This window comes from Mesocricetus auratus, unplaced genomic scaffold (genome assembly GCF_017639785.1).
Source record: "Mesocricetus auratus isolate SY011 unplaced genomic scaffold, BCM_Maur_2.0 Super-Scaffold_100029, whole genome shotgun sequence".
NCBI classification, from domain to species: Eukaryota; Metazoa; Chordata; class Mammalia; order Rodentia; family Cricetidae; genus Mesocricetus; species Mesocricetus auratus.
In genome coordinates this window covers 2,923,154-3,067,332 of record NW_024429210.1, presented here as the reverse complement: position 1 = coordinate 3,067,332, position 144,179 = coordinate 2,923,154, and the positions used below count along the sequence as shown (strand labels likewise).

General features: G+C 37.1%; 1 long non-coding RNA gene across 2 annotated transcripts; it reads left to right on the top strand.

Moving 5' to 3' along the window:
* Positions 1-67,321: 67,321 nt before the first annotated feature.
* On the top strand, positions 67,322-126,017 carry LOC121134711. Of its 2 annotated transcripts, none has more exons than XR_005871833.1 (5): positions 67,322-67,575; positions 88,888-88,965; positions 105,040-105,151; positions 106,627-106,698; positions 125,945-126,017. It is a non-coding gene; the product is annotated as an uncharacterized LOC121134711 (long non-coding RNA). The 2 variants fall into 2 exon arrangements; XR_005871834.1 differs by lacking the exon at positions 125,945-126,017 and adding an exon at positions 109,183-109,240.
* The last annotated feature ends 18,162 nt before the right edge of the window (positions 126,018-144,179 follow it).

Sequence of the window (144,179 nt, the reverse complement as noted above, 5' to 3'; positions counted from 1 at the left end):
ACAAGGAATAGAAGAACCACCAGATTATTGGACTTGCTAGCACCCACCAAAAGGGAACGCTGGTCCCCAGACCAGTAAGGGGCTCTTTCTGTACCCACTAGAAGAAGAGATGGGAAAGAGACAATACAAAAACACAGTCAGCAACAGAAAAACAAATATGACACCGCCAGATTCTAGAGACTCCACACCAGCAAGACCCCAACATTCCAATGTGGACGAAACAGAAGAGAACGACCTTAAAAGCACTTTCATGAAAATGATAGAGGCCCTAAAAGAGGATATTGGAAAATCCCTCAAAGAAATGGAAGAAAAAACAAACCAAAAAATGCAAGAATTGGAAGAAAAAACAAACCAAAAAAGGCAGAAAATGGAAGAAGAAATGAAGCAAAAAATGCAAGAAATGGAAGAAAAAACAAAGCAAAAAATGCAAGAATTGGAAGAAGAATCATACCAAAAAAGGCAGGAAATGGAAGAAGAAACAAAGCAAAAAATGCAAGAAATGGTAGAAAAAACAAAGCAAAAAATGCAAGAATTGGAAGAAGAATCATACCAAAAAAGGCAGGAAATGGAAGAAGAAACAAAGCAAAAAATGCAAGAAATGGAAGAAAAAACAAAGCAAAAAATGCAAGAATTGGAAGAAGAATCATACCAAAAAAGGCAGAAAATGGAAGAAGAAATGAAGCAAAAAATGCAAGAAATGGAAGAAAAAACAAAGCAAAAAATGCAAGAATTGGAAGAAGAATCATACCAAAAAAGGCAGGAAATGGAAGAAGAAACAAAGCAAAAAATGCAAGAAATGGTAGAAAAAACAAAGCAAAAAATGAAAAAAAATGGAAGAAGAAACAAACCAAAAAAGGCAGGAAATGGAAGAAGAAACAAAGCAAAAAATGCGAGAAATGGAACAAAAAACAAACCAAAAAATGCAAGAAATGGAAGAAAGAACAAACCAAAAAATTCATAAAAGGCAACAAACGGACGAACAGATAAACAGAAAATTGCAAGAAGCAATGCAAACACTGCAAGGGATGAAAACTGAAATAGAGTCATTAAAAAAAACACAATCTGAAGAAAGGCAGAAAATAGAAAAGCTGGACAAACAGACAGGCACTACCAATACAAGCATTACCAACAGAATAGAAGAGATGGAAGAGAGAATCTCAAGTGTTGAAGATACGCTAGGAGAAATGGATTTATCAACCAAAGAAAACCTTAAATCCAACAAATCCTTAACACAAAACATCCAGGAAATATGGGACACCATGAAAAGACCAAACCTAAGAATAATAGGTATAGAAGAAGGAGAAGAAATCCAGCTCAAAGGGGCAGAAGGCATATTCAACAAAATCATAGAAGAAAACTTTCCCAACCTTAAGAAAGACATGCCAATGAAGGTACAAGAAGCCTACAGAACACCAAATAGAGTGGACCACAAAAAAAAATCCCATCGCCACATAATAATCAAGACCCCAAACATACAGAATAAAGAAAGAATATTAAGAGCAGCTAAGGAAAAAGGTCAAGTAACATATAAAGGCAGACCTATCAGAATTCCACCTGATTTCTCCATGGAAACGCTGAAAGCCAGAAGGTCCTGGATAGATATTCTACCTACACTAAGAGACCACGGATGCCAGCCCAGACTACTATACCCGGCAAAGCTCTCAATCACTATAGACGGAGAAAACAAGATATTCCATGACAAAACTAGATTCAAGCAATATGTGTCCACTAACCCAGCCCTACAGAAAATTTTGGAAGGAAAACTCCAACCCAAGGAAGCTAACTACAACCAGAAAAACATAAGCATTAGAGAATCTCTCTCTACCAACTGCCAAAAGAACAAAGGGGTGAAATTCCACACATAATTCCACCAACAACAACTATCGCAAATCGAAGAAGGATGAGCAATCATTGGTCATTAATATCCCTCAATATTAATGGCCTTAACTCACCCATAAAAAGACACAGACTAGCAGATTGGATTCGAAGACAGAACCCTTCCTTCTGCTGCATACAGGAAACACACCTCACCCTTAAAGACAGACATTACCTGAGAATTAAAGGTTGGGAAAAAATTTTTCAATCGAATGGACCCAAGAAACAAGCCGGGGTAGCAATCCTAATATCTAACAAACTAGACTTTAAAATAAAATCAATCAAAAGAGATGAAGGAGGTCATTACATACTCATCACAGGTGAAACCCACCAAGAGGAAGTGTCTATTCTGAACATCTATGCCCCAAATACAAAGGCATCCACATTCGTTAAAAAAACATTATTAGAACTTAAATATCATCTAAAGCCCCACACAGTTATAGTGGGAGATTTCAACACACCACTCTCACCACTAGACAGGAATACCAAACAGAAACTCAACAAAGAAGCAAAAGGGCTAATATAAGTAATGACCCAACTGGGATTAACAGATAACTATAGAACATTTCATCCACATAAAAAAGAATATACCTTCTTCTCACCATCACATGGAACCTTCTCAAAAATCGACCACATACTTGGCAATATATCAAACCTCAGCAGCTACAAAAAAATGGAGTAACTCCATGCATCTTATCAGACCACCATGCTTTAAAATTAGAATTCAACAACAACACAAATTGCAGAAAACCTACAAACTCATGGAAATTGAATAATGCTCAACTGCACCATCCCTGGGTCAAAGAGGAAATAAAAAAAGAAATTAAAGACTTCCTCGAATTCAATGAGAATGAAGACACAACATACCCAAACCTATGGGACACTTTGAAAGCAGTGCTACGGGGGAAGTTCATTGCGCTAAATGCTCACATGAAGAAACAGGAGAACAGTTATACCAGAGAATTAACATCACAGCTGAAAGCTCTAGAACACAAAGAAGCACACTCCCCCAGGAGGAGTAGACGCCAGGAAATAATCAAATTGAGGGCTGAAATCAATAAAGTAGAAACCAGGAAAACAATACAAAGAATCAACGCAACGAAGAGTTGGTTCTTTGAGAAAATCAACAAGATAGAAAAACCTTTGTCCAAACTTACCAAACAGCAGAGAGAGAACACGCAAATTAACAAAATTAGAAATGAAAAGGGGGACATAACAACAGACTCTGAGGAAATCCAGAGAATCATTAGGTCATACTTTGAAAACCTGTACTCCACAAAATTCGAAAATTTAAAGGAAATGGATGACTTCCTGGACAGCTATCAATTGCCAAAACTAAATCAAGAACAGATAAGCAATTTAAATAGACCTATAACCCCTATGGAAATAGAAGCTGTCATCAAAAGTCTCCCAACCAAAAAAAGCCCAGGTCCAGATGGCCTCAGTGCAGAATTCTACCAGAAATTCAAAGAACAGCTTATACCAATTCTTCTCAAAGTGTTCCACACAATAGAAGCAGAAGGGTCTTTGCCAAACTCTTTCTATGAGGCTTCAATAACCTTGATCCCCAAGGCACACAAAGATACAACTAAGAAAGAGAACTTCAGACCAATATCCCTCATGAACATTGATGCAAAAATACTCAATAAAATACTGGCAAATCGGATCCAAGAACACATCAAAACAATCATTCACCACGATCAAGTAGGTTTCATCCCAGGAATGCAGGGATGGTTCAACATACGAAAATCCATCAACGTAATCCACCATATAAACAAGCTGAAAAACAAAAATCACATGATCATCTCACTAGATGCTGAAAAAGCCTTTGACAAAATCCAACACCCCTTCATGATAAAGGTCTTGGAGAGATCTGGGATAACAGGGACATACTTAAACATAATAAAAGCTATATACAGTAAACCAACAGCCAACATCAAACTAAATGGACAGAAACTCAATGCAATTCCTCTAAAATCAGGAACAAAACAAGGCTGTCCACTCTCTCCATACCTTTTCAACATGGTACTTGAGTCCTAGCTATTGCCATACGACAACAAAGGGGGATCAAGGGGATACAAATTGGGAAGGAAGAGGTCAAACTTTCACTGTTTGCAGACGATATGATAGTTTACATCAATGACCCAAAGAACTCTACCAGGGAACTCTTACAGCTGATTAACACCTTCAGCAAAGTGGCAGGCTACAAGATCAACTCAAGAAAATCAGTAGCCCTACTATATACAGATGATAAAAGGGTTGAAAGAGAAATCAGAGAAACATCACCCTTTACAATTGCCACAAACAACAAAAAATACCTTGGGGTAACGCTAACCAAACAAGTGAAAGACCTGTATCGTAAGAACTTTGAATCTTTAAAGAAAGAAATTAAAGAAGCCCTCAGAAAATGGAAAGATCTCCCATGCTCTTGGATAGGTAGGATCAATGTAGTAAAAATGGCAATCCTGCCAAAAGCAATCTACAGATTCAATGCAATCCTCATTAAAATCCCAGCACAGTTCTTCACAGACCTTGAAAGAACAATAATCAATTTTGTATGGAAAAACAAAAGACCCAGGATAGCCAAAACAACCCTGTTCAACAAGGCAACGTCCGGAGGCATCACCATCCCTGACCTCAAGCTCTATTATAGAGCTATAGTCCTGAAAACAGCTTGGTATTGGCACAAAAATAGACAGGTAGACCAATGGAATCGAATTGAAAACCCGGGTATTAACCCACACACGTACGAACATCTGATCTTTGACAAAGAAGCTAAAAATATACAATGGAATAAAGAAAGCATCTTCAACAAATGGTGCTGGCATAATTGGAGACTGGCATGTAGAAGAATGCAGATCGATCCATGTCTATCGCCATGCACAAAACTTAAGTCCAAATGGATCAAAGACCTCAACATAAATCCAGCCACACTGAACCTCTTAGAAGAGAAAGTGGGTGGTACCCTTGAACGAATTGGTACAGGAGACAGCTTCCTGAACATAACACCAGTAGCACAGACACTGAGATAGACAATTAATAAATGGGACCTCCTGAAACTGAGAAGCTTCTGTAAGGCAAAGGACACAGTCAGCAAGACAAAAAGGCAGCCCACAGAATGGGAAAAAATATTCACTAATCCCACATCTGACAGAGGGTTGATCTCTAAAATTTACAAAGAACTCAAGAAGCAAGTCTCCAAAACACCAAAGGACCCTATTAAAAAGTGGGCTGCAGAACTAAATAGAGAGTTTTCAATAGAGGAGTCTAAAATGGCTGAGAGGCACTTGAGAAAGTGCTCAACATCCTTAGCCATCCGGGAAATGCAAATCAAAACAACTCTCAGATACCATCTCACCCCTGTCAGAATGGCTAAAATCAAAAACACCAATGACAATTTATGCTGGAGAGGATGTGGTGAAAGGGGGACACTCCTCCATTGCTGGTGGGAGTGCCAACTGGTTCAGCCACTTTGGAAATCAGTGTGGAGATTCCTCAGAAAAATGGGAATAAACCTACCACAAGACCCAGCAACTCCACTCTTAAGCATATATCCAAAAGATGCCCATTCATACAACAAAGAGGTCTGTTCCACTATGTTCATAGCAGCTTTATTTGTAATTGCCAGAACGTGGAAGCAACCTAGATGTCCCTCACCTGAAGAGTGGATAGAGAAAATGTGGTACATCTACACAATGGAGTACTATTCAGCAGAAAAAAATAATGGAATCATGAGATTCGCAGGCAAATGGATGACACTAGAAGAAACCATCCTGAGTGAGGTAACCCAGTCACAAAAAGAGAAACATGGCATGTACTCTCTCATATATGGATTTTAGACATAGATCTGGGGAGTGCCAGCCTACAATCCTATGGCCAGAGAGTCTGGGAAACAGAAACTTTATTTAGTGGCTGATCGAAGAAGAGGCAGACTCCCTTGGTTAAGTACTGAGCTGAACTCAAGAAAGCCAGTAACAGAGAGGGAGGACTGATGATCAAAGGGATTAAGACTGGGCTGGTTTAACCCCCAGAAACAGCTGACCAGACAAAGGTTAACTCTTGAATCCCAGGAATCAGCCTGGGAAGCCAGCATGGGACTGATCAAGACCCCCTGAATCTGGGTGTCAGTGAAGAGGCCTAGGGAATCTATTGAGCCTTGGGCAGCAGATCAGTACCCATCCCAAGTATACACACGGACTTTGGACTCCGATAGAACAATGTGAGGTGCACTCTCACCCAGAACTCCTGGGAAAGGGTCTAGGCCCTGCCCTATATGAAATGACACACTATGGACACCCCCATGGAGGGCCTCACCCTCCCTGGAGAAATGAGAGGATAACGGGGGGGGGAGGGGAGGGCACGGGAGGAAGGGAGGGAATGGGAGAGGGACCTGGAACTGACTTGTGAAGCAACCTTGATTCTTATCTAAATTTAAACTGGAAAATAAAATGAAAAAAACAAAACAAAACAAAAAAAAAGTGAATAGTGTTGTCTGTGATGATTGGGAGGATAAACGATGGGAGAAAGACTTAAGTAAACAAAGGAACAACAGTTAAGGAAGTGAAGGTCCTGAACTAGTCGGAAAGTTTTGTTGGGTTTTTGACTGTTAATAAGGGAGTATTATAATGTGAGGAGGTGGAGAATGGGAAAGATGGGCCTGAGACTTAGGCAGAGGCTTGTTAAGAGTATGGAGTTTAGGGTTTAGAAATGTAGGCAGAGGGGTCTTCGAGTATGAGAGAGGGGTTTGTGAAGTCCAACAAGGGAAGACGAGGTGGTAACCCATCCAGTGGGGTTGGATTAGAGAAAAAGGCAGAGGAAAAAAAGAGGTTTGGGGATTTTTGAGGAAAGGAAGATAGGAGGTGCAGGAGTGTAAAAACCTTGAAAGGAACACGTTAAGGAGGAAGTCTGTAATTCTTGAAGACTGGAGAACTGGTTGTACATTATGACGATGGGTGGGGGAGAAGGGTTATCAAACAGGGAAGGAAAGAAATCTATTATGACTTTTCATATATTTGAAGTTACATTTTATCACAGTGTAAGATTTTATGTCCTCAGACCTTACATAAACTTTACACCTTAAATTATTTCTTGGACCCATAAATGACTTTTCAAGCTCTTGTATCTTTAGACATTAACATATTTTCTTGAACTGTCAGTACATGTATCACTAATTTTCCAGGACCTGTGTAACTCTCCTCTTGTCTGTTTGTTATAATCTTTAGAAACATTAAAACTTGGGGATGAAGAGATAGCTCAACACTAGTTGGTCTTCCAGAGCTCCTGAATTCAATTCCAAGAAAACACATGATGGTTCACAACTACCTGTAATAAGATCTGATGCCTGGTGTGCAGGTATACATGCAGTCAGAACACTGTATACATAATAAATAAATAAATAAATAAATACAGAAATATTTTTAAACAAAAAAGACAAAAGAAACATTAAATCATCATTATTGTGAAACCTGTCTTCAAGGCAAACTATACATATAAAACAGACTAAACAATGTTCTTACAGATCTATGAAGGATAAATTTGAGTAGGAAGTATAATTTAAATTATTTATCTATTAAAAGACAGAAACTTACTTAGATATTCATTTGAGACTTCATGCTTCACAATCATCAGTAGTTTGTCTTCAGATGTCAGACAGAACCGAGGGCCCTAGGCTGGCAAGACTCAGGTCTTAATTCTTCCTGTAGAGGAAGAACTTTGGAAAATTGACCTTATTTTGATGATGCAGGACACAGCAGTCAATCCAAAAGTGAACACAGTTTGTGTGGGTTCCTGTGGACCAGTGAGGCATTGGACAATTTGCCCAGTAGTTAGTGTTACCACAGTCCAAGTGGAGGAGTCAGTGCAGGGTTCCATCTGTCTTCTCTGGAGACATTAAAGTTTCCTATTGGGAAGGAGGGTCTCTGCTTATTTTGTCAAGTTTTTACAGAATTCTTTAAATGCCATATTCATCAGGACACTGAGGAGTTTGAGAACTATTATCTATTAAGTGAACCTGAGCTAGACAAATTTTGTTCCTAGTTATTTATTTCAATGTCTTAACTTTGATATCCTAGATGAAGCTAAATAAAATTTATTCTTACCTAATCAAGACTATAAGCATGATTATAAACATATTAAGAATATAATTATGAGGCAACTCATAATTAGCTTGTATGTTGTAACTATGTTTACCAGTTTATAATAAGTTAATTCAGATTTTATAAGATAAGGACTTGTAGCTTTATCCCTGTTAGGTTTGAGCTGAAGATTTGATTGGAGATTACTCAGCATGAAAATAAATCACAGACCATCAATTTAATAAACGTTCATTGTTAGAGAATGTACAGAATATCACAATTTTTGTATGGCTAGGTTTAAACTGAAGGTAGAGTCAGGACAGGAAAGGGTTAATGCAGGTACATGATAGTGGCAAGGACCTTGACAAAGGAAGTGTTACCACAAAGCCATAAATTGTATTAATATGCTTGGTTATGAACACTGGAGATTTGGGTTTTAGGTGGGGGGGAGGGAGGAGACACTGGAGGAGTACAGCTGGAGGAGGAGACAATGAGAGAAACTCAGGGCACTGCAGAACTTCCAGTAGGGAAGGGAATGGCTGGTTGTTAAAGAATGTTATAAAGACTGATGTGCTCATTGCTTCAGCATTGATTTATTACTGCCAGGCCTTTCTGGACTGATGTGGCAATAAGTGGAGGTGGGCAGGTGTAGGAGGAAGTCTGATGCCGCCATTAAACATGTGACTTATTAGAGTCGCATACAGATGAGGTAATAAAAGGGCGGTTTACCACACCGCTAACCACACCCACTTTAGGCAGGACTAAAGACGTATACGGCTGGGCGTAAAGACGTATACATACGTAGGCGGAACTACGTCACTAGCCAGGCCCACTTTTGGGCATGGCTAGGGGGGCGTTACGGGGGAAGGCATAAAAGACAGCGCACAGGAAGTCTCGCTCTCTTTTCCTGGAGTTCAGCTTCCGGCTCGGCAGAGAAAAACGGCTTGTCTCGTTTGGGTTACTTGTTTGGTATCTTGTGAGTAATTTCTATAATAAATACATAGTTTTACTTCCAGTAAGTGTCGCTTATCATTACAGCATCCGCTGAAGCCTACAGGCAGGCACCATAGCAGAGAGAAGGAAGTAGGGCTGTAGTAGTGTTACTGGAGCTCAGGGGCCTGGAAGGAAGAGGAGGGCTTCAGATGCTGTGGGCGGCTGGGACTGTAGAAGATACTGAATTTCAGGTCTGTGGGATGTGGTGTTAGATGCTATGATATCAGGACAGCTTGGCAGCATCATGGGAAGGACTGAGTCAAGGAAGTGGAACCCAAAGACATAGAAGCTATTCTTTCTGGCCTTGGTAAATCCAGGTGGATTGAAAAGTGGAGAGGGTAATAGTTGAGGAGACTATTTAGAAAGATACAAAAGACAAGAATGAGGGAGTTTCACCATCTGGCTCCGGGCTGGAGTTCCAGTTTCCAAAACAGAAGGGTCGAGGACAGGGGCTGAGAACTTGAGAGTAAGGAAAATGTTGTGAGGTGAGCAGAAAGCATATTGGTAGGGCTTGGAATGGATAAAGGAAGAAAACAGAGACATAATTTTCCATTCTCTGTGCACTCACAAAAGTTGTAAAGATCCTGATACAGAGAGCCATTAGGCAGTCAGTTAGATCAATTACCTAGTGGATATAGAGGCCAACCCTGGATACAATAGTGAGTGAGCTTAGGAGAGTTGATGGATACGAATTGTAGGCATTTCATTCTGTAGAATATATCCCAAAGGTGAGTTAGTTGGAATGGAGGGGATGGAAGCCATCATCCTTGGTTCTGGCAGTCCAAAGTCAAGATACCAGACATCCCTATGAACCTGAGAGGCTGAGGAAGGTGTCTGGGAGAAAGTGAGTTGATACTCAGGCTCCATTATCAAGAGTAGGATCCCAATTGGTCCTCGGATGAATCTGGGACCTATTAATAGGTTTTTATTTTTATTTTCAGAGGAGGAAAGGGTACACAATTCAGGCAGTGCAACCATCAATAGTGAAAGGGGAAAGTCCCCTACCAAACTAAACTGGAGAGAATGTGCCTACCTAGCAGTCAGACTGTGCAAGTCTTCCATAACCGGTGAAGGTCATGGTGAGGTCCAGTCTCCCCTGTCCCACAGGACAGAGTGGGGGCACCTGACACTCAACATCTGTCACCAGAGGACTATTTAGGAGAGCAAGGGTGGGAGATTTACCAATCAGCCAGTGTTGGAAGAGAGAGAATTGGGCAGCAGAAGTACTGGAATATGTGGAAAAAGGAGTGTGGATTACTAGCCTATCAGAGTCATGACATCACTAAAGGGAAAAATATCAGCTCAGTACTCCCAAGACCAAGTTCTCAATACAAAGAAGATTTGTTTGCTTTAGGGAGACAGAGACAGAGAGCAGGGATACAGGACAAAGATGGGACATAGAGGAAGAGGGAGAAGGGGAAGGAAAAAAGGGAGAGTGGGAAGGAGTATTTGTCTTGGAGGAAAACAGACTGCCTCTAGTTAGAGGGAAGACATACATAGCCCATAGGTAAATGGCTATTTATAAAGGTAAAGTGGGAAGCTCCTGTTGCGACAAGCTGTATAATTTTAATTGAACATGTTAATTAGGTGAACCAAAATAGGCTTATGATTGCTGAAATTCAATGCTTCAGCTTGGTAGTTAGCCTCAGGAGGAGGAAGTGACCAAATACAGGAATAACCTTGGGGAATAGCTTCAGGTATAATGGCTTTTAGCAAAATAAAGGGAATTAGGGATAAGGGCAAGACCTGACCATGTTTGCCAGGCCCAGCCTAGCTAGAATCCCTTCAGAAACTCTACTATTAACTGTATCCAACAGAAACACTACAGTGCACAAAACCAGTTGCCAAAGGTTTTACTTTCCTGTTAAAAGTGATTAGATAATGCAGATGACATGATGAACCTCATTTTGAATGTGACAAGAAAATTGAAAATAATGACCTGAACTATTTTATGTATTCTAATGGGTTTTAACATTTTCTCTCAATATAAGTTCTTAACTGTAGGACAACTTGAAATAAATGCCTTTAGAGCTCACTGTTACTCAGTAACAGACAGTGTAAGTGGCCCTCATGGCAGCCATCCTTAGAAACAGGCGGTAACCTGCAGTAGGTATTCCCTCTTTGTCTAATTCCAGATACTATGAGCATTCCTAAATGACATTTACTCCCACTCACTCATCTGATGACAGGCATGTGTATTCAACTAGGTTGGCAAATAGCTCAATCTATAGAAAAGAAATGAAGTCAGCTGTATAATATAGTAGAACTGTAGAAATAACCAGTGTTTACACAGCTGCATTAATATTCACTTTCATTTCAGATTTTTCATGACTAATTCAAGGTAAAGTGTTATTTTACATAAATATTCAGTTTTTAAGATTTCAGAATACAGAGTTTTTAATTACAAAAAATAAAGGTATCTTGCTTTCTCCATATCTGCCTCTTCACTGCAAAACCATTACAGAGACTTACTGTGTGTATTTTTCAGTAAACATAATTTTGTTTTCTGGATGACTGATGGCTAATATTTCACAAACCCAGAAGCTACAGATTACACAAGAGTATTCCTTCTAGGGTATGCAAAGAGAAAAGCTTCTGCAGCATTCTTTGTGTGCAATCATTTCCTTTCCCAAAAGTGAATTTAGCAATTTAGCCTTACCATCTGTAGCTTTAACTCGACATTCTATTTTCAGACATTTATCTATTTAAGTGTTCATATGTGTGAGTAAGATATCTAATATCTTTTTAGGGGGTCCCTGCGGGTGTCATTCAAGGAAGTAATCCTCAAAAAGAGATAAGAATGAAAATCTGTGCAGATTGACTTTGTCAACCTAGATCAGACTTCTGGGAGTCTAATGCCAGGTGCTTCGTTGTCAACATATTTAAAACATAGTACAACTAGAGAAAAGGTTTCCTAGCAACAATCAGTCCCAACAGTCCAATTCCAGGTGCCCAATAAACCTTAAGGTGCGACTGCGTAGAGACCCTTTTACATGTGGCCACAATGGTGAGTTCTATAGCTGAAGGGCCTACAACCAAATTTGGTCTCTGACCAATAGCATAGAAGTCAGCAGGCAACAAGCTACTTGTGCTATCTATTCTAACGTTGGGTAACAGTCTAGGAAGGAAAATAGAATAATCATTCTGTTGAATTAGGATGAGGTCTGCCTCTACAACAAAAGATGGGTGAGGTCTGCCTCCCCTTCATAAATAGCAAAATGGCTTCCATGTTTTTAAGAAACTCTATTCTCAGCTATCTGGATGGGATGCAGGGTATGTCTACTGAGGACACACTCAAGTAAGTAACATTCCTGGTTTTCTTAGTGCCTCTATTTGAGTTCAAGGGTCTCTATCCCACCAACAACCTTTGGAAGTTTTGCTTGTGAAAATTACTTTTCTGGTCTTGTACACATTAAAGACAAAACTGTGAATATGAGAGAAGAGTAGGTTTACTACTAAATTAAATTGCATGGAATTACATGAAATAAGACTTAGGAACAAATCAGCATTTTTTACAGCAGCAGATATCATGCTGGAACAGAAATATAATAGATCCTGATACGCTTCTAAGAATCAGGCTGACTTTTTCAACTTTCTACTGCATTGGTAGCTATTGTGGTACACCAAATCAGATACACACTCACTCACTAAATAAATGAAAATAGCTATATCAAATAAATAAACTCAAAGGTTTTTAGACACTTTTTTAATAGAAAATCAACCCTTAATTGTTTTTCTCTTCTCAAGTAGTAATAAGTAAGCTGACACGGAATTACAGCTCCAGACTAAACTTTCTTTTAGGATTTTATTTAGGTATTGAAGAGCAATGCAAAGCAAATAGCAGGAAGGACTGGATCGTTGCAGAAAGTATTCTGGGGACTGTAACCCTGGAAATCAGTTACAGATAGAGATGAGTGGTGAGCAAAGGAGTCAAGATCTGGTTGGTGAAACCCACAGAGGCAACTGACCTGAAAAAGGGGATCCCTTGAACCCTAGATTGGTGACTGAGAGGCTAGCATGGGACTGACCCAGACCCTCTGAATAGGGGTGTCAGTGAGGAGGCCTCGAAAATCTATGGGGCCTGGGATAATAGACCAGAATTTAGCCCTGGTGTACAAATGGAGCTTGGGAGCCCATTCCACATGGAGGAATGCTGTCTCAGCCTGGACTCGTGGTGGAGGGCTAGGCTTTACCAGGATAGTATGACAGACTTTGAATATTTCCCATGGAGGGCCTCACCCTCCCGGGGGAGAGGAGGGGTAATGGGTTAAGGAGCTGGGGAGGTTGATGGTGGGTTGGGGAGGGGGGAAGGGAGAGAGAGCTGGAACTGACATGTAAAGCACATTCATTTCTAATTTAAATAAAATTTTAAAAAGGAAAAAAACTATATTAAACATCATTTTCTCTTTTTTTTTTAGTTTTCATATTGTTATATAATTACATCATTTCTCCCTTCCATTTTTCTCTCTCAAAATCCTCCCACATGCTTCTTATTTCTCTCTTTCAAATCCATGGCCTCTTTTCTCACTAACTGTCATTGTGCATATCTGCACAGGTGAACATGCATATATATTCCTATATATAAAATAATCAGTCTGCATATTGTCATATATATACATATACATGTATATATATATATATATATATATATGTTTCATGGATGACCATTTCATATTGAAACACCAAATAATGTACCCTTCCCTGGAAAAAGTGTTTTTCCCACATCCAGCTATCCTCAGTTGCCTGGAGTTCTTTGTGTAGAACTCAAGCCTTGGTATCTTCTCTTGCCCACTTTGGCATGTTTACTTTTCATTTTCCTTGTTTAGCTCACATTTGGGTAGTCGTGTTGGTGACATTCATGGCTGTAGCTTCTAATATTACTAGGAGACTCAATCTCACACAAAACTCCATGATCCTCTGACTCTTACAACCCTGTTCTAAATGTTCACCAAGCCTTAAACGTGGGAGTATTTTATAGATATATCCACTGGGATTGAGCTCCACAATTCTGTGATTTGGTTGGTTGTGGTTGTATGCAATGATATCTGTCTGCTTCAAAAAGAACCTTCCCTAATGAGGAATGAAATCTACATGTATCTGTGGGTATAAAGACAAGTATTTATGGTATTGTTAAGGATTGTGCTGGTTGAGTTCTTCCACAAGAACCATGACTTTACTAGCCCTGGGTAGTTTTCTAGGTGTCCCATACCAAGTATCATTTACTTTTGTTGAGTGAGTACTAAGTCCAATTAAAGAAATTTTTTGTTGGTTTATTTTTTCCTGCCAAGGTGTGTGTGTAACTCTTGCACCTATAGAGCTGTTTTACCCAACTTGGTTGCTGTTGTGTTTCACAGTATCATGACTGGCTAGCACTGTCAGCTGACTCCCTCATTTGGAATCTTGCATTCCTCATTTGGTGCTTTCTGGTACCATGCAAACTAAAGCATAAAGAAGTGGCGGTCAGTTCACTTCCAGCTCAGGAGTCTCTGGGTCCTGTTTCTGAGGTACAATGTGTCTTCAGCAATAGGGCTTTACTCTGATAGCAATAGCAATAGACTATGTTTCAGAGGTCTCTTGGACAATTCTGGGCAACTCAAAAGAAAACTTCTCCTGTGGGGCTTTGGATCTTTTCTTAGACGCATTTTGGATCTTAGAGGGAGCACTGTTAGCCCTAATGAGAAAAGATAAATAAAACTATATATGCATGTTAATTTTTACCATTGCATGTATTATACTTTTTAAAGATATGTAGATAATTTTTAACTTTTCAAACATCCCTATTATTATATTATTCTTTTCCCAATGTGAGATGTGCTGGTACATATAGGTAGACTATGTTGAAGAGCTAGAAGCAAGAGGTTCATGAACTTGAAGCTAGCCTGGACCACATAGAACTTTTTAAATGTGATTGAAATCATCACCTAATAGAACTCTGATTTAGGATATATTTATAACAACCATCTGATGTAGTGTCAAAGTACTTTGTTTTGATTTTTGTTTCCCTGACGACTAAGCAAGTTGAACATTTCTTTTCTTTATGTGCTTAACTGCCACTTTGAGTTTCCTCTATTGAGAACTTTCTGTATATGTCTGTACCCCATTTTAATTGGATTATTTGGTTCTTTGATATCTGTTTTCTTGGGTTCGTTGTATACTTAAGACGTTGTTTCATTATCGGGTTTAGAGTTGGCAAAAGGCTTTCCCCATTTTGTCGTCTGCAAGGCTTTATACAAATGGTGATATCATTGTCTCATAGAAACTTTTCAGTTTCATGAAGTCCCATTTATTGTTTATTGATCTCAGTACCTTCACTGTTGGTGTACTCTTTGGGTATAGCTTTTGTGTGTGGATGTGATCTCTTATAAGGAAAAGGGGAGTTCTCTCTGGATCTCATTACAGTGCAGCAGAACAGCCTTGATAGTTCATGTGTATAAAGAGTGAGGCTTATGGAAATATAAATATCAGTCCACCCTTTTATGTTCTGCAGAGATTGAGTAACGGATAACAATAGTGCCCCCTATCCATACCTGACCATAGAAAGCTTCATCAGGAAGAGTACTGCAGTACCTTTCTAAACTTATAGCTAAAGATAAGCATCACTGGATTCAGCAACATTTTCTTTGAGCACTACACACCAAGCATATTGGATTATCTGAAATTTGAGTGAATGAAATCCTATCATGTTCCCCAGGAACATGATTGAATATTGCCTCTTGGGGCAACTGTGTGATAAAGCAGCAAGTAGCTGAATGTCAGGGAGCTTTCTCTCAAAGGGCATCCTCATGAAAATAGCACTATTTTCCAAGCATGCATGTCTTCTCTAGGATCTCACAAACTAGCTATTTTTTGAGGCTTATATCTCTTTAATGTTCATTAGGTTCTTCAATAGTAAATATATGTACATTTTTTATTGAGAAAAATAGAGCTTTGTTTCTGATATTTGAAACTCATGTCTTTCTTTTTCACAGTTATGAGGCATCACACATGTAAATCAGCTTGAAATGGATTGATAATTATTTCCCGGGCTACTCAGAATTGGTCTTTATCATTGTGTCAGCTGAATACTGGGAACAAACATCTGGTAACTTTGGTCAAAGCCTCTGCAAAGGGTGAATGTTCTAATTCAGAACTCATTTGAGTAGTTAGTCAACAAGGAAATAATAATTTTAAAGGCAGTTAAGCTTAACCCCTAAAGCCACAATTTTCAATTAGCATGACTTATTTGGAGGAAAGTAAATTATTCCACATGAGTCATTATATTCATTTCAGTAAGACTTTTTCTGCCTTGAATCCAATTAAGTCTCTAAAAATTACCGCATAAAATATAAAATTGCAGTAGGATTAACTTTGTAGGTTTTTGCTGGTGTTTCTATGATAAGGCCTCTTCTTATTATATTTAAATTGGTTTGCATTTCTTAAGGAATTTTTAGCATGCTGAGAGCCCAATCACATAATCATAAACAGCAATGGTGACATTTACTAGATGTTCATGCAGCAAACACTATAAAATTTTCCTGATTCACTCTTGGAAAAGAAGGACATTAGTCCAAACTCAGAATAAACTGATCTATTTTAGGAGATATTACCACAAAAATATTATTTCTTACAGTACACATTGTGAAGATTTAGTATACCGTCTTTCATTAAAAGTACTGAAACAAAGTAAATACTTAAATATTTTCTATTCATTTTGGAATCTATAAATATGAAATATAAATACAAAAACCAACATAACTAAAACAAAATATTCTTATCAAATATTAAAAATAATTTCACATTACTTTAAATTTTAAAATAAATGCATATCATATAATTTTGTAAATGTTTCAAGACCAACAAGAAATTGCTTTCTAAGATTTTATTTAGACCATGCAGAAATTTTAATTTCATGTACTCTGAATACTAGTGAGAGTATATATGACACTTGTATTTTGCACAATCAATTCAAGAAGAATTTTCACATTGGCAAAAACAATCACTAATTATATTGCATATCTTTTAACTGACTATATTAAAACCTTGTCTCTCCCCTATAATACTCTCTGTATCATGAATGTGTCTGAAGAAACTTAAAATATACATATATATATATATAATTATGTGAAATACTTAAACTCAGATGAAATGAAAATGACCCACAAATTTAACTGACTTTGTAAAAAGTGGTTCAACATTATCAAGAGAAAGATTCCCATAGTCAGCATACAAATAAAATCAAGAAAAACTTTGAGGTGCTATGAGTAATTGTTTTTCAGTAGTTACAAAATAAAGAATGAAATTGGTCAGGAAATGCTATAAAAAATGATGTGCTTGATTTAATTTAAAGAAACAAGTCATTTTTTAGCCTGTAGTTTTAAATTCTGAAATTAAAAGTTCGTGAAAAAAACAGTTCTAAAAGCAATATTATAGTAAAGTAAATCTTAATATTCAGTAAGAATATGTCACTGCAACTTTAGACATCTACTTTTCTGTAATAAATCTGATGTGAAGATAGCTTTCATTGTGAAGTATAACAAATTATAAGAATGTCTGGTATACATTTATGTAAATAAGTCTATCAACTAAGGGAAAAGCTAACTGGATGGCTAAGACATATCAAATGAATCTGAGACAATGAGATAATGTAGAGAGATGACACAAGTCTTGCAATGTCTGTCTGCTCATTTTACAAATGAATGAAATAAATGACTTTTAACTTCTAATCTCTAGAGCCCATGAGTAGGGGTGAATGGCAAGACTAAAATATGAACCACCTCTCAATTCCAGTTATCTTCCCTTTCCTCCTTTACATGATTGAATTCAGGTTATGAATATCACCTTGTTTATAACATACTTTTCCAGAATTTTCACTAAATGGAATTAAAGAAAAATAATCTGAGAGTTATTTAATTGAATTTTGCTTTCATTGTTTACTATCTTATTGAAGTTCCTAATTATTATTATTATTATTTTTGGTTTTACGAGACAGGGTTTCTCTGTATTGTTTTGGAGGCTGTCGCTCCAGCCTGGCCTCGAACTCACAGAGATCCAACTGCCTCTGCCTCCCGAGTGCTGGGATTAAAGGCGTGCACCACCACTGCCTGGCTGAAGTTCCTAAGTAAATCCCTCTTTTCAAAATGTTTTTGCCTGTAGCACCAGAGTGCTATCTTAGCATTAAGAGTTTCTTGTGAAGTGCTTTCAAAAGTAGTGAGTGAGCACCACTTTACACAAACCATTTAAATTAGCACCACTAATCCACCCCTGCTTACAATCCTTGCTTGCTCCCAAACCTAGTCTGAGAATTTAGACCCTTCCTATCTCCATTTCACCCCTACCAACCAGTCCACTTTTCCTCTACTCACTCCCCGGATCTATACACGGGATTTACTCTGAGAATCAGTATCCACTAACACCATCCACTCCTCCAAGGACCTTGCTTGTTCCTATCTCCAGGCAGGCAACAGAGACTCTAAACAACTTCTTTTCAACTGCTAACACAAGTGCTATGTGTTCACACAATATATCCTTTAACCTGGACCTATGAGTCTTCCCTCCACACTTCATTCTTAGTCCAACATCTAGTACCTTTCTTTTGCTGGACAGGCCCATGAAGTACCCCTAATATACAGGCATAGACAATTACACACATATTGTGAACATGCGACTTCACTCTATCAATGCCACATCCAACCTTCAGGCCCAACTTAGCAAGCATATCCAACAATTTGTCAAATCCTGCTATGTCCACACAACACACAGAAATAACAAAATACTTCACATAAAATTCATATGAATGATATGAAAGATCAATACAGTATCTTCCACCTGCCAAAATAAAACACTGTTACTATAGAATATTTTCTTATCAGGATTACCCAAAATACAGAATTTAAAATAACCACCAAAAACTTCATAAAAGAATTTAAAGATGGCACAAAGAACAACTTGATGAAAGTAAAAGGAGTAAACACCTGAGTGATGCCAGTTAACACAAACATAAGAATGATAGAAATGGCAATGATACTCCAGGATTTGAAAATGGAATTCAATTAAAATACAGAAATACTGAGGAGAACTCTAGCTGAAATAAACATGGAACTGAAAAGTTCAATAACACTACAAGAAAATTCCAAGGTAATCCTTATGAACAGAGCGTAACAAAGAGAAAATGGAATATTAGAACTGGAAGCTGAAGTAGAGGACTTAGACAGTATAAGTAAACAAATATGGAATACATTTAGAAACACACACATGGATATTAATAAGCTGTGGGACACAATAAATGAACCGTATCTTATAATTGTAAGAATAGATAAGAAAGAAAAATCCAAATAAATGGAAAAGATTGAATTTGTAACAAGATCATTGAATTACACTTCAACAAACTGAAGAAATCGACATACCAATACAGATATAAGAACAAAACATGTCAGATGACAAGTCCAGAAAAGAAAAAAAACACAGAATGTCATAGTTAAAATATTAAATACACAAAAAAGGGTATCAAAAGCTTTGAGAGAAAATTTATAAGTCAGACATGTAAAATATCTGAATAATGGCTGATTTCTCAGTGAAAAGTCAGAAGAACCTGGAGAAAGACACTCTAAAGATCATTACTGCCAATGCAAAATCATCTGCCAGAGTTGAAAGGGAAAGAAAACTTCCCATGATTCAAAAAAGCTAAAAGAACTCATCTCCTGAAGATCAACACTGAACAAAATACAAAAAACAATGCATCTGACTGAAGAGAGGAATCTTCATAGCCAAGAAACTATAGAAAGAAAGCAAATAAAGTTTTAATTAGCAAAACGCATAGTATGACTGAGCATACAAACGGTAACAAAGCCAACAAAAATGATTTAGCTGGACAGTTACAACACATGCCTTTCATCCGAGCACCTAGGAGGTAGAGGCAGGCAGATCTCTGTGAGTTGGAGACGATCCTGGTCTACAAGAGCTAGTTCCAGGAGCCACAGAGAAACCCTGTGTCAAAAATTCCCCCCAAAATCATTTGAATCAACACACACCTTCTAATAACATCTTTAAGTATTAATGGCCTCAATACTGGGCACAGGAAACTGAATGGACTAAGAAACAAAATCTATCTGCTGTATACAAGAAATAAATGTATGCATATCCAATATGACAAAGAAGCAAACAAACATTGTGATCCAAATAGTTGACAAAAATAGGTTCAAAATAAAAGCAATCAAAAGAGATAAAAGACCTTTCCAATTAAGGTAATTGGTTAAATCAAAAGACATTGCATTCTGAAACATAAATGCACCACATTCTGGTGCACTTAAATTCTTAGAAAGAATACTACTAGAATTAAAGATACAGATTAACATCAACCTATTAATAGTAGATTATTTTAATAACGCAATAGAAAACATCTGGTGAAAAATAAACATCATAATTAAATACAATCTTATAATTGAACCTAACAATTATCTATGTGATATTCTATAAAATAAATCTTAAGAAATTTAGAACATGTTTTATAACCCCATGTGTCATCTATTATCAGAAAGTAAACACATCTCTAATAAGTTGAAAAACTAATGGACATTAAACAGTTTATTACTGAATGATGAATGGATCATAAAAACATTCATGGAAGCAACTGAAAATGAAAACAACTTAGTAGAACTTTTGAGATATATTGAAACCAGTCCTACAAAGGATTTTTATCTTCCTAAATGTCTACATTAAAAATACAAAAAGAAAATAAATACAAATTAAGAAATTGGAAAAATGAGACAAGTCAAATTCAAAACCAGTAGATGTCAAGAAATGAAAATGAGAGCAAAAATTATTAATGTAGAAACAAAATAAAATCATAAAAATCAATGAATTGAAGAACGGGTTCTTTGAGTATATAAACAAAACAGACAGACCCTCTGTCCAACTAATCAAAGAAAGAGAGGACCAAGATGAAAGAATCAGAAATGAGCATAGTATAATTACTATAGACTTAAATGAGATTCAGAATAATGTAAGGGAATGCTTCAAAACTGGTACAATATTAAGTTGAAAAAAATGACTTTGTAGGCTTAACAAAAACGCCACAGTTTTATCCAGAAGAAACCAACAACCTAAGCAGAGATACAACTACAAGATTTATATAGCAATAAAAAGCCTCTGACTAAAAAGAATCCCAGATCCATCTGGATTGAGGCAGAATTCTTCCATGCTTTCAAAGAAGTTCGACAGCCAATAAAAAAATAGGAAAAGAAGGTACACTTCAAATTCCTTTACAAAGCACTTCAAACTCCTTTTACTGTCACAACACATAGCAATAACAAAAACAAAGGAAAACTATCACCTAATATCTATGGTGAACATATATTGAAAAGCATTCAGGAGAATGCTTATACACTGAATACAGGTACATATCAAAATTACTATCCACAACCAAATATGCCTGCTCCAAGAGATGCAAGGAGGCTTCATCCTAAAAAGTTCATGGGTTATAATAAATTACAAAAATGCAATTAAAGACAAAAATTACAGAATTATCTAAATAGGTACAGAAAAGAACTATTACCAAATAAAATATAGTTTCATGATGAAGGTCCTAAAGATTAGGACAGGAGGAAACATAGCAAAACAAAGTAAAGGCTACATATGACAATTGCACAGGCAACACAAATATAAAGGCAGAAAGGATTGAAGTGAAGAAATATAATTAAAATAATAAGTGAGTTAAAGTTGTCCACTAACACTACATTTTCTCAACAGTGCTCAAAACACTAACTGGGACAACAGATGAAACTTAAAGAGAAACAGAGAGAAAAAGATATCTAATTATTTTTATTAACAGATGTCTTCATGTTATATATTACATATAACATAGAATAATATATAGTATAAGTATATTATATATAATGAATTCCAAAAATTTCATCAGAAAACTTCTACAAGTGATCAATGATTTTACCAAAATGGCAAGAGACAGTATCATTTTGGAAAATTCAATATCGTTTCTACAAACCACCTAATTACATTCAATAAAATTCCAATAAAAATTCCCATCATATTCTTCACAGTAGGAAAAAACAAATCTTTTCAATATTTCAAATAGAAACACAAGATAGTCTGCATAGCTAAACTTATGCATGTTATGATAAAGCATCCTTGGAATGAAGAGCAAGCAAACTAACAAACCACAACAAAGGGTTGGATTACCAATCATAATTTCCAGATACGTTACAGAGCCATTCTAATAAATTTATTCTGTTACTAGTACAAAAACAGACATGTAGATGAATGAAACAACAAAACCCTCAGCATGAGTATATATAAATAGACTTTCCATTTGACTAAATTTTTTAAACATACCCTAGAGAAGCACAACATCATAATTGGAATGTAATGGGTTCCCAAAATCTCAGAGGGAGTGTCGCTATAAATGGTGTGGCTTGGTTAAGGTTGGTATGGCCTTGTTGGAGGAGTATGTCTCTATGTTGTGGGCTTTGAGGTTTCACATGCTCAGGATACTTCCCAGTATGTCATGTGAATCCTTGTTGCCTCTGTGTCAAGATATAGCACTCTCAGCACCAACACTACATTGGCCTTCATGAAACAATGCTCCCCACCTTGGTGATGATAGACTGAACATTTGAAATAGTAAGCAAGTCCCCTCACCATTAAGTGTTTCTGCATGAGGATTGCAGTGATCATTATGACTCTTCACAGCAGTGAAAAAACCTAACTAAGACACAAAGCATCTTCAACAAGTTGTGTGGGGAGACATGGATTTGCACATGTGGAAAATGAAGTCAGAATCATATCTATCACACTGTACATAAATAAGGAGTAAATGTGAAACCTAACCTGTTGAAAATACTAGAAGAAAGCATAAGAAACACACCACAAAATATAGATATATGTAGGAAAGGACTTTCTGAATGTTAAAATACCTGATCCAATAACCAAGGCCAACAATTGACAAATAGAATCTCATAAAGTCAAAAGGCCTATGCACAGCTAATGAAGCAAACAATTGGGTGAAGACGAATCCCATGGACTTGGAGAAAATCTTTGTCAACTTTATATTGACCGCTTCAATGATTAATATCCAGAATATATAAAGATCTCAAAAACAAACAAATAAACAAAAACAGAAGAAAAAAGCACATTAAAAATTAGGCTATAGATCTGAACGGAGTTATCAGAAGGAAAAAGGGGCTGAGAAATATTTCATTGTTCATTGTCCTTACTAATTATGGAAATGCAAATCAAAATAATCTTGAAATTTCACCTTACCCTAATCAGAATAGTCAAGTCCAACAAGACAAGGGTAAACAGGCTGGAAAAAAGGGGGAATGCTTACTCACAGTTGATGAAATCAGAAATTTATCCAGTCACTATGTAAATCATTGGCAGAAACCTCAGAAAAATAAATCTAACACATGATACAATTATTCAACTCTTTGGCATATACCCTAAAGAACTCAGAATCCTATTCTTCAGATATATGTTCTGCCATACTTATTGTCATTCTAAACAGTTGATGGGAAATGAAAATAACTCAAATGTCCTTCAACTGATGAACAATAAATGAAAATGTGGAGCAAATTCAGTATAGAATAACTAGTCAACTGCAAATAAAAATGAAATTTGCAGGTAAATGGGCAAAACTAGAAAACATTCTACTCATTGTGGTAACATCATAGTAAAGGAAACAGAGGAATATTAAGAGACAAAGAAACAGGAAATCTTCTATAATAGTTTTAGAATTGAGAGACAAGTTTTGCCCATGAATCGTCAACAATATAACTGCATAAACTATACATAAACAAGTACACACATGCTAATGAGGAAAGCAAAAACTTTTCTTTGCCAAACCCTAAATAATGCTGAGAACTGGAGAAATAGCCATCCCATGGATGAGTCTTCCAGTTGGTTAACAATTACTAATTGGTAAGCCCAGACATTATACACATACAAAAATCACTGCACAAATTGGGAAAAATATATACATACATACATATATACATGAACTTATACAAAATGATAAAGAAAAATAGGTCATAAATTTGAATCAGAAAGTGGAGACATGGGAGTGTTTAAATGAAAGAGGGTAAAATTGTAGAAGTGTTCTCCAATTCAAATGCAGTAACTGTTCAGGCAATAAAGATAGGCAAAATGTTTAAAAGACAATTATAAAATCTACTAGTGAAAACATGAAAAGACTAAGAATATCAACCAGACCTGGTTATGATGTACAAGAATGTTAGAAAAGCATAAATAGAGCTATCCCTACCCCACCTAGAAATGTAAGTGATGGTGAAGTTCTGGGTATATGTCAATAAAGGACTGTTGGCCAATAGGGAAGCAAGATAGGTGGTACTATTAGTTGAGGAGGATTCTGGGAAAGAGAGACACAGGCAGAGACGACCATGTAGCTGACCAGAGGAGTAAGAGGTTTGGACCCTTTTCTCTGGTAAGATAAATACTTAGATTAACAATTATGTGTTAAGTACTTAAGTCAGAGATAGCCAGTAAGAAACCAAGCAAACGGCCAACAGCTTCATAATTAATATAGCATCCTGTATGTTATTTGGGGACTGCAACTGTGGCAGAGCCCAGGAGACTGGCAATGAAAAAAACTACACTCTACAGGTAAGTATCTGGATGCCCAGCTGGGAGACCCTACTCTCTAGGTCCTAATTGCCTGGGGCACATATCCCAGCCTAGCCCCCCACACAAACATAGGGCTAGATTCCCCACAACCCAAACCAACACTAAAGCATTTATGGCCAATGCAGCCTGGGACCCTTATAATTGGAAGAGTTCCAGAGCTTTATTAAACTCTACCAGAAGCACAGGCCTGCCTGCACCTGTAGAAAGAGGGACTACCTAAGCCACAGACCACATCAACACCAGTTGAAGGAAGTGATGGGTAGACTACAGTGTAAGAGTATATTCAACAACATAGAGATCAATAAGGCACCAATAGAAACTAGGGATTCCATAGAACCAAAGTCAGAACATCTGAATGTAGATGAAACAAAAGAAAAATGACTTTTATTTTCTGAAGATAAGAGAAATTCTTTAAAGAGGAAATAAAAATTTCTTCTAAAGAAATGAAAGAAAAGACAAACCAAAAAAAAGGAAGAAATCTACAAACCCTTTAAAGAAAGCAAGGAAAGCCAAGAAAAGACAAACAGGTAATGGAAGCAGTTCACACAGTTCAAGACTTGAAAACTGCAATACAAGCAATGAAGAAAACACAAACTGAGGGAATGCTTGAAATGGAAAATCTGTCAGGAGCTACAGATGCAAGTATAATTAACAGAATGCAAGAGATGGAAAAAAAGAATCTCAGGTGTTAAAGATACAATAGAGGAATTATATTCAACAATCAAAGAAAATTCTTGCACAAAATATCCAGGAAACATGGGTCACCATGAAAAGACCAAACCTAAGAATGATAGGGACAGAAGGTAAAGAAGTCCAGTTCAAAGGCACAAGAAGCATATTCAACAAAATCATAGAAGAAAACTTTCCCACTATACATGACATGACTATGAAAGTACAAGAAGCTTACATAACAACAAATAGACTGGACCAAATTTGAAAAGTCCCCTTGCCGTATAATACTCAAAATATTAAATATACAGAATAAAGAAAGAATATTAAGAGCTGCAAAGGAAAAAAATAAAGTAACATGTAAAGGCAGACCTATCAGAGTTTCACCTGACTTCTCAATGAAGACTCTGAAAGTCAGTAGGTCTTGAATGGATATTCTCTAGATAATAAGAGACCAAAGATGTCAGCCCAGACTACTTTACATAGCAAAGGTTTTACTCACCATAGACAGAGAAAAGTTATTTCATGACAAAACCAGATTTAATCAATACGTATCCACAAATCCATTCCTACAGAACATACTATAAGGACAACTCCAACCCAAGGAAGTCAGCTACACCCATGAAAACATAGGCAGTAGATTATCCCACACTAGCAACCCCCGCAAAAAGGAAATGCACACAATACCAACAACAACAGCAACAAAACCAAAAATAAGAGGTAATAACAATCACTGGTCTTTAATATCTCTTAATAACAATGGTCTCAGTTCACCTATAAAATGACACAGGATAACCAAATTCATATGAAGACAGAATAATACATCATTCTGCTACATAGAGGAAACACACCTCTACTTCAGTGACATGCACTATATCAGAGTAAAGGGTTGGGAAAAGATTTTCTAATCAAATGGGCCTAGGAATCAAGTTGGTGTAGCTAACCTAATATCTTAAAAATAGACTCCAAAGTAAAATTAATCAAAAGAGGTGAGAATACTTCTTATTCATCACAGGAAAACTGTATCAAGATGAAGTATCAATTCTGACCATCTGTGGACCACATACAAGGACATCCACATTTGTAAAAGAATCATCACTAAAGCTTTAATCACATATCAAACCCCATAGACTAATAGTGGGAGACGTTAACACCCTACTCTCACCACCAGACAGAACTTAACAGAGAAATAGAGGAAATAACAGAGGTGATGACTCAATTGGGTTTAACCGGCATCTATAGAACATTCTACCCAGACACAACAGAGTAGACTTTTTTGTCAGCATCTTACTTATGGAATCCCCTCTAAAATTGACCACATACTCAGTAACAAAGAAAATCTCATCATATGCAAAAAAATTGGAATAACCCTCTGTATCTCATCAGATCACCATGGCTTAAAGTGAAAATTCAACAGTACAAATTGCAGAAACCTACAAACTCACCAAAGCAACTTAGATGCCCATAAAACAAAGAATGGATAAAGAAAATGAAGTACATATACACAATGGAGTTATACTCAGTGGTAAAAACAATGACATCTTGACATTTTCAGGCAAATGGAGGGAAGTAGAAGAAACTATCCTGAGTGAAGTAACCCAGACATAGAAAGACAAACAGGATAGGTACTCACTCATAAGTGGGTATTTGACTTAAAGGATAACCAACCTACAATCCACAACCCCAGAGAAGCTAGGAAACAAGGAGGACCCTAAGAGTAACACACCCCAGAAAGGGGATGTAGATAAGATCTCCTGGGTAAAGTAGGAGTGTGGGGTGAGTTTGAAGGGTCCTAAGACACTTGGTGGGGAGAGGTAATGGGAGAGGAGAACATGAGAGCCTGTGGGAACACTTCACATTCAAACCACTGCACTAATTCCATATGAAGACTTGATGCAATATAGAAAGACAATTCTATCACACATTCCTATAAAACACATAGTGTAATACAATATGTAGTGGACATTTTATGGGTTAAAATAATGTAATTGAAGCTGTGATTTAATTGCTAGAAAACAAACTGATTTATGAGGAACAAATGCTACATCTGTGCTTGTAATTCTGCAGTAGACACATGGCATGCATGAGACCTAGGCTAAATTCACAGCACCCCAGGGAAAATAAAACAGAATGAAAAATTACTTGAGATAAGACATGATGAAGGATTCTTGAAGAGAGAGTTGTGTGGATGGCATAGTGAAATTCATGGAAACAGAAATGGTTATTAAATTTTAGTGTGTTGTCAAAAAGAGAAAAGAATTGTATAAAATAAAATGTGCATATTGAATATGAGAACACTTATGGGCTGGAATCTCAAATTATTGAATGACTGACAATGATCAAATGCTTACCTTTAAATGCTATCATCTCTGTTTGAGGCACATTTCAAATACTATCTCTGAACTGGTCAGAGATGCTTTGTTATTAATAACAGTCATGCTACTGAGTCACAGAGTGTGAGAACTCATCATTGTTAACCTTATCCACCTCCCCAAACCCCTCCCCTTTACCTGTGTTCTACTTTCAACAGCAAGAGGTCAGCTTTCTTATTTTGCCCCAGCCTGAGATACTACAATGTATGACTTGCCACCTGTGGTTTATTTCATTTAACACAATGACTTCCAAAGTCATCCACACTACCAGAGATGACTGAATTTCATATTTGTAATGTATTGTTAATTATAATGGCATCCCTTTATGTGTGTGTATATACATTTATGAGTGCAATCATGTTTTTTATACATTTGCCAATTGACATTTAGACTAATTACATAATGATGAATCATTAGTGAGGACAGCTTCATTTTTGACACACTAATTTCCTTCCCATATGTACTCAGTAGTGGAATTACTAGACTTCACATTCGTTCTATGAGACGTTGACAAAGTGGCCTCTCCTGATTAATTCCAGAACTGAAGCAGGAAACCAGGGTTGTCTGAGGAGCTGAGCACTTGAATGCATTTTGCATGACAAGGTCCTTTTCATTGTTATAGCTCCTTTGATAACAGTTACAGGTATTCAGCCTAGAAGCCTACTATATTAGCAGCATGTTCAATGTTATATAAAGCATAAACAGTTACCTTCCATGCTAGAGGAGGGAGTCAATGAACCCCACCTTCCTAGTCTCCTGCTCCACCCATGGGACTAAGTAAACCAGGGCCCATTCTAGGGCTGCCTACATTTGCTTGGGGTCTGCCACTGCAGCTTTCATCCCATTGGAGGGAGTCAATGCACCCCACCATCCTAGTCTCCTGCTCTATCTACGCGACTAAATCAACCAGGCCTGTATCCAGGTTGGCCTCCTGAGCCTGGGGTCCACCACTGAGGCTTCCATCCATCCCAACAGGATACAAAGCATCCCAGCATCCTAGTCCATTTCTCCAACCACAAGACCAGGGGTAGGAGAGCTACCAGAGCATTGGACTTCCCTACACCCACCTGAAGGGAACCCTGATCCTCTACACACCAGGAGAGAATAAGGCTCCGTCTGCACCAAGTAAAAGAAGGAATGGGAAGGAAACAACATAGGAACACACATAGCAACATAAAAACCAAGAAGACACTACAAGAGTCTAGAAACCCTACAACAAGACCTGAACATCCCGAAGCAAATGTAGTAGAAGAGAATGACACTAAATACAACTTCATGAAAATTATAGAGGCCCTTAGAGAGGATATTAGAAAATCCCTTAAAGACATGGAAGAAAAAGCAATAAAAAATGCAAGAAATGGAAGAAAAGACAAAGTAAAAATTGCAAGAAACAATTCAAACAGTGCAAGGGCTGAAATCTGAAATAGAAATGTTAAAAACACAGTCTAAACGAATGCTGGAAATAGAAGACATGGACAAACAGTCAGGTACTACACATACAAGCATAACCAACAGAACACAAGAAATGGAACAGAGAATCTCAGGTGTTGAAGATACAATAGGAGAAACAGATCCATCGACCAAAGAAACTTTTAAGTCCAACAAATCCATAGCACAGAATATGCAGGAAATGTGGGACACCAAGAAAAGCCCAAATACAAGAAGAATAGGTATAGACGAAGGGGAGGAAGGTCTTGTCAATGGGGTAGAAAACATATCCAACAAAATCATAGAATAAAGCTTTCCCAACCTAAAGAAAGACATGCCAATGAAGGTGCAAGAAGCTTACAGAACACCAAATAGAGTGGACTACAAAAAGAAGTCCCATTGACATATAATAATCAAGACCACAATCACACAGAATAAAGAAAGAATATTAAGAGCAGCTAAAAAAAAGGCCAAGTAACATATAAAGGCAAACCTATCAGAATTACACCTGACTTCTCCATGGAAACTCTGAAAGCCAGAGGGTCCTGGATAGATATTCTAACAACACTAAGAGACCACTTATGCCAGCCCAGACTACAATGCCCAGCAAAGTTCTCAGTCACTATATATGGAGAAAACAAGATATTTCAGGACAAAACCAGATTTAAAAAATATATATCCATTAGCCCTACAGATCGTTCTGGAAGGAAAACTCCAACCCAAGGATGTTAACTACAACCAGAAAAATATAGGCAATAGATAATCCCACTTTACCAACAGGCAAAAGAAACAACTGGTGGAAATTCGCATACAATTCCACCAACAAAAACAATTCTAAAACAAAAAAAGAGCAATCAATAGTCATTAATATCTCTCAATATTAGTGGTCTTAACTCACCCATAAGAAGACACAGGCTAACAGAATAGATTTGAAGACAGAATTAATCCTTCTGCCACATACAAGAAACACACCTCAGCTTCAAAGACACATGCTACTTCAGAGTTATGGGTTGGGAAAAGATTTTCCAATCAAATGGACCCAAGAAACAAGTGGGTGTGGCAACACTAGTATCTAACAAATTAGACTTAAAACTATAATCAATCAAAAGAGATAAGCAATCATTTCATATTCATCACAGGAGAAATCCACCAAGAAGAAGTTTCAATTATGAACATCTATGCCCAAATACAAAGGCATCCAGGTTCATAAAAAAAACTTTACTAAAACTCAAATCACACATAAAAGCTCAGAAACTTATAGTGGGAGACTTCAACACCCCACTCTCCCCATTAGACAGTATTACCAGACAGCAACTTAACAAGGAAATGTAGGAACTAACTGAAGTTATGACCCAATTGCGGCTAACAGACATCGACATAACATTGCAACCAAACACAAAAGAATATACCTTTTTGTCAGTGCCACATGGAACCTTCTCAAAAATTGACCAGATACTTGGCAACATGGCAAACCACAACAGGTACAAAAATATTGGAATAACTCCATGTATCTTATCATACCACCATGCTCTAAAGTTAAAAATTCAAGAACAACACAAATTGCAGAAACACAACAAACTGATGGAAATTGAATAATGCACAATTCCTAGGTCAAGGAAGAAATAAAAAAAAACAAATTAAAATCTTCCTAGAATTCAATGAGAATAAAGACACAACACACCCAAACCTATGGGACACTTTGAAAACAGTGCTAAGAGGAAAGGTCATAGCACTAAGTACCTACATGTAGAAAGTGGAGAATAGTCACACTAGAGAATTAACAGCACAATTGAAAGCTCTAGAACAAGAAGAAGCAAACTCACCCTGAAGGAATAGACACCAGGAAATAATCAAACTGAGGGCTGAAATCAATAAAGTAGATACCAGGAAAACAATACAAAGAATCAATGTAACAAAAGTTGGTTCTTTGAGGAAATCCACAAGATATACAAACTTTTATCCAAATGTACCAAATGACATAGTGTGAACGTGCAAATTAACAAAAATCAGAAATGAAAAGGGAGACATAACAATGGACCCTGAGGAAATACAGAGAATCATTAGGTCATATTTTGAAAGCCTATACTCCACAAAAATTGAAAATTTAAAGGAAATGGACAGCTTCTGGATAGCTGTTACTTGTCAAAATTAAATGAAGAAAAGCAATTTAAATGGACCTATAATACCTAAGGAAATAGAAGTAGTCATCAATAGTCTCCCAACCAAAGGAAAAAAAAACAAGGCTAGATGGCCTCAGTTCAGAATTTTGCCAGAAATTCAAAGAACAGCTTACACCAATTCTCCTCAAAGTATTCCATGCAATATAAGCAGAAGGGTAATTGGCAAACTCCTTTTACGAGGCTTCAATAACATTTATATGTAAACCAGACAAAGACACAACTAAGAATGAGAACTTCAGCCCAATATCCCTCATGAACACTGATTCAGAAATACTCAATAAAATATTAGCAAATCAATCCAAGAATACATCAGAGAAATCATTCAATATGATCTAGCAGGTTTCATCCCAGAAATGCAGGGATGGCTCAACACATGAAAATTCATCAATGTAATCCACCATATAAACAAGCTAATGAACAAAAATCAAATGATCACCTCACTAGATGCTGAAAAGCCTTTGACAAAATCCAACACCTGTTCATGGTAAAGGTCTTATAGAGATCTGGGATAACAGGAACATACCTAAACATAATAAAAGCTATATACAGCAAACCAACAGCCAGTATCAACCTAAATGAAGAGAAACTGAAGGCATTTCGTGTAAATCAGGACTAAGACAAGACTATCCCCTCTCCCCAAACCTCTTCAATATTGTACTGAAATTTCAAATTAGAGCTATAAGACAACAAAAGGCAATGGGATACAAATTATAAAAGAAGAGGTCAAACTTTCACTATTTTCAGATGATATGATAGTTTATATTAGTAAGTGACCAAAAAAACACTACCAGGGAACTCTTACAACTGAAACATACCTTCGGCAAAGTGGCAGGATACAAGATCAACTCAAGAACATCAGTAGCCCTACTATATACAGAAGATAAAAGGCCTGAAAAAGAAATCAGAGAAACATCACCATTTATAATGGCCAGAAACAACATAAAATACCTTGGGTAATGCTAACCAAACAAGTGAAAGACCTGTATACCAAGAACTTTGAGACAATAAAGAAAGAAACTGAAGAAGACACCAGTAACTGGAAATATATCCCATGCTCTTGGATACATAGGATCAAAAACAGTAAAAATGACAATCCTGCCAAAAGTAATCTACAAATGCCATGCAATCCCCATCAAAATTCCAGCACAATTTTCACAGATCTTGAAAGAACAATTATCAACTTTTTTATGGAGAAACAAAAGACCTAGGATAGCCAAAATAACCCTGCTCAACAATGCAATATCTGGAGGCATCACCATTCTTGATTTCAAGCTCTATTACAGAGCTATGGTCCTGAAAACAGCTTGGTATTGGCACAAAAATAAACAGGTAGGCCAATGGAATAAAATAGAAATTGCTGATTTTAAGCCACACACCTATGAACACTTGATTTTTTTACAAAGAAGCCAAAATTACACAATGGATAAAAGAAAGCATCTTTAACAAATGTTGCTGGCATAACAGGATATTGGCATGTAGAAGACTGCAGATAGATCCATGTCTGTCGCCTTGCATAAAACTTAAGTACAAATGGATCAAAGAGCTCAACATAAATCCAACCACACTGAAACTCTTAGAAGAGAAAGTGTGAGATACTCTTCAACGAATTGGTACAGTAGACCATGTCCTGAATATAACAATATAGCACAGACACGGAGATCAGCAATTAACAAATAGGACCTCCTCAAACTGAGAAGCTTCTGTAAGGCAAAGGACACACACAGTCAACAAGACAAAAAGGCAGCCCACAGAATGGGAAAAGATATTCACTACCCCCACATCTGACAGAGAGTTGATCTCCAAAATTTACAAAGAAGCAAGTCTCCGAAACACTAAAAGATGCAATTAAAAGTGGGCTATAGAACTTAATAGAGAATTCTCAATAGAGGTGTCTAAAATGGTTGAGAGACACTTAGTAAAGTTCTCAACATCCTTAGCCATTAGGGAAATGCAAATCAAAACAACTCTGAGATACCTTCTCACTCCTGCCAGAATGCAAAAAGGCTAAAATCAAAAACACCAATGACAGTTTATGCTGGAGAGGATGTGGAGAAAGTGAAATACTCCTCCATTGCTGGTGGGAGTGCAAACTTGTTACAGCCACTTTGAAAATCAGTATGGAGATTCCTCAGTAAAATGGAACTCAGTCTACCACAAGACCCAGCAACTCTACTCTGAGGCACATATCAAAAATGCCCATTAGTTCAACAAAGATGTCTGTTCCAATACATTCATAGTAGCATTATTTGTAATATCCAGTACCTGGAAGCAACCTAGATGCCCCACAACTGAAAAGCAGATAGAGAAAATGTGGTACATTTACACAATGGAGTATTAAGCAGAAAAAAGCAATGGAAACTTGAAATTTGCAAGCAAATGGATGGCACTAGAAGAAACTATCTGGAGTGAGGGAACCCAGTCACAAAATGACAAACATGGTATGTACTCACTCATATATGGATTTTAGACATGGATCAGGGGAGTGCCACCCTACAATCCAGTGATTCTGGGAAACAGGGAGGTTACCAAGAGAGATATGCAAGATACCCCAGAGAAGGGTAGTGAGGCAAGATATCATCAGCAGATTGGGAGCATGGGGGGAGGATAGAGGGAACCAGGAAAAACAGTGGGGAGAAGAAAAGAAGAGAGAAAGTTATGGGGGAGCAGTAAGGTTGAGTCGGCAGAAGAATGGAGGAGACCAGGATGAAAGATACTATAATGGCGGGTGTCATGATAGGTTTGAGGAGGGAGTTAACACTAGTGGGATTTCCAGATATCTATAAGGATGACACCAACAGGCAAACTAAGCAATAGTGGAGAGACTACCTTAATTGCTTCTCCCTGATAATGAGATTGACAACTACCTTACATACCATCCTAGAACCTTCATCCAGTAACGGATCGAAGCAGAGGCAGATACCCATAGTTTAACACTGTGCTGAACTCCTGGAACCCAGAGACAGAGAGTGAGGAGTGATGAGCCAAGGGGTCAAGACCGTGCTGGTGAAACCCACAGAGACAGCAGACATGAGATGACAGCATGGGACTAATCCAGACCCCCCTGAATGTGGTGTCATTGAGGAGGCCTCGGCAATCTCTGAGGCCTTGGGTAGTAAATCAGTGTTGACCGTGGTGTACGAATGAACTTTGGGAGCCCATTCCATGTAGAGGGAACTTCTCTCTGCCTGGACACATGGGGGAGGGCCCAGGCTCTGAAGATCCCCTATGGAGGATCTCACCGTTCCTGGGGAATTGTGGGGAGATTGGGTCAGGGGGATGGTAGAGTTGCAAGGGAGGAGGGGTAGTAGAGGGAGCTCAGATTGACATATGAAACAAGTACATTTCTAATTTAAATAAAAATTTTAGAAAAAAAACATAACCATGTTATTTGTCTTCAGAAACAAATTTGAGGTATGAAATATCATTTACCCTAAACAATCTCTAGATATTCTGGTGAGTCACCGGCATTCTTCTGTTTTTCCTCACATTTGTTGGCATTTGAAGTTTCTTTCTTGAGAAATAGCTACATCAAACTTCCCATACCTATGTCACAAATGTTTTATATTCTCACATAAGCTTAATTCAAATCCAACAATTTTACTTCTACTTTTTGAAAAAACTCCATAATAACTGTTCCAATTTATGATTCTTTTTCTTTGCATGTTTTTCTTTCCCAGAAAATTTCTGTTCTATCACTTTGGTAGAATAATAGCTACAAATTTAACAACATATAATTAAAATCCTAAATTACTTGCTTATTTTAACAAACCATTTTTAATTCTCAGAAAAGTAAATAATTTGCATGCTTTCCTAAAATAATGAATGTAAGGTTGAAATTTAAGAAAACATTAGTAGAATACAAAGTATATCAGATCTATGATGCTCTGTGAATTATACCTTTTAAGTAAACTTCAAACAATGCTGATTTTTTATTGTTATCAACACTGCTGTTATTATAGCACTACGAAATGCTAATTATTTCAAATTTTTAATCACAATTTAATTTTTAAATGCTACTTGACTGTCTGGGAAGCAAATATATTATACAAATGCCTTCAAAAAAAGGTTAATAAAGTCATCAGTATCTGACTTGGAAAATTATTGAATCTTACAACTAATTTAAATAAAAAATATTTTTATATTTTTAACATTCCTTTTTAACATAATTATAACCAAAATCTTAATAATTGCTACTGAATATACAACTTCTAGAAACATGCATCCTATAAGCCATGACCAACTGCAATTCAGTGTTTGTTTTGCCATCATCATAACAGGTCACTGACCTCTCGATAAAAATTTTTCCTGGGTAGAAATGAGAAAAATAATTAGAAAGTCAGCTTGTACTTTTTTAAGTATGGTTTTATTAGAAATATGCATGCTTCAAATGTCAATCCCAGCTTCCCCTTCTGCCTCCACCAGCACAACACCCACTCCCCATCCCCAGCCCAATACCCACATGCTTCCCCAGAGAGGGTGAGGCCCTCCTTGGGGGGGATCTCCAGAGTCTGTCATTTCATCCAGGGCATGACCCAGGCCCTTCCCCATGTGTATGGGCTGAGAGAGCATCTCTCTATGTGGAATGGGCTCCCAAAGTTCATTTGTATGCCATGGTGAACACTAGTCTACTACCAAAGGCCCCAGAGATTTTGGGGGGCTTCTCACTGACACTACATTCATGGAGTCTGGATCAGTACCCTGTTGGACTCTTAGTCATCAGGATGGAGTTCAAGAGCTCCCCCTTGTCCAGTCAGCTGTCTTTGTGTATTTTACCAGCATGATCTAGACTGCCTTGCTCATCACTCCTCCATCTCTGTCACTGGTTTCCAGGGGGTCAGTTCAGTGTTTAGCTGTGAGTATCTGTCTCTGGTTCCATCAGTCACAGGATGAAGGTCCTAGGATGTAACATAAGGTAGTCATCAATCTTTTCATCAGGTAGGGGCCATTAATGTAGTCTCTGCTATTAGTTTTCCAGTTGGTGTTATCCTTGTATTACTCTGGAAATTTCACTAGTGTCAGCTCTCTCCTCAAAGCTATAATAACTCCAACTATTATGGTATCTCTCAATCTGGTCTCCTTTATTCTTACCCAGACTCAACCTTCCTGCTCCCCCATGTCTTCTTCTACCCTCCTCTTATCCCCCTGTCTTTTTTCTGGTTCCCTTTCTTCCCCCGTCATGTTCCCAATGTGCTCAGGAGATCTTGCCTCTTTCCACTTCTCTGGGGTATAATGCATATCTCTTGGGAACCTCCCTGTTTCCCAGACTCACTGGCCCTGGGATTGTAGGCTGACACTCCCCTGATCCATATCTAAAATCCATATATGAATGATGGATTCAATCCATGTTTGTCTTTTTGTGAATGGTTTACCTCACTCAGGATGGTTTCTTCTAGTGCCATCCATTTGCCTGCAAATTTCAAGATCCCATTGTTTTTTTTCCTGATTAGTACTCCATTGTATAAATGTACCACATTTTCTCTATCCACTCTTCAGTTTTGGGACATCTAGGTTGTTTCCAGTATCTAGATATTACAAATAATGCTACTATGAACATAGTGAAACAGACATCCTTCTTGTATGAATGGGCATCTTTTGGGTATATGCCTAAGAGTGGAATTGCTGGATTGTGTGGTAGACTGATTCCCATTTTCCTGAGGAATCTCCATACTGATTTCCAAAGAGGCTGTAGAAGTTTGCACTCCCACTAGCAATGGATGAGTGTTCCCTTTTCTCCACATCCTCTCCAGCATAAGCTGTCATTGGTGTTTTTCATTTTAGACATTCTGACAGGAGTAAGATGATATCTCAGGGTTGTTTTGATTTGCATTTCCCTAATGGCTAAGAATGTTGAACACTTTCTCAAGTGCCTCTCAGCCATTTTAGTCTCCTCGATTGAGAAATCACTATTTAGTTCAGCCCCCCACTTTTTAATTGGATCCTTTGGTGTTTTAGAGAATAGCTTCTTGAGTTCTTTTTAAATTTTGGAGTTAATGAATATCTTTCCCCAATCTGTGGGTTGCCTTTTGGTCTTGCTGACTGTGTCCTTTGACTTATAGAAGCTACTTGTGGGGACACCAGACCTTGAACAGAGACCCACTTCCCCTTCGGCCTGGGAGCAGGCAGCTGTGAGATAATGTTTACTGAAAACAATTCAGTGCTATAAAGCTCTTGATAGGGCTCAGATAAGGGCTTGCTCACCTAAACACCATGACTTTGACACCCCCTACGGCTAGATGCTTCTTCCTGTCCTCCCTGCTGTGTCTCCCCGATTCTGGGGCCGGAGATTAAACCACCAGCCAGGAGGGTGAGAAGTTGGAGAATTGTATGTAGATGGATGGCAGAAGTCCTTAAAAAGGGAAGCGTTTTTTTCTTGGGGACCTATCCTGCTAAGCTGACTGGGGAAAGCATAAAGTTTTCTTAAAGCAACCGACCAGTCTTTGTGTCATCTATACCGACCACCTTGCTACATTCTGGGATGCAGGCTGCACAGCAGGTGCGACAATTGGAGGATCCCACCGAGATTGTGAAAGCGAGGTAAGTGAGCAGGTTCGTCTCTTTTTCTGGCCAGGGACATATTAGGGAAAACAGAAAAGAAACCATGGGGAATAGTTCTGGGAACCTTGAATTACAGTATCAAGTTAAAAAGTTACTTGAAGTACATGGGACTACAGTAAAGTCTAAAACCTTGGAAGGCTTTTTAAAATGGATTGAACGTGCGAGTCCATGGTTGATTACTTGGGGAGGCTTAAATGTCCCAGATTGGAAGGATGTTCACTATGATCTTTAGCGTCGGGTGTTGGTGGCATATGCCTTTAATCCCAACACTTGAGAGACAAAGGTAGGTAGGATGGAGGCCATCCTTGTTTATAAAGCGAGTTCCAGGACAGTCTCCAAAAAGATAGAGAGAAACCAAGTAAAAAAAAAAAGGGTAAAATAAGAAATAAAATAAAAATCTCCAGTCTTTCACCTGATCCACTGAGGTCAGAAAAGTAAAGAAAAACTCAGAGATCTAAAAGAATAGCCAACAAGTAAGGCTATACGTATGTATTAAAAAGGGGGTACCAAGCTAGGAGTACCAAATTAAATGTCTAGGCCTTTGCCTAACAAAGGTCAAAAAAGAAAAGCGAAACCTAAGAAGTTGCCCTCAGTTAAAGGGTAGATTGGAGAATCATCCTCAATGGGAGGATGGATTAAAGATAGATAAATTTAAAAAATTGGTAAAGTTAATAAATGAGGCCAGTCTTTCACCTGATCCACTGAGGTCAGGAAAGTAAAGAAAAGCTCAGAGAAACTAAAAGGATAGCCAACAAGTAAGGCTATAAGTATGTATTAAAAAGGGGGTACCAAGCTAGGGGTACCAGATTAAATGTCTAGGCCCTTGCCTGGCAAAGGTCAGGAAAGAAAGAGTACCTAAGAGATCACCCTCAGTTAAAGGGTGGATTGGATTAAATGTCTAGGCCCTCACCTAACAAAGGTCAAAAAAGAAAGGGAACCTAAGATAAGAAGTTGCCCTCAGTTGGAGGGTGGATTGGAGGATCATCCTCAATGGGAGGATAGATTAAAGATGGGTAAATTTAAAAAATTGGTAACAGTTAATAAATGAGGTATTAGTATTCAGTAAAGAAAAAGACAAAGGTATATAAAATAAAAATGTTTAGTTACATTTATATGGGGTAGGTTATTGATACAAATTTAAGGTCAATATTGTGAGTCATCTCTAAAAACTTTTGGCAAAAGCCTGGCCTCTCCACTTTGCATCTACAGAATTACAAGGAGTGGGTATGGCTGTAGCCCCTGAGTATAGCTCAAAACTTCTCAAATGAAGAAATGATGAGGGACATACAGGACTTTTTCAACCTTTTGTTTTAATTCAAAGATTGACTGGGGTTGTTCTGTTAAAGAAGTTTCAGTTCAACAAACTAATCATAACCTAGGCAAAAGGAGAGATATGGATGTATGGTCTGTGTGTATGGACGTGGCCACGTCAGTATGTATGAAGTGTGAAATGTTGACAAAAGCAACTGTTCTAATTGCCTTGGATATGATTAAAGGGATACTTAAATCCCTTCAAACAGTTAAAAACTACCTAAATCGATTTAGATATAGCTAAAAGAAACATCCAGTCAGTCGGTTAATATTTTCACAAAAAATACAAGTTAAGCCCTCAAAGCCAGTCAAAGAGAGAGAGAAAGAGAGAGAGAAAAAAGAGAGAGGTTTTTTTCAGGAAACTGCTCTGCCGCTTTGGCAGGCCCCACCCACAAAGGTGTCTATGTAGATACAAATTAGACCTTGTCAACTAGTAAGAGCTACAGGTTAAAAAAAATGGACTATTTGGGACATAGTATAGTTTACAATCCTTAAATGATTCTCAAAGGTACTTAATGGTTATGTCCCTTTTAAAGGACATCTACTAATAATTTAAATAGTGATCCCAATTCACCTAGATAGTTAACTAAGGAGGGTAGACAAATCCTTCTACTGTTATGGTCCAACTTCAACAGTTCATACAAAATTTAGAAAAAATAAAAAAAGGGGGAGTAATATCCCCAGTCCCCACATGATTCATTGAATAATCCACTCCTCATTTAAAAAAAAATTAAAATGTAAGTGCCAGTGAGCAATCTGCTTCAGACAGATTCAGGCATAATGAAACTTGAGCAACTATTGCTCAGGTCAAATGGAAACATCCATACACTAGACAGTGGCGAAGACCCTAATTTGGGGTCAAGGGCATGTTTGTGTTTTCTTACAGGAAAAGAATAAAACTTCAGTAACTGTCACAACATTTGGTGAAATGCATGGAGCAGAGAAAACTGGACCTGAGACCCAGGGAGCCTGCCCAAGCCAGTTCGAAATCTCCTAAATCGGTGTTCCTGACCCTTGATGTCATCAAATCTACAGCCGAGAAAGAAATAAAACAGTCAGTTCGAGATTTCCAGTTTCTCATCAGGCCTGCTACATCAACCTCCTGGACCCATGAGTTTTCATCCCAAAGCCAACAAAACTGGAAGATTAGCAGTATGCCTTTGACACACCTTAAAACAACAGAATTCATTTTGCCAGCTTTTCCCTTTGGGGGAAAAAAAGGACCCATTTAAAACATTTGGACATTGGTATGGACTGTGATGAGTGATGAATTGTATGTAGATGGATGGCAGAAGTCCTTAAAAAGGGAAGCGTTTTTTTCTTGGGGACCTATCCTCCTAAGCTGACTGGGGAAGCATAAAGTTTTCTTAAAGCAACCGACCAGTCTCTATGTCATCTATCCCATCCACCTGGCTACATTCTCGGATGCAGGCTGCACAGTAGGTGCGACAGCTACTCAGTTTCAGGAGGTCCCATTTATTAATTGTCGATTTCAGTGTTTGTGCTGCTGGTGTTATTTTGGGGAAGCAGTCACCTGTACCAATTCTTTCAAGGGTACTTCCCACTTTCTCTTCTACCAGGTTCAGTTTGGCTGGATTTATGTTGAGGTCTTTGATCCATTTGGACTTAAGTTTTGTGCATGATGATAGACATGGATCTATCTGCAGTCTTCTACATGCCAATATCCAGTTATGCCAGCACCATTTGTTGAAGATGCTATCTTTTGTCCATTGTATAATTTTAGATTCTTTGTTAAAAATCAGCTATTCGTAGGTTTGTAGATTAATCTCAGAGTGTTCAACTTCATTCCACTGGTCTACCTGTCTATTTTTGTGCCAATGCCAACCTGTTTTCAGGACTACAGCTCTACAATAAAGCTTGAAGTCAGGAATGTTGATGCCTCCAGAAGCTGCTTTGTTGAGCTATCCTCGGTCTTTTGTTTTGTCAAAAAAATGAGAATTGTGCTTTCAAGGTCTTTGAAGAATTGTGCTGGGATTTTGATGAGAATTGCATTGAGTCTGTAGACTGCTTTTGGCAGGTTTGCCATTTTTACTACATTGATCCTACCTATCCAAGAGCATGGGAGATCTTTCCATTTCCTGAGGGCTTCTTTAATTTATTTTTTTAAAGACTCAAAGTTCTTGCAATACAGGATTTTCACTTGTTTGGTTAGCGTTACCCCAAGGTGTTTTATCTTGTGTGTGGCAATTGTAAAGGGTGATGTTTCTCTGATTTCTTTCTTAGCCCTCTTATCTTCTGTATATAATGTGGCTACTGATTTCCTTGAGTTGATCTTGTATCCTCCCACTTTGATGAAGGTATCAATCAGCAATAAGAGTTCCCTGGTAGACTTCTTTGGGTCCCTATGTAAACTATCAGATCATCTGCAAATAGTGAAAGTTTGACCTCTTCCTTTATAATTTGTATCCCCTTGATCTCCTTTTGTTGTCTTACTGCTCTAGCTAGAACTTTGAGTACAATATAGAAGAAGTATGGGGAGAATGGACAGCCTTGTGTTGTTCCTGATTTTAGCAGAATCACCTTGAGTTTCTGTCCATTTAGTTTGATGTTGGCTATTGGTTTGCTGTACATAGGTTTTTATCATGTTTAGGTATATTCCTCTTATCCCAGATCTCTCCAAGACCTTTACCATGAATAGGTGTTGGATTTTGTCAAAGGCTTTTTCAGCATCTAGTGAGATGATCATGTGATTTTTGTTACTCAGCTTGTTTATATGGTGGATTACATTCATAGATTTTCATATGTTGAATCATATCTGCATCCCTGGAATGAAACCTACTTGATCATGGTGGATGAATTTTCTGATGTGTTCTTGGATCTGATTTGCCAGGATTTTATTGAGTATTTTTGTGTCGATGTTCATGAGGAAAATTGGTCTGAAATTCTCTTTCTTAGTTGTGTCTTTGTGTGGCTTGGTTATCAAGGTCATCGAAGCCATGTAAAAAGAGTTTGGCAAAGACCCTTCTGCTTCTATTGCATGGAATACTTTGACAAGAAATGGTATAAGCTGTTCTTTGAATTTCTGGTAAAATTCTGGACTGAAGCCATCTGGCCCTGGCCTTTTTTTAGTTGGGAGACTTTTGATGACTGCTTCTATTTCCTTAGGTGTTATATATCTATTTATATTGCTTATCTGTACTTGATTTAATTTTGGCAAGTGATAGCTATCCAGAAACTGTTCATTTCCTTTAAAATTTTGAATTTTGTTGAGTACAGGTTTTTAAAGTATGACCTGATGATTCTCTGGATTTCCTCAGTGTCCTTGGTTATGTCCCCCTTTTCATTTCTGATTTTGTTAATTTTCATGTTCACATTCTGCTGTTTGGTGAGTTTGGATAAAGGTTTGTCTGTCTTGTTTGCTTTCTCAAAGAACCAACTCTTTGTTACATTGATTCTTTGTATTGTTTTATAGTTTCTGCTTTATTGATTTCAGCCCTCAATTTGATTGTTTCCTGGCATCTACTTCTCCTGGGTGAGTTTGCTTCTTTGTATTCTAGTGCTTTCAGCTGTGCTGTTAGTTCTCTAGTGTAACTTTTCTCCAGTTTCTTCATGTGGGCACTTATGCTGTGAGCTTGTATTTTTAAACATCATTTTCATTATTATATTCTACATTCTCAGACATTAATACTTCATCCATAATTTTCTTGTAGTTACTGGCTGCTTATTTATCTAGTTAGATTTAAGAGTAAATGTCATATGGTAGTAAGTGACATGTAAGTATGCCCAAACCCAATGTAACACCTAGAGACAATCTAGTTTGTAATTTCATTGTCATTACAGCTTAACTCTCTAATTACTAAGCTTCTTAAAAAATAGTTTCTTAGTTGCTAGGTATTATTAGAATAAAGGACACTTATCCTACAAGTATCACATCTGCACATTCACTGTCCATTGTGCAGGCTCAGGCACTGTGTTTGGTGTGCAGTGGGAGCACAGATTGGAAAACTGATGGTCTGTTTGCTAGAATTTTTGAATATTGCATTCTTCTTTCAGTTTTGCCTTATAAGTATTACAAATAATTTACAGAATGCTAGAAATTTGGTTGTAGGAATTGTCTTCCAGCAATAAACCATTAGAATGTTTTTCATGTTCTGCTACCACCAGCCACAAAAATGTGATTCAGTGAAGTTTACTTCCAGGAAAAAACAGGAGTTTCTGGTCTGCAAAGATTTCTCAGGTGTGCATGGTGTTAGACAGGTTGTTGGGGCAGGGTCCACATCTTGAGCCTTAAGATATGAGGCAGTAAGCAGATTTGAAATTATTCTTCCATGCTGTTTTGGGATTGGGCTTCAGTGGTGCTGGGTTTACCTGAAACCACAGGAGGCATAAAGGTCTGCAAAGTCATAGCAAGAAATCTCCTCCTTTTGCACTGAGACCTCTAGATCAAGAGGCTTCTGTCGTTGGGAGAAATATCAGTAACTAGGGGGTCAGAAACAACAGTTTAAGGGTCACTTCAAGTTAATTTAACTGGAGTTTTGAAGTCTGTGTTTATTTAATCTCTATAACCATAGATTCATATGTAGTTGGATAACACTGGTCAACATCACACTTTTCCTGCCTAAATTTCTTTTGATGAATAATTATCTATATTTTCTGGCCTCTGTTCTTGGCTTTTCTCTCCCTCCTCTTTATTCTTTTACAAATAATGTGCACATTTTGATTGTTGTTGCTTTGTGGTAAGTATAGAAGCCAAATTATGTTTACCTGTGTACTATGTTTTCATAATCCCATTGAAAATTCTACATATTTCCACAGTGAATGTAGCATTTTTAATTTTTAAATTTTTTGTGAATGTAGCTTTGTAATCAGTATTTTTTATAAATTATGCATTGTTATTGGACTATAAAGAAAGAATAAAGGACACATTAGCAAAGACATATGTGCACATAGGTTCTATATTATTTTTTATAAAACCCATTCTACTTGTGTGGTATCACAATCCTTTAATTCCGGCACTTAGGGGGTAGAGGCATATAGATCTCTGCCAGTTGGAGGCCAGTCTAGTCTATCTGGAAAGACTATCTGGGATGACATAGTGAGTACCTGTCTCAATTTTAAAAATAAACAATATTTTTTATTATGTGCATTGGTTTATGTGTGGAGGTATATGTGTGTACCTAATACACTTGTCATAGGGCATAGAAAGTCTACAACTAGACTTACAAGGGGTTGCAAGACACCCAATATAGTTGCTGGTAATGTACATGTTTCCTCTGTAGAAACAATGTCACTCTTTGCTGCAGAGCCATCTTTCCAGTCCCAAGATTTTGTGTCTTTACAAGTTGTTATAGATATTGCTTTGCTTACTCAGGTATTTCTCAATTTAGTGTTTTCAAATCTGGGTCTAAAGTACACTTGAGCTGGAAGGCTTTTAGATACTAAAGTCCAAATTTTATTCCATATTTTCTTCTGTTCTCAAGAGCACTTTCTAGTGCATCAGGCTGTTTATATTTTCTTTATAATTGTGATTTCTCTTAAAAGTTTAAGAAAAGTTTAACTATAAATTCGAGTTACTTTTAGACCTAGCTATATAATTTGTAAGCAATTTAATTTAGCACAAGGAGCAATGACAGTCTGTGTTTCTTGGATCTTAAAATATGTTTTGCTTAGAACAACAAGGCTCTAAATCTGAGTATGTTCAATTAGTGCTAATGTGACATAATGACAAAATTAGTTCAAAGAATGTTCAAAAGTTTAGAAATAAATTACACTGGAAAAATTTTCAGATGGAAGAATACTAATTTATATGTATGCTTTTTCAATAGATGCAAGAAAATGCATATTCTCTATAAAGACTGAAACTTGCGCATATGTTACACACTGTTGGAAGTATAATCTTTATTCCTAGCAGTGAGGTCATCATTTTTTTAACATATGACCCTTGCTTTGCAAAGGATTCATAATCACATTGAAAACACTTGGTGCAAACACTTGGCTTTCAGTTTTTAAAAAGGCAATAAATAAGATGCAATCCAAATTTAGAAAAGTACCAAGAGAAGTTTTATAAAAATTTAGTAACAAGGATCATAAATTTGCTAATAGTGTCCAACTATTACCATATTAAGTAAAGAAACAATTTTCAACAGACAATGTGCAGTGTCTTATGCCATTAAGCTGTAGTATCACTACAAATCTCTTCATATTTTTGATGGTTTGAAATGGGAAATCTCCTTGGTAGGCTCAGGTATTTGAAGAATCGGTCCCCAGTTGGTAATACTGCTTGGGAGCACTGTAGAGTATTGATAGGGGAAGTTAGTCATTTGGTGTGGCTCAGCCCATTACAAGTTCATTTGATTGTTTGGGTTGCTTGAAGATGTAATCTTTCATCTTCTCTGATCACCTGATACCATGGTTGCCCTGGCATATGAACTCTTTATCTGTAACTATAAACCAAAACAAATTCTCCCTTCTGTACCATGTCTTTTGGCATGGTGTCTTACCAGTGCAGCAGAAGAGACATTAACTCAACAGTTATCATCTTTTTCCTCATGTATGACTTTACATTCAGATATATTATCCCTTCTTGACTTAAAATAGCTGTCCATCTTGACATTTTACTGTCACTTTGAAACCATCAGAATAATAAGTGGACAAACTTCTAAATAATCACAATGTTTTCTCTAACTGCTAGAGAAAAACTAGTGACAAAATATTTGTGTTGGTTTTAGGTTTTGAGTAATTCTTTTGAAGAGTTTGCAGTGTACAAAGTCCAGGGGTGTATAAATCTGAAGAAACTGGCAGGACTTGCAAGGATCAGAAAGTTCAAGAATCTTACAATACTCAGTAAAGTTATAAGACTTAAGACACCCCCTTTCTTTCTTTTGTTTTTGTTTTTTTTTTTGTTTTTTTTTGTTTTTTTTTTGTATTGTTTTGGAGCCTGTCCTGGAACTCACTCGGTAGACCAGGCTGGTCTCGAACTCACAGTGATCGCCTGTCTCTGCCTTCCAAGTGCTGGGAGGTCTGTGTATAAGTAGCATAAAATTTCTGGAGAGAGAAGTCTGTGTCTCAATAAATCTGATTGGGAGATGGGCAGAAAGGTCCCAGGAGGCAGTTTATGTGAGTTTTCACCTACTCATTCTAAAGGAGGCATTTTCAAATGTAGACTTGGAGGATCATTTCTTTGATCTGCCATTGGTTACTTTTCTGGGGTATATAGATATTTTTTCACAACTGTCTCAGAAAAGGCCTAACATTACAATTTTCCCGTCTACACTACAGCTTGGCTCAATACTTTGCCTTCAAATCTCTCTGTCTCTCTGTGTCTCTGTGTCTCTGTCTCTCTCTCTCGCTGTTTTGTTCTCTCCATTATCTCTGTCTGTCTGTGTTCCTCCTTGTTATTTTGCTTCAACTTCCTCCTCTTCTTCTCTTCCTATTTCTCTTCCTTTTCTTCTTCTTCAGAGTCTGTATTTTCTTTATCCTAAAACAAATATGTTGCATAAATCAAAATTAAAGAAACACATCCAAATCTGTGGGAGGTGGCTTTTTCCTGTGATTACCTCACTTTGGTGATAGATACAAGAGGACCAGATGTTCTAAGCACTTCTGGGATATATAGCGATGCCTGATTTCAAAAAACCAGTCCAGAGATTGTATACAAGAAGGGAAAATTTGGCTCCTTGCCTAGAACCTGAAGCTTTCTACATTGTAGTGTGAAGTGAAAAGTCTGAGAGGAGCTTTGAACATCCTCCCACTATTAAAATGACATTTACAATCACCGTGAGCTTTATTAATCTATTTTTTTTACATTTTGCCAAAACTGAGTATAATATCATCACATCAACCCTCTTTACTTTGAGTGACAAAAATCCATTTAGAAATAAAATTAATTAAAATCATAGAATAAAATAATAATCTTGCTATAATGAAGTTGTAATCAGATAGGAAATAATAATATAGTTAAAGTAAAGGTCTAAGGCTATAAATTAAATACAGACATTTGATTAAGGTTACTATTTGATTCAGTTAAACAAAATTCTAGTGGCTTCTTGATTCTCATGAGATCTGAGAATGTGAATGCAGCAATGCAGCCGGGGTGAAGAGAGGTAAAAAGGCTCAGAGTCAGTGTGCCAGCTGTAACCTTCCAGTGAGTTTTGCAACTTTAGTAGGTGGAATAACTTACAACTGCACATTGGTTTAATTTCTGATCATATGACTAACCAGATATTTTAAGTCACTCTTCCCACAAAAAATGTAAAATGTTAAACAAAAACTTTTAAAATATTCAACTATATCAAATAGAAAAATATAGTAATCTACCTATATTAACAAAGAACAAGAATCCAGGGGAGTAAGCATCAAAAGGTCTTCAGCCCCAAGGCTAATTTTGACACAAATCAATTGGTGAAAAAGATACAAAGAGCTCAAAATGCTGATGAGAAATCAGCAACAAAATACAAGCTCAAATGTATTGTGGAATAATAAAACTGTATTTTGATATAATATTTTTTAGCTAGTTGTTTTCCATAGTAGTATGAACTAATTAAGGGGTACATGTGGTGTTTACCTGATGCCATTTTCCTTTTGCAAAATCTACCTAAGATACCAAGTTGTGATCAATCGTCATTTCCTACAATTTCATTTTGGTTGGGAAGATTTGATGGTTTTATTTCCATGATGACCTTGAGAGTTTCATGGACTACTTGTCCACTAGTTATCATTTATTCATGTTTATTTCCTAAGGAGACTGTAGAGAAACAGAGCCTCATATTAGACAGATAAAGTGCACAAACTATGAACCAAGCCAGCACTTTACAGGAATGTCATTATTAGTTCTTATAGCATTAATCCAGGTTCTCCTATGGATAATTACCATTTACAGCACTCCTTGGAAGGAAGGGCTACTTGTTTTTCACTGCTCTGGTTGGGGAGGGATGGTAGTTCTTTACCTTCTAAAAGATGGCAAAATTTACTGAGCATAACTGTGTTCTTCATTTATATGACTTTTCTCCTCCACGTTTACAAGTGTCCACACATTATGTAAGTGTTCATATGTTTAAACATATGGAATAGTATGTTTAGTGATCACTAAACTAAATGACTAAAGTCACATGATATCCTTCTGTTTTGATTATTGAAAAGAACTGCTATAAACATGTGTTGACACACCAAACTGTATGTGATTATCAATTTCTTAAACATCAGAAATAATGTAGAAAAAGCAATATATACTATATACAAGGATGAAATACTTATTGCCCATACATTGAAAAGAACTTCACTTGAACCAATCAAGAAAATAAGTTTTCTTTAGGACAATTTTAACTGGAAGGCTTTTTTACGTTGGGAAGTTTAGCCACCTTTAATGCACTCAGAATGAGGATCTATGACCAGTCATTTTAGAACAGGGAAGGACAAGGGTCCGAGAATTTTTGTTCTCATTAGTATTCTCCTGTAGAAAAAAATACAGGTAGCTATTTTTGATATATAATATTGGACCTAATAATTAGTATTGTAACTAGTTTGATCAGCTCACACAGATGCTGGAGAGATTCAGATCTGCAATAACCTTAGTTCCATCCAGTAACACACTGCCTTCTGCAACATAGTTTCAACAAAGGTAAATCATGATTGGCTTTTCAAACTTTTCCCCTCACCTCTCTACTTTGTACAGCTATGAAAAATCAGAAAGATATTCAAGGACAAATAAATGTAGAATCACTGATAAGTTTCATTTTTGTTTATGTTAATAGTTAATAATTATATTTATTATGACATTTTTATATTTGTCATTCAAATTAAAGCAGCAATTACCTGGACTACTACATTTTTGTAAATTTAATATTTTCTCACCAGTCATAATTGATATTTAAGCAATAACAATATTATATCGTCCATTGGAGCATGGTCAGATATGGCCCTCTCCTGTGGATGTGGTGTCACAGAAACATGCTCCTGGAAAATACTTGAGCAGTCAAGGAAGTGTCAAGGTTTGAGATTGAGTTTTAAGTCTGCTAACCTTTTCAATACAATTGCCATTATTTAATGACCTAATTTATAACACTAGCTTGGAACATTTGGTTCAAATTCTTCAGGTAAATGCTGCCTTATTTACTGAGTTAAATTTCCCCAGTGATATTCTCGACAAAGAGGAGAAGGAAATGATCTGGCGAACAATGCCTTTTCATCATAAGTTATTTAAAGGTCCAGTTCACGACATGAAGATGGTGAATCATTTACAGTAACTCAGCCAGTGCCTTCACACCCTATAGAAAACAAGTAGGATTGTGGGAATATTTTTGGAGATGAAAAGGAATATGATAAAAATAATAAAAAGGGAGAGAATCTTTAAGGAGGAGGGAAAGAAAGTGTCCACTGTAGCCTGTAATAACAGCATGACTTTGAATGGAGAATGAAGTCTTTCTCCTTTCTCTCTAGTATAATCTCCCTACTTAAAGTTCACTGTGGTTCCCATGAATAATGTATGTGTGCTGACATTCTAGGGTAGGACAGATAACACAAGACATACTTTAATGAGCTTTAAGCAGACAGTATTATTACCATCTGTATTAGAATGGTCAAGCAGAGTTCATGAAACATAGAACAATTATTATGCTATTGGAAATAACAGCTCTTATACTTAATACAACTAATCTTTTTCCATTGTGTTAAATGTGAGAGAGATATTCTTTAGAGGAAAATTTTCTTGTTTTACATATGACCAGGGTTCTTAACCCAAGGCTGCATATATGTGGCAAACCTAGCGTATTTGTAGAAATTTTCTCTAAATAAAATTAATAATTAACAATATGGGACGGTCTGTTGTTAAAGATTAGGAAAGTGGCATAGTAGCACTTCATGTATCAAACAACAGAAAGAAATAAGGAAGTGATATGGACAACTGACAAAGATACATTTTGAAAATAACTGAGAACGTCTAATTGAGTTGAATTATATTTTTTTCTTTCTTTCATGTTTTGTTTTTTTGCTTGTTTTGTTTTTTTGCGATATGATTTCTCTGGTTAGCATCAGCTGTCTTGGAACTCATTTTGTAGAACAGACTGCCCTCAAACTCCTCAAACTCACAGAGATCTGTTTCTCTGTGCCTCCAAATTACTGGAATTAAAGGAGTGTGACACCACCGCCCAGGTAATTACATTTTCAGCACATGCTAAATGGGGTTTTCATACTTGTATTTTATGTTGAATTTTCCTGTTTTGTCAACGAACCTTGTGCACCTTCTTTCTGTATATCCAGACAAAATTTAAATTATATTAAAATCAAAATACATCATTGGTACTATAACACATAGCCTAAATATAAAACTGTATTGTCTTAAAATGTTTGTAGTTATGTGTATTCTTATACACACTTTATTTACCACCTATATAATTTATCTAGCTAATTCAGGAGTTGTTCCTTAAAATTATTTACTGTAGAGACATTACATATGCCTTTCATTAGCCTGTTATATTGTTATCTTGAAGCTGTCATTTACAAGATGTCCTTATGGAAACTATGCATGAGTATTTCAGATATAGACTTTTCCAAAACTACGTGCAAGTGTCGATGGTGAGAATTCATGTCAGTTTATGTTTCTTGGTCTGATATAGTTAATTGCAGTTGAATACCGGCAATTACATGATTTGGACTCATGCGACAAACTCACTTATATAAAATGATCAGAAACAATCTCAGAAGCCATACTGAATGGTTTTGTTTTATTTTGTTTTCTTGTTTTTCATGTGTGTATTATATACATGTATTATTTTAAATATTTGTGTTGCTTCACTGGGTTTCATCTTTACTGAGTTTTTATTGTTGTTATTCTTTATTTGTTCTTTGTGTTTTGGCTTTTGGTTGTTTGGTTTTGAGATAGGGTTTGGCCATGACAACTGACCTTGAGATCTTATCCTCTCCAGGGAAAGTATTACAGATATGAGCCACCATATCCAAATTTAGTAAACTGCCTCGATTTCAGTATTGAAAATGAATTTTGAGAGTGCTTATCATTTCCTAATATTCACAGTCTCTCTCAATCATGTCTGGCTGTCAGTCTATGCTCCATCTCCCACCTGCAGCCTTTGAGGTGGGACATGGATTCCTTCCAGGCTGATGAATATTAAGAGTCCATGTAGTAAAAGAGTTTCAATTTGAGGTATCTGTTAAGAACCCTGAAGAAGAGATGGAGGAAAGACCGTATGAGTCAGAAGGGGTGGAGGACACCACAAGAACGTGGCCAACTAAATCAATGATGCAGGGCCCTATGGTCTCAAAAAGATTGAAACAGCAAGCCCAGGGCCTGAATGTGACTATACCAGGTACTGTGTGTATGTTATAGTTGTGAGCTTGGTATCCTTCTGAGAATCCTAAGAGTGGGACTAGGTGTGACTTTGACTCCTTTGCCTGTTCTTGAGACTCTTTTCATTCTGCTGGGTTCCCTTGTACAGGGTAGATAGGAGAGCAACAAGTTCTGGTTGGTTGTTGCTTCTTGCAGGACTTCTCTTTTCTGAAGGGAAATGGAGGGGGAGTGCACCTATGGAGGAGCAGGGAGGAGAAGTGGAGGGAAGAGAAACTGTAGCTGGGATGTATTATGTGGGAGGAGAATCTATTTTTGATTTAAATGTAAATGAACACATGAAGACAAGATAACTTTTCTGAGTCATTTTTTTTTTGTGATGGAGTAGAATAAAAGCACCAGAGTCAACAATCAATACTTTAGAAATAAATTTGGTTTTTATAACTTAAAGTATTGTTTCATGTGGTGGTTCAATTATGTGTCCCCAAAATCTTTTGCTTTTGATTAACCGGTCTTCGTTTAGCGGCAGTTTGGGAAGAATTAAACAGTTGGCCTGGAGGAAATATGTCACTAGGGGCCAGGCTCTGAGTTTTCAAAAGACTAGTGCCATTTCCAGGGTACTCTCTGCCTCCTGTGTGTAAATCAGTATATGACCCTCCAGCTGTCCCTACTGACATGCTTCTTCTGCCATTGTAGACTCTGACCTCTGCCACTGTGAGCCTAAGTAATCACATTCTTGTATGAGTGCTACATTAACACAATAGAAAAGTAACTAGTATACTTCATAATCATGTTTACAGGTTGTAATTATCTTACTGACAGTAATAAGAAAAGGAAAGAAGTTTTTATATTATGAGGCACAGCATACTTCAAAAACCCAAAATTTATTCTAAAAGTTTATAGATATTGTATTTCTCACTTTAACAAAAATAGCACAGTGGTTGTACTATAAAAATGTGGATGACTAAAAAAGAGTAATGCACAAGTTGGCCTTGACTGACAGAGCTAATTCAGGAGCCCCAGAGATGACTTGTGAAAGGAGTTAGATGGCAGCTTCACACAATGCAGTAGAGAAGAGGCAGTACCACCCATGTGTGGGACTTGTACTTAGTAAACCTGGGGATGTTTAGAACACATGTACATATATTGTAGTGTCTTCTTGAGTTACTCAAGGACCATAATTACAGCTTTTCAAATTGTTTGATGTTCTTAAGAACATTTACACACCATTACTCAAATGATTATTTGCATTAATGATGAGAAACTGATTCCCTTAAGGGAAGAAATAAATTTTTAAAATCAACATATATTATTAAGAGAGAAGCACATAAAAACTTCACTAATGTGATCTCTGTGAAGAGATGTGAGTAGCATAAAGGAAGGAGAGAGTAAATAGACAGTGTGCTGTGGTAGAGCATGAGAGGACATACCCACACTTGCTGACTGAATATAGGTAACAGCAAAACACAAGTGAGAAGCTGTATTCATGCCAGCATCAGGAGATGGAAACAAAAAACATTATCTAATGCATTGTGAGCTGTTAGATTCTATATTAAAATGTGAGGGTAAGAGGAAATCAAATTAAAAAAGAACAAAATCAGGTATTAAACATTTTATGAAAACAATTTTACCTTGTTAATTCCATAGAAGAAACATGTGTATTGAGCATGTAAATTATTTTAAATTGTAACTGCCACAAACTATGTATCTTGCCAAAATTAAAGAAAATAGAATGAAAGGCACAGGGCACTTGAAGATGACAGCCACAGCTCAGTAACATGCCCGTTCACTTACTTGGGTAGAAATCAACCGGCAATGGCACCATTATGGTGGGTGAGTACAAGCTGGTGAATTGGAGAAAGAAGGAGGCAGAATGACTCAGGTTCTGGGGAGAGAGTCAGATCTCAGGGCGCAAGGGCAGTGAGGAAGGGTCAGGGCCATTGAAGGTATCCTGCAATAGATCAGATGCTGTTGGTAGGCTGCAAGTTACCCGGTGCTGAGGGCATAGGATCTGGAGAGCTGACCCCACTTTATACCCTGCAACAATTGGGAGAGTGGCCCTCTTGGTGTAGGTGCAAGAGAATGAAACCCAAGGAGAGACAGGGAGTGGGAGAAGCACTACTGGAGAGCTTGCCTGGTTAGGGATGACAAGAGAGAGATGATGGTCTGAGTAACCCAGCTACCACCTAGGCCCATAATCAGGAGTATGATTTACCCCACCCAAGATCTACCTCATTTGTGAACTGTAGGAACATATGAAGGGACCAGGGCTACAGATTCAAGACTGCAGGATCTCAGTGACATACAGGATATCTGAGAGAAGACCCATCAAAGGTCAATTATTGATAGTGCAGCAGAAGTCAGAGTCCTCAAAGCAGATGAATGACTCGGCAGTGAACACTTACAAGTAAAAATGTATGAACTAAAGTGTATCCTGTGTGACTCACTGGACCACACTACAGCTTCTACACCAAGAGTTTTTGTTTGCTTTCTGGTTCTTGGGCTTTCATTTAAATTTTATTTTGCTTTGCCAGGGAGGTTGCAAGGACAGAGAATAGATGGAAGAAGACAGAGAGGGGAATGGGATCAGGATGCATAATGCGAAATCAATGAAGAGTCAATAAAAAACTTAAAAAAAAAGAAAATGGAATCATACCTAAAAACTCTTACATTTACATCGAAGGAAACTGGATTTAAATGAAATTACAATTTTCTTTACACACTTCTATTATTTTTCAAGTTTTGTTATTTATTCTATATAATAATTCTTTTTAAAATCAGCTTTATTTCAGGAAAATATTTATTGACTCCTAGAAGTTGGAATGTAATGGCCAATAGGAATGTTCAATTATTTAAATGCTGACTATATTGAGCATATTGTTCTGTATGTAAGCTCATGAAAGTCAAACAGTACTATGATTCCCTAATGAAACAATGAGGTTGCTAATATACCCACAGTCTGTAGCAGAAAGAACTGTCAATGTACTGCCTCTGTGCTTTTCAACTTATGAATCTTCTATGCCAACAGAAGGTACTTTCATTTATATGACTTATTTCATGCAGTGCAATAACTTGAAGAAAATATTTGTATCATATGTTTTTAAAGGCATCCATTTAATACAAATAATATTTAAAATTGAAAATTTTTGCCAGTATTAATTATAACTTACAATATACTTTGTACCACATATTCAAGCTTAAATAATTTGACTATGCTTATACCTCATAATAGAGTATATCTAACTCATTTCAGATTATCTCAGTATTTTAGTTCCCAGTAAGACAAAGTTATGTTTTACATGAAATTATTATTACAATGTAAATTATCCATGAAAATGCTATTTCCTCTCTCTTTCTTACTATGACCACAACTGCTTGATATTATGTTCATAGTTGAAGCACAGCTGTAAAAATCCAACACATCAACTTTTCAGGAATTTCTTGGATAATTTTAGTTGTTTAATTCATGCTCCCAACCAAAGGATTGTTTCATTTTATCATAAAATATGTATTTAAAATTTAATTATAACAATGCAGAGAAATTGAGACCTATGAATCTGAACATTGTTATAAACAGTTCAATAATATATCAAAATAAATCAAGTTAATATAATTTACTTTATTTCAGTAATTAAGTAAGCATTTATACAAAAGAACATTATTTTATAAAATTTTCAGATTTTAACTGACATAATATTCACCAACTTATACATTATCTGATGGACAGAACCTCTGAAACTATAAGTGATCCATGTCAATTGAACATTTTCTTTATAACAGTTGCCATGGTCATGGTGTCTCTTCACACCAGTAAAAACACTAACACAGAAATTGGTACCAGGAACTGAGGTTATTCTGTGACAAGTTCAACCATGTGATTGTTTGTTTGGTGGAATTTGAACTTTAGTACTTTGGGTTATAAAAGCAGTGGGATGCTTTAAGCACTGTTTAATGGGCCATACTAGTAGGAGCATGAAAGACAGAGCTGCTAAGTGTTATTTGAACTGTCTGATGCTTGCTTAAGTGATTTTATACAAAGAAGTAATATTTTAGTTTGTTGCCTAGAGATATTTCTTGTGATATTTCATGAAGAAAATGGATGCCTTTTGCCCTTGTCTGATGATTCTGCCTGAAACTAAAATGAAGAGTTCTGGATTAATTCCATTGGAAAAAGATCTTCTAAACAGCCTAGTATAGACTCTGTTGTGTGGATATTAGTGGCAAATATAATGAAGACTTATAATTTTAAAAAGGAGCAAGCTGAGCAAGGAAAATTACAATAAGTACATTTTAGGAGAAAAAGAACACAAAGAAATGCAATAGAGCTAAATCCTTTGTTCAAGAAGATAAATGATTTAAGAATTGTAATAAAGGGAGTGGTGACCTAAAGGCAAGATCCCACCTTCCTAAATTTCCAACTTGTGGATAAAAACTAAAGAAAATCTTGATGTCATAGGGAACACCTTTATTCTCAACACTGGGAAGGCAGAGGCTGAAACATCTCTTAGACTGGTGTACACAGCAAATTTCAGCACAGAAAAGCTTAGGCAATAAAAGATAGAAAGCAGGTGAAGATGTAATTGAATGAGGGGCCTATGTTCCAACCCCCGGAAGCAGTAGAACTTGGTAGCTTCAGCCATGTGCTTCTGACTCTGGAGTTAATGACAGAAGAAATAAATTATGGAATAAAGCTGCAGAGGCCAGGCATTTGTCAGGGGTGTCCCTGAATGTAGATGTAGTGGAGAGGTCATTGGGTAACCTTTGAAGTTGAATGCTGGATTGCCTTGAAGAACCCAAGGTGTTGGAGATGCTAGAGGCATGGGTTACTTGTCAAGAGAAGCTACTAATAAGAAGTAGAACCTATCCAAGAAAAAGAAGTGTGAAAAAAATTGGAGATCTGGAGAGTATTTTGATACCAGACTTGAAAATGTAGTATTTGGAGTTTGCACAGTTGGTTTTTGGTCTTGTTTTTGTCCAGTATTTCCTTACTGTACTCCATTCCCTCTGTTTTGGAATGGTTACGTATATCCTGTGCCATTACATATATGTTGGAAGTATATGATCTGTTTTTGATTTTATAGGTGATTTCAATTAAGAGATTGCCTAAATTTCAGAAGAGAGTTTGAACTTTGGATTTTAAACATTGCTGGGACTGTAATAGACTATGGAGAATTTTGAAGTTGAACTAAATGAATTTTACATTATGATATTGCTACAGGTTTATGGGGGTGGTAGTTTGAATGTAATTGATTTCCATAGTCTAACAGGTTGTGGCACTATTGGATTGATAAATACCATAAATGTATGCTTTATTGTGGTTTATTGAAGAATTGTTAACATAATTTTAGAAATGAAATTAAGGAGGCATGGTACACTTACCAAAAGAAGATAAATGCAAATTAAGTTACATCTCAAATGCAAAACTCATTTAGAATATATACATCTTAAAGAGATTTTTATTTTTATCTTTTTGTTATTAATAAAATATTTAATCACAGTGACAGTGCCTTTGTGAAGTCTATACTGATCTTGTAGAATTAGTTTGAATGAAAACTATGAAATTAAATACTGAGGACTCCATATGTGTTAAAATATCATTATAAACAAGATAGCATACTCAGGAAAAAAATAGGGAACCACTTTGGGATCGCTCCTTGGTATATGACTAAGAACACTTCTCGGCCTAATTACCATGCAACTACCCCTCCCTCGTTGTCCTGCATTTCTCTACCCCATCCCCCTACCTCATTTCCATTATTTAAGCCAGTACAAACTTCTCATTAAATGTAGCTTGAAGCCATGTTGTCTTGCTGTCAACTTCTCTTGTCTCTTATCCCATCATCCCAGGTTCTTGTGGGCTTCATTCCCATTGTGCCCTGCTGGTCAGGGCAGTGTCCTTATACACATATACAGGCTTTGCTTTTACTGTAGCACATGGTAACCTTTAACATAATATCCTTCTGCCTCTAAGTTCTGGGGTTGCAGCTGAGTGGCTGCATAAATAGCATTTTCTGATGATTTCAGTTGATCATGTACATGTGTACCATCAGCCCAGTCTCAAACCACAACTAAATATCAGATAGTGTAAGATGTAAGATCTAGTTAGGAATAAAAAGTCTGCATAAAAGATTCTCTTTGCATCATTTTATTATCTATTCCAGATGCATTTTTTAAATTTCTATGATATAATTTGCCAATATGTTATTTTTCTACAAATATCTAATGTTAACACTTGCTGTCCTTGATCCACTAATCTGCTCAGATGCCTTTATAGACATAGCTTCTGGCCAATATTTTATTGATTCATTAATAAATACATGTATAAATGTCATATTCTTCAAACAATGCAGTGTCGCACCTGCTGTGCGGCCTGCATCCGAGAATGTAGCGAGGTGGTCGGGATAGATGACACAGAGACCGGTCTGGTGTCCCCACAATGCAGGATCTCTGTGATCAGAGATAACTTTTTGTGAAATTACTGTTTTTAAAAATTTCTTTAGTAATCTTTGCTTTATTAAACAAGTTTTCACATATACTATATAAACTTTGATGATAATCATCTTGAAGAAATATTCAGGTATTAGTTGGAATTAAATGAATAGTTAGCTTAATTACAAGCATGCATTTCTACACATACTATTCCTTTTCACCACACCTAATAACATGTTTTCTTCATTAATCAGCTCTCACACAAATGTTCATTTCAAACAAGGTTTTTATGACCCTTCATCACCAATGTGTACAGCAAACTAACCCGACAGATAAAATGAACTTTCAAGTTTTAGGCCATAAATTTCCATTCAGCTTTCCCATTTATTTTAATGTTATATTCGATAGTAATGGTTTGTCTTCTTTCCCATTTTATTTTCTTAGCTCGATATTCTGACAAGGATTTGGCGGTCAGTCCTACAACACTGTGGTCTGGAGGTTCACATAGAATATCCCCATATTGCATGATTCAGGTACTTCCTATACAGCTTAGTTTCTCAGCCCCAGAAACATTCTGTCATAATGGTGAAACCCTAAAGTTCATTGAATTCAAAAGTAGAGAAGACATCTAGCAGTCTTGAACACTTTGCCAAAAAGTAACCTATCTATTTTCCCATGGTTTTCCCTAATCCTTGTCCTGAACGTGAACCAAAATTCAAAATGTTCCTACTGCAACTTCCTGTCACAATCTTTTGAAACATGGCATTTTCCCTCAGACTATATCTCTGAAGATAGACTTCAAGCCCAACCACAGTTTAGTCTTTGGATATTTGTTTTACCTCCTGTGTAGGCTCTCTGTGCTACTTGCGTTGTTTACATTAAGTATTGCTGTAATCACTTTACTTTCATTTTAGAGCACTTTAACCAGGAGGATATGCCATTTATGGTTTCTGAACTTTCACAGTGAATTAGGCCTCAAGAATTGCTCTTAAGGCATTGAAGTGTAATAATCAATCTTCTAACAGAATAAACTAGATTGACAGTTAAAATCACTCAATAAGGTCAGGAAGTATGAAATATTACAGGGGCTGAGACTAAATATGGTCACCTGAAAAATATGTTTTAAAAATACTGAAACTGAAGTTATTTAGTGAAATCTTTTTTGGACAACCTCATAAAACATTAAACAGTAAGCAATTTTATTGAGAAAAATGCTTAAACAATTAAACATATCAACCTATATATATATATAAGCATATTAGACCTTTCAACTTTTCTCAAAAACTATCAAAGTGAAAGTAATATAATAACTTCTATTTTTAGGACTGCACAAGTATGGTTGTATTTTATAAGCTGTAGAATTTAGTTTTCAATGTTTTCATTTTCCTAAGGAAAAGGTAAGCTAGCGTCCTCTACACAGGTACCAGGGGAACCTCTTCATGAATGGCTCCCAAAATGTTCCTTGATTTAGGTTGTATGCAGACATGGATATCATGTTTGTCATTCTTCTACATATACGACTTTTATACATGCCATATCTAGTTTATGTCTTGAAATAACTTATTTAATCACTACTCAGATTCTTCCTATCACAAATATTTGCTGCAAATATGTAGAAGTTTTTAACTGCTCTACTTGCAGGCCTTAACCAGGAAGAGTTAAGACAAAACATGAGACAGATTAAATCTTAATAAGAGTCTCACTGATATGGCCCTGCCTTAGCTGGGCTCCATGTTGATGTCCACAGTTCCTGTTACCACTGAGTGCTGTGAGGAGGACTGCATTATGGGCCAACACCTGAGGCCATGTTGATCTTAGAGTGTCAAGCTACCTAAACACTGACCATGGTGGCCTATACTGCCACCCGGAGCACTGGTGTTACCCAGTCCCAAACTACAAAGTATGCCATGTCTGATTCTGTGACCCTACTACAACCAGGGTCTGCCAATGTCAATGACTTCTGTTACTGTCAAAGGTTGTGTGGATACAGGGGTTCTGGGCTGACACCTGGGGAAATATTGGTGTCATGCCACAACGTGAGTCATGCCTATCTGTGTGATCTTCAATGCCAACTAGGGCCACAATGACATATGGGCCCCGGCTGTTGCCAAGGACCAAGTCTGGTCCATGAACATAATACAGTCTGAGACTGTGCTGATTTCTGTGGCCCATGTTGTCACCAAAAGCTACACTGATTCCCAGGAAATAAGCTTCAACCTGGGGCCTTCGATCTTGCTGCCTGGTGACTGTGTTACTACTGGGTGCATACAGTCATTTAATAACATGTGCTGCAACTTAGGGCCAGGGCATAGTATGTGGCTGAACTGTGGCCAGAGCCATGTCTGAGTCTGTGGCCCTGCCACAAACAGGATCTGTGCTATGTTAGAGTTTCCTGTCAATATAAAAGGCAGTGAAATGCCTGGGATGTGGGCCCAGAAAAAGGGCCATCTGAGAGAATGAATAGACATACTCTTTAATGCCACTGCCAAAGTGACCAAAACACAAAGGCAACACTGCATTTTTAGGAAAATAACCAAAGAAGTCAGGCAATAGACGGGAAGTTTTGAGACACCTTGGCAGCATGGGTCTAATACTACTCACATTTGCTCCATGGAACCTTAAGTGAGTCTACCCCAGGCCTCAGCTTCAGGTCTACAACTGCTAGTTACCAAAATACTAGCATCATTTGCATTTGTCCCCAGAGACATGGAGAGGTTCACTTTCATCTTAGTAGTGGTTTCTATTGCATCAATGAAACACCCTGACCAAAATACAAGTTTGTGGGGGAAGGTTTATTTGGCTTAAACTTCCACACTGTAGTCCTCCATTGAAGGAAGTCAGAAAAAGAACTCTGACAAAACAGGAATCTAGAGGCAGGCTCTGATTCAGAGGCCTTGGAAGAGTGTTGCTTACTCCTTTGTTTCTTGGAGGTTGCTAGGCCTGCTATTTTATAGAATGTAGGAAGATGACCCCAGGAATGGCCCCACACTCAATAGGCTGGTCCCTCTTTGATAAATCACTAATTAAAAAAATGTGCCATAGGTTTGACCACAGCCCTGTCTTATGTAGACATTTTCTTATTGAGGTTCCCTCCTCTCAAATTACTTTAACTTCTGCCAATTTGACACAAAACTATCCAACATACTTTCAATGTAGTAAAAACCCAAAAATGTGCAAAAAGCCACCAAAATTGACAGATAAAAGTAGACACTATTAACCCCAAGGAAGTTTTTTTCTATATTGCAGAGTTTGGAATAGTGACTGTTTGTGTCATGCTTTCTAGCAGAAACTGTACAATTCTCTAAATCCCAGGGCCACAGCTGTTGAATTCTGAGACATTGACATCAACTGTACTTGTGCCTTTCAAATACTTAAGGCTTGTGGCTACTAGTGCCACAAGCATCAATGTTATATATACTCACCTTGCAGAATGTGAAGACACTTAACTGTATTTTCCAGCTCATATAAAACAGCTGTCACTTTTCAAATTCCATTCATCATTTGTGTCTGGGTCTCATTCTCTAAGGTATGTCCTTGTACTCCCCAGAGGCCTGGCATCACAACAGCAACCATGTTCATCCTGAGGAAGCTAGGGATGTCCTTTTTGTGTATTATGGATACAATCTCATAGCCACGATGAGTCTAAACAACATATACATTTATTTGTCAGGAAGGATTTAGAGAACACCTCTTCTCCCTATGTGTCAGGCAACACTATGCTCAATACTTTTATCATACCAACTACCAATGGCACCCATGAAATGGGTCACTTAATGGCTTACAGCAGTAGGACTACGGCTGCCATTGTAATGCATCACAACCATCAGTGTTTATCACTACAGAGCCAGAAGACTTTGATTGACTGAAAGTTTCACAGATTTCTTCATGAGCTACTGCAGTGCAAATGGTTGAAGCTGTTCCAGGAAGCAGGACCAGAACAGATTTTAGAAGAAATCATGTGAAGGCTAAGCTTTGGAACTCAACTTTGAATCAAGGCAAGCCAATGCCAATCTATTACATTCTAGATCTCTAAATGAACAAAAATAAAAATCTTAATAATATTCGGTTTCTTATATAAATGATTTCAGAGAATTAGTTGTGTGTAACAAGTCAACATATGTATCCCCACTTGCACACAGATCTAATATCATATGTGACAACAACCAAGTCAGATAGGAAAGAAAAAGTACAGTAGGCATGTGAATTAGAAAGAAAGTGTTTCTTGTATTTGCAGTCAGCATGACTTTGTACATAGCAAAGCATATAAACTTTATCAAAATGTTGTTTGAACTGATATGCAAAATCAAAAAAATGTGAAGAATTTTATATTTCTAAGGGTATAGATTCAATCCTGAACATACAGCACACACACACACACGCACACACACACACACACACACACACACATATATATATATATATACACACTATATACACACACACACACAAACACACACAGAGGGGAGAGATACAGACAGATGAAAGACAAAGAGAGACAGACATAGAGAAACACAGACAAATATAGAGACAGGCAGAAAAAACAGTACATCATCCAGTGAGAGCTTACTCATCCTCCTTTTTGTACTACAAATGAATCTCTGGCCAGACATACTATGCTTCATTCTTCCATGACCCTGTAGCTGAACAACTCAAACTGTTGTATTGCACTTTGAAAATCAATGCCAATACCTAGTGATGGTCTAACACATACTACTATTATTATGGAGAATGTATTTAGCAGCTAGCTACTGAGGTTCTCTAGCTGTTTTCTTCATTGCTGGAATTTGCTTTTGACATGGACTTTGGTTTTGTATATTGATTCTGTTCTTAGGAACTAAATGTGGCCAGGCAGTGATGGTGCACAACTTTAATCCCAGTACTTGGGAGGCAGAGGCAGGTGAATATCTGTGAGTTCAAGGCCAGCCCGGTCTACAAAAGTGAATTCCAGGACATCCTGGGATGCACAAAAAAACCCTGTCTCCACAAAAGTAAAATAAATTAAATCATTTGGAGGTTGTTGGAGAAATTAAAGATTAATAAAAGTGTAGTAAATAAGTAATTAAATAAATAGGGGTGAAAATGACTCAGTGATCATTTATGGAAAATAACATCATCAACCTTATTCTTTTTTTCACTCTTGGAAATAGCTTTGCTACTTGTTATTTAAACCAGGGACAGGGCTAGAGAGATGGCTCAGTGGTTAAGAGCACATACTGCTCGGCCTATGGATCATTTTCAAATTCTGGCACACATATGATAGCTCACAACAGTGCATAACTCCAGATTTAGGTGCTACTATATTCTCTCTGGCCTTTCCATGCACCAAACACACATGTGGTCAACAGATATAAATAAGAACATAAAGTAAATACACTTCAAAAATTAATCAATTATTTATGTTCTAAAAAACAAAGACTTTTAATTTTGATAGGCATAATTTTATTAAATGGCAATGTCACTTTGACCACAAATACAAAATGTTCAAATATAGTATATAAATAGAAAAGAAATTCAGTCCTTATGATTCCAATGTTTTGTGACATATCTAAAAGTCAAGATATTACAGGTTTTTTGGACTTAAAATCTCAACTATTTTATTTCAGACTTGTAGTCTCAATATGGTGAATCTAAGATGATATATAAATATATTCTAAGTTTAAAATTGCTTTCCTATTCACTAAAATCAAATAGAGCAAATACAACAAGTAGAGCTGTCTACTGTAGGAATTTGCTTTTTCACTTGATTTTGGTTTTAAGCAGAGCTTTCCTGGGATATCTGTAGTAGACTAACTTCAGGATCCCTTGTGGATTCCAAATTTCATGTAAGATCAAGTCTCACATGTATAATTGTATTTCCATCTAACATGCCACATTCTCAAAAACAGATTAAATACTCTCTAGATTACTCATAAAATCTGAAACATTTGCTTGCTATATAAATGGCTATTATGACACACATCTAAGAATATAATGACAAAATAACAGTATATCTATGATGGGAAAAGTCCTTCTGGGTATATATTGATGAATAAATCACTGTTGGCCCATAAGAATGCAAGATACTTGGGACTAAGAGTCAGGAGGATTCTGGGAAAGGTAGTAAAGATGAGAGAGTCCTCATGTGATCCCAGGAAGAGAGAATACAATCTGGCATTCTTGGTAAGATAAGACCTTATATTAGTAATTATGGGTTAATAATGAAGTCAGAGATAGCCACTAAGAAACCATAGCAAACAGCCAACAGCTTCAGAATTAATATAGTGTCTCGTGGGTTATTTGGGGGCTAAAGTGGACAAGACCCAGGCTGGATCTTGCAACATATCTGTTTGTGTTTATGTAGACATTTTTGAACCATAGTTGGTTGAATTTTTGAACATGAAATATACAGATAGGAAATTCAGGTGTGTTCAAAGGTAATGTCCTATAGAAAGTATTGTTCAATTAATTAGAGTGACAAATTTACAATTGTAATAATTCATTTTTATCTGTTTTCCAAGTTTTATTTAAAATCCATGAAATAAGAGACAGACATATTTACATGGTATGTATAAAAATGTAGCCATTTGCATTGCAAACACAGATATACATTCATGTAAGGAACAGTGCTTCGTTTATTCTTTTAGAATTTTAAGAGATGGGACACAAAGCAAAGCAGTTAAAGAAAGTATGTGGGACAAGATGAACCTGTGACCTCACTGGGAAGCAGGAGCCTAGGTGAAGCCGGAATGGACCTGGGTTGCTGGGCTAGAGAAAACCAGGGTCACAAAGGGTCACTGAGCAGTCCACTCAGTGGAAAATTAACTGTTTTATGTTTATGGCAGTAGGCAATTTCACAACATGAAGTAAAGTCTCAGCTCCTTTCAGGTTTGCTCTTCACCCCAAGCTGGGAAGTAGGACTTGTTCTTCTTTCATGAATACTTTTCAAATACAGTCTGCAGGTTCTTGAAAGGGATGTTCTGGGTTGTAAAACTGACAAGGGGCTGTTAGAAAGATTTACATCTCAAAGAAGCAGAGAAAAAATTTACAAACACAAGTTATTTAAAATAGATGGCTCAGAAAAATAATAATCCAGAGCTCTTTTGAAAGAGACCCGTGAAAAGTTTGATCAGGGAAGTGAAATTTGCAGCCGTCCTGGTTGCTAACAACAACCAAATTCAGAAAAAGAACAGCATCAGGCTATAGGGTGCAAAATAAATGACTTTAAAAAGAAAACTGCAACTACTTAGTACATATATCCTAAGACAGTTTTCATTGGGAGATTTAAAACTAATTCACTGAAAAACTTACAATTTCAACAAGGCTAAAATGAAGTGAACTAATTAACTTTTTAAGTGAAAGTAGCAGCTGGGAGAAACTTAACATGGCAGGAAACAAAGAGGAGAAGCCATTGCTGTTAGAGTAGATGGCCAGCAGGGTTTTGAACATGCTGGCAGTGGGAAGTGAGCCCTAAGGAGGATGTCTTAATTAACCCCCCTCAAGGTTCAGGGATCTAAGGAGAAGAGGAGGCAGAGGTGGAGATGGCTATGAGGAAACAGCATCTTTCAGACACAACAGAGCTTACACACATAATAAAGCACAGGGACTGTGACAGCACACACCAGATCTGCACATGTTCAAATCAGAACATTTCCTGTTACTGAAAAGTGGAAGTGAATACAGGATCCTGCCCCGAGCCAGCAGCTATTTTGAAATGGTACCTAGCAAAAAGAGAAAATTAGTATTTTTTTTCACTGAAATGTCACTTGGATATACCACCACACTCCAAGATAGGAATAGCCAAGTGACAGTTCAGTGAAAAAAAAGGATACTAATTAGGATTTTGGTACTATACAGTCTGGCTTTATGTCAGGGTGACACAGGCTATTGTTATCAGAGAAGAAAGGCCTTATTTCAAAAACTACCTACATAGGATTCAGCTGAAAGGCACTTTCTTAATTAGTGATTAAAATGGGATAGAGAACAATCCATTGTGCTTGGTTTTATTCCTGGGCTGGTGGTCCTGTGTTCTATAAGAAGGGAAGCTGAGTAAGCCACATGAAGTAAGCCAGTAAGCAGCAGCCTGCCATGACCTTAGCATCAGCTCCTGCCTCCAAGTTCTGGCTTTGTTTGAATTTCTGTCCTGACTTCCTTGGATGATGAACAAAGATATGAAAGTATAAGCAAATAAACACCTATGCCCAGATTGCTATTTTAGTCATGGTGTTTCCTTGCAACAGTAGCAACCCCTGAATTAGACAGGGACTTTGGATTGGGAAAGCAGTTGTGTGCAGAAATGGGATTTAACGGACTAACTTAGTAGGAGACTACAAGACAGTGTTAAGGGCAATGTGGACTATCGAAAACCAATTCCAGAGGTTTCAAAGGGATACCAGACCAGCTACTGGGCTATAGACCATTTTTGTGATATTTCAGCAGAAAATGTAGCTACTTTTTGCCCTTTTCTTATGAATTCGCCAGAGGCTAAATCGAAGAGTTTTGTGCTAATTTCATTAGCAGAAATAATTTTAAAAAACTGTTTACAATGACATTAGTGATTACTATTATGACATTCTAAAATAAAAAAGAGCAAGTGATGCAAAAAGGAAATGCAAATGAATACTTTGAGTAGAAAAAGAACAACAGAAAGTGTAATGTTACAGCCAAGTCTTGTTTTCAGTAGAGAAGAAATTTAAAGAAAAGCCTGATGCTAAACTGAATAAATGGAAAGGTGCTTTCAGTGCTAAATACTGTCAAACCAGTCAAGCAGCCTGCGTGAGGACAAGAGGCCTAGAGGGTTTCCTCATCCTAAAAAGCACCAACATGTCAAAGCCTATGCAAATGTAGTTCCAGGAGGGGGGCCAGTTTAAGCCCTAGCAGACAGCAGAATTTGGAAGATTTCCCCAGGTATTTCTGGCTTTATCAAGAAGTACACAGGAGTTAAGGAGCTGTGAAATCTTCCTCTGTGGTTAAGGAAAACATCTGAGGCCAATCACGTAGAGGAGTTCCTACATGGAGTTCTAGAGAGGATATTGTATGAAGCTGTTAAAGAAACAGTTAGAACTCATTGGTGACTCCAAGATACTGGAGATGGCAGAGCCATGGGATGACAGCCTAGAAGACCTACAAAGAGGAAGCAGAATCAGTCAAAGGAAGAAAAGTTTGTTGCAGCCAGAAAAGTTTTAAGTAGCCCTTTGAAATGAGATGTGGAATTACTAGATGTTGAGTTTGCACTCTGGGTTGAACAGAGTACTGCCTGAGTGTATTCTGTCAGTTACCAGGGGCAGGCTCAGTGCCTGAACCTTTCAATGCCTCCATTTGTCACTTTAGGAATGGAATTGATAATTCTGTGCTATTGTGTGTCGGAAATACATAATTTGCTTTTTGAGTTTGAGTCTCAGAAGAGATTTGGACTTTCAAACAACACTGAAACTGAAGACCTATGAGGACTTTTCAAGTTTGATTAAATGCATTTTGCATTGTTATGTGTTTACAAGCCCATGTGGCCAGGGAGTAGAATGTAGAAGTTTGAAAGACAATTGTCTCCATAGGAACATCTGATTGAATGTTTGGTTACTAGTTGGCAGACCATTTAGGAAGAGTTAAGATGTGTAGTCTTGTTGGTTGAGGTATGTCCCTGAAAATGAGCTTTGAAGTTTCAGAAGCTTAAGTCGGTATTAGTTTTTCACTCTTTGCCTCCTTCTTGGGAATCAGATGTGAAATCTTAGCTACTGTTCCCGTGCCAGGCCTGCCTAGCTGCTGCCATTCTTCCCACAATGACTTTCAGGGAGTCAACTATTGACACAGAGAGCGGGCTACAAGTAAATGTAAGTTGACTTGGTTATGGTGTCTCTTCAGAATAATAGAGGCACTTGGGGTAGAAACAATCTGAAGCTGGTTGAGAGAATCAGGGAGGAATTGGGGAAAGGAAAACACAAGTATATTGCATGAAAAAATTAATAATAATAAAAAATCTAGTACAAGAAAGTGACTTAGCCTTCATTCTCAGTGCTCAGGAGACTTAGGCAAGAGGGTTGGTGTGAATTCAAGCCAAGCCTGGGTTATATGGCTGTATCACCAGTTCCAGTTTGAGCGGGAGAATGAAAAGATTTCTCAATGGACAAAATAATGGGGGAAGAACAAATGAATATAAAAGCAAGGTCACTGTGGGTGTCGTAAGGAGAGACCAAAGAGGTTCATAGATTCTCTTAACTCAAGGATCTTCACAGATAAGTGACCATAAAATGGGCACAATAAAGAAACTAAAATAGGTACTCTTTGAATGATTAGGGAAAAGTTTACTTCAAAGTGTCAAGGTTGTCTCCTGGGAAAGCAAGAACTGACAGAGGAAATATTTCCAGGCTTAAATGGGAATAGGAAGAAGGAGGCTTGTGAGCTCTGAGCTGGAGTGGACAGGTTCCTGAGCAGATACTGAGGGAGCCTAGAGGCTAGTATTGACCTTGACAAGTAAGAAATACCACAGGCATATGTTACTGGGAGAGACACTTGTCACTTTTGCCAGATTAGTAGAAAGACTCCCAGTTTCTTCAAGCCCCAGAGGAAACTGGATTTGTCTAAATGAGACCCTGGGAAAAGGAATTTCTTGGAGACTATGTTTTAGGATAATGTGTCATGCAGAGATAATTTGGTGCCTGAGCAAATGAGTCACAATATTTACTGTTTTACTTGGAAATTTCTTAAGACATTTGAGAAATTTCATTTATAAACAACACATTGTATTTTAGTCTCTAACATTACTAGTAATTACAATGCTTTTGAATGGGTATTTTATTTTTGGACATATTTGGAAACAATCTTAAGAGCATTGGTATAATTTAGTTTTAATTCCTCAACCTTGTACATCTCTATTAATAATATACACTAGTGTGAACTTTGAATCGTCTCCATTTCCCAACCTTTTTTTTAAATTGTTGTTCTGTTTTCTTAATTTTTTTTCTCTCATTTATTGATTTGTTTTGTTTTGGAGATGAGAGATCCCAACTCAACATTTTTAGACCCCCTAGCGACTAGCCCATCACAGAGTGATTTGTCCTTCTGCCCTCTCCTGAGAAACCAGAGACCTCAAGATAAACCTAAAAGATAACCCTCCCTTATCCAGGAACTAGCTCATCACATTCCTGCTAAATGTTTAACTGTGCAATGCCTAAAGAATGCTTGTTTGAGATAACCTTCCTGTTAAGTCATAAGCTATCATTTAACTTCCTCATCCGTTATGTTTATGATGTTTGCCAACTCCCTGATTCAGTTTTTTTCCCTTTAAGAAACCCCCAACTGCAGCTACTAGGGGTCGAACTCCTCTGCCCCTGAGAGGGTCATGGGCTCGGCCCCAGTGCACTGGTTCCCCGAATAAACCTCGTGTGCTTGAATTATTGATAAGCGTTAGCTTATCCCGAGACTTGAGTGAGAGTCTCCCCACTCTGGACTGGGGGTCTTTCAGAGACAGGGTCTCAGTTCTAGTCCAGACTGGCTGGAATAAGCAGTGATTAATCTGCCTCAAGCTGCTGTGTGAATTATAGAAATGTGTTCTCAATCAGGTTCCCTTAGTAACCTTTTAAAACTTTATTATAGAAAAGTTTAAAAATCATAATTAATAATTGTGATTAAATCACCTCTTACCTTTTATAAGATGCATTTTTTGAAAAATAAGCTTTTATTGACAATTTATTACATGTATGCAACTAGCAATTTTCACAAAGATGAAAATTAAGGGAAATTTTACTATTTATACTGTTTATGAAATCTGCGCCAATAATCTAGCCTACATTGATTATGCAAACAACACTTTTACGTTTACTTATAGTGATGTGATACTTACTTTTCATGTATTTTTTTAACTGCTATTTCTCTGTCTCTTTGTATGTATATCTAACTCATCTGTCTTTCTACCTGTGTTTCTCATTACTTGGGATTAAAGTCAGGCCTTACTTATGCTGTGGATGTACTCTGGCATAGACCTAAATTCCCTGCTCTGCCATGTCCATGTACATGGTTTCTCACCAGTGTGGAGTCACATGCTTACCTATGCCCATTGCTATTCTTATAAATGACATAATTTTTCCACTTGTGGGCGTCCCATGACAGCCCATTGTCCAAGTTCTAAGCTCCATTACCCCAGTTTTTGCTTCATGTTTACCTTTGCCTTTTTCAGGAGCTGTGGATAAGAATTAAACCACATGTCGCTCTTGAGGACTGGGCATCTTTAGCATAGGAAGATGTATAAAATTTTAACCACAGCTACACATTGAATTTGTAATATATGTAATGTTTTCTGGGGGTATTGCATCATATAAATGTACTCCAGTATATTCAGTGTTGAAAGGCATTTTGTTTTGATGGAGAACAACAATACCTGTGTGGTGATTTGAATATGAATGGCCCCATAGACTCAAGTTTGAATGCTTGGCCCATAAGGAATTTACTATTGGGCAGTGTGACCTCGGAGGAAGTGTATCACTGTGGAGGTAGGCTTTGAGTTCTTATATACTCAAACTAGGCCTAGTGAGACAGTCTCTTTCTATAGAACTTTCAGCTCCTTCTCTAGTACCATGTCTTCCTGCATGTCACCATGCACCACCTTCCCATGATGATAATGGGCTGAAACTACCTCAATTAAATGTTTTCCTTTGTGAGATTTGCTGCAGTCATGGTGTCCCTTCACAGCAATAGAAATCCGAACTACGACATTGTCACACTGTCATACCTCCATTCTTCTCCTATCTGGCCATGTTTTCTACTTTCCCTTTCCCCCTTGAATCACTCTGTACTCACCATGGACTCCAGGATTAATAAACACTTCTGTGAAAAGAGATTAACAACTGTTATCCACTGTGCCCTAAGCAATAGCAAGCTTTACAGGACATATCCTTATACAATGAGGTCAATCCTGGAGTAGAAATCATTACTACCCAGATTTTTCCCCTCAAGTCAAGGCTTCTTCAATCCCCTTTACAAAACCAAAACTGAGATAACAATAAACCTGGTCACACCTTTACAAGGAATGCTTAATTAGGAAAACCTCTGCTCCTCACTCCCAGTTTTTCTCCTTTTATGTTAGTAACACAAACACAAGGTTTTGATCACTGACTCCAATTTAGCTGTTCTCCATGTTCTTTGATTAAATCTTGTTTTTCTCCTAAATATGTCCTTAGTTGGAATAGAGGGAAAGATAGTCAAGTTCTCCTCATTTGGCAGTCCTTCAGCTGAGGGTATGACTCTAAAATTATGCTATCCAATTTAGTCCTATAGTTGTGGTGAATGTTCATGAATTGTGCTTGAATTTTGATATGCCAATTTTTTACTTGTGTCCTTTTTTGCTGTACACTCTATGATGGATTACTGTAGGATTTTTGGAAGCTCAAATACCAAACTGTTAAAGATGAAGCTCAGTAGCTGTGGTCATCTCTTTCTTATATCATTGGCTTCGTTAATACTTCATTGGAGACTTATGAAACTATGTTCTTGATAGATACTGCTCTCCTTTTTTGGTTGTGATAGTCTTAAAATGACTTTGATTGTAAAATCTGATTATACTGTCCATACAAATGTGGCTTCCATGCCACAAGCAAGTCTGATATATTGGGAAATGAAAGAAAAGATGTCCAGTTGTTTGTGCTAAGAGAATGCATATGCGTGCCTTTATTGCAAGAGAATGTGTGTGTATGTGTGTGTGTGTGTGTCTTTATTGCAAATGCTAAGAGGTCTCTGTTTCTGAAGAGCCTTTTGGAAGTCATTTTTCACTTGTTCCAAATCAGGGATATTAAGCGCTCCTGAGTATAAAAACCATGGACTTGTCTTTTCCAGATTTAAAATAAAATCTTCAGCTGTCTTTAGCTCAATGCTGGTTACCTTGTCCCTTTAACATTTCTACTAACTGTTCTATCAATACAGCCTTAAAAGCTGAGGTATCCATTTTCCAATACAACCTTACATGGTGGCCAGCCTCTGAGGGTGATCTCTCGGGTTTCCATTTCTTTCCCAATCTCAGTGTGGTGCAAAAGCCTGGAGATTTAATCCAATCCACCCTCCTAAACTCTGAGGACGATCTCTTAGTTTCTCCTTTCTTTCCTGATCTTGGTGATAGGCAAAAGCCTGGAGATTTAACTTGGTACCCATAACTTGGTACCTGTAACTTGGTACCCGTTTCAATTTACCCTCCTAACCTCTGAGGGCGATCTCTCAGGTTCCCCTTTCTTTCCTGATCTCAGTAGACCATGCAAAAGCCTAGAGATTTAAATCAACCCACCCTCCAACCAAGGGCTATCCCTTTGGCAAAAGCCTGGAGATTTAATCATTCAATTTTACTAACTCTTAGAAGTTGAGGTACCTGTTTTCAATTCCTTTCATTCTCAAGACTCTCCTTTCTTTTCCAATCTCCTTTCTTTCCTGATCTTTCCCAATCTTTCCAAGTGTCTCCAGATCTCAATGGGACCTGCACTTGTGGTGCGTGTGCCATGATCAAGTCTAATATATCATGTGAAAGCCTTGAGATTGAACTGAAAGAAAAGACATCTGGTTTTTTTTGTGCTAAGTGGTCTCTCCAAGTCTTGGTGAGACCTCTACTTGCAGCTTCTGTACCACAAGCAAGTCCGAGGCATCAGGAAATGAAAGACAAGACATCCAGTTGTTTATGCTAAGAGAATGGCTGTGCGTACCTTTTTTCCAAGTGTGTGTGTGTGTATCTTTATTGCAAATGTTAAGAAGTCTCTTCTTATTGTAGAGAGGGAGCAGCCTTATATACAGACTTACAGCACAGTGGAAAAACCCCAGGTGGATGAGATTGTGTTTTCCTCATGCTAGATGTTGATATCAGTGGGGCAAGGTCTGGGGCAGTAAGCCAAGACTAGAAAACAGGATGCACTTGTTGGCTGACCAGTGACTCACAAAAACCTCATGGGGGCTGGGACCTAACAACTATAATCATTCAGAGTTTGTTTCCTGTGCTTCTGCACACAGAACATAATTTCAGAATATTTCTGTATTAAATATTTGTTAGAATCCTAGGACTAGTGCTCTCTATGATGGAGGAGTATTACTTTTTGAGGAGATTTCTTAAATATATTTGGTCTGGTAAGAATGTATACTTTTCTAGTATGATTTGTAGAAAATCTCACTTTTCAAGGAATTTGTACATGTGATATGCTTCAGACTTAAATGTAGTAATACTTTGTTGTTGGGACTGCCAGACAGGAAATAAGGACATGGGGACATTTTATTTAAATCTTTAATAAAAGACTTGGCCTTAGCTTAGGCTTGTTCCTAACTAATTATTATAGCTTAGATTAATGCATATCATTTAGTCTATATACTTCGATAAGACTCATTAGCTTATTTCCACACTGCTCATCTTGCTTCTTTTGTGTCTGGCTGATCACTCCTTTTTTCTTTCCAGAGTTATCTCTGCCTGAATGTCCCATCTATCCTCTCTTGCAATTCAACTCTTCATTAAAACAATCAGAGGGCACCTTAGGCAGAGATACATCTCTATAGTGTACAGAACTATTCTGAAACATGTACAAGTGCAGACTTGTTTGAGGTGCCTTTCCTATCTTTTCACAGCATATCTGGAGCAATGCCCCATTGTTATTTTAAGTACCAACAAATTGAATTACTCTCTTCCCTCTCTCTGTCCTATCTAAGGTATTGCCAACTTTATTCATTTTTTACAATAAACAAAATAGGTTTGAATACTGTAATAACCATAACTTAATATCAAATTTATTAATTGATTATTTTCAAGTGTTTAGTAGATGCTTTATTTATTAATTGTTAACTGTAATTATTAAATATTTTAAGGTTCCATTTCTCATTCTTCATATAACTTAATCTTACTCATGCTATAAATCTAAGAAATCTCACTATCCATTTTTCAAAGGCAGAAGAGCTAAACTGTATGGGACAAAATTCCTTACTGTAAGCTACAAAATACAATGTGTCTGAGTTAAGCTCTGAGCTAAAGACTTTACTCACACATTGCCCAATCAGATATTCTTTACAACAAAATTGTAAAGAGTTTGAAGCATATGAAGGATAACAATATATCTGGGCAAATTCATATATTGTGCTCCTATCCACCATCAGGGATTCTAGAACTTGACTATGCCAGTTTCTATTAGAGACTGTAAAAAGACAAATGGCAAGTAACACTATAAAGCTTTGCAGCCTTTGGTTTTGTTTTCCTTATTTGAGTGAGTGTTGATTTGTAACTAGGGAGCCTGGATCTCACTCACCTGTTTACTCAGTCTCCTGAATGTTGAGCATATTGGTGTGTATCATAATGCTTGTTTAATGTCCACCTTTCTTTTTAACAAGTTGTTTTACTATTGAGGCTTTGGGGTTCTTCATTCTTCTGAATGTCAACTATTTATTAAATATGTAACCCACATTTTTTCAATTGTTTCAATTGCTTTATCTGTCTGTCAATTGCTTCCTTTGATAAGGAGAGGTTTTTCATTTTATGGAGTCCATCATGAAGCCCTAGACATGGAAACAAGAAATGGGAAAAAACCCACAAATATACAACCTACCAGGGGACAAGAACTCATTAAAGGCAATCCAATCACAAAAGGGATGAAATTGCTATTTGCAACAAATTGGATAGAGCTGCAGATCGTCATTTTGAACCAAACATGCCAAGCTCTAAATTACAAGTACCATACAGCCGCATTTATGCAAAGCTAAGATGGCTGATGTCATAGAAATTTGAAGAATGCCAGTGACAGGCTAGAGAAAGTTGGGGGAGAAAAAGAGATGAGAGACTGGACAAGGTATAGTAACTTGTAGTTTAAAAAGCAGAAGCTTTGGGCTGCTATTGCATAGTAGCGTGATTTTGGATAAATTTCCAGATTCAACATAAGGGTTTTAAAATATTTTCAGTACAAAAAAATGATAAATATTTGAGGAGTCAGCTATGTTTAACATAGTACAACACTATGTCATGTACACATGAAGTAAAACAATGTATTTCCCCTACATTCTATCATTCTTTCAATTATTTTGCCTGTCAGTTAACAATGCATTTAAATAAAATCTTAATCTGAAAAATTCTATTCTAGAAAACATTTTATCCACTGCATGCCCAGGGCATATAATTTTATGAGAAACCTTCAGATGAATAAAATATTTGTATTAAATCATGTTTAAATGTACTACACTATGAAATATATAGACCTTTATGTGATTATATACATCTGTAATATAAAATAAGCTCTGAAGTCAGTGACATCAAATTTATAATATTATTTTAATGTGAAAAATGACACAATCCTACATAATCCATTCATCATGCTTGGTACCCCTGCCATAATTTTTGAATCTCCCTGCTTTTCTCTTTATGAGAATTACTGTAATGCTTTTGGACAAGCCGGGGCTATCAATTCCCATTGTGCTGCTGTATCGCTTTCAGCATACATGCAAATGCAGTTCCTGTGTAGTATGCCTGTGTATTTCTGTAAGGTTTTATTATAATTGAGCAGTAATGTCCTCATATATTCTCTTATCATAAAGTAAAGGCCTGAACATCATCACTACACCAAACTCTTAATGGTTGAGCACTGGTAATACACGTGTTCTTTTATTCAAGTTCTTGGCATAATTGTGAATATAACTTGTAAACCCTATTTGTTCGTCTGAAGTTTAGACTATTGAAAACAGTATCAGTCTTCTATAAATCTAGCACTGCAATCAGTGTCTGCTTTACTTCCAATGATTGGAAAATTTTCAGATATCATTTTCAATAAAGACAATTCAATTATTATATGCCTCATATTTTCTATCAAGAATTCTCAAGAGTATCTGATGTTCACCAGATCACAATGTCATCTATATTTTATTGCCAGTGTTTCCTCACTTAAGTATGCTGTAATAACACATATATATTATTTAAAATCAGACAATGCTAAGGTGAATTGGTAGCTAGCTTAATCATTGAGACATTGATCACATTAACAAAAAATTTAAGGTTAGTATGCTGCATGAAGACATCCATATGAAAATTCTGTTTTCCTGTTATTTAAATAAATACCTCATCTTATTGATATCTGCCTTAGAATTTCACTTTTCTCTGTAGGTGGTAAACTCTAGTGTAGTAATTCCTTAGTTCTGCATTCTGTATTTCAGTAGATTTAAGCTGTTTGACATAACACATGATAAAAGATAGTATTGATATCATATGTACATACATACATACATACATTTTCTTCTGAGATGTAAATCTAAATTCAAAGGGAAAATGTACTAGAAATAATTTAACAGAACTTGATATTTATGAAGTAAAAATCATGAAAAATTTTAGCAACATTAATTAAGGGGATAAGTAAATATAATACTCAAAAAACAGCAAAAGAATCAGAAATGATAGAAAGAGTGGTGCCAAAAAGAAAAAACTGTTAAAGAGGTGCAGTGACATTCACATATCAAAGACTTAAAACTTGAAAAATTTAAAGAAAAACAAGAATTTATGAAACTAAAGAAAGAAAAATGTATATCATCATCCAAATGAGAGCTTGATGCACTTGCTAGAAACTTTGCATCTGTGTGTGCAAGCTGGAATTCCTGTAGAATCCAGGAAACTAAAAAGGGACCATTGTTGTTTACAAAGATCTTAATTGATGAGGATAGCAGATCAGGGTGATATGAAGTGGGAAAGGGGAATGACCAGAAGGAAGACTAAGTGGGGTGAGATTGGGAGTGTAGAGGTGTGGAGGGACTTAGGGAGGGATACATAACAATAACTTGATGGACATTAGGAAGGAATGTGGAAACTTACTCTTCTATAAGCTTCATATGTGCCCACCACACATGTATTTCCACTAACACATATAAACAGATATGAATGAATGAGTTTAGCTGGGATTAATCTACACAGGGGACAACGGTATTCCCTGAAGCCATATTATGTCAAGTAAAACTTTCAGTGTTATTTTAGTTGTTGGACATGGTGGGTTCATAGACCAAGAAAATAGTACAGGCTATTCCAGTCAGTATTTTTTTTTTGCCAATCACAATTTAATTGTAAGATACTACTTGTAGAAGCACTATAGTAATATAGTGCATATATTTTGATAATGGGAAATGGAAAAATAAAGTCGATGTTGACAAAGTAGTTTTTTCCCTGCTGTCTAGCTTTCATAATGCTGGAAGGTGCAAGATAGGTTGCTGGCAGAGAAAAGTTAATAGAGTCTTAGTCAATTATGAACACTTAGAGCTGCAATAATGGCCAGATTGACAAGATACACCCATGTGTGCAATCATAGTAATCAACCACTTTCTCATAGTGTAAGACTGCTCTGTGGATTGCAATTCATGCCTAGTATTTTAAAATTAGCCAGGACCATTGGATGCATCTCTCCTAGGCCCTATGAGAGAAGTCATGACTATTACATTGCTAAATGGACATAGTACCAAATTGTCCTCTAAAATATATCTCTATTCTTACAGATTAGGTGAGCTCTCTATCTTCATTAGAAGGAACATTTTGCAGTGGACTGTTGTCAGTACAGAAATGTGTAACTGTTCAAAATGCAAAGGTCTGTCTAATGCTCAGTCGTGAACAGGACATCTACACCACATTCTCTTTCTCCTGAGGCTCAGGGTGTATGAAAGATGAGGGGGAGAGATTTTAAGAGCCAGAGGTCAGGAAGAACTGGTATGAAACAGGATCTTGTGAAACCAACAGGACTAATTCACAGCTAAACCCCTATATGTTGTAATAACTTTAAACATTGATTCCTCTGTGGAAGTGGGCATGTTCATTATCTTTATTCCAGTTCTGGTATAAAAACTTATACTTATGTCAAACATTATTTAAATGAACACTGAAAACTTTCAATATTTATGTGTCAATTAACTCCAAAGGTTTCAAAAGCAGACTGTAACAATAAGCCTTTCTGTAAAAATCGTGCAGTGTTATAGGATGGTTCAAAGAAATAAGTTGTTGAAAGTATAAAACCACACTGTGAAGACATGGGTCAGTTATAACAGTCCTATATTTATAAATTTTCAACTGATATGTAAACTGGCATAATCATGAATAGGTATTACTATTCCTTTCAAAATGTAACAAATATTGAAAAGAACCCTAAAACTCATCAATAATAAATAGGGAGGGAAATCGGACATGTTTATGAACTAGAACAATGCTCAAAAATAAAGTTACAGATTAAGGCAACATTATGATGAAGCTCAGAAACAAGTGTGGTCTCCATATGCCAATTTGTACATAAACTTTGCCCATGGTAAAGCTATTCCCTTCCTAGTTTTTCAATAGAGTAGGCACTTATTTTAGGGGCAACAGGAAAGCATGTGGTATTGCCCTCTGTCCAGTTTATCGTGCAACTTCCAAAGACTTCTGTAATTTCAAACCTTAATAAACTCAACATCTAAAATTATTCTTTATTTCATGTAAATTATACTTCAGAAGAAGAGAATATAAAGAAAACCTTATATATGATTGCACATTAAATATTCATTATCTTTTGAAGGGGAGTATGAATTCCCTACTGCAGCAGGCATACAAGCATAAATATTTTGGGCTCCTTCGCATTTTCTCTGAGGTTCACTGAGTATTGAGAAGTGGAAAAGTCAGTCTTAGAGCCCTTTGTGCACCTCCTCTGTGACGGTTGTGCACAGCAATTTCTTTTTGTGTCATACCAGGTTTTGGAAATCGCTGTAAAGTAAAGACCTGTTTTCTAACTGGGCCACAAAAGTATTTCTTCCCTCTAAGCCTGTCAGCTCTTCCAGGCCCTTAAAAGATAATGGAGAATATCGTCTCCAGTAACATCCTGAACAAATACAACTAGTCTAGCAGCTCCTTGGATAATAGAGCCTGACGGCAGCTGCTTATTTTCTTCCTTGGCAGCTATCTCTTCCCAAATTGCACACACTTGTGAAGATACACACAAACACACACACTGTCACAGGCAGATGCATCCCCCAGGCATCCATTTGTGTGAATGTTCTAAGCATTCTCTATGAAATTCTCACTTTCTCTGAGAGCTTCATTGTGCTGTACTCTATTTCATGTTAGGTTTTCACTGATAGTTTGTTAAAAGGTAACTGAGGATGCACGTATTTAAGAAAACTTTAAACATTACTTCCATTTCTTGTATGTCTGCATGCATCACCATGCCGGTGCCAGAGGTGTGCATGAGTGAAAGGCAGAGGACACCTTGAGGAGTCTGTTCTCTCCTTCCATCAAGTGTGCTCAAACAATAAAAACCAGGTCTTCGGGCTTGGTAGCATCCTCCCTTACCTGTGGGGCCACCTCATCAGCCCAGTGTGTGGCTTTAATTAAATCCTTTCAAGTGGTGAATCTTTCTCTCTTGTTCGCAGAAGTTTGTCTTCATCTACAGTCACAGAAAGTTCCCGGTGGGTGATGAGCCATAGGGAATAGCTCCCTATCCTTTATTTAGCCCAAAACACTTCTGCATACAATGAACTTTTCTAACTTTGCCTGGAAATTATAGACAGAATCTCAAATGTCAGTGAGTGACTTGTCTTTACCTTCACTTTAGCTGTCACATCTGTCCCAGAACTGCAGCTCTGCCTGATGGACAATAGGAGGCTAGAAGGAGGAATCACCCTCTTCCTTTGTTGCTTTCATGTATCCTTATTTCCCCACAACATTTATTTCCTTTCAAGTTGACTTTTTGTTCCTTTTTACTCTTTATACTGTCTCACATATTGTGAAATTTTCAATGTCAAAAAATATCCCTTACAGACAGTCATCATATCACAGGTCCATAATCTCAACAGTTGGGGAACTAAGCAGGAGAATTATGCCTTTCATTCTAGACTACATAACATATCTCCAGCTTGTTATGTTGCTTTCATGCCATCTTTGTTGTGGCACATGAGTTTAAGATGTGCTTTATTTGTTTATACTGTGGAATATTTGTTTAATGAAGCAAACGTGATGTGTTCATTTGTGTTGCATTTGTTTACCTCTGTGAAGCTGGGTTACTTTGCCCATTTAAAACACCTGATCAGTCTAAAAAAAGCTGAATGGCCAATAGATAGGCAGGAGAGAGAAATAGGCAGGACTGGTGGGCAGATAGAATAAATAGAGGAAGATCCAGAATTAAGAAAAGGAGGCCAGGAGCCAGCCATTGAGCCACACAGCCAGCCATGGGGTAAGAAGGAAAATAAAAGATATACAGATATACAGGATAAAACTAAGAAGCCAAGAGGCAAAACATAGTCAAAGAAATGGAATAATTTAGCAAAGCTAGCTAGAAACAGACCAAGATAAGGTGGGGCATTCATAGTATGAATAAGTCTCTATGTATTTATTTGGGAACTGGGTGGTGGGCCTCCAAAGAGTAAAATAACTAATTACACCTCTTTCTCACCTTCTCCTTCCCTTCCCCCTCTCTCTGTTCTCCCTCTATTTCTTGGTTGGTTCTCTCTCTCATTCTCTCATACTCTCTTCCTTTTTCTCTTTATTGATCTCTTTCTCTCTTCTGAAGTAGGACCTAAGCTTCCAGTACATTTATAAAATATGACACCAAATGCTGAGAAAGGAAACGACAATGCTATTTGCTGTTGTAAAGAGTCACTAAGTGCAACACATCTGGCACTTTTAATGACTATACCCTCTGCATGTCAAATGAATATCCCAATGTTGTGGTCTGAGTGTTCCTTACATCATATACTAGACATAATTAAAACATACGAATTATTTTTCATTTACATACACATTTAATTCAGGATAGATAACATTTTCCTTTGCTGGTGGGATAAATTTTAGTGTGAATTAAATAAACTACCAAATAATATTTCACGTAGAGTTCTATCTTTTATAAGATAGTTGCATTATTTTTTTTTATAAAATAAGCAGGCAACTTTATATAAATCTGTCCCCAAGGGAAAATTGTTCTATTTTAATGAAAAACTTCCATGACTAAATTTTGACTTTGGCTTGTGACCTAGGCAATCATCTCATTTTGCACATTTACCATAAGACTGAAAGATGAACAGATGGACCTAGTAGCCCACTGGGTATCATATCAACTGTGTTCTAGTCTCTGAATGGTGGATGATACTAAAGAAAGTAATATAAGTAAAAATGCTTCTGGCAAATGGCAGCATTGAAGCTGTGTGCAGCCACACCAACAACACAATTTCATTCCTTTTGAGTTTAATACTGGCAACACCAACTGTACATTATTATGACCCCAGAAATATGTAAATGTTTCTTGGCATCTTCTTTTCAACTACCCAAGTATAAGGCAAAGTTTGCAAGCATAACCTAAATGTCACATGAGTGCATGCCAGCTTGTTTTTTTTTAAATAGTTTCAAATGTCTGCTTAGAAGGTTGACTTTGAATGACTTAATTATCTTAATTATTGATTTGAATCTTTTAAATATCACAGCAATCAGCAATAAGAAACTGAGACTACTTACTGCTCCTAATCTATTCACCTGTTATCAAGCTGTTGATTAGGCAAAATGAGTTGTCAGCAGAAACACACTGAACTTTTCACAGATCCAGAACTCACAGCCTGCCAACTCCATTGACATTAATACTGTCTTGCTAATGCCAGGGTCAAGCTTCAGTTTGGAAATCCAAATTGCTAATAATAAAAGTAAAAATTATCTTCAGGAGCAGTATTCATATGTTATAGAAGGCACAAAAGGTGGTTTTATGCCATATGATTAAGTACTTAAGATACTTCCATAGTTTTCTATTACCTCTATAATTATTCACTATAATTTATTACTTATAATTGAATGAATGATGACTAAAACATGCTTGCAAATATATTATTTTGTTGTATTTTTATATAATCATGTGTCTATTAGAGATTGAGCATGTTGTATAATGGTGTAATCATAGTCTTCCAGGAAGTAAGTCAAAATAGAACAGGTCATGTGTATTAGGGTCAAGCAGACCTTAATTCTACATCAGATAATAGTTTCCACAAGTTTTATTTATTACAGAACTTCTCATCAATATATGCATAATAATATTTATTATCCTTGAGAAATTTCAAGCAGAACTCAAAAGACAAAGAGATTGGCAGACAATCAATGAACAGGATAACATTTTCTTGTTATAATTTCAGCTAAATAAAGAAAATTAAATTCTGTTGAGAAAGAAAATCTAAAATGTAACACAAAAATAAAACCCCAGAGACAGATATTGGGATTCATGCTGATGGTCAGATAAGTAAAGCAACCAGCCACTAGCTTTTACCTATAACTCAGACTGAATGCGGTGATACCAACTCCATGAATTTTCAGAGTGCAATGCTCTCTCCACAAATCCTCAGAGACAATAGCTTTCCCTGTCTGATAAATCTCCACATTAGATCTTTTGCTTTTTCCTTTTATACTTCCCTAGTGCTGGGATTAAAGACATGTGATCCCAAGTGCTGAGATCACCTTTGTGGGAGCTGTTTCTCTTTAGAACTGGATTACTTTCTTATAGGTCAGTGTGGGCTTGCCCTAACAGAGATCCTGTCTTCCTAGTCCTAGTTTTCCTAGTTCTATCTATGGCTTCCTAACATGGATGTTGAGATTAAAGGAGTGTATCACCCCTGCCTAATGTCTGTGGCTTGTGACTAGCTTTGCATTCTGAACCCTAAGACAAGCTTTATTAAATCATAAATAATATAGCACCACACTAAAATACATTGCAAACAATGGGAGAGAGCAATGATAGAACATTTGAACTTACAACTGACTTTCTGTAACAAAAAGAACAATTGCAGCAAGAAGTACAGGAAATGAGACCTGGAAGCAATGAGCAGTGACCTTACGAGCTCCTTTTCAAAAGAAGGAGATTTCAGAAACATTTTAAATCTGCCTAGCCCAGTGTCTTTATCCACAAAGAAGCATTTTCAAGAATCCAGACAGGTGGGGCATATTATATGCTGTGAAAGCTCTGAGTTCATGTTCATGTGTGCCAGTACTTCACACTTATTTTGGCTTCCCATGTTGATGTCTTCTACTAGTGAAAGTCACTGTTAATACACACAGCATTGTAAATATTGTTTTCTCAGGATGTTTTTCAAAATATTAGTTTGTGAAGGCAAAATCACTAGCTGTGCAAGCATAAGGACCTAGTTTCAGATTCCAGTTTCTGTGTAGAATAAAAAAAAAGGTGTGGCCATATACCCTCTTAACTCTTGAGTGCTAACTGGTGGAGACTAGAGAATCGCTGGGTCTTTCTGGCTGCCAACATAATCCACAATTCAGTGAGAGACTGTCTTAAAGAATAAGAAGGAGAATGCTAGAGCAAGAGAACCAAATTCCTCCTCTGAACTCTACGTGTAATTACAAGTATATATACCCATATATGCATGAACATATAAACATATATGCCATACACATAACACATACACACACGCACAAACACACACACACACACACACGAGAGACAGAGAGAGAGAGAGAGACAGAGAGAGAGAGAGAGAGAGAGAGAGAGAGAGAGAGAGAGAGAGAGAGAGAGAGAGGGAAAGAGAGACAGAGGGAAAGAGAGAGAGCGTTACATCTAAAAATACAATAAGGGTATTGATATTGTCTGATATAGGTAAATCAGTAACATTCTCTTTGTAACAATTATTCCCTACTCAATTTTTTTTGTTTGTTTAGATTATGAATGAAGTCTGGGGAATCAGGCATCCACACTTCTTAGATCTCCTGAACTTTCTATTCTAATAATATACTTTCTTCACAGTCAGACCAGTGGATTATAATAATTATAATCACATAGCTAAAAATAAGTAATTGCTCAAGCAAGTAGACTTATCTTTTGTTTGTTATGTGTTTATCACCTAACCTGAGATGATATGCTCATTTATCAATCTCTTTTGTTTGTTTCTTTGTTTTTACAGACGAGATTTACCTGTGTAACAGCTCTGGCTGTCCTAAAACTCACTTTCTAAACTAGGCTGGCCTCTGTCTCCTAAGTACTGGGTTACACCCGGCTGGAGAAACCCACAGAAACAGCTGACTTGAACAAGGGGGAGTTCATGGACCCCCTACTGATATTTAGGAAACCAGCATAGGACAGATCCAGACCCCCTGAACGTGGGTGTCAGTTAGGAGGCCTGGGCAGTCTATAGGACCTCTGGCAGTTATCCCTAGTATACAAATGGACTTTGGGAGCCCATTCCACATAGAGGGATACTCTTTCATCCTAGACACATGGGGGAGGGCCTATGTCCTGCTCCAAATGATAGGGCAGACTTTGAAAATCCTCTATGGAAGGCCTTACCCTCCCTGGAGATCAGAAAGGGTATGGGATAGAGGTTTGGTGGGGGGCAGGGAATGAGGGGAGGGAGAGGGAACTAGGATTGACATGTAAGAGAAGCTTATTTCTAATTTAAATAAAAAACATCACACAAAAAAGACATGTGCCACTACTGCATACATCATTCTCAATCTTCTGATTAAGTCATTTCTTAGGTTGAAACAGATGACGTTTACTGTATGTTAAGAAACTGCCTTGCTTTCCTCCTTCATTCAGTCGTTTTAGAGACTGTCCCTCACTAGAGCTCATTATGTGCACCAGGAAGCCTGATGTTTTACACACCTGTTAAGAGTTCTTCCTAAATTTCAGTTTTACCTTTGTTACCATGTCAAAAATTCTTCTTGTGAAGACTTGTTTCTATCACCATAGAGGAGTTTGTCTCTGCTGCCTTGCCCATTTGGGAGAGGAAGAAAGGGTGCTAAACTGTGGAAGGGAGTGTGTTACCTGAGTGTTGCATTCTTTTATGTTACATTTGTTCAACTCTCTGAACCTGCGTTACTTTTCAGGTCTAAAACACCCGATTGGCCTAATTAAAAGTTGAATGGCCAATAGCTAGGCAGGGGAAAGGATAGGTGGGGCAGGCAGGCAGAGAGAATAAATGGGAAGAGAAATCTGGGGAGAGAAGACCAGAGAGCAAGAACGGGAGAAAGAGGAGAGAGAATACCAGGGTCCAACCACCCAGCTACACAGTAAAGACATTGAGTGAGAAGGAAAGAAAGGTATATAGAATAGACGAAAATAAAAGTCCAGAGGCAAGCCAGGTGTTGGTGGCACATGCCTTTAATGCCAGCACTCAAGAGGTAGAGCCAGTGGATCTCTGTGAGTTTGAGGCCAGCCTGGTCTACAGATCGAGTTCCAGGACAGCCTCCAAAACAATACAGAGAAAGGCTGTCTCAAAAAAGCAAAACATAACAAAAAGCCCAGAGGCAAAAGGTGGGATAATTTGAGAAAGGATGGTTAGAAACAAGCCAAGCTAATGCTGACCCCCCAGAGAGTCCAAAGAATAAAAAAAAAAAAAAACAAGCAACAATGGGGGGTGAGGTGGGGTTGGCAGGGAAGATTTATTTTGAGTAGCTAAACATGCCTTAAGGAAGGGAATGCTTCTGGAAATTGTTTACATGAACAGGAATGAGTGGAAAAAAGTGAGCACAAAGTAAGAAGACTGGCATTTATCATGGAAACAGAGAATACAGATGACGATTTTAAATATTACCATATTTATTAGACTTTTATATTGTGTTAATTCTAGAAGCACCAAAAACGATTGATAAGAAAGATAGATATATACAGGCTATGATAATGACGCCAAACCAAAAGATTGTTAAAATATGACTTAACTGACAGTAGGAACAATGAGAAGAATATGATGGTGCAAACTCTTTTTTTTCCCGTTTGTATCTATAATCAGTGAATGACTGACATGACACACGGTTAGCTCAGTAAGGACTCTTTTTGTTGTGCTCCAGGACTTCTTATGTCAGGGATGGCTAGCAATCTAGTGCTTGCTTTGTGTTCCCTTTGATGAGTTGAGCTTTGTGAGTGTCTATTCTTCACTGTTTACTAAAGTAGATAAAGGCATCCTATTGAAAATTTCAAGTTATGTGGCAAAGGACAACTGTGTAGACAAGTGTTCTGATCATGTCCCTAGGAGACTATTTCGTAGAAAGCAATCACTGGGGTTGGTTATTTTGAACCATGTACATTCTGGTCAGCAAAGCTTGAATTCAGCTACAACATTTACATATTCTAACAATAACAACAAAATAAAACCAAATATTCTTCCAACTGGGACCTCAAAAGTCTATTCTTTCTAAATGTAATCTTTGGTTCTAACTGATGATGTCCTCCCCATGAGGACATATTTAGTATCTCACTGTTGTACTGTGTGTGTGTGTGTGTGTGTGTGTATGCATGTGTGTGTACTTGTGTGTAGGTGTGTGTACATATGTGTACTTGTGTTTAGGTGTGTGTGCATGTAGATGTATGTATTTAGGTGTATGTGTAGTATGTGTGTGCATGTGTGTATGTGCATGTATATGCCTATGTGTGCTTGTGTTTGTAGGTGTAGATATTTGCTTTTCCGAGACAAGAACAATTTACGGAGTTTCTCTGTAAGGCCAGGATATTAACACTGATGATATACAGTTTGTTTTACCTAATTTTGCTTTCTAATGTATATACAATGGTGTTTTCTATAGAATGTGTAGCATATTTGCTATTATTTATAAATTAAGTTGACAAGTCATAATATTTCAAATAAAATATCATATAAATTATATAAATGGAGAGGAAAATGAATACATATTATTCTTTATTAAACTGAATACACTATTTTAAATCTCCAATATAATGACAGTTTTTCTTTTAGTTTTGAATATTTGTTTGTTCTTAAAACTTGTATGAGTTCTAGTAGACTTTCCTAGTACTTTTAAATCATGTTCATGCAAGTTTTGAATGTTTGTTTTACTTTCTAAAAGAATCAGTACTAACATGATATTTAATGCTCACTCATAGGTAATGACACTAAGTGGTTCTGTGGGCAAAAATGTGAGAGGAGTGGGTTGGAGGACACTGGGAGCTCAGTGCCTTCTTATACACTGATATCACAGAAGATCATGAAGCATTCTGCTTCATAGGAACAAACTACAAAATACAAGACAACTCAAATATTTCCCCAATGCAGCTATTCTAATCATGCAGGCCTCAGTTTCTCTAGGTGCTGACATTCTAATTTATGCAAAGACCATCATAGAGAAGGTGAACCACTCACATGGCACATCTTTCTAGACTTTTGAAATCTGATAGATCCTTAAATGCTGCTTTAAGTTATGAGTCTGTGGCAATTAGGAATTTCATGCTGAAGTGGTGCAACCTTGGATATGAAATTTGGACATGATTAACCAAAATAGCAAGTGTGTCCTCAAAGATAGTAAGATCAAATAAAAGCCATGCATGACATCAGAAATTGATGTGTACGTGACTTGAAAAGAAAATCTGTCAATTGCACACCAAACTCTTTACAACAGTGCTGTGCTTCTGCCACTCATTGACTCCTGCTAAGACTATTTTGCTAAGGAGCTTTATAAACTACTTTATAAACAGCACTTCCTTATGCTGTAGTCTGAGTTTTGAGATCCCATTACCAGAGACCTCACCTTTTGTCTCACTTTACACAAGCCAGTGTTTTCACTTTGATTCCCAGAACTCCTGTTATTACCTTTTACTGCACCATTGCAGAAAGATAGTTTTAATGATGCTAACAAGGGAATGAATATTACATTAGAAACCAATTATAATGGAATGAATGGCTATGCTAAATCCTTTTGAGAGTCTCCATATCCTCCAGGACAAGTTGACATAATGCCTCCTAATTGCAGTCTATTGCCTGTTCATGCTTCTGATCCTGTATCTTGTCCTGGATCCATTCTTACATAGTCATAATATGTTCTAGAAATATCTGTCTGTTGCTAAAATGTGTGTCCTTCCTCATGACTCTTTTCTCCCACACGGTAATAAGCCGAAAGCAGTATATTTTCTTAATGTATTCCACAGCACATTATTATTGACACAGGTATGGAATAGCAGTTAAGTATAGACCATCAGGATGGCAATGTACCATAGCTAATAAGGTAAAAGGAGACATGCATTTATAGCACTTTCTATAATATGGTTGTGTGTTTATAGCTATTCTTAATAACCTTTCTCTGTTACTGTGTCTCTCTGTCTCCTCCTCTTGGTCTCTCTGTCTCTCTCTATCTTTGTCTTTGTCTCTCTCTCTCTCCCTTCCTTCATTTGCTGTACTCTATTCTCTAGTTCTCCTGATCCCTCCACTACTTCTCTTTTTCCCTGCCTCTCAATCCTTAAACCAGAAATAAAACCTTCTTTGCTCAACTTTGAATATGTGAACGATATCTGGACCATTCTAAATTTTACATCATCACAATAATTTTCAATTTGATAATTTAAAATTATCTTATAAGAACTCATAATTCATTCACTTAAATTTGTAATTTTCAAATTCTGAAGTATCCATATGGGCAAGCTTGCAGCCTTCATTTGTTAAATGATGTGTCCCAGGTTTAAGGTACCACAGACCCATGGAACTTGAGCAGATGGTACTTTGCAATTAATATGAATTTTAAAGGCCGAATGCTGTGTGCATAATGGCATTTGCTTTGCCTGCTATTAGATATTGGATTTTACTCATGTACTGCTTTAAAAAATTGCTCTACATTCTGCCACCTTCGACCTTACAGAAGATTAGGAAATTGGGAAGTTATTGAGTGAGGAGATCCAACAAAATTACAATTACAGGAATTTCTGAATGCTGCATGTAATTGAATTTATCCACAAGCCAAAAAAATCAATGCAGTCATCCAGAAACATGCCAAATGTGACATTCAGTTTTTTATGCTTTATCAAACCTAATTGATGCTGGAGGAAATAAATGAGAGAAGTAGGCAATCATATAGTATGAGTCTCTAAGGATATATCAAATAGCCATTTGTAAGTGCTGAGGGTAATTCATATTTCTGAATGACTATTGATGGCAGCAATTCTATGAACTTTTTTCCCTTCTTAAGTTCCAGCTCTAAAAATTTCTCCCTGTATTCCTGCAAGGAGTGATATCAAGAAGAATTCTATATAGTGGATAGATATTGTCACGATACTTTCTAAAGTAACTATGTTGGGACTATAGAATCAAAAGTGGAGCAACAGAATCAGGACTGTAGTAGAATGCTGTCACTTAAAATATACACTCTAAGAGGACTTGATATCTTTCTCAACTCTTCTTTACTGTTGCTGTTGTTACAATGCATTGCTCATGCAACCCATGCCAATATTCTCTCTTTCTTTACACAGATGTCTACATATGAAGATACACCTTCAAGGTCCAGGCCTGACAAATACCCCACAACCCAGTTTCTTCCACTCTGTGAGGTTAATGCAAGGTTTTGTTTGCTTGCTTTGTTTTTTGGCTTCCTATCAACTTCAGACACTTTTCTGTAGAATTAGTATGGTATTGTTTAGTTTTTAATCCATAAGACCACAAAGAGTGACTTCCAAAATATATTGTCAGTAAATAAACCATGGTTTAACTGCAGTGACTATATTTAGAAATGGTATCTCTGGACCTTTTTATTTGAGATGTGAATATATGTGATCTACCTTAGTCTTTTTGCACTACTGTAACAAACAACATAGACAGAATAACTTGGAAATAGCAGAAATATATTTATCATCATTTTGAAATTTGAAAGAAACCAAAACGATACAATATAGATTCAAGCATTTGATGAAGGACGCTTCATGGCTATCACCATTTGTCAGTAATGGAAAAGGCAGGACACCTGAGGATCTTTTAGTAAGGGTGTTAATCTTATTCATTAGACCTCCACCCTTATGTCATAATCACTTTCCAAGGCAATTGTTTAGCATATCATCAGACTGGTGATTAGGTTTCAACATGTAAAGTTGAAGGAGACACACATATTTGACTCAAAACCAGCCCTACATGTAGGACCCATATCCAAGTGAAAAGATGAATAACAAAGCAATGAACACATTTTTCCTCACTAGGCAAAAGAAAAGGCTATGTGAGGACACAGCCAGAGGCAGAAGTCCGCAAGCTAGAGAACCCATGCAGAAACTAAATCTGTTGACAACTTGATCCTATGCTTCCATTATCTGGGACTGTGAAAAAAATGAATCTGCTGTTTATATTCTGAAGCCATGGTACTTTTTGTTTATGTTTTGAAGCTATGCTACTTTGTAAATGTTATTTTGGATCCAGTTAACATGAAAATCAATAACAACCATGGGACATGGAAGTCATAACCTCCATGAAGACACAAACATCTTACAGCACCAATCTTTAGCTGTGTCCAGCTAAACTTCCAGGGGTAGCTTTGTACAAACTATGAAGTTCATACTGGCCTTGAACTCATGATCATCTGTCTTAGCCTCTTTAGTATGCGGGATTATAACACCATGCCATCAGTCTTAGTTTTATTTTATATTTTATTACATATAATTTTGAATTACTATTTTGTGAGTTATATTGCTATTGAAATTACATTTTTGAAACCTCTGCATTCATATATTTAAGGTGTATATTTTACATTTAAAATAAAACCAACAAATGCTGTGTATTCATAAACTGAATGTGCTACTCCAAATTAAAATTAAATAAGCATGTTTTTATAATCTTGATTTCTATAAACTGTAAATTTTGACATCAAAAGAGCAAACAGTATTGACACAAAAATGGGGAAATGATTTTATTCTTCATGTAAATGTCATATTTGGATTATGAGACAATTTGATCACTCATTTATTTACCCACACTTAAAAGACAAGACCAAGCTAGTGTTAAAGTCATGAAAGCTACAAGATGATATTTTGAAGGAATGTGTTTCCCAGTTTGGTAACAGAAGTGCATCAGTATTCAAGTACACCTGTGAGTGTACAGCCTCCTTGATGGAATTCCTATACAAGATACACCTTTAGTACTATAATTAAGTCATTTTTGTGATAATCTTTGTGTGATCATCTATACCTCAGAAGAATACCACTAACCAGAAGACTTACAGGCAGTTTCCCAGCTGGAATCAATGCCTTACACTTTATCAAACTAAACATCATTGACAAGTAAAGGGCTTAAGTGAATCTCTCCGTTTCTTGTCTTCTTCCTAATAGGCTATCCATTCCATCTGTATTTTAACCAAAGGCACTGGGTAGCACTGATTTCTTTTGTTTGATTTTCTTTTCCTGTACCAAATACTCTCCCAGACAACTCAATATGAACAATGCATCTATTTTATCCATCAGTTTTCCTGTTCATGGCCATTACTGGAAACCACAGGAAGTTTGTCTACTAGGGAGTCCATGCACTTACCATTTTAAATGGGCTTCCTTTTTACATTTGCCCCTTAGCACCCATTTTAAATAAAACGGAGCCCATATTTTTTTCTGCGTATAAAATATATATATGATTGGTGCTACAATTAAAACTCTTCAATGGTATCTCAGAGTTGTTTTGATTTGCATTTCTCAGATGGCTAAGGATGTTGAGCACTTTCTCAAGTGCCTATCAGCCATTTTAGAATCCTCTATTGAGAATTCTCTACTTAGTTCTGTAGCCCACTTTTTAATTGTATCCTTTGGTGTTTTGGAGACTTGCTTCTTGAGTTCTGTGTAAATTTTAGAGATAAGCCCTCTGTCAGATGTGGAGTTAGTAAATATCATTTCCCATTCTGTGGGCTGCCTTTTTGTCTTGCAGAAGCTTCTCAGTTTCAGGAGGTCCCATTTATTAATTGTTGATCTCACTGTCTGTGCTACTGGTATGTTCAGGAAGCTGTCTCCTGTACCAGTTCGTTCCAGGGTACCGCCCACTTTCTCTTCTAATAGGTTCAGTGTGGTTGGATTTATGTTGACGTCTTTGATCCACTTGGACTTAAGTTTTGTGCATGGCGACAGACATGGATCTATCTGCATTCTTCTACATGCCAGCATCCAGTTGTACCAACACCATTTGTTAAAGATGCTTTCTTTTTTCCATTGTATATTGTTCTTTCAAGTTTTGTGAATATTTGTGCTGGTATTTTAATGGGGATTGCATTGAATATGTAGATTGCTTTTGGCAGGATTGCCATTTTTACTACATTGATCCTACCTATCCAAGAGCATGTGAGATGTTTCCAATTTCTGAGGGCTTCTTTAATTTTTTTCTTTAAAGACTCAAAATTTTGATCATACAGGTCTTTCACTTGTTTGGTTAGCATTACCACAAGGTATTTTATGTTGTTTGTGGCAATTGTAAAGGGTGATGTTTCTCTGATTTCTCTCTCAGCCCTTTTATCATCTATATATAGTAGGGCTACTGATTTTCTTGAGTTGATCTTGTAGCCTGCCACTTTGCTGAAGGTGTTAATCAGCTGTAAGAGTTCCCTGGTAGAGTTCTTTGGGTCATTTATGTAAGCTATCATGTCATCTGCAAATTTTGAAAGTTTGACCTCTTCCTTTCCAATTTGTTTCCCCTTGATCTCCTTTTGTTGTCATATGGCTCTGGCTAGAACTTCAAGTACAATATTGAAAAGGTATGGAGAGAGTGGACAGCCTTATCTTGTTCCTGATTCAGTGGCTGATGGAAGCAGAGGCAGACGCCCACAGCTAAGCACTGAGCTGAATTCAAGAAATCCAGTGACAGAGTGGGAGGACTGATGACCAAAGGGGTTAAGACTGGGATGGTTTAACCCCCAGAAACAGCTGACCTGTCAAGGGGTAGCTCTTGAATCCCAGACTGATACCTGGGAACCCAGCATGGGACTGATCAAGACCCCCTGAATGTGGGTGTCAGTGAGGAGGCCTAGGTAATCTATTGAGCCTTGGGTAGTAGATCAATATTTATCCCGGGTACACAAATGGACTTTGGGCTCCCATCCAACAATGACAAATCCACTCTCACCCTGGAATCTTGGGGGAGGATCTAGGCTATGGACACCCCTATGGAGGGCCTCAACCTCCCTGGGGAAATGAGGAGATATTGTAGGGGTTGGTGGGAGGGCATGGGAGGAGGGGAGGGAAAGGGAAAGGGACCTGGAATTGACATGTGAAGCAATCTTGGGTCTAATTTAAATTTAAATTTAAAAATAAAATTAAAAATAGGAAAAAAACTCTTCAATGGACTCTAGTGAGAAATAGAATTGTATTGAGAAAGCTTGCAATAATTTCATTGTCAAATATGTGGCTCCTAGATACCTCTATCCCTCATGTGATATCTAACTATTGTATGTACCCATTCATTGACTATCCTTCATCCATAAATATCATCGCAGGATCATTTCTTTAATTACCTTATTTATAGTTATGAAACTAGTAATGGTAATATTAACATTGGCTAGTAGCTTCCCCAGTGTCTCCCAGTATCCCTGACATGCCAAGTTTATGTCCTTTTTAAACACTCATTGTGTGTCATTGATCAATGGCTCATTTTTATGAACAGAATATGCCAAAAGTGATGTGCTAACCCCAAAATGATTAGCTGTCCCTTACACTTTCCTTGCCTTTAGGTTGTACATTATCTGTTATTCTCACATGTTACCTCTTAGTCAAAGGAAACAAGTGTTGCTTTTCTTTTACCTACTGGAATGCCTTTAGTAATAACTATTTCCAGGGACTATCTAGCTAGAAAATAATTCTTTATTCTTGCTTCTAGTGATTTTCATGCCCTTACTCTTTGCCTGACACAATTCTTACCTATAAAAATATTTCATTACCTGTTTCTGTTTAGTTCTTCTAAGCTTTGTTCTAAATTGAGATATACTCAAATTATGCAGCTGTTAACGTTCAATATGTTTTCCACAGAAAAAAATTATATATTACGGTGAGGGCAGAAACTCATTAATGGATGTTTATGAATAATTGCTGATTTTTCTATAGTCAGCTCCAATAAAGGAAAATGATAAGGAGGTGGAGGAGGAGAAACAGAGAGACTGGGGGGATGCCTCAAGGGAGAGAGGAGAGAGGGAAAGTTCAGAATGAAACACTAGTAATTATATAGGACAGCCTATCCTGGTGACTTGTACAGCCTTGTGGCACACTGCAGCAGCTATGACACCAAGCCTCAGTGGTCCTGACTACAAATTTCAGTGTCTTCAAGTGATGTGGACAAATATACCTATATATGCCATTACTAAATACAATGAGCATCCTCTCAGTTGCAACTAAGAGAATACTGGAAAAATGAAGGTTTAAACTAAGGACAGTATTTTCCTGAACACAGATGCAGAAATAGGCAACCAGAACACTTGACAGGAAATGATTTCAGCAAACCCCAAGGCACTCTCTACTTTCATAAGCTACCATTTCCAATTATGACTTTGAGCTCTTATAAAATACAAAGGCTTTAGGCATAACAAATTTTCAAAAAAACAGTGTCCTGAAAAATTAGGCACAAGGACCCCCAAATGCATTACTATGCCATATTTCAGTGACATGCAGGCTTTGTTTTTCAGAAGCCATTAAGCCTGGTGTTTCCCTATTTCTTTGCATGTGTGACAACTGCGGTTCCATTCTTTGTAAAAATATTAATAAAAATAATCAGAATTAATTGAGCTTCAGTGAGCACAGGCAATGGGGAAATTTCTTCCACAGAAGATTAGGAGTAGGCTTCTAAAATCATAGGTGCAAGGGAGGTTCCTTCAGTGTTCCAGATCAGGGAACATTACTACAGCAGATCACATGTTTGAAATGGGTAATAAGAGGAATAAAAGGTGGAAAAATGTAGATAAAAAGTAACTGTTATAGAATAATTTATTGTAGAATAGTTGTTTATGTACAATTCTTTTGTAAAATTGTGTATATTTCTACTTCCAATGTTAGTGACCCATATATACTGTTCAACTGATGGTAATTGAGCTTAAGGACAGAAAAGTCCTAACATATATTACAACAAATGGAACATATCCAAGATATTTAAGATATGTGACTAGTACACCCATTACATTAGAATAAAAACAAATCAGAAAGGATTCAGTCTCCCACGCATAAATCTCAGAGGAAATGGTAACTCAGCATCCAGTCAGAGATCGTAAGACAAATCAGGCCCATTTCATTTTTTCAGAGAAATAATTATCAGAAAATTTGTGGTTCAGATTTTAATTTATTACTTTACAGATTCCATTTTTTAGGTTTAGTTATAATTTTACAAGAATCATAATAAAATCACTGTCTAATATTTCCTGGTAAATTATTCATTCCAAAAACCATTTTGTATGCCAATTATCCATTTTTGTAAGTTTATTATCAATCATGAAAGACCTCTTAAATTTTGACATTAGGAGTATTGTCTAACTTGTAAGGCTATTAGAACTCTACATAACAACTAGGAATGTGTTATGATAACTAGTATTTACTTTTTGGTCCAGTAAAAAGATTGTCTTCAAATTTTTTTTTATATTTTCTTCATTTGAATTCTACACTATAATATCTGTAATAACATTTCTTTATACTATTATTTATAAGTACCCTATTTATACTACATTTCCCATTTTTCTAACATGAATGATTTATTTATTTTATATCTCTGTGTTATTCAAATTTTTCTTAAGAAATGAATGACAAATTACAAAAAGACATAGGTATAGGATCTAAAATAATAACACAGAAGGATAATTTCTTAATTTGTTTAACATTTTTCCTTCTTTAGCATGGAAACATTAAGAATCTGATGTCAGAAAGTGAGACACAAGAAGTTACAGTATGTGTTGAAAACTGTAAAATATTGTGTATATAAGAAGTATTCAGTACTATTTTCAGGTGAAGACTGTCAAATATTTAATGTCCTTAGTTCAAGTTTCACATTAAATATTAATGTAAGTATTTTTAACCCATATTCATATAGTTAAGTGTATTGGTTTAATTTTGAAAATCCCTGGAGGTAATATTCAGCTCTTCCATGATATTATTAACCAAAATGTGACAGAGTTGAAGCATGTTGAAATAGATTCCTTCCAGGCCTTTTCCTTCAGTTCCAACTCAACCCAATGGTAATTATTTTATTCTTAGCCATTTCCCTAATTCCTACAAAACTTACATGTTAATAGCTTATCACATTAGTTCTCTCTAGAATTTTATAAAATTTTCCATCATAAAAGCAAAGGTTATTAGAGGTGAATAATTGGCTTTTGGGCATATAACATAAACACAATATTGAAAAATATAATTATAATCAGTAAAAGGTCTTTTACTGTATTTGGGGAGGTAGAAACCATAATTAGAAACAATAAGTCATAGACCAATCTTTTTTAATAGTATATTTCAATGTAACTTTCTTTGTCTTTCATATAATTTTTAGTTAATCTACTAGCATTTGTACTTTTCTAACATAAAAAAATCTAGAAGCAATGATGTCAAGTTTATTTCTCCTTTATCTAAAGGAAAAATATGTATTGAAAGTGTTTAGATAAAGATGGAATAGCCAACCAGTAATTAAGTATTAAAATACATTTTATTGCTCCCAAATCTCATTTATTGTAGTAGAATCTACTCACTTATTGTAAACCTGAGTTATATGCATATTATAAGACCCTGTGAGCACACATGTGAATTTTTAAAGTATACATATATGCAGATGTTTTTGAATTCTCTTTATATAGAATCATTCATAAGAACTGGCTTTCTTTTACTTCCCTATATTTGCAGTGAACAAAGAAAAGTCCCATAGTGGAATAGTTTTGTGATTCCTACCTTTGTTCCTAAGACTAATTTATCACGGACCCCACAAAGCAGGAAATTACAGCAACCAGCTACAGTCCTGCATTTAAGGGGTGGGGGAAGTAATCCAAAGATCAGCAATTGTGGAAAGATAAATTTTGTACAATTTTCTTTTAATGGCTTCCTTCTTTTCTTACTAGAATAAATTGCTATACTTTAAATCAATGAAAAATGAGAATATAATCTGTAAAAAATCTCAAAGCTCATTTTCAAAGTATGTATCAAGCTTTTGAATAATTTCACCTCGGCACTATTCATTTATTGTTATTCTCTAGAAGGAATAAAATAATTCGATGTAAGAGAAAAGAATAGTTATTATCAAATTTTAAAAGAATAGAAAGAGAATAAAAACTAAGGGGACATTTACAGTAATAATGAACACTAATTACTAAAAGATTTTACACCCAAGAAACAAGGCAGACATCAAGAAGTATTTACTAAATGCAAAACAATAATGGTGGGAATTAAAAGAGAAAAGATTGGCATGTAGGAGATTTTTTCCATAAATGAAAATGCTTTGTAAATAAAGATAACAAAACAGTTATTTTAATTAAGGCTAGTAACTGATTAAAAACAATGGCATTTCAAAAAAAATTCAATGCTTAGTGCATTTGAAGCATGATTTTAAAAAGTCTAAAAATATATGAAGTGATTTTAGGAACTTTTTTGAATTCTATATTCAGAGAATAATTCCACACGATAAAATCCCATTCAAAGGAGGTGTCATGGAGAGTATTTTTCTAGTCTTTCATAAGATTCTTATATAAAACTTAAAATGTAAAAAAAGGTTATATATTAATTTTGTCTTTTCTTTCAAAAAGTTCCAAATTAAATGTAATAGCAATATTTCATAAAACATCCACAATTGTTGACAGTAGATTTAGAGCTCTGACTGAAAATGTGGAAATTATCTTCCCCATTATGCATTTGAATAGAGATGTAAGAGAGGAAACTTTGTAACTTCAATACAAAATGCCTGCATATTGATGCTTTTATTACATTCAAAAATCAAAGTTTCTCAATTTAAAGAAGGAAAATGTTCACAAATTCCTTTGCAAGAAATATATAGTGACAAGCTTCAGTATTGAGAAGAACCTGTGTGTCAGAGAAGAGGCCTCAGCAATCTGTGCAACCTTCGATAGTAGATCAGTATTTATCCCTGGCATACAAATGGACTTTGGGAACCCATTCCACAGGGAGGGATGCTCTCTCAGCCTAGACACATGGGGGAGGGCCTAGGCCCTACCTGGGATGATACGACAGACTTTGAAAATCCCTCCATGGAAGGCCTTACCCTCCCTGGGGAGCAGAGTGGGGATGGAGTGGAGGGTTGGGGGAATTGGTGAGGATGGGGTAGGAGGGAAGGGAAAGGGAGCTGGGAGCTGGGAGGAATAGGTACAAAAAGTTAAATAAAACAAAATAAAAATCCCATAAAAATTCAAATAGCCAAAAAAAAGGGTATGATTAAATGAAAGATCACAATTTAAGATCATGCCAGATTGTAGGTGGACCATACATCAAGAGATTGATGTTATTTTGAGAAAAACAGAAAAAGGTACTATACAAACTCCATATGAAGATAGAGAGAGATTAAAGTCTGGAGTCAGGACTTAAGAGGACCAGAAATTCGGAGGAGACAGGAATCACAATTTCGGAGAACATTCAGAAGGGGATCATCCATGCTGATAACTTGGATTTTGAATTCCATAAGTGCAGGAGAACAATTTTTATCATTATTTCATACTGCATTTAGGTTAGGTAACCTAAGAAACTAAGACATGAACCCATTCTGTATACAAAGTGTGAGGAAGCATAGTGTCCTCTGTTGTTAACCATAATTAGATAACTCATTCTTATTGTGCAACAAAAACTGATGACTTGCATTCTCAAATTCACTAGTAATTAAAAAGCAAAAAAAAAAAATGCTGCTGAAATTTAATGGTATCTTCCTAAATAAGAACATTAATGTCTTTAAATACATTTTTGTGAAAATATTGTTAAATCATATTTATAAAATGTTTCATATTTAGAAATAAGTTTCATATTAATCAATACTTTCAATTTTACTGCATTCAATTTTTCAGCTACTACTTTATTTCTTCAGTTTTTACAAATTAAAAAAAATTTACATATTACCTCACCCTGCCATCCTCTCATCAACCCTCCCAACCCACCCCCCCACTCACTCCCAAAGGATAGTGAGGCCTTCCATGGGGGATTATCAAGGTCTGTCACATCATTTGCGGGAGGGCCTAGGCCCTCTTTTGTGTATCTGGGCAGCAATAGTATCCCTGCATAGGGAATGGGCTCCCAAGGTCCGTTTGTTCACTAGGAATAAACACTGGCTCCACTGTTAGAGACCCCATAGACTGCCCAGGCCTTCTAGCTGGCACCCACATTCAGAGGGCTTGGTTTGGTTCAATGCTGGTTTCCCAGCCTTATGACCAGGGTCTCTGTGCTTTCACTAGGTCAGCTCAGTAGTTTCTGTGGGTTCCTCTAGCATAGTCTTGTCTACTTAGCTCATTCCCCCTCCCTCTCTTCAACTGGATTCCAGGAATATAGCTCAGTGTTTAGCTCTAGATAACTGCTTCTGCTTTGGTCAGCTACTGGATGCTCTAAGATGTCAATCAAGTAGACATCTATCTCATTATAGGGGAGGAGCTTCAATGCTAGCCTCTCCATTACTGCCTAGATTCTTAGTTGGGGTCATCCCTGTGGATCCCTAGTGTCAGACCTCTCTCTAATTCTATACCGGCTCCTTCTATCTAGGTATCTCCTTTCTTGGTCTCCTCTACTCTTCCCCTGTCTCAGTCTTCCTGATTCCTCTTGTTCTCATCCCTTTCTTCTTCTCCCCTTGTCTTTTTCCTACCTCTCTCCTCCCATGCTCCCAATTTGCTCAGTGGTTCTTGTCCCTTTCCCCTTATTCTGGGGACCATGTGTTTTTCTCTTGGGATCATCCTTGTTTTCTAGTTTCTCTGGTGGTGTGGGTTATAGACTGTAGACTCTATGTCTAATATTATATGAGTGAGTACATACCCTGCTTGTCTTTCTGCCATTGGATTATGTTACTCAGGAAGTTTTCTTCAAGTTCCTTCCATTTGCCTGTGAATTTCAAAACTTCATTGTTTTTTTTTCTGCTGAGTAATACTCCATTGTGTAAATGTACCACATTTTCTGTATCCATTCTTTGGTTGAGGGGCATCTGGGTTGCTTTCAGGTTCTGGCTATTACAAACAACACTGCTATGAGCAGAATTGAACTTTCTTCAATTTCATCTTCCTGTGAATCTTATTTTAGTTCTTTATTTTCATTCAAGCCAAAGCCTGTTAGTTTCACTCGCACATATTTCTCCTAAATAAGAAAAAAAGTGACAATAAACTTTTCTTATGTACTTTCAGACCATTTTTGTCATCATGACATTTGGGTTTTTTGCAACACAAATTGTAAAAGTCTCAGCTGAAAGTGATTCACAAATATAAAATTTATGATCAATAGTTTTCCTTTTACAAATTTTATTACTTTCTGATGTAGTTTGTTGCTTTGTAGTGGATAAAGCATGTGGTGTCTCATTTACCCTTTTATTTCACTGCATTTCTTTTGGCCTGTGTACTGCATCCTTGTGGACATTTATATGTATTTTTTAAAAATTTTCAGAAATATTATTAATGTAGAACCCTTCAAGAAAAATAATTCAATTGAGGGTATTTAACCATATATTTATCCATGTCGGATACAGTATAAGATCTCATAAAATACAGATGACAAACACTTTCCTTTTTCCTGCACATACCAAGGTATAATAAAGCTTAATTTGTAAAGTAGACATTATAATTCAACACTGCTTAAAATAAAACAATGTTAAAGGGATCCCACCACAGACATAGTTTACAGCAAACTGAAAACATTTGTTCGTGCTGGTTTGGACTCTACTGGATTGGAATACATGCCCAAAGTAAAAAAATTCATTGAGTTCTTTAACTTTGACTTCTGTCCCTAGTCAGTATTCATCTTGTCAGAGTTCCACTCAGCTGACAGACACCATACAGAAATTAGCTACAGACTGTAAGCCGCTCCAAAGTTGATCTATACCACAGCTGTCCCATGTAGTCCTACAAAACTGGAAAGCTCTGGGTTTCCTGAAAGCTTTTGTAAACCAGTTCAGCCAAATTGATTGCTTCATGTATATCTTCAGATCATTGAGAAAACCAGATGGTTCTGATGAAAACGCTGCTTTCCTAATTCTCTCCAGGCCTTTACTTAACATTTGAGCCTTCCTGGCCCCTCACAAAGCCATGCAAACTACAGCCAGAAGTAGTTACAGAGATGAATACATTGTTCCTGGTCCTCAACAAAGGACTGAAATGTTAATTCCAAGGAAACTCCCTGGAAATCGGGTAAAATTGCTACCTATATTGCCTATTGACATACCAAGATTATATGGTTTAGAAATATTTGTTATATCTATGCTAACAAAATAGGTATAGTTATAAATAAATGAGTGTTTTGATGGTATGAAATTTTTGGTTATCCCCAGACAAAGAATGCTAAGACCCTAACAAGGATTTTACAGAGTCACATAAAATAGGGGAAAGTGAAGAACTCCAACTTAGGCTTACAGGGCATCTTATAATAAAGACAAACTAGATGAATTCCTGTTTATGATAAAAGTTCTGTTTTCAAGGATTAGACTATGTCTCACCTGTAACCTTAACTATAAATGGTTCTGTACTTTCTGCTACACAAATTTCAATCATGTCTTTGTTTCAAAATATTGTTTACAACCATACCTTTGTTTCAAAAAGTTATATGACTAACTATGACTACCTGTTGTGATTACCTGGTTTTGACCACATTGTTTGTGTTCTGTTCCTATAACCCCACTCATTTTCCTGTATTTCAAAACGCCCTATTGTTGATATATAAAAACCTTGTCTTACATCTGATACTGACCTCTTGAACTCCACATTAGTAAGAGGCATCCTATGTACACAAATAAATAAGCTTGCTTTAGTTAATTGTCTACTTTAATTAATTTGTCCAGTATGATTTGGATTGGTGGTCTTTCTCCTGCCATCTTTGGGATTAACAGCTTTTGCATGGTATTTCCTTGTAGTAACAAGACAAGCAACATATACACTATGCTAAAGTTTTTGCATGTGTTTTTAAACAACTTCTGACAAAAAACATTGTCATTCCATATTCTCTTCTACTCTTACACCTCATAAATGCAATGTGCGTTTTCATTAAGTGGGTGCTTGTTATAGATTGGGGCTATAGCATTTGCATTTTTAGTGATAGCAAACATTTATTTTATTCCAATTTTTATAGTTAGGAAAATTTCTCTTATGCGAATTCTTAGCAACTTCAACATACATTTTTCTGACTTTCTTATCTCAAAAATTTTCACTTAAAGAGAGTATTTGGGGCTTCTCCTTGGTACATTCATGTTGACAGCATCAAAAATCTTAGGTTTAGAAACCATTGCAAACTAGGAGTTACTTGAGCTCTGCACTGTCAGCATGTGATAGTCAATTTTCTAATGAAGACAGCTACTAAATATCATCAGCACATTTGGAGACATGATATTTAAGTTTCTTTTTTATTTCTGGATTTTTCACAGAATAATTTCTGCTTGGAGTTGAACATGATTAGATGAAACCTCAGAATATGAAGCTGCACTGCACAGGTGTAGGAAGGCTTTGCTCTGTGAGGGTTATCCAAACTGTTAAAAAGATAAGGAATTCATGTATTACTTGTGCCAGGAAGCAGGTCATGACCTAGGGAGCAGAGAAAAAACATCAGGGACAGACATCAGGGAGGAAAAAACTGAAGAGAATCAAGCCTGGAAGGTCAGGCATTAAGTTTATTCCAGGAACTCAAGAAGGAAGGAAGAAACACTTCAATTTCTCTTTCTGTCCCTATGCCTGTCTCTGCTTTTTTCCCCTTGGTCCTCTTTTATTGATCATATACTACTCTCTACTGAACTGAACCAAAATGGTGTCTTTGACAAAACAGTTATTGATGTTAAATTATGTTGAGATAAAATCAGAGAAGTGAGATAAACCTAGTAGGTTTATGTGATTACTAAATTTTTTCAGGAGAAAGGAGGAGACTCTTGGGACTCAAAAAAAAAAATAAAAGATAGCAGGTCTAGAAGAACAGAGACTTACAGGATTTTCTAGTGCCCCTTGTGGCAGTATAAAACAAGCAAAAAACTTCTGCGGGTGGGTAATCTGGCCAGCCAACCAGCATGAAGAGATTTCAGGATTGTGCTTCTTTTTCAGATCTGGGTAGAGGGTGCTAAGGATACAGCTTTCATGAGTTGTCATCTATGGTGGAGTGGGCTTTTCCATCATTCAGGATTTCCCATGATGCATCTGCTTATTTGAGTTATCCTTGATCTTGTAAGTAATCCCTCACTCATGCTTCTGTTAGAAAGTCCCAGTTAAACTCACTGGTTCACACACTTGGACATTGGTGCAATTGTCACTTCGATCTGATTATACTTCATCTGTGTGTGGTATAGCAAAAATCATTTGCATATGACAAAACCTTTATGTGAATTACAATAATAATGTACTTAGTGTTAAAAGTGGAGATACAGTGTGCTTCCTGTTCTTCAGTAGTTATAAAAGAATTTTGCTCTATACCTGGTCAGCAAACGCACATGTTTTTGCCATTCTGAAAAATGGTAGTATGTTAGTAGGAAACTTACTATTTCCCAATAAATTTTCTGATATGAAAGTGTTAATTACTTCAGTTTCATAATTTCTAGTATTTCTTGAATAACAAATCCCAATGTTGCCTTCATTATTAATATTCACCTGAAAATGGTGAAAGAATCACAATTCTATACTGTTGATGAAATAACATAGAATCTTTAAGAAGTAGAAGTGAGACTACATAGAGAGATAAATAATCTTGCTTATCCACAATAATCTGTCTCCATTAAATGGGGAAACTTCACTGAGATATATTTGAAAATCTGAATTCTCCAGATTATGGTGAAATTATTTTCATAATTCAAGCTAGAAAAGAAGACAGTTTGTAAATACTATTCTTGTCTCCAATGTGGAAAGATGCAAAATTTTAACTCTTTTTAAATTTAGAAACAATTTTTTACATATCAATTCCCTCCTTTTCCCTCTCCCTCCCATCCCTCCATGCCTCCTACCAACCCCCCAACCTACTCCCCTCCAGCACCGCAAGGATGGTGAGCACTTTCACGAGGGACCATCAAAGTCTTTCACATCAGTTGTGGGAAGGGCCTGGGCCCTCCTCCTTGTTTATGGACTGAAATATTATCCCTCCATAGGGAATGGGCTCCCAAAGTCCATTTGTGCACTAGGGATAAATACTGGTTCTACTGTTAGAGGTCACACAGACTGTCCAGGCCTCCTAACTGATACCCACAGTCAGAGGATTTGGTACATTCCAATGCTGGATCACCAGCATTATGACTGGGTTTCTGTGTGTTCTTACTACGTCAGATTAGCTGGTTCTGTACTTTTCTCCAGCATGGTCTTGACTCCTTTACTCATATTTCATCCCTCTCTACAACTGGATCCCAGTGGTCTTGAAGAATACCAGAGCTATCCTATATAGAGGAGTGGAAGGTCCAGGAAATAGAAATAAGTCACATACAGTTTGTTTTCTGTTTGGAGAAGGAACCAAGTAGAGTGAGAATCATGAGAAATAAGAGGAAGTTGACATAATGAAGAAAAGACCGGGGATACAGATTTGAAATATCATGTTTATTGCATGATGTGGTTGAATCTGAACATGTGCCCCTAAAAGTTTCCTGAGAAATTAAATCCTCAATGAAAGCAGAGTTTTGCAGGGCATCCACAAAAGCATTGTAAAGGTGTGCCTTGAGCTCTTCTCTGTGCTTGCTTTATACAAATAGAAGAGATCAAGTTCTATCAGCCATTCTCTACCAATCTGAAGCTTGGAATCTATGAAGATTTCAGGACCCAGTGAAGCCCCTGAAATGCTGTTCAGTGAAAACTCTCAGTCTGTATTTCTCTTCCAGAGTATATGTTTGTCATGAAGGAGCCATATAGCACACTATGAAGAAGTCTAAGGACAGGTGGTCAACTATTTTTGTGGAGTAAGTGCAGAGGTAGCACTTTGAGATGGTTTACAAGACTGGACCTACTGGAAATTACTGCAGTTAGCAGCCCAACACCTTTATTTGTTAAAAAGAAACAAACAAACATACCTGGTTCCAATACAAGCAATGGCTAGATCTATCAAAGGGTGAGAAGGGCAAGAAAATATAGGAAGAACATGGCAGAATTCAAGAAGTTGTGGGAGGTCATAAAAATCTTGAATAAAATTGTTGGGAACTTCATAATCTCTAATCCCCATTGATTGTGTCTTTATTTTGTTGCATTTTGACAATTAAAGCTACAGAGTGAACTGGTAGATCACGAAGAGCCAAACACCTCAGCTACAGACTCTGCAGATACCCAAAACACATGGAGACAAAACAACAGAAAGTAGAGTTGCATGAAGAGGCACAAGAATTAATGAACTCTTGTTCACTCAGGAACCCCATAAAATTAATAAGCTGAATTTATAATATATGCAGAGGATCCAATTAGACACCTAGGCACTGTGATTATTGTGTCAGTCTATGAGTTCATATAAGCCTTAGTTAGTTGTTTCACCATAACTTGATCTCCTGGTATCTTCCATACAGTAGCTCTTACACTCTTTATGCCTCCTCTTCTATAGAGTTTCCTGAGCTCTCAGAGGAGGAATTTAATGGAGACACCTCCATTAGAACTGAAGATTCTTCAAATAATGTCTGGCTGTGGGTTTCTGCATTTATTCCCATCTGCTGCAGGTGAAAACTTTTTTCATGATGAGCTGATGAGGTACTGGTCTATGAGTAGAGCAGACTCATTAGGAGTCATGTAATTGATACATTCTTAATACCAGTGGTGTTTGATTTTACCCTAAGTCTCTGGGCTATCTAGTTTCTCTTTCTTGGCCACCCAAGCAGAGTGGAGTATGGATTCCCTCACACGACTTGGGCCTTGAGTCAAACCAAACATTGGTTAGCTACTTCTACAACTTCTGTGTCACCATTGCCCTAGTTTATCTTTTAGGCAGGATAGATTGTAACTCAAAGGTCTTGTGGTTGGGATGGTGTTTTCAAAATATGCTTATATTTTTAAGAACTGAGGAATTTTTGACAAACATTTTTCTGAATTATTGCTTTCCTGAGAAAAGAATTTACAAGTATATAATTCAAGACAAAAATATATAAATCAACCTTAAAAATACTATAATTACCTGTTCATTAAAAATAGTGTCTGTTTATTTACCAGTCTGTGAATCTTCTTAATTAAATCAACTCAATAAGCTAGTTACCATAATAAAAGTTAACCTACTTATCATAGTATAAGTATTCTGCCTATTTACTTCTTTTGCAAGATAAATAAAAGAAAGCTCTTCACCTCCCTTACCATTGATTCTTCAAGTATAATAACAATTCAATATCCAAGACTTTTGAAACATTTCATAAGGGAAGAATACTTCCTTATTTCAAATAGCATATGAAAGTTAAAATGAAAATTTTATTTCACCTTAATTATTTTCCAACCCTATAATTAGAAGCTAATCTTTTCCACACATAGCTGCAGGCTGAGAACAAGTAAATGCTTGACTGTGGAAGTGATTGCAGAACTTTACTTTCTGATAATTACAAGATATAATTACGTTGGAGCTTTTAAAGACCTTTCAGTGATTAGGGAAGCTTCTCTAATTCAGTCATAACATTTGTATTACTAATAAACTAAGAAGTCCTTAACTCTAATAGCTGACAAATGTGATAGAATACCATTTCACCAAATGGTATTGGAGGCTTCAGGGAAAATTATTTAAGTATTTAAAAGCATTACATATTATGAAATCAAAGTTCATATGTTTTCTTGATAAATATTTGGTAAATTATGATGTTATTACAATAATGTTACTGGCATTTATTGCAACTGCATATCTGGAACATAGAGAATAGTTAATAGGAAAACTTGCAAAACATTTTTTAGCAGCTATTGGCAGCCTAATTCAATTCAAAGAGGGGAGTCAGGGAACCCCTGCCAGTGTAATTCACACAAGAATTTGTCACTAAGGACTTCTTCATTTTAAGAAAGTAGAAGCAATTTTTATTTTTTGTGTGGCAGTGAATGTGATATGAAAATTGTTCCTGATTTATAATCTGAACACAAGAAAACACAGAAAAGTCAAACTCATTCTTGATAATTCAGGAAAATTAATTTACTGAAATTATAACAAATATCCTTTTGTTTTTTACAGGTTTTCTCTGTCACTGTCACTATGAGTTATGACTAAAATGTGCATTTCAGGTCTAACTGAACAGGCTGTAAGGTAAGGAAGAGAGATGCTCTTTGAGAAAGCAGAATACATCTTAGTGCTTCTACAGCAGAGGAATGTGATAAATATTGACATATGTGTGGATCACTCAACATGGGTATCCATGAGAGCACTTCATGTGAACATGAATGGGCAGGCAAAGAAAACTGAGATAAAATAGCAACATTTGGAAATATGTAAAGAACATGCTCTTGATACCCTCAGGAAGGCCTAGTACCAGAAGTCTTGCAATTAACTCTTTGTGTTTGGCTTTGTATTTTGATGAATCCAAGACTATTTTTATAAGTTTACAATATTGTCTTTGAGAAACAGACATCATCAAAGGAGTTTTGTGAAACAATTGCATTTGGATTTTGAGTCCCTGGGTCCTGTGTCTCCAGGTGTTTCATGGACATGTCATCACTTACCTATGTCTACTGCGTGTCCCATATTGTTCATTAAAGCTGTACATCTTCCTGAAAACTGATCAAAAGATATTGTCTACTTTATAGATAATGAGATTGAAAAAGCCTAAGTAAACTATTTAAAATTCCCAATGTAACATTTTTAAGAGCAAGATTCAAACCTAAGTTTCATTAATTCCAAAGACCAGTACATTAAAACACCCTGTTCTACACCCTTCAATGTCATTTAGTCTCTTTGGAGTTGAATTTCTTTATATGCATGAGGCAATAAAGTCATTCCATATATTTTTTCAACCACTAGATTAATAAAAATTACAAAGTTGTATGTATATATATTGTTATATGTTGTTTTATATGTATTGGTGCTTTGATTGCTTTTATGGTCTTTGAAGGACAAATGTGCAGTGCATTGCAGAGTCCAGACATGGCATCAGATCCCTAGGGACTGTAGTTGTAGGTAGTTACAAGCAACCACATGGGTACTGGGAATCACAGCCATTTCATCCTTAAGAGCATCATTTTTAACTACTGAACAATCTCACCAGCCCTTGGATGTGTCAGGATATTGAATTACTATCCCACGATTTATATTCCTTCTCCCTCAAATTCTAAATTACCTTAAATATATAAAAATCCAGTAGATATATTCAACATGGGTGTTCTTGTTTGTTGTCTGTTGCTGTAATAAACACCATGAATGAAGGTTACTTGGAGGAATTTCAATTTAGTGACCATCATGAAAGGAAGTGGGGACAGGAATTCAAGGCAGGAAACTAGAGTCAGGAACTGGAGCAGAGGCTGTGGAGGAATCCTGCTTACTGGACTTCAGAGTAGGCTCACATTTGGCATTTCCTTTACCTGCCAGAAGGTCATTTATATATTATAGGATGGACTTTGAGCACATCCATCCAAGATTTCACTGACCCCCAAGACTCTTCATTTTATATTAACCAACTTGTTCTCCAAGCCATTTTGCTTATGTTCATGTCATCTGTTTTGATGGGCTAAGAATCTCTAAAATATGTGTATCGAATAAATTTAAAACTGATTCAATCCAACTAATAAATTATATCAAATTATATTCATTAACTGTGATGAAAAATTTTGCTGTGCTGTTGGAATTGGTGCCAAAATATTCCAATGACAAGTTCTACATGTGTGCTCATTTATGGACACTGGTTCTTTCTTCCTTCCTGCCTGCCTGCCTTCTTTCCTTTCTCTCTCTTTCTCTCTCTCTCTCACTCTATTTATCTATCATATATCATCCATTCTCTATCTCTCGTATGTTTTCCACTTTGAATTCATAGCAAGATCATCCTGGTTTCACAAAATTTCAGAAGAATTTCTTCCTCTTCAAGTTTTTGGAATAATTTAAATATTAGGAGCATGTCTCTTGATGTTTTGTAAATTAAGCTGCATACTAACCTGACACTAACTACTTCATTTCTCAGATCTTTCTACTTATTCAGTCATGTTACTTATTACTAATACCCATAACTTTATCAGTTAATTCTAACCTATCAATTCTGTTGAATTGAAGCTGTCCATAACAATTTCCCATGTCTCCATTTCTGTAGTATCACTCAGAAAGAACTCCAAATTTTATTTTGATATTCTTTCCTCTTTTATTGTAATCTTCATCTGTTAGTGAAATGCTTATCATTTTGAAAAATCAAAGTTTTAATTGCATTAACTTTTAAACATTTTGACCTTCATTTCTTTTATTTCTGTTTAACCTTAATTGTTTCTTTCTATCACTCTGGGTTTGGTCTACCACCTAGAATTTCCAAGATATATGATTTGTTCCTGGTCCCTCTGCTATAATAATAAAGATATCAAAAACCAGGAACATTTCTGATATTGATATATCCCAGAAGCTCAAAATGTTTTATTCCTATTTTCTCAAAGGGACTTAAAATTTCATCCTCAATTATTTTGTGGTTCAAGAGTACATTATCCACTTTCCATATATGTGATATTCTGGGTTGTTGAGTTTTTCTCTTTCTGCTCTTGATTTCTTGTTTTATTGAACTGTGGTTGAAAAAGGATATATTATAAATTTCCTATTTTTTAGTGACTTATTTTGTAGACTACCGAAAGACAAAGCAAGCATTCCACGAGTTGTTGAGCAGAGTTAGTGTCCTGCAGCTGTTGATTATTCTGGAGATTTCTCTTAAATAAAGTGTGTCTGCATTGTGATTTATCTCTCTTCTCTATTTGACGTTTTATCTCAATAATGCATCCTCTGGTCAAAGTGACACATTAATAGAGATTTAAAATGATTATTTGCAGCTTATATCTCTTCTTGGGTATTTTTATTATTGGGTTTATATATTTGTTTATTCTGATTTTGAAGTTCTCATACATTTAGAATTTTTCCTTCTCACTATGCCATTATTCAATGGTATAACTTGTATTGGTTTTTAAAAGATTTAATTCTTAAAGCAAGTGACTCCAAATTTCTCAGAGTGTCAAAGTGTAAAACAAGGGTAACTCATTCTTTCCTGTCTCCTACAATCCATATTTTTTATAATAATTTTGATGCCAAACACAGTATTCTGTTATCTTTCTTCTGAAGCTTTTATGAAGATAGTTTAATGCTGTGTGGATTGTGAGTAAATGGATGTAACTATATGAATTAATGCTGGAACAACATGTTCCATTATTATCTTGCTCTGCTCCCAGAATTTATAACTTTATTCAATTTTATGTGTTACATTTTTGAAGGTCTCTGTTAAAGAAAAATATATTTTAATATTTTAAAATTATTCTTTCCTCAAAATATTTTTTAAAAAGAGTTCAATTTATGTTACCTCTTCACTTCATATTTTTCTTAAGCACAAGGCAATATTGTCAAGTTATATTTCACTGTATTCATGAACAAACATTTTCATTGGTAAAGCAATTCAATGACTGGTAGTTTCTTAAAATAATGTTTCATAGCAAACTTTCCTATGAGGATACCATTAATTCAAATATTAAATATTAACATATGTATTATTACTGGAAATAGTTAATTGCTCTTTCATACTATCTACTATACTTTGTGACATCCTAGACAGATGAGACAAAGAAATGACAAATGAATAGAATGAATGGGATCTAAGGCCTACACAGTGATTTGAAAGGCAGCATAGGCAATTTAGACTGCAACAAAACCAGAGTGTGGAGGATACGATATATATATGGATTCACTGCCAAACAAGTAGGACTCAAATGTTAAATCATTAGTCCTGCAAAAATAGAAAACCACAAACTCAACCTCTAAAACTATCCTTTAGCTTAATTTGAAATGAAAATTTATCAGGAACTAATGCATAGGAACACAATTCATACTACCCTAATTAAGACATAAAAATCTTTCATATTAGCTAGAACTTGATTCCCTGTTAGCACCAAACACCATATTTTATAATTTGCAACAGATGAAAAGAAAAAGTAGCAGAGTAAATGTTCTCAGTGTGTCTCACTACTTTTTAAAATGAAGATGTAATATATTACAGAGAAAGAAATATTCTTGTGCGTAACTCTTGCAGACTTACACAATTATGGGATACCAATGTTTCGTATGTCTACAATAATATGAATAATAGCTACCAAGATAATACTAATGGCTCAATATTTACATATGACACTTCATGCAAAATAAATATAGGCTAATAAAATGAATTTTTTATGGCATCTCTGATTCTCTGTTTCCTCTCAGCTCTAGGAAACCAATTATTTACAGTATCCTTCACTTATTTTCACTCCTATTTAGAATTGCTTTTCTTTGGAGATGTTTTAGTAAGTTTTATTCATGCAGCTACTGAGTGTGTTTGAAAATGATAAAGGTTGTAAAGAGCTATATACACTAGCTACACTGTACTTCTGTGAATATATTTTAATGGAAATCTTATCAACCAAATGTCAGAATTTCTCTAGTGATATTCACACTGTGGCAACACTCTTTCTCTGAAAAAGAGCCAAAGATTTGGATGTAAAACAGAGATAGAGAAAATATATTTATTCTAAGTATTTTCAGATAAAACAACTTTCTTGTATTTTATTTGTTTAAAACAAGGTGCATGGTACACATTTGATAACACCATTGCTACAATAAAAAAGAAGAAATAGTTTCTATATGTTTTTCCCAAGCAAGGAAACAAAATGTTCTATGTAAAGTTTTATAAATAAATCTTTCTTATCTGCCTCTTTTGGTATTCCACCTTTGTTTCCATGACACAAATTTAAAATGCAGTAAGTTAAGGACAGACAGTATTCATGTACACATGCAGGTTTGTACATTCATCCTGAGTTCTATTTCTTCTGAAAACAATAATGGACAGGACTCTGGGATCTCCTGGCCTGGCGATTACAGGCAGGTGGACTTAACCCTGTGGACCAAACAACCACAAGCCTGTTGACGGTACTGTGTAATCCAGCTCCTACCGAACAGGAGAGGTAGTGCCTCAGAATTGTCTGAACCCATGCATGATGAGACCCATCAGTTGGACCTGCTTACACCTAATGGAATAGAACCTTGGGACCGTACACACCAGGAGAGGAAGAGACCCCCACCTGTGCTCACTGGTAAAAGGGTTGGGAAGACAACAATAAAAGAACAGATTCAACAACAGAAAAACCAATATGATGCCACCAAAGTCTAAGGGAAATACACAACCAAGACCTGAACATCCAAACACAGGATGAAGTAGAAGAGAGTGACCTAAAAACAACTTCATGAAGATGATAAAGACAATAAAAGAGGAAATGAGACAATCCTTTAAAGAAATGGAAGAAAAGACAAACCAAAAATTGCAAGAGGCAATTTAAATATTGCAATGTTTGAAAGCTGAAATAGACACAGTAATAAAAAAACACAGTCTGAAGGAATGCTGGAATTAGAATAAGTGGGTAAACAATTAGGAACTACAGATGCAAGCATAACCAACAGAATACAAGAGCTGGAAGAGAGAATCTCAGGTTTGAAGATACACTAGGAGAAATAGATTCATCAACCAAAGAAAATCTCTAAGTCCAACAAATCCCTAACACAAAATATCCAGGAAATATGGGACATCATGAAAAGGCCAATCATAAGAATAATAGGTATAGAAGGTGAAGAAACCCAGCTTAAATGTGCAGAAAACACATTCAACAAAATCATATCAGAAAAAGTTCCCAACCTAAAGAAAGACATGTCAATGAAAGCCCAAGAAGCTTACAGAACAACAAATATAGTGGGCCACAAAATTATCCCCTCAGCACATAATAAAATACTAAACATTCAGAATAAAGAAAGAATTTTAAGAGCTGAAAAGGAAAAAGGTCAAGTAAAATATAAAGGCAAACCTATCAGAATCACACCTGATTTCTCAATGGAAACTCTAAAGCCAGAAGGTCCTGGATAGATATTGTACAAACACTAAGAGACCACAGATGCCATCCCAGACTACTATACCCAGCAAAGCTTTCAATCACTATAGATGGGAGAAAACAAGATAATCCATGACAAAACTAGATTCAAACATAACGTGTTCATAGGCAAGTGGACTAATATCAGGGTCTTCAAATCAATTCCATTGATCTATGTGTTTCCATGCCAAAGACATGGTATTTTGCTTTTTACACCTTTCTTTTTCTATGTCTGTGGAATATGTCATCTGAATTGCTTTAGGAATTCCATTGCATATGTACATAGTTTGGAAATTTGAATTTTTCCTTAGTTTGTTAATGGAGATGGCTCAGTGGTTAAGAAAGAGAAAGAGCACTGAGTCTTATTTCAGAGGGTTTGAGTTTGGGGTTATCTGTTGCCTTTTTTCCTATGAGTGTAGTTAACTTACTTAGTTTGGAGTTTTCCTTCCAGTACTTTCTGTATGACTGGATTACTGAAAATGTATTGTTTAATCTGGTGGAATATCAAATTTTTAATAGAAAAAAATCTATGAAAATACAAACAAACATTGGGAGGAAAGTAATGAAACTATTCAAGACCTGAAAGTAGAAATAGGATCAATAAAGAAATCCCAAAATTAGAGAAATATAGAAATAAAGTCTAAGGATTCAAATAAACACCACAAAGGCAAGCTTCACCAACAGAATGCAAGGGATGAAAGAAAGAATCTCAGGCATGGAAGATGTAGCAACATCAGTAGAAAAAAATGTTAAATAAAAAAAGTCCTACCATAAAACAATAGAATTTGAGACACTATGAAAAGATAGCATCTAAAATAGTTGGATATTATTTCTATAGAATAAATATAGATGAAAGGCACAGAAAATACTTTCAGCAAAATAATAGAAGAATATTTACTTAACTGAAAGGAGATGTGTATCAGCTTATAAGAACGTTAAAAGCTGCAAGGGAAAAAGACCAAGTAACATATAATAGCAAATGTATTTGAATTATACTTGACTTGTCAGTGGAAACTAAAAGCCAGAAAGTCATGGGAACATCTGCTACAAACTCTAAGATACCACAAAGGCCATAGAGGAATATGATACCCAGCAAACTTTCAGTCATCATTGATGGTAAATAAGACATTTCATGAAAAAAGTCAAATTACAACAACATTTATCTGCATATCAAGTCATAAAGAATTTTCTAAAAGGTAACCTCCAACCTCCAAAAGAAAACAGGGAAATAATCTCAGACCATCAAAATCAAATGAAAGAAAGCAAAGAATTACACATACACCCACACATACACACAAACACAACTGCTACCACCACAACCACTAACAAAGTAGCCAGATTCACCAATCAAAAATATTGATTTTTCTCAGTAGCAATGATATGAACTCCTCAATAAAAAGGTATAGACTAACAAAATGCAAGCAAAAACTGACATCCATTCTTCTGCTGTACCCAACAAACATACCTCAAAGTCAAGGAGAGAAATAACCTCATGGAAAAGGGTTGGAAAAATTATTTCAGGCAAATGGACTTAAGAAGCAAGCCAGTGTAACCATTTTAGTATTTAACTAAAATAGAAATCGCACAACTAATAAAAAAAAAAGACACTACGTACTCATCAAAGGTAAAGTCCACCAAAATAACATTTCAAATCTTAACATCTGTTCACCAAACTAAAGGTAACCTAAGTTCACAAAGGACATTCTGCTATGGCTGCTTAAATCACAAGTTGCCTTACATACAATCATAGTAGGAAGCTTTAGTACCTGCTCCCACCAATAGACAGGTCACCCAGACAAACACTAAAGAGGGAAAAGTGAGAGCAAATTAAAAGTATAAAGAAATGGTTCTGGGAGATATTTACAGAACATTTCACCTAAATACAAAATGATACAACTTCCAATCAGTATCCCACTGAACTTTCAACAGAAGTGATCATACACCCAGGCAGAAAACAAGTCTCAATATATATAAGAAAATCAAGATATACTACACATCCTATTGACCACAAAAGATTAAAGATGATTATCAGCTACACAAACAACAGAAAACTAACAAACACATGGAAATGGAACAAACAACTCTTTTGTGTGTGTGTGTGTGTGTGTGTGTGTGTGTGTGTGTGTGTGTGTGGAGGGGTGTGTGTGCATTTGACTCTCATTTTCCAGATTGTTGACTGGATAGTTGTTTCTTCCAATTCCAATTGAAACTTACTATCATGGTCAATATTTCACACAACACTAGAAATTCTCAAAGAATAAAATAAAACAAGTAAAACTTTAAGTCTGATGTTATTAAACTCAAATCCACATAAGTAGAATTATTTCACTGTGCCTGTGGTAGGCATATGTCTATTCATTGCCTAGACTGGAGATAGAAGGTTTAGGAAAGTTTCATGGATAACAATCAGGTATCCAAGATGAAAAAATAGAAGCTAAGTAACATTTGGAAATAAAGACTAAGTTTTCCATACTATAAATAATAATACTCAATGTTAAGAGAATCAGCTGACAATATACAATTTCATGCAAATATATTGACTTCTGCACATTTTCACTCTGTTATTTTCTCCCATTTCCCCCCCTCTGAAACCCTTCTACCTTAAAATCTCCCTCTTCTCCCTTCTACTTTGACCTCTCTCTCTGTCACTCTCTCCATAGACCACCAGCGAGGGATAGGGTCACAAGAGCCTTATACATGGTGGAATGATGACATGTCCAATCTTATGCAGTTGTTGTGCAAGTAAACACAGCTCCCTGAGTTCATGAGTGCAAAGACAGCGTCCTGTATATTATTTCTGCCACCAGTTCCTGTTGTCCTCCTGGATGGACTTCATCAGTTTTTTTATTAGCTTACAAAAAGACATAGGTTTCATTATGTAGTTTTTCAGAAAAAAAATTAGTAGTTTCTTTCCCCCTACTTCTTCCTTGTCATCTCTCCATGGTCCCTCACTTCCATCAGCCTATTCTCAGACCTCTTTCCTCCTCAATACCTCTTGTCCCCTTTCATTGAACCCTATCTAGTTTCACCACCTACACCCATTCTAATAATCCTTATTTAGTATAAAGAGACGCTAAAGTTTAGGTCCCATATATGAATGAGAATATGTGATAATTTTTGTCTTTCTGAGATAGGGTTGCCTCACTAAATGTAATACTTTCTGATTTTACTCATTTTTCTGTAAACTTCATGATTTGCTTTTTCTTCCTGGCTGAGTAAAATTCCATTGTGTGTGTATATCATGCCAGATTTGCAGATTTGGCAAGGGTGTCTTGAAGTAGATCATCAGAGGCAGAACCATGGTGAGGCTCAGATCTTCACTGTCTAGACCAGGGTTTTTAAATCATGTTCCCTGTTTTATGCATTCTTGGGTCAGTCGTGTAACAGGACATTATGTCTTTTGGGGAACAATACTGGATTAAGAAGTCTTTGTCCTTGGAGTAAGCTTGTTAGAAAATATACCATCTGCTGTTACCTTTCCCATGGAAACTAGTCTAACTAGTGACACAAAAATGGCAATATCAGAATAAATGGAATTTTATTTTTTCCTTTTTTATTTTATTTTCCAGTTTAAATTTAGATAAGAAACAAGGTTGCTTCACAAGTCAGTTCCAGGTCCCTCTCCCTTTCCCTTCCCTCCTCCCATGCCCTCCCCCCAACCCCCCCCCCCCGTTATCTCCTCATTCCCCCAGGGAGGGTGAGGCCCTCCATGGGGGTGTCCATAGTCTGTCATTTCATATAGGGCAGGGCCTAGACCTTTCCCCAAGAGTTCAGGGTGAGAGTGTACCTCACATTGTTCTATGGGAGTCCAAAGTCCGTGTGTATACTTGGGATGGGTACTGATCTGCTGCCCAAGGCTCAATAGATTACCTAGGCCTCCTCACTGACACCCAGATTCAGGGGGTCTTGATCAGTCCCATGCTGGATTCCCAGGCTGATGCCTGGGATTCAAGAGTTAACCTTTGTCTGGTCAGCTGTTTCTGGGGGTTAAACCAGCCCAGTCTTAATCTCTTTGATCATCAGTCCTCCCTCTCTGTTACTGGCTATCTTGAGTTCAGCTCAGTACTTAACCAAGGGAGTCTGCCTCTTCTTCGATCAGACGCTAAATGAAGTTTCTGTTTCCCAGACTCTCTGGCCATAGGATTGTAGGCTGGCACTCCCGAGATCTATGTCTAAAATCCATATATGAGAGAGTACATGCCATGTTTCTCTTTTTGTGACTGGGTTACCTCACTCAGGATGGTTTCTTCTAGTGTCATCCATTTGCCTGCAAATCTCATGATTCCATTATTTTTTTCTGCTGAATAGTACTCCATTGTGTAGATGTACCACATTTTCTGTATCCACTCTTCAGTTGAGGGACATCTAGGTTGCTTCCAAGTTCTGGCTATTACAAATAAAGCTGCTATGAACATAGTGGAACAGACATGTTTGTTGTCTGAATGGGCATCTTTTGGATATATGCCTAAGAGTGGAGTTGCTGGATCTTGTGGTAGGTTTATTCCCATTTTTCTGAGGAAACTCCATACTGATTTGTAAAGTGGCTGAACCAGTTGGCACTCCCACCAGGAATGGAGGAGTGTCCCCCTTTTCACCACATCCTCTCCAGCATAAATTGTCATTGGTGTTTTTGATTTTAGCCATTCTGACAGGAGTGAGATGGTATCTCAGAGTTGTTTTGATTTGCATTTCCCAGATGGCTAAGGATGTTGAGCACTTTCTCAAGTGCCTCTCAGCCATTTTAGACTCCTCTATTGAAAACTCTCTATTTAGTTCTGCAGTCCACTTTTTAATTGGGTCCTTTGATGTTTTGGAGACTTGCTTCTTGAGTTCTTTGTAAATTTTGTAGATCAACCCTCTGTCAGATGTGGGATTAGTGAACATTTTTTCCCATTCTGTGGGCTGCCATTTTGTCTTGCTGACTGTGTCCTTTGCCTTACAGAAGCTTCTCAGTTTCAGTAGGTCCCATTTATTAATTGTTGATCTCACTGTCTGTGCTACTGGTGTTATGTTCAGGAAGCTGTCTCCTGTACCAATTCGTTCAAGGGTACCACCCACTTTCTCTTCTAAGAGGTTCAGTGTGGCTGGATTTATGTTGAGGTCTTTGATCCATTTGGACTTAAGTTTTGTGCATGGCGATAAACATGGATCAATTCGCATTCTTCTACATGCCAGTCTCCAGTTATGCCAGCACCAGTTGTTGAAGATGTTTTCTTTATTCCATTGTATGTTTTTAGCTTCTTTGTCAAAGATCAGATGTTCATACGTGTGTGGGTTAATACCCGGGTTTTCAATTCGATTCCATTTGTCTACCTGTCTATTTTTATGCCAATACCAAGCTGTTTTCAGGAATATAGCTCTATAATAGAGCTTGAGGTCCGGGATGGTGATGCCTCCGGACGTTGCCTTGTTGAACAGGGTTATTTTGGCTATCCTGGGTCTTTTGTTTTTCCATACAAAATTTATTATTGTTCTTTCAAGGTCTGTGAAGAATTGTGCTGGGATTTTAATGGGGACTGCATTGAATCTGTAGATTGCTTTAGGCAGGATTGCCATTTTTACTACATTGATCCTACCTATCCAAGAGCATGGGAGATCTTTCCATTTTCTGAGGGCTTCTTTAATTTCTTTCTTTAAAGATTCAAAGTTCTTACGATACAGGTCTTTCACTTGTTTGGTTAGCGTTACCCCAAGGTATTTTATGTTGTTTGTGGCAATTGTAAAGGGTGATATTTCTCTGATTTCTTTTTCAGCCCTTTTATCATCTGTATATAGTAGGGCTACTGATTTTCTTGAGTTGATCTTGTAGCCTGCCACTTTGCTGAAGGTGTTAATCAGCTGTAAGAGTTCCCTGGTAGAGTTCTTTGGGTCATTGATGTAAACTATTATATAGTCTGCAAACAGTGAAAGTTTGACCTCTTCCTTCCCAATTTGTATCCCCTTGATCCCCCTTTGTTGTCGTATGGCAATAGCTAGAACTTCAAGTACCATGTTGAAAAGGTATGGAGAGAGTGGACAGCCTTGTTTTGTTCCTGATTTTAGAGGAATTGCGTTGAGTTTCTGTCCATTTAGTTTGATGTTGGCTGTTGGTTTACTGTATATAGCTTTTATTATGTTTAAGTATGTCCCTGCTATCCCAGATCTCTCCAAACCTTTATCATGAATGGGTGTTGGATTTTGTCAAAGGCTTTTTCAGCATCTAGTGAGATGATCATGTGATTTTTGTTTTTCAGCTTGTTTATATGGTGGATTACTTTGATGGATTTTCGTATGTTGAATCATCCCTGCATCCCTGGGATGAAACCTACTTGATCGTGGTGAATGATTGTTTTGATGTGTTCTTGGATCCGATTTACCAGTATTTTATTGAGTATTTTTGCATCAATGTTCATGAGGGATATTGGTCTGAAGTTCTCTTTCTTAGTTGTATCTTTGTGTGGCTGGGGATCAAGGTTATTGAAGTCTCATAGAAAGAGTTTGGAAAAGACCCTTCTGCTTCTATTGTGTGGAACACTTTGAGAAGAATTGGTATAAGCTGTTCTTTGAATTTCTGGTCGAATTCTGCACTGAGGCCATCTCAAGCTGGACTGTTTTTGGTTGGGAGACTTTTGATGACTGCTTCTATTGCCATAGGGGTTATAGGTCTATTTAAATTGCTTATCTGTTCTTGATTTTGTTTTGGCAAGTGATAGCTATCCAGGAAGTCATCCACTTCCTTTAAATTTTCGAATTTTGTGGAGTACATGTTTTCAAAGTATGACCTAATGATTCTCTGGATTTCCTCAGAGTCTGTTGTTATGTCCCCCTTTTTATTTCGGATTTTGTTAATTTGCGTGTTCACTCTCTGCTGTTTGGTAAGTTTGGACAAAGGTTTGTCTATCTTGTTGATTTTCTCAAAGAACCAACTCTTCGTTGCATTGATTCTTTGTATTGTTTTCCTGGTTTCTACTTTATTGATTTCAGCCCTCAATTTGATTATTTCCTGGCGTCTACTCCTCCTGGTGGAGTTTGCTTCTTTGTGTTCTAGAGCTTTCAGCTGTGACGTTAATTCTCTTGTATAACTGTTCTCCTGTTTCTTCATGTGAGCACTTAGTGCTATGAACTTCCCCCGTAGCACTGCTTTCAAAGTGTCCCATAGGTTTGGGTATGTTGTGTCTTCATTCTCATTGAATTCGAGGAAGTCTTTAATTTCTTTTTTTATTTCTTCTTTGACCCAGGGATGGTGCAGTTGAGCATTATTCAATTTCCATAAGTTTGTAGGTTTTCTGCAATTTGTGTTGTTGTTGAATTCTAATTTTAAAGCATGGTGGTCTGATAAGATGCATGGAGTTATTCCAATTTTTTTGTAGCTGCTGAGGTTTGATATGTTGCCAAGTATGTGGTCGATTTTTGAAAAGGTTCCATGTGGTGGTGAGAAGAAAGTATATTCTTTTTTATGTGGATGAAATGTTCTATAGATATCTGTTAATCCCAGTTGGGTCATTACTTCTATTAGACCTTTTGCTTCTTTGTTGAGTCTCTGTCTGGTATTCCTGTCTAGTGGTGAGAGTGGTGTGTTGAAATCTCCCACTATAACTGTGTGGGGCTTTAGATGAGATTTAAGTTCTAATAATGTTTCTTTAACGAATGTGGATGCCTTTGTATTTGGGGCACAGATGTTCAGGATAGACACTTCATCTTGGTGGGTTTCACCTGTGATGAGTATGTAATGACCTCCTTCATCTCTTTTGATTGATTTTATTTTAAAGTTCAGACAAACAAGTCTTTACTCAGTGAAAAAAATGTGTCAAGAAATTAAGAAACAACAAAACGACTTTCTAGAACTGAATGAAAATGAATACACAACATGCCCAAAGTTATGGGCAACAATAAAGTTTGTGCTAAGAGACAAGTTCAAAGCAATAAGTGTCTGCATAAGAAAACAGTTCTTTGACAAAATCATTAAAACTGACAAGCCCTCATCAAAATTAACTAAGTATATTTAGAATATTCCAATTAACAAACTTAAAAATAAAATTGGTGACATAACTTTAAATACCAAGGAAATTCAGAGAATCATAACAATGTGCTTAGAAACTTGTATGCAACCATAATAGAAAATCTAAAAGAAATGGGTAGTTGCCTCTATAGGTATCAATCGAAAAGTTAAATCAAGATCAGATAAACAATTTAAACTGACCTCTAACACCTAGTTAAATAGCAGAAGTAATTGAATTCTCCCAAGCAAAAAATAGTTGAAAGCCAGGTGGTTTTAACAGAGGATTCTTGAGAATTTCAAAGAAGAGTTAGTCCTATTACTCCTTAAATTATTCCACAAAATAGAAACAAAAGGAATATTACCTAATTCATTTTATCACACCATAGTTACCTTGATACCACAATCACATAAAAACCCAGAACCAGGAAAATCCAATAGCTGACAAACATTTTCTACAAAGCAAATCGATATAAAATTAACTCACAAAAATCAGTACCTTCTGGCTGGTTAAGTACTGAGCTGAACTCAAGAAAGCCAGTATCAGAGAGGGAGGACTGATGATCAAAGGGATTAAGACTGGGCTGGTTGAACCCCCAGAAACAGCTGACCAGACAAAGGTTAACTCTTGAATCCCAGGCATCAGCCTGGGAATCCAGCATGGGACTGATCAAGACCCCCTGAATCTGGGTGTCAGTGAGGAGGCCTAGGTAATCTATTGAGCCTTGGACAGCAGATCAGTACCCATCCCAAGTATACACACGGTCTATGGACTCCCATAGAACAATGTGAGGTGCACTCTCACCCTGAACTCTTGGGGAAGGGTCTAGGCCCTGCCCTATATGAAATGACAGACTATGGATACCCCCATGGAGGGCCTCACCCTCCCTGGGGGAATGAGGGGATAACGGGTGGGGGATGGGGGGGAGGGCACGGGAGGAGGGGAGGGAAAGGGAGAGGGACCTCGTACTGACTTGTGAAGCAACCTTGTTTCTTATCTAAATTTAAAATGGAAAATAAAAAAAATATTAATAAAAAAAATCAGTACCTTCTTCCCTTACCTTGTACAAATTGCAAATGATTTGAGAAAGAAATCAGAAAAAAATAAAACACCATTTTCAATAGAATCAAAATGGTCATTCTATGAAATGCAATCTACAAATTAAATGCAAGCCCACAAAAATTTCAACACAACTCTTCAAAGATCTTCAAGGGAATACACCAACATAAACACAAGAAGAAAGATCTATGATCTAAAATTAATAAATTGGAACTCATGAAACTGAAAGTCTTCTGCAAGCCAGAGGGCAATGTCATTTAGACAAATCAGCATCTCATACAGTGGGGCATGATTTTAATGACCTACACATCTGGTAGAGATCTCATGTTCAAAATATATAAAGAACTCAAGAAGCTAGATATCAAGGAAAAATAATCCAATTAGAAATGGGGTACCTGTCTAAATAGAATTCTGAGTAGAAGAAGGTCAAATAGCAGAGAAAAAGAAACTTTCAAAAACCAGGGCCAGTATCCAGGCCTGTGTGCCAGTGCCTGGGGACCCCAATTGAGACTTCCCTCCTGGTAGGAGCCCAGGCACCCCGGATTCCTGGTCTCCTCCTCCACCCATGGGACCAGGCAAACAGGGGCCTATTTCTGGGCCACATTCCAGTGCCTGGAGTCTGCCACTGAGTCTCCCAAGCAAAAAAAAAGGTATATGGGAAGAAACAGTTATAATTAAGAGACATTTAAGAGGTACTTTGGAAACCTAATTCAGTAGAAACCTCCTAAAATATTTATATATATTTAGGCAATATAAAAGAAATTGTAAAATAATGAGGGATACAGAGGCCTACTAGTCATCTCTTCTTATCAAATGAGCATCCAGTCCCAGGTTTATGTTCCATCTAATTGAGTTTTTATCTGAAAAGACTCCACAGGAATCCCCAAGCAACAGAGACTGTTGCTATGATAATAAGTTGTTCTACACAAAGAATAAGTCTCTATTGCTGAGCACAACACCCATACAACTCATTTAACACGGAGCTGACAAGCTTGTACCTACACGGAGCTTTGTTCACTAAGTTCTAGGGTCTTTATTATAGAAAGGTTAACAATTTTTAAAATTGTGTAATCCAAAGGATATTTCCAGGGTATATAGTCAATAACTGAATGAAGTAGCTAATTATTTGTGCTTAGATATGTCATTTTAAACACACCCAAACAAGGTATTTTTATGCATTTAATAGTAGTTCTTAATAAATTTCCCCTTAATTTGAAGTCTACAAAAGTCAAGTTTTGAAAGGCAATTTTAATTGTTATAAATTAGTAAAGTTGATTAAAGAAAAATATTTCCATTTCATTTTATAATTTTAACCACAGCAAATTATGAAATAATTTAGCTTAACATGATATTTCATAGACCAAATCATTAATGTTAGGTTTTACAAGCTATCAAAATATTTCAATGGAAAATTACTTATGATATTTTATGCTAATTGTAATTAAATAAGAATATAAATCTGACTCATTCCAAGTACCGAGCCCAGGAATAGTTTGCATAGGACTGACACCATTTCATGTTTCTCCCCAGGGACTGAGGCCATGTGTTTGATAGCTGCGCCAAAATTGAGGATGTCATAAAAAATTCTAAGCCTTACAATTAGCACCCAGAAAGACACTGTATTTTGCTAGTCCTCTCCATTCTCTTTAACCAAAACTCCATGAATATATCCATCCCTTGACTGGGACTTGTATATCCAGTTAGATAGCTCAGTCTGGTCCTTCATAGGATCCTCTCTATGCTCCTAGTACCCAAACAATATGGTTGGTTGGCATAGCAAGTGATGGATTTTTCTCAGCTTTACATGATAGGGACTATATAAGTTATTAATTCACCACCATGACTCAGGATGCTTTAGCTGCACAACTGGATCTGGTAAAAGACTATAGTCCAACTTCCTCTCCCCTTTTCCCATACTTCCAATTGTCTCAGGAAATATTGTCCCTTTCCCCATCTCTGGGGCACCACGTATGTCTCTGTTAGGGTCCTCCTTGTTCCCTAGTTTCTCTGCAGGTGCGAATTGTAGGTGGGTACTCCTTTGCTCTATGTTTAAAATCCATATATGAGCGAATATATACCATATTTTTCTTTTTGTGACTGGGTTACCTCACTCAGGATTCTTCTAGTTTCATCCATTTGCCTGCGAATTTCAAGATCCTATTGTTTCTTCCACTGAGTAGTACTCCAATGAATAGATGTGCCACATTTTCTCCAACCATTCTTCAGTTGAGAGGCATTTAGGTTGCTTTCAGGTTATGACTATTACAAATAATGCTGCTATAAACATGGTTGAACAGATGTCCTTGTTGTATGAATGTGTATATACCTAAGAGTGGAATCGCTGGACTTTGTGGTAGACTGATTCCCTTTCTCATGAGAAACCACCATACTGATGTCCAAAGAAGCTGTAAGAGTTTGCACTCTTACCAGCAGTGGAGGAGTGCTCCCATTTCTTCACATCCTCTCCAGCATAAACTGTCATTTGTGTTTTTGATTTTAGGCATTAACAGGAGTAATATGGTATCACAGAGTTGTTTTGATCTGCATTTCCTTGATGTCTAAGGATTTTGAGTACTTCCTTATGTGTCTTTCAGTCATTTGGAGAAAGATAAGGGGAGAAGAGGAGAGGAGAGGAGGACATGATAGAGAAGGAAGATTGAGTCGGGGAAAAACAGGAGACAGAAAGAAAAGAGATACCACAATACAGGGAGCCATTGTAGGTTTAAAGAGAAATCTGGCATTAGGGAAATGTTCAGAGATTTTCAAGGTTGACCTCAACTAACAGTCTAAGTAATAGTTGGAGACTGCCTTAAATGCCCTTCTGTAATAATGAGATTAAGGACTACCTTGTATGCCATCCTAGAGCATTCATCCAGTAGCTGATGAAATAAGAAGCAGACACCCACAGCTAAACACTGAGCTGAACTCTGGAATCCAGTTGCAGAGAGGGAGAACTGATGAGCAAAGAGGTCAAGACCAGGCTGGAAAAACCCACAGAAACACCTACTCATGGACCCCAAATGGATAGCTGGGAAACCAGTAGAGGACTGTTCCTTACCCCCTGAATGAGGATGTTAGTTTGAAGGTCTGGCTAATCTATGGGGCCTCTGGTAGTGGATCAGTATTTATTCCTAGTACAGTAATGGAATTCGGGAGCCCACTCCACATAGAGGGATACTCTCTAAGCCTAGACACATGGGCAAGGGCCAAGGCCCTGCTCCAAATGATATGACAGACTTTGAAGATCCCCCTTGGAAGGTCTCACCCTCTCCTGTGAGGACAGGTGAGGAGGGGAGGGAGACAGAACTGATTGACATATAAAACAAGATTGTTTCTAATTTAAATTTTAGAAAAGGGGAAAAACACTATAGTCCATAAGCAGTGTCCATAGCTAGCCTTCTGGTGTCTGCTGTATGGGTTAATGTCTATTATCAAGAGATACAATGTAGCCAGGCATGTGTTTAATCCCAGTACTTGGTACACTGAGACAGGCTGACCTCTGTGAGTTTTAGGACAGCCTGGTCTACATAAAAAAGCCCAGGCCAAATTATGCTACAGTTAAACCTTGTTACAAAAAATTCCAACAACAGGAATAGATACAACCAACAATATAATTACAAATGCCTAGGTCTGGTTAACAAGCAATATCAAAACACCAGGACAACATACGTCTGCTCCACAAAACTCACCAATCCCATAGTAATTGTCTCTAAGAATAACACTTAAATGCAAACACAATGATTTCAAAAGAACAATTATAAACATATTCAAACTGTTCAATAAAAAATAAAAATCCCTTTCACCAAACCATGAATAAACATAGAATGTACTTGCAGAGAACAGGAATAGTTCTGTAATTGAAGTCCTACTACTAATTCATGTTTGTTGCCACTGTATTTACTGTAGGAAAGAAATGGAATTAGCCTACATTCATCAACCAATGATCAGATAATGAAAATGGGCTTTATATACAAGATGTCATTCATTGACAGAACATACTATGCAGGCTACTGTGGAGGAAAAGCTATCAATAGTTAGCCTGTGAGTTATCATCTCACTTGTGAAACAGGGGTGTATGTAACAGATATAGATGTAACCAACCACTATGGCATTGACAATGAGGCTTGTTGCTCTAAGAGGTTTGGGATGATCAAAAGCACATGACTGTAGGAGGAAACAGTGCTCCGCCATTAGCCATGTGGCATATTAGAGGTGCATACAGATGAGGTAATAAAATGGCAGTTTACCACACTGCTAACCACACCTACTTTAGGCATGACTAAAGACATATATGGACATAGGCGGTGAACTACATCACTAGCCAGGCCCACTTTTGGGCATGGCTAAGGGCATGTACGGAGGAAGGAATGAAAGACTGATCAGATCGTCTCGCTCTCTTTCCAGATTCCAGTTTGGCAGCAGAAAAATACTCGGCTCATCTGGGTTGCTTGTTTTTCTCTCGTGAGTAATTTCTACAATAAATACTTATTTATACTTTCAGTAAGTATGCTGTTCATCATTGCAGCATCACATGACTTGGGAGGATATAGACCAGAGCCATGGAGTTACTGCAGTTATTTGGCTAAGTTGACGCAGCATCAAAACATATTTTATTTATATGTATACTCACCTTCAAATGTTACTGTAAGCCTTAATCAGAGAAATCTCTCTTCAGTCAATGACAGAGAATTCAGAGTCATGAATATTCAAAATACTGAGAATAAATGGTAGTGATGGGTGGATCAGTGCTCAGTTGTAAATAAGACATTTGTACCATCACTGCTGAGGCTGAAGGAATAATTAGTATGATGGGAGGAAACAACATTAGAGTTGGACTATAGGGAAACAGATTGCAAAATGCAATCTTCCTAGGGAAAAGATTGTTATTGCAACCATAAACTCATAGAAACTACAAATTCTTACAATGCTTCTTCATAGTAATATGCTCATCAGCCAGTAACCAGGTAAATATAGGTGGCAGGATGGTTCAGCAGCTCCTACACCAAACCAGAACTATAGTGACTAGTGAATTTATCATCTTTAATTGTACAGCCATGGTTGTTAATACATTGTTTATGATTTAAGAAAGTCACTGGAGATTAAAATGCATATCTAGCCACAGCCATAGAGTCATGCAATGGTGCTACACACCTTTAATCCACCAGTCACACTAGTTATCTATAGAACTTTGGCAGTGGTGGTACACAACTTTAATGCCAGGACTCAGGAGACAAAGGCTGATGAACCATTGTGAGTTCAAGACCTCCCAGGGTTACACTATAGAGTGAATCAGTCTAAAACAGAAACGTCACACGAAGGCCATCTCAGCATTTAGGATTTCACTCCTTTAATCCAAGCTCTCTAGAAGTGTATAAGTATGAGAGGGGCATTCTGCATAGGAGCGGAACATTTAGCATTCAGCCTCAGAGATTTATTCTCCAGTCAGACTGAAGACAAGCCAGTCATTTCAACCTGAGGTAGAGGAAAGAAGTAGTGTCTGTCTTCTTTGCTTTTATGATCTTCATCTTGAACCCCAGTAGCTGTCTCTGGGTTTCATTAATCATGTTACACCCATGGTTGATTCCATCAGATTCCAATGGTAGTCCCAAAACAATGATCATAGAGATGGTCCTGTTAAACTAAATGGCTCCCAAACAAAACCAATGGTAGGAATCTTGAAATGAGACTAGTAGAGAGAAGAAATGGGGATATGTATGAGAATTCTGAGATTCTTAGATAAATAAGTTGCACTAACACAAAAATGGATTAAAATTTATAGTCTTTTTGTTTTTGTACTTTTAAATAAAAATTAAAGTCAATGGGGTTGGATAAATAGATAAGTAGACAGAGAACTGGCTACTCTTTCCGAGTACCTGTGTTTTGTTAACAGGACCCATATGGTTGCTCACTATCTCTTCGGATGTGCTTGCATATAATGCACATACATATACTTAGGTATATGAATACATATTCATAAGATAAAGTAAGGAAACACTTTTGTAAATACTAAGTCATTGTGTGTGTATGTATAAAATGACAATAAAAATGTCGCTACAAGTTTGTGAGAAATCAAGGTACATGGGATGACTTGAAGAGAGGAAAGAAGGGAAATGGATGCATAAATATAATTAATTTCAATCAATAAAACTTTGGGAGTCAAATATCAGGGTAAAATCCTGGATGATCAGAGAACCAGGACGACCTTCCAGTTGCTTCCTACATGACTCCATTCCACTACCCAAGAGGCTGAGATCCTATCTCTGCCCCACCTTATCACTTCCTCTCCCCACCACCTCTTCCTCCTCTTTCCACATCCGAGTGCTAGGATTAACTGTGTGAACCACCACTGCCTGATGTCTGATCTCCAGGCAATCTTTGTCAGGACAGAAACAAATACCACACTACTAGATATAGTGCAATTATATTTTGATTTCAAAATACAAGCAATTATTAAACTTAAAATAGTAATGAGTTAGAAAGTGAACATAGACCATATCATATTAAAACATTATTTATTTGTTTAATATCCAGCATTACACTCAATAAACCTTTACTGTCTACTGAAAAATTTTTATCAAAATTCATGAAAATGTCTTTTATTTCATTTTTATCTACTTACATATTTGCTTATAACTTATTATTATTATTATGATTATTATTATTTGCAGGTGTATGATATATGTGTAGGTGCACATGCTATGGTCCACACTTGTATAGAACAAAACATTTTGAGGACTCAGTTTTTCCTTCTGCTTTAATATGCATTAATTCAGAGCACTGAACTTGTTCAGCAAGTGCGTTTAACCCACTGAGTCATCTCAATGGGAATTATTAAATAAGAATTTGCTTACTATTTATATCATGATTCTTGTTATGAAGAATATTAATCATGTGAAGTTGGTACATCCAGATATTTCACAAGCATAATCTTGGACAGTTACCATTTCAGTATAAAAACATGCATTTTTTTCACTTTTTCAAGAACGTATAGACCATTTTATATATCACTTTAATTTATTTGTTTCTAACAAACACTTTACCATTTGTTGTACATCTCCCTAATCATTTTCTAAAACTCTAGAACTTTACAATTTGTAAAACATTCTTTGCATTTGTGATGTCTATCTTTTAGTTTCCATGAGCTAGTACTACGTGGTCGTGTTCTTTTCTGTATAATTATGTTAAGACTAAACCAAATATATTAACATCCATATTCAGCTTCAAAAAAGTGACACTGTATAGGAGCTAATTTTAATCACCCAACTGGAGACTCACATGGGTGACATTTGTGAATAATTTGAGTGTATGAATATGATAATGCTCTATTTCAGCATAAGTGAATTGGAAATCCTATTTCTTCTATGACAGTATATCATAGAACTGAGCAAAATCTTTCAAAAATTAATAGGTTGTCAGGCAAAGCTCACACTCATCAAAATTATCTACAACATTATGTATCCCTATGTTTGAAATTATTTCATGCAAAAATATGAAGAACTGCAGAGGGTGCATATATCCTAAATGAATATGAACTGTCAATATTTCATTTAAAATTTTCATGAAGAATGATGGTAGTGACTTAAAATAGAACTCTATAATCAAGGGATATTTTAAAGATTGTAAGCAATGATTTGCAGTTGGAAATCACCAACTGACAGTTTGGCATGAGGAATCAAAGAATATCTTATAGGAAGTATGACAACCCTGTAGATAACTTATATTAAACTCTACAACATGTGAAAAAAAAGAAATAGATTATTTTTACTCTAAAGAAGAGAGGCTGTTGATGAGTTTGGAATTTCAAAACAGTTGATATAAGCAAAAAAGTCTCGGAAACCACTCTGACCTTGACCTAGATAGTCTAGAAGTTGAAAGATTTTTTCAGCTTTAGAAAATCTAATAAGAATTTGAAATAAAACAGTGTTGCAATATTTGCAGCAATAGCAAAAGGCTTTCTGAGTAATATTTTGGCTCATCCTGGCAATCACTTTTTGGAACTACGAAATTGATGCATCTGGAGCCAGAAAAAATAAAATCAAAGTAAGTGCTGGTCTAAGAACGGAGTTCAACATGCTGTATATTCATGAGATAAAAGACAAAACATATGAGCTAATCCAAAGTAAAAAACAACAATCTCACTGAATTATCCTCCAAATGTCCTCATGGGTTCCTCCTTCACACTTTGAGCCCATGAATACCAAACACCCAAATTCGACACAGAGCCATTTACAATTTAAGGCAAAAAAGTGAAGTTTTTGGACCATTGTACTTATTATATTTTGTATGTTTCCTAAAATAGTCAGATAAGGAAATATGTTTATTTGGTATATAGAAGGAAAGCTCAGGAATTATTTGAATTTATATTTAAAAAGCAATATTTACATATTGGCCTATGTGTCATATGAGTATTCATCATGCTACATTTAATTCCAATTACTATAGTTGTATTCAGGGGCTCAATTGGCTACAAAAATACACACATAAACACACACACACACGCATGCACACATACAAACACACACAACAATGCACACGCATATGCCAGCACACAAAATTATTTTTATAAAAGAAATAAGTGAATATAGATAGTCAAATACATGAAGACACAGATACGATAAATTTACCAATTATGGTCTTTTAGAAATTGAATATTTCTGAAAAGAAGATGTGTTTTAGACCTGATAAGATGAATTTTGAAATGTGAAATTGACAAAAGAAATTAGTAAGCACATTGAAAGCATTTACAATATATCTAAGTGAGGTAAAAGTTGTTGATTTCTGCTATAAGTTTTCAAGGAATATCTTGTACTATAGCAACCCTGTCAGACTTTTAATGTTAGATAGAGGCACTTACAAGACAGCTCAGTGGTTAAGTGCACTTGCTGTTCTTATATAAGATCCAGGCTTGATTCCCAGCATTCAAATAGTGACTCATAATTGTATCTTCACTTTCAGGTGATCTGACACATATCTTACGTCTATGGGCTCTAGGCATACATAGGCTACACAGAAATACATGTCAGAAAACTTTTACACAAAACATAAGATAAATAAACTTTAAAATGCCTGATTATAGCCGGGCGTTGGTGGCGCACGCCTTTAATCCCAGCACTCAGGAGGTAGAGGCAGGTGATCTCTGTGCGTTCGAGACCAGCCAGGACTACCAAGCAAGTACCAGGACAGCCTCCAAAGCCACAGAGAAACCCTGTCTTGAAAAACCAAAAAAAAAAAAAAAAGAAAAAGAAAAAAGAAAAAAATGCCTGATTATATTTTTTGGTTGAAAATACATTTTTCATCAACTATGTTCTGATTAAATTTTTTCATTCCTGGTCAAGGATGCAGAAAACTGGAAGATGTTTGCCATTCCAAATCTTGAAAATGAAGACAACAAAAATCACCAACTTGTTCCTGTCAGAATGGCTAAAATCAAAAACACTAAAGACAATTTGTGTTGGAGAGGATGTGAAGCGAGGGGAACACTCCTCCACTGCTGGTGGGAGTGCCAACTCATACACCCACTTTGGAAATCAGTATGGAGATTCATCACGAAAATGGGAATCAATCTACCACAAGACCCAGCAATTCCACTCTTAGGTATATATCCAAAAGAGACAAATTCATACAACAAGGGCATCTGCTCCACTATGTTCATAGCCGCATTATTTTTAATAGCCAGAACCTGGAAGAAACCTAGATGCCCCTCAACTGAAGAGTGGATAGAGAAAATGTGGTACGTTTACACAATGGAGTATTACTCAGCAAAAAAAAAACAATGGAATGTTGAAATTCGCAGGTAAATGGATGGCACCGGAAGAAACCACCCTGAGTGAGGTAATCCAGTCACAAAAAGAAAAACCTGGTATGTACTCACTCATATATGGATTTTAGATATGGATCAGGATAGTGCCAGTTTGCACTTCCACTGACAGAGTCTAAGAAACAGAAAAGAACCTAAGAGATATGCATGGTACCCAAGAGAAGAGTAATGAGGCAAGATCTTCTGAAAAGATGGGGAATACTGCGAGGGGTGGAGGGGAGTGGGAGCTGGGAGAAGAGGAAGAGAGAGTAGGTCATGGGGGAACAGAAAGGTTGAGTGGGGGGTAGAAGAGGGGAAAGAGAGAATCGTAGGTTAGAAGACAGATCAGGCACCAGTGTGACCTCTAGTGATCTAAAGGGATGACACCAATTGGCAAGCTAAGCAATAGTGGAGAGACCACCTCGAATGCCCATTCCTGATAATGAACTTGATGTCTATAACCAGCCTGGAGCCTTCATCCAGTGGCTTATGGAAGCAGAGGCAAATACCCACAGGGATTGACATGTAAAACAAGCTATTTAAAATAATAATAATAATAATAATAATAATAAATCACCAGTCAATAATCAAACTCATAACTTTGAATTTATAAAAGTGCTGAATGACTAGGATGTGTTTCAATGTAAGTAGTTGAGCCTTTGCAAAGGGGCAGTAAAAAATGATCTTATTTTTCTCTCATGAGAAGAAAAAATATGTTGCCATTTTATGACAGTGTTCATGTTCCAATTGTGTGTATGAGATATGAAAGATCAGAAATGTTTTGTCTTTATTTGCTTCCACTTAATATGCCCTTTGCAGATGAGTTTGCTTGCAATGTGCCAGTCTTTTCTTTCTTCCTCTTTCAAGTATTCTCTCTTATTTCCCTCTATATCCCCCTTTTGACTTTCCTTCATTCCATTTTTCCTTCCTTCCTTCCTTCCTTCCTCCTTCTTTTTCTTGCTTTCTGGATGATCTTACTCTTGGTAGACACTGTATCCAAGATTGTAGTAAGAAAAAAAGGAAATGTTTTAAAGGTATACAGAAGAAAGTCATTATTCATTCAAATGCAACTCTTTTTTCTCTCTCTTTACCTCTTAGTTAGGAACCAGAACTTTTAAGTACGTTTAAGTAATTATACATTTTTCTCCAACACTACCATTTGTGACTTTTAGGAACTACTGAAAAAGACACCTTCTGTGCCCTATCAGCATCCTTCACATACTGATTAGAGGTCTCCAAACTTTCTTATTTTTCCCATCACCCCTGCACACATTGGCTAGATATGTTAGAGCTTCCCGACCTTCATGCCCCTGCTGTTCACTCCTACCACTCAGCATTGTAACCATTGACAGGCATGCTAGAGGTCTATGAGCCTCTTAGCTTGTTACTGAAGCCAGAGTTATGCTCCCGGCTTTGTAATCTTCAGCACACATCTTTATAGATAGATGCATATACTACTGGGTTAAGGAAGAAAGGACCTGTAACTCATCTATTCAGTTACTTTTCCACTGACCTGATAAAAGAAAGCATGACCAAGGCAATCTACGTATGTTTTAAAAGAAACTAATGTGACCTGCTGTTCCAGAGAGATGAGTGCATCATGTCAGGGAAGCAGCAGTCATGATGACAGGCATGATGTCTGGAGTAGCAAGACTAGAGATCACAACATGAACTACATACACAAAGCCGAGAGAGTGAACTGGGAATGATTCAAATCTTTCAACTCTCAAAACTTTGCCCCAGTGACATACTTCCTCAAGCAAGGCCAAACCTCCTGAAACGTTAAAGTGCTCAATCTCTAGGGAACAAAGCTAGAGTCAAACCACCTTTGCAGTCATACCTGGTGCTCTTGGACAATGATGCATAAGCCTGCTATTGTAAACCTATTAAGAATCTACAGCTTGAGAAGACATAAGCCCATGCAAGAAGGTACTACTGTTGTTTTACCAATATATATGCATCAAGATAACTTCTAAATAGTTATCCATATCCATAGGCAAATGCTGTCAGTGTTAATCAGAAAAATCTTATCCTTGAAATAAAAAGTGGTAAGTACAGAAACTCATGGTTATCAAAGGTGTGGAAACTAAGAGAAGAATGAGTGTTCAACACTAAAGTAGGTATTTATTAAAATACTGTAATGCTAAGCAAATATTATCCAAAAGGAGGTGGAAAGAATATAAGACTTGAAAGACAGAGAAAGGAGTTTTGAAATACAGGTCATGACACAGCCAATGCAAACAGTACATTACAGCAACTGAGACTGACTGCATTAGGCCTGCATAGACCTTGCATATCAACATTTAATCATGGATTAGGGAAGTATTTATGGAGCCTATCCTTTACTGATGATTTCCCTCAGATGAATTCTCGGGAAAGTGCTTTGATTGTCATCAGTTGCATACCCAATTGTGAACCCAGCAAGCTCTAAACTGTGGACACATAGTTAAAACTGGTAAGTTACAGTAGCAGTAATTGTGTAAATTTATGATATGTTAAGTCAAAATAAATATTGTCACAGTCCTCTATTTGAGTTTTCTTTTAGGTCTATTCTTTCCATTTGTTGTAAATAATCGTATTCATCTATCTTCTGTATTCCTCCTGGATACAATTATATTGGTAACTAGTCTATGAAGCTGGCAACCTTCAGCGTCTCCATGCAATGAAGAATTTGACCATGTGAGTGTATGCCAGTAGAATGTTGTAAATCACCATGTGGGTACTTCCATTCTTTATTCATATCTTAAAGATACTTTTCTCCTTATACGTTCATTGGTGAGTTTGGCTAACCAGTGAACTTTATTTGAGGCTCTACCAGCTGCTGCCTCCTTTTCCTGCAGCATTCAATATAACACATCAGGTGTCCCATCACAAAACAATTTCACTCTGTTTATAGAAATAAAATAATTTTTTATTACTTTAATTTTAAATCGCATGCTTCACATGTCAATTCTAGTTCCATTTCCCTCCCCTCCTCCCACACTCCCCCATTATCTCCCCCAGCTGCCCACCCTATCCCCACTTCCTTCCATATAGGGGATATCCAGAGTCTGTCATTTCACTGAGGGCAGCATCCAGGCACTCCCTTAAGAGTCCAGGCTGAGAGAGCTCCCTCTATATATTATAGACACAGAAAGTCCATTTGTATGCCAGGGCTAAACAATGATCTACCGCCCAGGGCCCCATAGGTTGCCCAATCCTCCTCACTGACTCTCACATTCAGGATTTCTGTCAGTCCCATTCTGGCCTCCCAGCTGTTGGTATGGGGTCAAAGAGTTCCCCTTGCTCAGATCAGCTGTCTCTGCCGGTTTTGCCAGCCCATTCTTTGCCAATTTGCTCATTGCTCCTCTCTCTCTCTTACTGTGTTCCATGGGTTCAGTTCAGTGTTTAACTGTGGGTGTTTACCGCTGCTTCCATCAGTCATCGGATGAAGGTTCTAGGATGGCATATAAGATATACGTCAAGTTCATTATCAGGAATGGGCAATTAAGGTGGTCTCTCCACTGTCACTTTGCTTGCCAGTTGGTGTCATCTTTGTAGATCACTAGAGGTCTCACTGGTGCCAGGTGTCTCTTCAAACCTAGGACTCCCTCTTTTATGGTATTTCTCTTCCTGTTCTCACCCTATTATACCCCACACTCAACCTTCCTGTTTCCCCATGGCCTACTCTGCCCTCCTCTTCTCCCCTTCTCTTCTTCCCAGTTCCCACTCCCCCCTTACCTCCCACGCATGTTCCCAATCTGTTCAGGAGATCTTGCCTCATTGCTCCTTTCTAGGGTACCATGCACATCTCTCTTAGGTTCTTTCCTGTTTCCCAGACTCTCTGTCAGTGGAATTGCAGACTGGTACTATCCTGATCCATGTATAAAATCCGAATATGAGTAAGTACATACCAAATTTTCTTTTTCTGACTGGGTTATGTCACTCAGGATGGTTTCTTCTAGTACCATCCATTTGCCTGTGAATTTCAACATTCTATTGGTTTGTTTGCACTGACTAGTTTCCATTGTGTAAATGTATCACATTTTATGTATCCATGCTTCAGCTGAGGGGCATCTAGGTTGCTTCTAGGTACTGGCTATTAAAAATAATGCTGCAATGAACATAGTGGAACAGATGCCCTTGTTGTATGAATTTGCATCTTTTAGATAAATGCCTAAGTGTGGAATTGCTGGGTCTAGTGGTAGATTGATTCCCATTTCCTGAGGAATCTCCATACTTATTTCCAAAGTCGGTATATGAGTTGGCACTCCCACCAGCAGTGGAGGAGTATTCCCCTCTCTTAACATCCTCTTCAGCATAAATTGTCTTTAGTGTTTTGGATTTTAGCCATTCTGACAGGAACAAGATGGTATCTCAGAGTTGTTTTGACTTGCATTTCCCTAATGGATAAGGATGTTGAGCATTTAATGAGTGAAACAAAGAGTTGGTTCTTTGAGAAAATCAACAAGATAGGCAAATCTTTGACCAAACTAGCCAAAAGACACAGAGAGAACATGCTAATTAACAGAATCAGAAATGAAAAGAGGTACATAACAGACACTGAGGAAATCCAGAGAATCACCAGGGCATACTTTGAAAACCTGTACTCCACAAATTTCGAAAATTTAATGAAAAAGGACAATTTACTGGACAGATATGACTTGCCAAATCTAAATCAAGAACACATAAACAATCTAAATGGACCTATAACCCTTAATGAAACAGAAGCAATCATCAAAAGTCACCCAACCAAAAAAAAAAAAAGCCCAGGCCCTGATGGCTTCAGTGCAAAATTCCACAGTAATTCATAGAAGAGCTAATTCCAATACTCCTCAACATGTTCTACACAACAGAAGTGGGAGGCTCACTGTCAAATTCTTTTTATGAGGCTACAATTACCTTGGTATCCAAGCCACACAAAGACATAATTAAGAAAGAGAACTAAAGACCAATTTCACTCATGACCATTGATGCAAAAATAATAAAATACTAGCAAACCAGATTCAAGAACACATCAGAAAAATCATCCACCATGATCAAGTAGGCTTCATCCCAGGAATGCAGGGATGATTCAACATTAGAAAATCTATCAATGTAATCCACCATATACACAAACTGCAAAAGAAAAAACACATGATCATCTCACTAGATGCTGAAAAAGCATTTAACAAAATCCAGCACCCCTTCATGATAAAGGTCCTAGAGAGATCCGGGATAACAGGAACATACTTGAACATAATAAAAGCAATATACAGTTAACAACAGCTAACATCAAACTAAATGGGGAGAACCTCAATGCAATTCCTCTAAAATCAGGAACAAGACAAGACTGTCCACTCTCTCCATATCTCTTCAATACAGTACTTTAAGTTCTAGCTAGAGCAATAAGACAACAAAAGGAGAACCAGGGGATACAAATAGGAAAAGAAGAAGTCAAGCTTTCACTATTTGAATATGATATGATCGTTTACATAAGTGACTCAAAATAATTTTTAAAGCTGATAGTTAATCTGTGTTTAAGACTTTTTACACTGTTCAACTTATTGCTACAATACCTTCTCAGAAAATTTGTATGGCTAAGGTTTTAGCACATTAGAAATCCATGAAAGAGAGTTTATAGGTAGAAACAATGGAACAATAGCTCAGAGGTTAATAACACATGCACTTATTTTGAAGAGGACCAGGTTTGATTCCAGGCTACACATCTGAAAGCTCACAGGTAACTGAAACTCCAGCTAGAGGAATGCAATTCTCTCTTCTGGATACAACAAATGTGAGTATTCATGGTCATGTGTATTTGAGTGTGTGCATGTCAACGTGCATGCATGGCTGTGCATACACACACACACATAGACACACACATATACAGATAGATTGTCAGATATAGATATAGAGAGAGAAATTGTGAGAGAGAGCAAATAAATCTTTAATGAATAAATGAAGAAATAATTTTTTATTCACAATTTTGTTCCAAGGTCTGCACAATCAATTCATTAGGCTTGAAGTGAAACTGGACTTTGGAGAGGAGAAAACATGGAAGAAACTGCTTAATTAATGGTAGACTAGGAGATAAGTGGAAGAAAGGTTATATGACATTATATATTCTTTAAAGACAGAAACCCAGAAGACCACTTCCTCTGAGTAATTTACATCTTACAGTTTTGTCCATTCCCTCATCTCCCAATATTAATATTTCAAATCCATTAATAGAGTGTCCTGTTATTTATTCATAGGTCTTCATCATCAAAATCCCTCTAGAAATGCCTTAATCACATAGATTGCATATTAGATGTAGCACACACACACACACAAACAAACACACACAAGCAAAAGACTCAGAGACAGATATTGGGGTTCAACCAAAGCTGCTGGTCATTAGCTCTTAAGTCTACTTCAGCTTAGACCAAAGGGGTGGTCCTTAGAGTATTCCCAACTTCATTTCTCCTCAGATTCACTCAGATTGCTATGCTTTTTCAATGTGGCTAGAGACTAATTGCCTCAGGAGACCCTTTGGTTCTTCCTTGTATACCTCGCAAATCCTTTGATTAGAGGCATAGAATCCCAATTCCTGAGATCTCATTTGTGTGAGGTGTTTCTTTTATAGACTGCATATATTTTGTGTAGCTCAGTGTACAGATGGAACTAACTTCCATCTCCCGAGTCCTGAAATTAAAGGTGTATGCCACCATTGCCTTGACTCTATGACTAGCTAATTTGTCTATCTGTTTAAAAGTGTATATCACCATTGCCTTACCTCTATCGCTTGTGTCTAGTTTTGCTTTCTGAACACCCAGAAAAACTTTAATAAATCATTAATAATTTCTGAAAACAATTAAACATATCTGTGCCTAATGAAACTAGATATAATCACAAGGGAAACTGCAGGCTGAATGAAGACCAATATCCTCCACCTAAGGCCTTAACTCAACATCATAAGTTTTTACACAGAATTATCATTATAAAAATTAAAGCACATTCTTATTTTCTCTCATTCCTAGCACTCACTAAATTTTTACAAGGTGTTGGTGACTACATTATATGCCATCCTAGAACATTCATCCAGTGACTGATGGAAGCAGAGACAGATAGCTAAAAACTGAACTGAACTCCTGGAACCCAGTGAAAGAGATGGAGGAGTGATGAACAAAGGGGTCAATACCATGCTGGTAAAACCCACAAAGACAGCTGACTGGATAAGGGGGAGCTCCTGAACCCCAGACTGATGGCTGAGAGGCCAACAGAGTCCTAATCCAGATTCCCTGAAAGTAGATTCAGTGAGGAGGCCTCAGAAATCTCTGGTACCTTGGGTAGTGCTTACCATGGTGTACAAATGAACTTTGGGAGCCCATTCCACATAGAGGGATGCTTTCTCAACCTGGACATATGGGGAAGGGCCTATGCTCCACCCTGGATGAAATGGCAGGCTCTGGAGATCCCCCAAGGAGGGCCTCATCCTCCCTGGGGAATAATGTGGGGATTGGGTGGGGGGAGGGAGGGGGGTTGGTAGAGAGACAAGGGAGGAGGGGTGGGAGAGGGAGCTGGGATTGACATGTGAAGCACTCATGTTTTTGATTTAAATAAAAACATATTGAGGAAGGAAAATAAAATATAAAAAAAGAACCAATTGATACCTTTTCTTAAAACTTCAAAGGTCTTATCAAAATAAACACTATGAAGTCCAAAAAATAAAGTTCTCTGCTCCTCCACTTTTCGTTCCTTTTATTATTGTTATTTCGTTTATTTCTATGGGGTTTTGTATGCCTGTCTTTTTGTGTACCAGGCATGGATTCTCTATAACTGATGTTTCACACAATTGTGAGATTGCATGTAAGTCTTGAGAGCCAAGTTCAGATCATCTGGAAGATCAACCAATAAATGTTCTTAACCACTGAGCAATCTCTCCAGCACCCTAATTCCTTCTCTAGAGAGTGTTCATTATAATATTAATGTATAAATATGCCTATAATCTCACATTTTGAAGAGCAAGGTATATTTACATATTCATAAGCATTAAGATTCTCCAAACATAGTTTAGTTAGTGCATATTCTTTTACTAAAATCTTTCCAAAGGGTTTAAAACAACTCATTCTAAAAGTATTCAAATTACACCATCAAGAGCTCTTGATATTTAGTGAGATAAAAACTATAAGAAAAGTTTTCTAGGGATACATACTGGTTCCACTACCAGAGGCCCTACAGATTGCCCAGGCCTACTGGCTGGCACCCACATTCAGAGGACCTGGGTTGGTCCTATGTTGGTTCCCCTTCTGTCAGACTGGTATCCATGAGTTCCCTCTTTCTCAGGGCAGCTATTTCTGTGGGCTTTCCAAGCATGGTCTTGACCCTTGTGTCCATTACTCCTACCTCTTTACAACTGAATTCTAGAAGTTGTATCCCTAGTGCACAAATGGACTTTGGGAACATATTCCCCATGGAGGGATACACTTTTAGCCAAGATACGTAGGGGAGGGCCTAGCCCTTCCCCAAATGTCTTGACAGATTTTGATGATCCCTCATGGAAGGCCTCACCCTCCCTAGGGAAGGGATGGAGAATGGGATGAGGTTGTTGGTGGGGGTCATGGGAAGATGGAAGGGAATTTCTTTTATTTCTTTGATTTTTTTCAGTGAGAACAATAATGCAAATTAAGAAAAGTTGTTTTCCTCACTAAGTCCAAAAAATATATTAAGGTATCAATTCATATGCAGATTATCTCAATTTCAAAGTTATTTAAGGATAAATGAACAAAAACAGACACATACTTCAAAAGACAGTTATAGTTCAAATCAAACTAACATAATATCTAGTTATTCTTCCAATTATAAGCAAAAGTATTGCAATTAAACTACACAGAAAATTTAGGGTTTTAGCTCTGATTATTTATGTTGACTATATGTAAAATACAAAAGAAATGAGTTAAGATTCATTGCATATTTTATTTGTGAGTTTATATCCATACAAATAATATAATATTAATAGTATGCATTAATTATGCAAAATAATGGGCTATACTATGATTTTTTCTTTTTTTATTACTTTAATTTTAAGTTGCTTGCTTCACATGTCAATCCCAGTTCCCTCTCCCTCCTTCCACACCCCCCATCATCCTCCCCAGCCTCCCACCCTATCCCCACTTCCTTCCACATAGGGGATATCCAGATTCTGTCACTTTACTCAGGGCAGGGGCTAGGCACTCCCCTAAGAGTCCAGGCTGAGAGAGCATCCCTCTTTGTGTTGTGGACACACAAAGTCCGTTTGTATGCCAGGGATAAACACTGATCCACTGCCCATGGCCCCATAGGGTGCCTAGGCCTCCTCACTGACTCTCACACTCAGGAGGTCTGGATCAGTCCCATGCTGGCCCCCAGCTGTTGGTCTGGGCTCCAAGAGCTCTGCCATGCTCAGTTCTGCTGTCTCTGCTGGTTTTGCCAGCCAATTCTTTAGTCTTGAATTTGATGAAGAACCATTTTTTTAAGGTAGTTTTATTTATTTATTTTTTTGTAATTTTTTTTTCAAGACAGGGTTTCTCTGTATTGTTTTAGAGGCTGTCCTGGAATTCTCTTTGCAGATCAGGTTGGCCTGAAACTCACAGAGATCTGCCTGCCTCTGCCTCCAGAGTGTTGGGATTAAAGGTGTGCGCCAGCAATGTCCGGCTGTTTTTATTTTTTAATTATTTTTTATTTAAATTAGAAACTTTCTTATTTTACATATCAATCTCAGTTCCCTCTCCCTCCCAGCCTCCCATTCCCCCTATGGACCTCCATACCACAGCCATACACCCCCCAGGGAGGGTTAGACCTCCCATGGGGGAATCATCAAAGTCTGTCACATAATTTGGGGCAGGGCCTAGGCCCTCCTCAGTGTATCTCTGTTAAGAAAGTATCCCTCCATGGGGAATGGGCTCTCAAAGTCCATTTCTGCCCTAGTGATAAATACTGGTTCCACTGCCAGAGGCTCTAAGCCTCCTAACACCCAGGTTGTAAAAATACAAGTTTTAAGTAACAGACAAAATGAATATTCAATTTAATAGCACAAAGTGTATTTTGATATTCAGATCCACAGATTAATAGTTCAGACTACTTTAATAAAAGCTAAATAAAATAGAATCTATTTGGAGATAAAAAACCAATAAAATATTCTAGCAAACTTCACATTGTCTGGTAATTGATAAGAATTATTTTAATGCTATATTTCAATGGATATGAAGCAAAATAGAGGGAAATACCTCTGCTGAAGAAACATGTGAACAATAAGGTAATGTGTTTTCAAGATCATTACAGGCAAAATCTCTACATATCTTTTCTACTATAAAGAAAGTAACAAAATAAAAATATATGTCTCAATACTCCAATAATTAATAAATTGTGCACTCAACGTTCCACCACATTTTAAATAACTGTATCACTCTTTAAAATTTTAATTTATTTTTAAACTGAGTCATAAAAACATGCATGTTAATGAGTACTGAGTTAATTTCACATATGGACTGAACTGCCTCAACACAATTAAACAAATCTGTCTCCTGAAATATTTATCTTCTGAATACAGTGAAAACAATAAAAATTTACTTTATAACACATCACCAGTAGTCACCCTCTTATACATCAGTACTGTGAGGAGCCGCCCTCACTATCGCTATCGCCATTAGAAGATGGCGCTGACATCTGCTGTCAGTTGGAGTTTACCGTTTAAGCTGTGCCTCACCCGTCATCTGGGGTGATGAGCAAACCACCAATCCCGGCTCTACACGTCTCACTCGGAGCTCCTAGGCTTATATAAGGGGCTGGGTTTCTTAGCTTGGGGTCTCCCTCTCAGAAGCTGATCATCTATCTCTCAAGATGTATTAAAGCTTTACTGCAGAAGGATCCGAGTGTCCTGCGTCGTTCTTGCTGGCGAGACAGTAGCGCGGGACATCTGGTGCCGAAACCCGGGAACTCTTCAACATCGCCGGCGCCGCGGGAGACCCCTCGGAAGACGGGGCGGATTCAGAACTGCAGGGACGTAAGTTCAGAGAGGTATGCTTTATCCTGAACACCCCTTTTCTCGACTTTGGCCTTAGTTTGTCATCACCGTGGGACGGGTCAGTGGAGGCTTTGGTGCTAGTCCTGTTTGTCCTCCTTCTTCATCGTGGCTGGTGCTGACAGAACGGTGCTGTCAGTCTGGTGAGTCGAGCGCCGTTTTTTTAGATAAGCCGCTAGCGCGATGGGGTTGTCACAGTCAGTGGTTACTGCCCTACAGACTGTGCTAAAACAAAGAGATCTCAAAATTGCACCACGAACACTTCAAAATTTTGTGAAGGAGGTAGATAGAGTGGCACCATGGTATGCTTGTTCCGGGTCCCTCACTGTGGCCTCATGGAACAAGCTAGGTAAAGAACTAGACAGGAAGCATGCAGAAGGAGATCTCCACTTAGGTACCAAAGCCATTTGGAAGCTAGTTAAAAACTGCTTGGAGGATGAGGCCTGTCACCCTGCTATAGTAGAAAGTCAGGGAACCTTAGAGGAAGTTCAGGATAGCATGTCAGAAACTGAACGGAGTGAGAGAATGGGAGCTCGCAAAAGGAAAGACATGTCTAAGAAAAAAGGCCCTCCCCAAGAAGTTAAGAAAGGGGGAGAGAAAGAAGGGAGTGATCATTCACCCCCTAACAAATCTAAGAAAAAGAAAAAGCCAGAATCTAGGCTATACCCTACGGTAGAGCTAGAAGCCTTGGAGCTAGATAATTCCGATTCTGACACTCTGTATTCTAGCGAAGAAGGTGGTCTAGAGGAGGAGGTGGCACGGTATGAGGAAGAAAGATATCACCCTGATAGACACCGGCCGCTGAAAACAAAAATGAACGTGAGGCCACCGCCTATAAATCCGGCGGGCTCACGCCCCTCGGCGCCTCCCCCCCGTATGAGCTTCGGCTGAATACTGGTACTGACTCCTTTTTACCTTTAGAGGAACGGAGAAAAATACAAATGGCTTTTCCAGTATTTGAGAATGTGGAAGGCGGAAGAGTACATACTCCCATAGATTACAATCAAATCAAAGAATTGGCCGAATCCGTTCGTAATTATGGGGTCAATGCTAACTTTACCACAATGCAGGTGGAAAGGCTTGCTAATTTTGCCATGACTCCCACTGACTGGCAGACGACAGTGAAAGCAGTGCTTCCCAACATGGGACAATACATGGAATGGAAGGCTCTCTGGTATGATGCAGCCCAGGCACAAGCTAGAGTTAATGCCACAGCTGAAGATGAGAATCAGAGGCAGTGGACATTTGAAATGCTGACAGGTCAGGGTCAACATGCCCTTAATCAAACCAACTACATCTGGGGCGTCTATGGTCAGGTGTCGGCCGCCGCTATTAAAGCATGGAAGGCCCTCACAAAAAGGGGAGAATCCAGTGGACACCTTACAAAGATTGTCCAAGGACCCCAAGAGCCATTTTCAGACTTTGTGGCCAGAATGACCGAGGCCGCCGGTCGCATCTTTGGTGATTCAGAACAAGCTATGCCCCTGATTCAGCAACTTGTCTATGAACAAGCAACTTGTCTATGAATGTTGAGCGGCTATCGCCCCTCGCAAAAGCAAAGGTTTACAAGATTGGCTCAGAGTGTGCAGGGAGCTGGGGGGGACCCCTAACCAATGCAGGACTAGCTGCCGCCATTTTACAAACGCACAGGCATAGAGATTTATCTAGTCGAAAAGCTTGTTTTAATTGTGGGAAAATGGGGCACCTTAAGAAAGATTGTCAATCCCCTGAAAGAACAAGAGAACTGAAGCTTTGCCATCGTTGTGGTAAAGGTTATCATAGGGCTAGTGAATGCAGGTCAGTCCGGGATATGAAAGGGAGGCTTCTGCCCCCTATTGAAGAAC